The 125,696-nt window shown below is 47.0% G+C and overlaps 3 protein-coding genes across 5 annotated transcripts; 2 read left to right on the forward strand and 1 right to left on the reverse strand.

The window, feature by feature from the left end:
- Positions 1 to 21,114: 21,114 nt before the first annotated feature.
- On the reverse strand, positions 21,115 to 65,756 carry CAB39 (calcium binding protein 39). Its single transcript, XM_036388886.2, has 9 exons — positions 65,663 to 65,756; positions 42,808 to 42,964; positions 34,635 to 34,799; positions 30,746 to 30,864; positions 28,679 to 28,847; positions 27,617 to 27,676; positions 25,473 to 25,538; positions 24,499 to 24,642; positions 21,115 to 23,698 (listed from the first exon to the last, which is right to left on the reverse strand). The coding sequence occupies exons 2-9, from the start codon at positions 42,919 to 42,921 to the stop codon at positions 23,510 to 23,512; spliced, it is 1,026 nt and encodes a 341-aa protein (XP_036244779.1). The 5' UTR covers positions 42,922 to 42,964; positions 65,663 to 65,756; the 3' UTR covers positions 21,115 to 23,509.
- Positions 65,757 to 80,062: 14,306 nt separating this feature from the next.
- On the forward strand, positions 80,063 to 82,671 carry LOC118690159 (transcription cofactor HES-6-like). Of its 2 annotated transcripts, none has more exons than XM_036388887.2 (4): positions 80,063 to 80,371; positions 80,812 to 80,907; positions 81,057 to 81,135; positions 81,475 to 82,671. In XM_036388887.2, exons 1-4 carry the CDS (start codon positions 80,114 to 80,116, stop codon positions 81,921 to 81,923), a joined length of 882 nt encoding a protein of 293 aa, XP_036244780.1. In that variant the 5' UTR covers positions 80,063 to 80,113; the 3' UTR covers positions 81,924 to 82,671. The 2 variants fall into 2 exon arrangements, with proteins under 2 accessions (XP_036244780.1, XP_036244781.1); XM_036388888.2 differs by having other exon boundaries at positions 81,060 to 81,135.
- A 32,782-nt stretch (positions 82,672 to 115,453) lies between these two features.
- LOC118690391 (transcription cofactor HES-6-like) lies at positions 115,454 to 117,164 on the forward strand. Of its 2 annotated transcripts, XM_036389237.1 has the most exons (4): positions 115,512 to 115,588; positions 115,669 to 115,755; positions 115,832 to 115,913; positions 115,998 to 117,164. In XM_036389237.1, exons 1-4 carry the CDS (start codon positions 115,523 to 115,525, stop codon positions 116,423 to 116,425), a joined length of 663 nt encoding a protein of 220 aa, XP_036245130.1. In that variant the 5' UTR covers positions 115,512 to 115,522; the 3' UTR covers positions 116,426 to 117,164. The 2 variants fall into 2 exon arrangements, with proteins under 2 accessions (XP_054371943.1, XP_036245130.1); XM_054515968.1 differs by having other exon boundaries at positions 115,454 to 115,588; positions 115,832 to 117,164.
- The last annotated feature ends 8,532 nt before the right edge of the window (positions 117,165 to 125,696 follow it).

The raw sequence follows: 125,696 nt of genomic DNA on the forward strand, positions 1-125,696 counted from the left end.
CACCGTCCGGCCCCGCTGTGACCGGCCCGGCTGCGGGACACGGAGCGGCTGCAGCGGGATCTTGGGTACGGCACGATCAGTACTGCCCGTGGCGCTGCTGCCATCGGGTCAGCAAAGGGGAAAAAACAAAACAAACCAAAACAAAATCCAACTACCCCCGAGCCTGAAGCTGCATCAGCCTGCAGCAGATGGACACAGAGAGCAGGGGTTACTCCTCGCTTGGAGGCCACAGAACAGGACCCGAGGAGGAGCTCGGGTGGCCTTTCCCCAGGATCAGCTCGGGCAGCACCGCAGATGGTTTGCCTTCATCGTGGGTCATCCACAAAATTGAAAAATCCATAAAATCCACAGTGATCCACAGAATGCCCCGTCTGCCAGAAGCAGAGTGTGGCATGCAGAAGAGAACTGGGGGGAGGGTTGGGTTGCTTTTGTGCCACCAGATGATAGCTGGGGAGCAGCAGGGAGAAGAAGTAAACTTCCCCAGCAAGAAGTAAAAAACACATGTTGACAGTTTTGTTAAGTAAAAAAGGGAAAAAAAACATTATCAAAACCCTGTCTGCCAGTTACAAGTAATAAGGAAGGTAGGAAATTGTCAGTGGATAAACACAGCACTACCCTTACATTGATTTGGTCCACTTAAACATAGTATTTATTTATAACAAAGTTGTTATGAGCATTTTCTTTTGATCCAGATAGGTTCATTATGTACTGAGCGCTTTACATCATGTTTTGAACTAACCCATTGATAAATTAGTGCTAAATTTTATTTGTAAAAGGCATCTTTGGCAAGCATTCAACATTGACTCACAACAACAATTGCTCATAGTGCTGACTTACATTGTTCAATATTTGGAGCTGTTTAGTTCTCCCAGCATCCCACCCTGTGGGAAAAAGTTACACGGGGATTACAACTTTTATCTCACACAGAGATAAGGGGCTGAACGTTTCCACAACAACCTCCAATTTCAGGAGCTCAAACTGAGACAAGATGGTCCTGAGTTTATGGAAATTGGACTGTTTACAGCCAGATCCAAACATCTCACAGTCACCATGCAAACCGGGAGACAGCCCAGCAGGGCGTTCCCTGCCTAAAGCTGTTAGGCAAATGCTAACTCTGCTAATAACATTTATGCTGTATCACACAGAGCCTTAGAGCAAGGAAATGTCCAGAACAGGGCAGAAATCCCTCCTCTTTTAGGTTGTTTAGCCCACTCTTCTTCAGGGACAGCCCTCTGTGTGACAAAGCTGCCTAACCTCCTCTCCTCCAGCCCAGTGCTCTCTGGGCAGCTCTTGTCTGAGAGGAGAAACCTAAAGCCAGGATGCAGCTGAGGAAAAATGATTACAAAGTCATACATCTAGTAAAAGCAGAGAAAGCCTGACACTAAAACCTTCAGTTTAAAGGCAGAAGATAAAGTTAGGGTTTGTTCTTTCCATTTATGTCTAAGGTGACTCTGGCCCCCAACCCTCAGTCAGTCAGTCTGTGGGACTAGTGGGACAAGTGTGCAGGCAGGAGAGTAAAGCATCCTCTTCTAATATTTAGGTCATTTGTGACAGATACTGAGAGAAAGAGGCACAAGGCTCTTGATGTTCACCAGGGCTCCTGGCAGAACTAGTCTATTGATTTCCTCAGAGGCAAGCAAATGGGAAGGCAGCATCACACCCTGGCCAAGGCAGCAGTGCAGCACCAGGAGCAGTGACAGTGTGACTCTGCCCTTCCTTGACCAGGTGTGGAATCAGCCTGGGTCCTCTCCAGAGCACAAGTGATTTCCTGCTTCAACTGGGGAGCAGCATTGATCAGCTGTGTGAGACTGACATCAGAGTGTGGTGTGGGGGTGTCCCCAGACTGGCTGTTCCCCAGCAGGAAACCTCCCCTGGCAGCCACTGCCCTCCCTGCCCTGCACAGCATCAGCTGGCTCCAGAAGGACACCCACAGCAAGAACTGCTCCTGGCGAGTCACAGAACCTGCAGGATGCTGTTAATGTCCATGTGTTCTTTAAAATTATTTTTTCTTTTATACACAGTAATGTGCACAAGTGCCTCAAACAATCCTCAAGTGTCACAGACATATTTTATGAAAAATCCTTTTGCTAGGATTTTTTCTCCTGAGAAGCTGAGAGGCCTCAGGAACAAAATGTAACCAATGGTTATCTGCTGCTGTGGAATGCAACAGGTGCATCTGGGATTGGTATCATGTGCTTGTTTCTAATTAATGGCCAGTCACTGTCCAGCTGGCTCAGACTCTCTTGTCAGTCACAATATTTTATTATCATTCCATTCCTTTCTATTCCTTTCAAGCCTTCTGATGAAATCCTTTCTTCTATTCTTTTAGTATAGTTTTAATATATCATTTTCTTTTAATATAATATATATCATAAAATAATAAATCAGCCTTCTGAAACATGGAGTCAAGATCCTCATCTCTTCCCTTGTCCTGGGACCCCTACAAACATCGCCACACTCGAGTTTGCAGTATTTGTGAACATAGCTGGAATACTAGAATATTACTTCTGCTGTACCATAAAAAAACTGCAGAGCTGACAAGGAAGGCAAATTATTTTCAGCATAACGATGAACCCAAAACAAGCAAAGGAAAATGTCTAAATAATTACAAATTGGGTCAACATTAAGGGTGCAAACTGTTAAGCATCTTGACTTATTTAACATTTCATGCCTGGGTCTCAGTGCAGCCACAGTGTACTCCGGATTTCAATTACATCCCTGGATAAATGGCTTTGCAAGCATTAAGAAAAATCACCCAAGTTATCACAGGCCAAGTTTCAGACTAAAAGATTTCTCAGTAAGAAATCTGCAGCTAGAGGCTCTTCAGCTGGGGGCTTAGAGGATGAACACTGACAATGAACTCAACATTTCTAATGCTGCTAAAAACCATCTTTCTTGCCCTGCAGCAGAGAAGTGACATGCTGCTTACAGAACATCTCCCTCAGATCTACTGTCTTTTCTATTTTTAAGCAAGCAGGTTTCTATTTAAAACTGCCATGTTACCGACTTCCTTAAAGCCATCTGCTGGTTTATTAGTCTGTGACAATAAAGTTTCCATCTCTGAATGTAATTAAGTAGAATCCCACGAACAATTTAGTTGTCTGACCTTTCATTAAGAATAGCAGCATGGTAGCACTTCTCAAGAAATGAAGAACTGGGACCTTTATAAACCTTTATTAAACTGTCCTCTACCTTGCCACTTCTCACTTTTCAAAAAAGCACTCATATAGAAAAACCCCAAACAAACCAGTATTACAGAAAGAGCACAAGATAACTGCTTTAATATATCTGAGCCAACCAAAATGTTTGAGCTGCATCTGTTCCTGAGGTCTGCCTGGTGTCTTAGCTGTCGTCCCTCACTGTATCAGACTGGAAGGAAATGAGAATTTTAGAGTCCTTAAATCATTCTGCTTCTCCACTGCAGTTCCAATAAGGGCTTGTCCTAGAGAGCATGCCTAAAAATGAACAGAACTCTGTAATGTGCTGAAAATATTTTTATTTTCCCTTCTTATGCTTGATGAACTGAACAGAAATGTTTAGGTTGGGCTAAAAAAAAATAAACTGTTAAAAAAATCATAATCACTCTTAAAGGAACAGACCACAAATGCAGAGGATGTACTCATGTTTTTTTGTTATTCCTGACACAATTATCACACATAATTGCATGAGGTATAGCAATTACCTGTAGCCAAAGGTAGAGAATCAATCCAGTGGTTTCCATGGAAAGCTACAGCTTTCACCTGCAGCTGAACTGAGCTGAATTTCTTGTCACTCCTGGGTACCTGCCCCACCAGCCAGGGCAATGTGTCAATCCCTGGGACAGCTATCAGGGACCACATCCTTTATTCTTTCTTTTCTTTGAAAAAAACCCTGATGGTTCAGCAGCAGCAGGATGCCTTGGGCTACCTAGGAGGGTAAATGGAAAACTATTACCATTATGTACTTCAAAAATAACAAGAGAGTAATTTTCTCCTAATAGTAGAAATTATCCTGGATTAGTCTCCCTCCTGGAAACTAGCAAGCTCCAGGTATCTTGGCTTTCTCTCTTTTACAAACTCTGGTGTATAAAAGGCCAACACTTGGCATCCTTCAGCCAGTAGCTGAAAAAAAGTATTCACATTTCTAAAGGTGTGCACAGCCCAGGTGCACAATGGCTTTGACCTGAACAATGCTCAGTTAACCACGGCTGGCAGGACTGCTGAGAGCCAGAGCCAGGGGCTTGTTAACATTTGGTTGCCTGTTGTGGCACAAAAACCCCTTCACACGATGTGCCAAAAAGTGGGGAAGGATGGTAAGAATAGGAACAGAAAGTGTGGTTTGGAGACAGCACCCAAAAATAGCCAAGCTGGATTTTTATGACATGAGATAAGCAGGGAGCATACCCAGGACAGCAAAATTACCAGGAGTGTTGTAGTTTATACTTTTTATGATTTAGAGGGAGATTTTCCATTGAAGTATCCACAATTTACCTGGAAACTTGTTAGGTGTTCCACAAATCAAATTACTTCAATTTTATATAATTTCTGGGACCAGCAGGAGGGAACTCGAGTTGGTGGGGAAGCACGAGTGAAAAGAACAGGATACAAGCCCAAGAGCTAAGAAAGCCCCACAAGTGGGAAGGGCCCTCTTTCCTACCTTTACATATGAATGCAAGTGTTAAACCACAGCTTAGGCACCGGGGAGAAAGGGACTGGAGGGAGATGCTGGTTTAGGATCAAAGGCTGGGGCTAGATTTAAGGAGTTGCTGGAGAAAGTGGGTGTGAGGTCCCCACAGAGTTCAGCTGCATTCCTGCCCCATTCCTCAGAGCCCCAGAGGCCCAGGTACAGGAGAAGATAACCTGAGCTCTCCCTGCCCCTTCCCTTCTGTCACCTCAGTTCTAGTTCTGTACTCCAGACCTGGGCTTTTTCTGTACCTGCACCAACCCTGAAATATTCTGCTTGTCTGCCATTGAAAGAGGCCACAGGAAAATCACAGACTGACCCAAAGCCCCCATCCTGCCTGCCAGGGCCTCAGACCAGAAGTGGGGAGGCTGCCTTGTGCTCCCCCCACCACAAGGGCTGTTATCTCCAAGTCATTAGGCCTGGCAAAACCCATCCTCTGGCAGGTGCAGGCAAGTGTTCCCTCAGTGCCAGAGCAGTGTCTGAACCAACAGAACCATCATGGGGGCTGCTAGTGCAGATGCAGCACAGTACCTGCCTCACACGTGGGGGGTGAGGCATCACTGGCTCCGGTTTCTGTGGTGCTGGGTGCCCAGCCCCAAGAAAACGTGCCTGCAATTTCAGTTCTGAGCACAATGCATGTTTTAGTCAGCTGCAGAAAAGCCAGCGAGTATTAGCTTACACCAGCAGCCCCCAGTCTTCACCAGCTCAAGCCCATCCATCATGCAAGTAATCTACTGTGAGCAAAGGCCCCACCTTTTTATTTCTCAGTGTTCCTCTTCTTCAACAGGGACTATTTACAGGTGTATGGAGTGACAGAACATGGGGCAATGGCTTCAAATGGATGGAGGGCAGGTTTAGACTCAGTTTTAAGAAGAAATTCTTTACTGTGAGGGTGGTAAGGCTTTGGAACTGATTGCTCAGAGGAACTCTGGATGACCCATCCCTGGCAGTGTTTAAGGCCAGGTTGGATGAGGCTCTGATCCAGTGGGAGGTGTCCCTGCCATGGCAAGGGGGTTGGAATGAGATGATGTCTAAGGTCCTTCCACCCCACACCACCCTATGAGTCAGGATGTGCTAAGAGAGAGTGACCACACTCAGCCTGAATAAAATGCTTTATGGCAAGAGCAGAATACACTGAAGGGAAAGGAACATGACACTGAAAACCAGCAGCATTCTCCAGCAGAGTTTAGGCTGGAAAGGAGGAAAGTGGCATCTGCCAGCAGCTTGACTGTTGAAGAGCTGCTTTGAAATCTCAGCTATAGTGACTGTGGTGCTCCATGACAGCCACATCCTCTGAGGAGTCTGCTGCCTCTTTGAATTTGCACTCTCCATGAACACCTCAGGAGTTTATGTTACACTCCTAGAGAACTATCATTGCCTTGAACCCAAGAGGGATGAAGTATCACAGGACAGTGTAACATACTGATAATTCCTAGGAGATGGAGCCTTTCCCCTTAACCAGGTGCAGGACTGTGAAAGGAAGAGCCTAAATCTCCTCTGCTCTCTTTCACTTCTGGCTCTGTTGAAATTTCTGTCTGATGCCCCATCAGTGCCCAAAATATTTGCACAGCAGGTACCCTCCTGCTTGCCCTGGTTTCTTAGATTCAGTACTTCAGTGCCTTGCCTGAATACACTCCTGAAAATGCACACCAGAAGATGAAAAAAACCAAGAACAACAAACCCACAGCCAGCATGCTAAACAGAGGTGCAGATTGAAGTGTGCCACTGGGGACACAAGGCAAACACCTGCTTGGACATCCTCAGGTTTGACTTCTTTGGGAGGGTGACTCAGTGAACAACCCTTTTGTTGTTCAACAAACAAACAAACAAACAAACAAACAAACAAACAAACAAACCTGCTTTGTCACACCCCAAACTGCTGCAGATCAGGTGATGTGGAAGGAACCTGCCACCCCCTCAGCAGCATTTGACATCCCATCATACCCATAACTGAGTTAATACCAAACAAATTTCAGCATTGCACAGCTGACAAGGAGTTTGCAGTGAGAGACAGAACCACTCCTGTTCACAGCATCAGCACATGTTTTACAAATTCAAGCAAGCCTGAAGTCAGCAGAACTGATCTAACCTTGCTGTGTAAGAATCCTCTGCTTCACAGCCCAAATGAAATAAAAGCCAAAGCAAGCAAATTAAATTACATCCAGTAATTGCCATGCTCCTGTTCAGAAGGCCTCAGGGACAGGGAATGAAGATAACATCTATGATGATGTTCAGTGATGTTGTTTCTTTGAAAACTGGCATGTGCCATGGAGGAGAGCTGCCCATTGATTAGAAGAGGCTCATGGGGTCAACTTAGACTCCAGCACATTTAGAAGTCAATAGTGCCAATGGACAAGCAAGGGAAAATACACTTGGGTTAGTTCTAATGCAGCTGATTACATGGGCCCAGTGCTCACACAGCTGGAACAAGCTCCCCACACTCTCTTTGTGTCCCCTACACTGCTTGACAGCTTTCTGCCAAGCAATGAGGGCAGCCCAAATCAGAAGTAGATGCCCCAGTTCACCAGCAAATGCCCAAACTACAGCACAACCTTTCTGCAGCCACCCTCTCTTTGGACTGTAGGCATAGCAAATCCAGATGACTTCATGCACAGAGCACCCTTTAGTGGCAGCTTCCTTTCCCTGGGTTTTTGTCTTCAAGGCCTACCAAAGTGTATCCCTGCCCACCAGCCAGCCCTGTTCCTGGGAATGTGCATTCCACTTCCATCCCACACTCGAGAAGCCATCAGCTGGCAGATCATATGGACACAGCTCGTGCCTGTTCTGCCAGCAAAGACACTGGTCTGCAGAGCAGTCAGAGTCTTGTCGCTGCCCAGAGGCAATATTCAATATTTTCAGGTTGCTATTACAGCTGGAGTGCCATGAACAGATATTCCTCTTGTGCTTTTTCAAAACACCCAACACAGCTGCAGCAACAGCTGCACAGTTGGTTGTGCCAAGGGCAGGCAAAGCAGTTTCAGTCCTGCAGGGTGGGACACCAGAACACTCTCCTGAATGTTTCAGACAGGATTGGGGTAACTCTTTGGGGTATTGCCACAAATTTGCCTCTAAGAAATGGGCTGCTGTATGTTGTGGCTCCCCATTTATATTGAGATTTGTCTTGGTGTAGTCCTGGGGTGCACATGTCGGCCTTGCTCTGCCTTCACGGTAAATCTGCAGTGCCCTTTGTGAGACAGAAAGTTGGCAGCCTCATTTTTAATCACTTCTGGGTTTGATTTCATCAGTGTTTTTCCAGATTTTTGTTTATACCTTGTAAAATTTTCCAGAAAGCAGAAAATCTGTTCAGTCAGGTCACATTGCGAAGGATATGCCAATTTGTCCCTCCACAAGTCACAATGACATACTCTCCCTTGTCCCGTTCTTCTCTGCCAAGAGGAACTTAAAAATCTCTTGATTTAAGGAATTAAAGATATATAGGAAATAAATATATATAATAAATGCTTATTTTTTAATTCCTATACTTACAAATATATAAGAATTCTAAAATCTCCTACTACCAATATTGTCCAAGTGGAAAAGTTAACACAGTGTGGGACTCCTGAGAACACACACCCAAACTCCTTCACAGTGATCAAAAAGAAAAACTCACACTCTTGTTAGGAGCTGCTCTCCCACTCTGTGCCCTCCTGACTGCTGGCCCATCTTCCCCAGATCTCAGGCAGACACCCCATAATATGACCCCATGAACATCTCCCACCCAGCAGCATTTCAGGGGATCCCTGGATGAACACACTGCACCATCCATGAGCTGAAAGCACTGTATGGATTAAAATTCCTTCTTTTCTGGGCCAAGAGAGATGCTGCAGTGCCCACAGCACAGGCCATACACAGAATATCCACATCCCAGACATGACCCTGGCACATCTTTGCATGCTGGCAAAAGAATGTGAGAAGCCCTTGTGAATACCTAGCATATTAGCATATATTAATATTTTTTTTATTTTATTTTTTTAATTGGCTCTAGCTCCTCTGAAACATCATCTTCCATAGTGAAGGATGGGCCTAAGAGGCAAGACTTCAGAAGGTGAAGAGCAATAGCATGTCTTTATTTTTTCAAACATCTCTATCCTAAGTTCAATGTTTGAGCATAAACATCATGTGTTTTCCAGGACACAATTTCAAGGAAAAAACAGACAATAAAACCTGTACTCCAAAGTCTCATCTCACAACCCACGTAAAAATTTTAAAAGGGCAACAGACAGGGCAAGAGCACCTAAAACCAATCCTATTTGTAAAAATTTGTATTTGATGAGCAATGCAGGCTGCAGGTTACTATAGCAGCCAGATCCATCACCTAGGTGACCAAGCAGCAGTGATATCAGCATTAACCTATCCCTACACACAGCCTCACACTGTGCACACTGTTTGCAGCCTCCCCATTCCTTGGAAGGTTCTCCTCATACCAACAGATGGGCAGCAGCAGAGCATATGGACAGTCTGCAGGAGGGGTGACTCTCCTCACAGCACCAGCCTGCCTTGCTAAGGAGGATTATTTCTGACAGCAGCACCTGTGGAAGTGCTGGCCACTTGAGGCAACCCACATGTGTAACCTGATTTACTACCAGAATAACAAGTAGCAACTTGCCTGAAAGCTCTTTGGAAAAGCTTCTGATGGCCAGAGTCCACTGAACGTAGCAGAGGGCCTGAAGCAATGTCTGGAGGCATTGGCAAGGTCTCCCCCCAAGGAACCATGACTTTTGGGAAGCCAAACTTTCAACAAGGAACACCAAATCCAAAAAATTCCCAAATCAATACCTTACTTATTCAATGGGAATTATCTGTTCCAAGTAAGATGTTTCTCTAATGTTGCACTGATGCTGTTTAACTCTGGGTATCTGAGGAACACTCCTGAGTAGAGATGTGTTTGTTTACAACCAAGCAACACATCACTGATTACAGGGACAGATTCAACTCCAGACTCCTGGAAAATACTGACTTTTTTCCCTAACAGTACTACATAATTGGTAGCTTCTGTAGTCTAAAGGGATTTTGGTTGCTTGGGCTAAAGGAAATTAAATGGAATGAAGATTTTTTTCCCCCCTTTTGTTAAAAGCTGCCTTTATATCCCATCGAGAAATTACCCGAGACAGAAATCTCTTTTCCTGCCCTTTGATAAATAGGGATGACTCATTATTTCCCATTTTGCTTTAAATATCCTGCCATCCTTGTGGTTTGCTTTGTTCAGCTATTCTCTCAGCTTCACACAGCACCTGCTGTAATGGCACAGGAAGCCCTCTGTGGTTCTGGTGCCCTTTCAGTGCATCCCCTTATCAACAGAGCACTCTGACCTTTACACAGCCCTCACCTCACTTACCAGCAGACACCTGCAACCTCCCCCAGCCTTTCTTTGATCACCACTTCCTAGGCACCAGCAGATCACATTATCCTGGCAGAGCCAAAAAACATGTCCTACCTTTCCAAGCCTTTACCCTCATTGAAACACACTCAGATTTGGGGCTGCAGTTTAAATTGTCAAAGTAGACTGAGCTGTTGCAGCTTCACTGACAATTCAGGAGGTGGGGAAACTTCTTCAGTCGAATTGATTTGTTTGAAACCTAATTCCTTGTTTGCTTCCTTGTCTTTTGCTCATCTTTCACTGCCTATTGCCCCCTGTTCCTTGTGCTCAGCAGACAGTGGTGTCCTTTACCTGCTTATCCATGCACAGGTTGAGTAAAGACCATGAGAAGCCAAGCCCTTTGTAATCCTGGAGAAGAAAAGAATAACTGTCTTCCTGATAAAGCCAGTTTTCTTCTCTGTCTCTCACTGGCTGATGATGGGATAACACCAGCAAAAGAAAACAAGATCAAAGTCATAGTGCTGGATCTGAGAATATAAAAGAAAACATTTCAGAAAGAAAGGAACACTGGGCAGATGAGAGAAGTAAGAAATGCATTTCTGCAGCAAAGGGTATTTTACACTGAGGCTAGACAAGGGCAGAAGATTCTAGGGAAAAACAGGGCCTCTGTGTTCCAGGGAAGACATCTACTGGGGCCTGAAAGATTCAACCTCAACACAGAGAACACTTGAGCACTGGAAAACAAAAAAATAGGAGAATGGAAACGAATAAATGTTTTATTGTTAGCTGAGAACTGTACATTCTTTGTTCTTGACAGATGCAGCTTGAATTTTGCAGAGCTTTTTTATCTGCTTGCTTTCCTCATGAAAACTCCCTTCAGAGGTGATCCAGGAGTGCCCAGGGGCTCCCACCCTGTCCCTGCAGAGGCTGGAGCTGCCTGGGGCTGAGGCTCAGCCTCAGTACACGAGCCAAAGTCCAGCCTCTGTCAGAGGGGGACATACCTGCCTTGATTTGCTGATGTCAGATAGGCAACAGTGTGACCTGGAAATTGCAGAGGGACTAGCAAGGTGAACAGAACACATGGATGCAGTCAACTGCTCAAGAAGCTCTCCATGTTTCTTGTCTGTGAATAATATTAAAAAATGTTTATTTAGTTCATATCCTTAGCAGTCCTCTTCAGAGGATTGGGTATCCAAGGTCAGGATGCCTTTCACAACTTTAATGAATAACTGCACGTTAAGCAGTGAATTTAATTAAAATGCATCACTACACTGAAGAAAATATCCAGCCCTTGTGACATTGTGCAATAGTGCACTCAGTGTAGAGATACAAGATAAACAAGGAACACTCCGACCTTGTGTATCATCCTGCATGACTTAACTTCCCATTACTTTTCACATTTTTTCTTTCCCAAATCCTAGTTACATTTATACATTTAGAAAAGATAACAGGCTAGGTGAACTTTGCAGAACTGCCAACAGCTGCTCAGGTGGAACTCTTGCCATGATGAGGTTGCAAGCATGCTCAACTGTGCAGAAAGAAAACTTCCTCATGAAACATCTCACTGGTCTTTCCTGCAGGAGCACTGGAACACTCAGTTGTTTCCAACTCCATGCCCCTGAGAAACTAAATGGGTCCTAAATGCTGTAATCCCATCTTGACTTTCACTCTTATCACTCTCAAACCCAAGACTGCAGCAGGAGAAGGCAGCAGGATTTTGTCTGTTGCTGCAAAGTGCAAAGAGCAGCTCAAGATGGCAGCTGAGAGGCAGGAATGTAAAGCTTTCTCTTTTCCATAATGACAAACAAGAGAAATGTTATTCATCTGTGTCTGTGGGGGGAAGGCTCACACTAGAGAAAACCCAAAAAACCAGGAGAGAACTGCTTGAAGAGATCATGAAAGGAGACCTTCAAAGGCAGGGGGCAAAGAACCTTTGGATTATTTTTTCCCTTTTTATAATGCATAGAGGACATTAAAGAGGTTTTTCAGTAGTTCTCTCTTATTCTAAAAGGATTTTTTTTTGCTCCTGCTTCTTTTTTACATTAAAAATTCAAGTCTTGCCTTGACTAGAAGGCTCTGAGGCAAACAGCATCAAAGACATGCACAAGTCAGGATCAAGTACATTGGTAAGGACATTTGGTTTGTGCCCATCTTGCACTGAATTCTTAAGGTTGCAGATAAAAATCAAAAAGTTTGAAGATTCAAAAACCAAACCAAATTTAGTTCAGTTGCAACAAATACTTGTAGAATAGAAAAAAAAGTTAACATCCTTAAATTACTAATGGTTTAATTAAAAAAAAAACATGTGCCCCCAAAAAATCACAGCTGTGTTTGGGCAGAAGAAACCTGCCCTTCATACTCAAAGTGAAATTAGTGATAAATAAAAATAGCGATAAATAAACCACCTTTTCATTGCCTTTGTGTCATGGTGAATAGGGTCTAAGTTACCTTCTGAAACAGACTTGTATCCCACACCCCTTTCCTGCTGAAGGGAAAAATACTTCCTGAGCCAGCTGCTCTCTTTTCTGGGTAGGAAAGCAGCAGCAGAGCTGTTGGACAAGGACTGGAGATCACTTCTTGTGCAACAACAGAACCAACTCCAAGTCTGTTGTACCTACAATATGTGCCTACAAGATGATTTTCTTTACTGCTCTGTAGGAGCAGGAAACCTCTCAGACCCTTGGGTGGTGAAACTGTCTGCTAAAAACATAAAAATAAAAAAGAAAAGCATCTTCTTGTAACACAAACATGTTGGATTTGGAAGTCAGCAAGAGGAAGCAGAGATGGTGCATCTGATGACAGTTTCCCAGTTTCTTTCTCAGGGTAGATCTGAGCTTTCAATCCTGAAGTGTTATTGTAACACTTTTTCCCTGTTCTGCATATGTGGTTTTGGTGGATTGCCTACTGAATATTGAGTTAGGGATGCTGAGAGCCTGCCTGTGTTCTCCAATTCCTGTGGCTATGTTGCCCTAGTCAGAATTAAATGATACATTACACCCTGAGTCACCCTCTGCTAATGCCTGCTAGATGTTTTCTGGCATCAAGGTTTAGAATTGGAGCTCACTGGAAATTTTCCATAGGGGAGATTTTCTGTTTCTGAGAAAACAGGAATTTTCCATGAGGGGAAAAAGAAAGGTTGTTTCTGCAAAAAAAAAATTGAAAAGGTTTGTTTGCAAAGAGGATCAAAAGATAGTATTTCATTTTGAATTGACCTGGACTAACCAAAGTGCTCAATGCCCCAGGTGATCCACATGAATTTTGGATATTTTCTGGTGGAGACAGTCCAGCCTCAGACAAAGAGGGGGCTGTGAGTGCAATTTTCAGAGGGCCCCGTGTGACCGCTGATTTCTGACAGCCACGAGTGTCACAGTGCAGGGCAGGGCAGGGCAGGGCAGGGGTGACAATGGCCCGGTTACACAGCAGGGTTCCAGAGCCCCATGCAGCATCTCCAGCACTGAGACACAGACCCAGACAGGTTCTGCAGTGAGGGGGGAGGCACTTCCAGTAACCCCCAGCTGCTTTCTGAGCATTTCCACCTCCAGACCTTTTCTTCTCTGCTGGAAACACTGCCTCCACTCTTGCATCCCTGTTCCCTCCCAGCTCCCACCCTCTTTCCTCACCCCTCATACCCCAGGTGCCACCCTGTGACAGCGTTCGCAGGGGTCTGAGGATGAGGGAAGAGATGAGGATCTGACTCCATGTTTCAGAAGGCTTGATTTATTATTTTATGATATATATTATATTAAAATCATACTAAAAGAATAGAAGGAAGCATTTCATCAGAAGGCTGGCTAAGAATAGAAAAAGAAGGAATGAATAACAGAAGCTTGTGTCTGGGACAGAGAGTCCGAGCCAGCTGGGTGTGATTGGCCATTAATTAGAAACAACCCCATGAGCCCAATCCCAGCTGCACCTGTTGCATTCCACAGCAGCAGATAACCATTGGTTACATTTTGTTCCTGAGGCCTCTCAGCTTCTCAGGAGGAAAAATCCCAAGGAAAGGCTTTTCCATAAAAGGTGTCTGTAACACTCCTCAGTGCCAAGCTGCTGCTGCCCCTGAGCAGCTCCACACTGGAGCTGTCCCCTCCCTGCCTGGCTGCCCTCACCCCACAAAAGGGGCACAGACTGTGCCCACCACACCTGTGCAGCCAGTGCTGCTTCCCACCAAGAACCTGAATGGGAGACAAATCCATTGATGCTCTCCAGTCCTTTGCCCCTCCAACAGAAGTTTCTCCTACAGCTGAAAATGCTCCCAAAGCTTGGTTTTCATTTGTTTCTTTTTGTTTAAAAACAAAACCACACAACCTCTCATACTTGTCTAAAAGGAGGCCCCTCCTCTGCCCTCCCAGTCCCATCAGGAATGCCCTGAGATCTGGAGTGTCTGGACTGTCAAGCCAGCAGTAATCTTCTTTCCCTGTTTCAGTGGGCTCTGGCTCAGGCCACAATATGCAGATAAACACCAAGGAAACAGATCCCAAACCTGAATCTGCTCTCACCATGGACAACCAGTGCGTGACCCAGATCTGGTTCTGTGACTTTGCTGCTCTAGGGGCAAAAAGAGATGGAAAACTGCCCACTTTGGAGCCTTCTCTGAAGTGTGGAGAACCTCAGATCAGAGCTTCCTGTACTCTGTCTGGGTAGGGACCTTCTCACTTACCTTCTGCCTCCAGAAGTGAAAGGCCACACAGCAGGATAAGGACATTCAAAGTAACATCTTCTGGCTGTCACTGGACTTCTGTTCCCTGGTCTATGAACTTCTTTCTTCACTCCCCTTCAAATAAAGCAGCACCTCCCTGCACCATGAACGAGACACTGCAGACCACACATGTCCAGCAGTTCAGCAGCTGCAGGAAGGCTCTGAAGGAAGCAGAGCTTTTGGGCAGCACTGATTCATTCCCAGCAGCCTTCAGCCAGCTCTGAACTGTGCCAGGGGGAAAGGCTGAGAGGTGTCACATGCTGGCACAAAAGCAGCTCCTAGCAAGCAGCAGCTAACAGTGACACAGCTGCCACCCTCAGTGCCCTCCAGGGCAGGTGCAGGTCAGTCCTGGGCACAGCCCTTGTGGAGCCCTTGAGTTTGGGGAACTCTTGGAGCTCCTTTGTCCCTCTGCTGGAGCAACTCAAACACTGCTGGATTTGCCTTTGCTCTCCCTGAGAGTGCTGAGCAATCAGGCAGGCAGCACTGCAGGCTCTGGCTGATGCACTGGAGCTGCATGGGAGCTGCAAGGGTCACTCTGACCAGGGCCATGGGGACAGAGGTCACTCTGACACTGCCACTGCTGCTGGCAGCACGGGGCATCCAACAGCTGCAGCAGAAAGGGCTGGAACTAATGGGCTGAGAGAAGAGTATCAGTGATGTGATCTCTGTCACAGGGTGACACTGGCACTGTCTGACCTGCCAGCTGGCCTGACATCAGGGGACACTGTCCCAGCCACCCCCTACAGCCCAGAAGGCTGCAAATGTCCCTGACAGAGCCCATCCCTGCCCTCAGAAGCCAGAGCTGAGTGCTCATACAAACAGGGCAGCAAGCAGAGTTCCTAAAGCACTGGCTGCTTTATCAATCTGTTATCAGCTGCAGGCACTGAGTGCCCCACACAGCTCTGTGGGGGTGTGGAGAGCACCAGCACTGCCTGGCACCAGCCACACACCAAACCTGTCAAAGCAAAGGGGCCCTTGGTCAAACTGTGCCACTGCTGCTCCCAGCCCTCTCCTCATCCCCATGTGCCAGACAGGGCTGAGCCCCACACGTGCAGCACCTGGGATCTGCTCTCACTCTATGTTCTGATAACATACAAGTAGCATTTCCTACAGGAGATCTTGTTACCTGCAGCAATGATACTGGATGATAAACTCTTTACACCCAGAATAAAAATGATCAGACAAATGACTGCACTTCTTACAGGCAATTACAGAACAGTTCCTCAAAAATACAAAGAACCCCTTGAAAAATGAGCTGAAAAGACAACTGGCAGAAATCAGAAGAGAAGGGCAAGAGTGAAAGATGTGATTTGCCAAGAGGATTGGGATTTTCTAAGTGTAGAATCAGACTCAGTAAGAGAGAGATTAACTAACAGAAAACAGAAGTGCAGAAAATATCCTTGATGGACTTGGAAGTTGAGAAGCAAGGTGTAGGAGCATCAAAAGAAGAGCTAAAGGTTTAAACCATCTTACATCCCCAGAGCAGAAACAGCTGATGAGGCTGAGCACACAAAGGAGTCAAGGACAGGTAACACAAAGCTGCTGCTCTGCTGCAGAACTGCATCTTTGCTCAGCCTTCAGTGCTTCAGTGCCCTGTCCTGCTCCAGGCTCTGTGTCCTGCTCCAGGCTCTGTGTCCTGCTCCAGGCTCTGTGTCCTGCTCCAGGCTCTGTGTCCTGCAGGTTTGAGCTCATCTGTGGCATGAGGCAGGAGCCATCAGGTCAGCCTGCACAGCTTGGGGCAGCTGGAGCTCAACCTTCTCCTCCTGGGAGCTGCAGAGCCTCCAGAGCTGGGGGCAAAGAGCCAAGCCCACAGCCAAACCCACAGCCAAACCCACAGCCAAACCCACAGCCAAACCCAGCACTGGGCTCTCACCTGCCTGACAGGTGTTTGTCAAAACCAGACTTGAGTCTGCTGCTCATTGTGAAAAACCATCAGCATTGCACTGATCAATGCAAGCATTACCAACTCCTAGGTTCTGCACACCTTTATTAGTAAAATAAGACTTTCTTTTTGAAACTGGGATGTCTAAAATTGACAATGACTCACTGTAGCCACGAATTTTCCCATATGAACCTTAGAGCAGAGCACCCCACAAACATGACACTAAATGTTACTAATTACCAACCTGCCATGCACAGTCAAGTCACATAATTTACACCATCAAGGCTGACAGAAAAAGCATTGCTCAGAAGAAACATTCAGCTAAAAGAAATAACTCATAACTTAATGCTCTCTTAGAAGTTTCTGCACAAAAAATTCAATTATCCCAAAGTTAGCTTTCAGGTTACTCTTGTATCAAAGATATAAATGGAAAACCTTTTAAAATTGCAAAGCAGCAGTAAGGAATGACTTGTGTAGTATTTTAACATTTTCATTTTTCTCACCACGTCTCTCCCCTTCCACCTGCAGGTTTCACCCAAACTTGGTGAACACACAAGCCAAAGACTGGCATTAGAAATGTGCAAGCTGGGTTCCTGCTTCCCAAGTCACACCAAGAATCAAGAACACTTTCAGCATCTGCCCATCATAGCTTTTTCACACTTTGGTGCTTGTCAAGTACCTGTTTTTTAAATTAGATGAACTGAAGCCAAAATTCCAAGCCTGCCTGTATAGAGTGCAGCATATTCACATATTGCATTCTGATGGCCTTGAACCTAGGATTGCAACAAAAATCACTTTTTAAATTACATAATAGATATTTTCAAGCTACTGACAAGCTCCAGTGAACTCATCTTACACTGTTCCATAGGTCTGTAACTATCCCTGCTATGTTTGCTTTATCTGTGTTTTTTGTCCTTCTAGAACATCCCTCTGTATGATTTACAGCCAAGATCAGCCCTCACCTGCAGCTCTGTGTGTTGTAAGGGCTCCTCAAACCTGCAGCATGTGCAGCACCACCAACTTCAGCCCAAAGGATTTCCCCCCTGCAGAAACAGGAAAACCCTGCTCGGCCCATACTGGGTTTGTGGGACTGTTCTCCCAATTCAGGACACAATTGCTAGGGAAAAGAATGTTTTAGAAAAGGAGAATTATTGTAAATCCTTAAATGCTGTTTCCACATAATGTGGATGTTAGCTGGCACAACCCAGCACTCTGTAATTCCAGAGATGGAAGGTGAGAAATTCAGCAGCTGCAGGCTGAAGCTTCACAGCCAGGTGAACCTTTGCAGGTTTTTACTCTCTCCACACTGTATTTCTCAATCTGTCTGGATGCCCAGAAACCTGAATTACAGTCTGATTTCTCAAAATGTCACTTTTTCTTTTAATTCCATACAATCTGGAGATGCTGTTAAAGACCTGAGGCCAGGAGCTTGGCTAGCCTCAGTTTAAACAGTTTAACAGTTTAAACAGTTGTTTAAACTGTTCAACACTGCATGCCTTATTTAGATGCCCTGAATTATAGTTACAAAGGCTTATTTATTAATGTTGCACTAGACAACATTCTTAAAACAGATCTAAGAAACCTATATAGCTTTTATTCTTGTTTTATGCTCAAATAAATGCAAACCTAATCCTTCCTTCAAGTCTCTGAATAACACTAAGCATATTAAATTCAGTTCAACATTTTTGAATTGTAGAACCTTGTTAAGCAACACTCACATTTTTAGTACCCTGAGTTTCTCCTTGGTGGGATGTGAGGCACATTCCCAAAGGCTGCCATAAGAGGAAAAAAGAACTCTTAATGGGATCCTCCATGACAGCTCAGCACAAGGAATTTGCAAGGGAAGAAGTGGAAAAACACCTACTGATTATTTAATTTCAGCAAGGACAACAGACAACTGCAATCATTTATTTTCTTTTTTTTCTAAACATATCCCACTAAAACATATCTAAATTGTATCTTTCTATTACTGCACACTGTTGATATGTTCCCTCATTCCAAACATAGCCTCCAGGTGAATTCTGCAGTGCTGCCAGCATCAGGAACACCTTAGGCCAGTGGCACCCAGGTGCTGTCACCTCCAGCCATGGGACACCCTGGTTTGGTGCACATAATCCTGCATTCTGGATTACACAGCCCCAGCACAGCCCAGCTGCAAAACTCTCCTGCAATGGAAAACCTTCAGCCTTAAGGGTCCCTTTATGGAAAATGAGGGTATCAGCTCTGGCCAGGGCGTTTCTGAGCAAGGAAACAAAATATCCTGACTTGTGCAAATCAGAATCTCCAACAGGAGACCTCTAAAAAAGAGCTTGCCTTTCTTTTTTGTTGTGAATACAATACACTCACCAAAAATCTAAGCTGGCTGTATAACTTGGGCTTTTGTGGTGGCGTTTTTTAAAGAGAGGTGCATCAGCAGATATTTCAAAACAGGAAGCAGAACACAGAGGACCACAGAATGGTCTGGGTTGGAAGGGACTTCAAAGATCATCTCAGTCCAGCCCCCACATGGGCAGGGACTCCTTCCATTAGCCCAGTTACCACTTTTAGCCCAGTTACCAATTTTAGCCCAGTTACCACTTTTAGCCCAGTTACCACTTTTTGCCCAGTTACCACCCCCATCAAATCACCACTTTGGATTTGAAGCAGCTGCCTGATACTGACACTTTGTAGACGTTGTATGATTATTCCTCTACATTTCTATCCACTGCTGAGGATCTTACTCTTCTAGAATATTAATTACAATCGACTTCCAATCCTTAGAATCTGGTTTAAGCCTAGAGAAAAGTAATAAACATAGTCCTATTCATACTGGCCCTATCACTGACCCTAAGCATCCTCCATCCAGGGATGGGGCATCCACAACTTCTCTGGGCAACCTGTACCACTGCCTTACCACCCTTACAATAAAAAAATTCCTACTATCTAATCCAAACCTGCCCTCTTTCAGTTGAAAGCTATTCCCCTTTGTCCTGTCACTCCATGCTCTTGCAGGTAGTATCCCTCTGCATCATTCTTCTCTCATGAAACAGCCAATTTCCTTCAAAGAATGCAATAAATTGATGCATACCACTGCTCTCTCCTTTCAGCATTTTTCCAGGTTGTGATTTTTGGGATGTTTTGACCTGCCTCTAGTCACGTGGGATTTGAACTGGATCTGCCCTGGTACACTTGTAAATACAGATGATATATGCCAGAAGCAACTTTTCACAAGTTCAGTGTGCTCAGATGAAGCTAGACAATGATTTAAGGAGGTAACATGTGAAAGAACAGGGTAACATTTCCCTCATTATGATACTGACCATCACCTTGAATTGCAATGTGCTGGAAAGCTAAAATAAACAGCACTTAAAACTGTCTGACAAAGGCCAAACCCTTTGGGGAAAGGAATACACATGAATCAGAGAAATAACCACAAAGGTAACAGAAAATAAAAGCACTGCACCCAAAGAGATGGCACCAGTGAACAGCCATGGATGGGGGGAAAAGCAGCACAGGCAGGGAAATAATTCAACACAGCAGCCAGCAAGGGGGAGGGAGAAGGGGAAAAAGCAGAAGGAAAGCTGATGAAGTTGCCTGCAGGGAATAACTCAGAATAACAGAGGGAGACTCACAGAGAGCAGCTTTGTCCCAGGGTGATCCCACAGCTCCAAGGACAGCTCCTGCTCGGGCTCCCGGAGGTGCCAGCTCAGAGGGCAGGTCCTGCTCATCACCTCTGTGGGGAAAGCAAATTTCAACCAGTCAGGGCAACACCTCCTTGCATTTCATGTGCTTCCTCCCACCAGGGCCGTTTCAATCACCTCATCAAGTGCCCGACTTGTCCACTCAATTAACATTTGCCATTTGTCTGACTAGCTGTACTAATTACCCCTGCAATCTGGGATCTTCCTGTCTGTGAGGAGAGAAATGCCAACATTTTCTACAGAGGCTCAAACAGCTGTGGTCTCTGCTGGGTGCTACCAAAGACCAAATATTTCTGTCTGCAAAGTTAATTATGTTCTGAAGGGCAACTTCCTGTTCAGGAATGTTGCTGAACAAAACCACTTGCAGAACCTGCACCAAGAGCTCCTGAATGCTGTTTAAAACACAAAGTCTCCTGATGTTTGCCACAGTGCATGAGCTGGGGCAAACACATTACCTGTGACAGCAGCTCCAGAGGCAGCCAGGAGACCCCGATGACCAATTACAGACTCGGCTCCTGAAAATCAGAGAGAAGTGAAGGGCCAAAAATTTATCAACCAACCTTATCAGGGCCTGTCTCCAGCCAGGATACAGGAAACAGCATCTCCTCTTTGCCCTTGCCAAAAAGAAATAGAATCAGCAATAATAACACAACAAGGCAAGGGAGGCTACCAAAAATGAATTAAAATTGATTGCATCTTTAATACAGCACTTTGTCTTAATTCTTTAAAAATGTTTGTGCGAGCCAGAGTTTCTCATGACTTAAAATGATTTTGTATTTGAAAGGAAGAAAGCTGAGCCACTCTAAGGCAATAAGGGAGACCTGATACACATGCACAAGAAACTGATCCTCTTCAGTAATACAGTAAAGAACACACGTTTTTCTTCAAAATTTTATTTTAATTTAAATTATGGGGCCAGCCAGATTTTTTGGGTACGAAACATTTTCCTCAGGAGAAATGAAATGCTACCACGGAAATAGAATTACAATTGTATACATCTCTTATTATTATAAAAAAAAAAAAAAAGAAACCAAAACAAAAACCAAAAAAAAGCTTGCATTTAAATATGTTTTAGTAATACCCTTAAGCCTTCAAGCAGATAAGAAACCACTTCCAGAACAAGTTTTTTAATATGAACAGCACATCGAAGGAGCTTTAATTTAAATACAACTTCTTTTCGAAAGCCAACATTCAAATGTTTCCACATATTAAAAAAGTCACCATAGCCATTGATTCCAAGGCCTACTATAGAGAAACCTCTATCCCAGTCCAAATGTTTTCACTTCTTTACACATAGAAATCTTTAGCACATCTACATCTTTCTAAAGAGGAAGCCTTACATGTTATGGTGAGTAACTTGGCAAATAATGTTTCCTCCACTCAGCTATGATAAACCAAAATATAACAGACAGTTAGTACTGAGCTACAACACCACCTCATGCCAGCTCTGCCTGGCATCTCTGGGAAGAGTCAGCTATTTTCTTTCCTGTAAGCAAAGTGATTCTGTTTCCAAAGGACATATTAAGAACCTTTAAAAGACCAATTTTAATGTTAAGAGCAGTATTAACCAACTGAGTGAAAACACTCAATTTTCTGGAGCTCTGGGATTTTCCTTGTGAAGGCTTTCAAATCAGCTCAAACGTCACTGATTGTGAAATATTTCAAATGGGCAGAGGACAGGAAGCAAGAAACATTTTCTGTAGCATTCACAATCATTCAGTCATGCAGAATTGGAACTTCCAGACCCCAATCCACGAGTTTTTGCTTGGTTGTGATCTCAGCGTTACTATATGATGGATAGATACAATTTTAATAACATCATTTAGCTATATTTAGTAGATTCCTTTTGTATGGTCACAGTAACAAAAACATGGTGCAAAATCAGTTGGGTTTTCTGTTTTTATAAATACTGATAGTTTGCAGCAATAAAGAACAAAATCAACAAAAATGAGATCATTTTGTTATCCTAGGACACCTATGGAATTGCTTCTTGAGGTTGGAGGGAATGAAATCACTCACACAACTATTGTACTGAGTTATTTCCTGTCAGAAATGATGCACTGCAGGCTCCCCAGAAGTCAGAGGAATCAATATTAATTGAGCATAATCCTTGCCATTTGCAGAGCTGGTGAGCACAATGCTAGTGTAATTAAATAAGGCCAATATTATCTGGTCAGAACAGAGCAGAAAGGGTTCCAGTTCTCTGGTCCAGCCTACCCTAATTGATGGCACCCCATTAGATACGTGAATACAAAGGATTTGTTTGGGTTTGGGTGTTTGTTTCCTTTTAAATGCTGCAGTACTTAAGATTGTTAAATCAGCATTTCCATGTGATCTGAAGTATTCAATTACATGAGCATTCATTTTGCAAAACTCAATATTAGGTAATAGTTACAGACTAATACAATAACATTCCTCTGCTGTACAAATTAAATCATATTTTAAAGAAATGAGCAGCCTAGGAGTTATATACAAAAGAAACCAGCAAGCATTGTTGAAATGAAATGCAAAATGTCACTGCTAGGTCTACTGTCTGAAATACCTTTAAAGTAAAATTAACAAAACCCCTTAGAACATATTTCCAAGTTTACAACTCAAGTTTCAGAAAAATCAAATCATGTCCAAAAAAAAATTCTATAAAGCAGTGAAAGGCATATATACATTTTCCTTATGAACCTTGAGATTTCACTCTTTTAAAAGTTGCTAAGTTTCAATATCAGTTTATTTGCAAGACAACTGTTTATCCCAATAAGCTCACATCTTAGATACATTTCCCCTTTGATTACAAATAAAGCACTGCACATTTTTTTTTTTTTAAATCAAGGCATATAATCTTATACTATGGTGCCAGGTATGCACAGGTCACATTGTGCTCATTATCTCAAACAAGGTAAGTGCAAACATACAGATTTATTCAGATTTGCAAGCATGCAACCTGTTACTTAACTACATGAATACCTTCTCTCCTAGACCAAACTAGTATCTATATGTTTGCTTTCACGAACCTAGAATCTTTCTTTTCAGGACTCCTAAAACAAGCAGTGTCTTTGAACTCTGAAATGACACAAATATCAAGAAAGTCCACATTGTGCAAGAAAGCAGCAGCTATGTTTCTCACCTTGGACTAAAAATGAAAAGAGAAAAACAAAAACCGTTCACTGAACAGCAGATTAGCAGTAATGTTCCTCATGAATCGATAAGAGTGCCTGATGCTGAATATCTAACAGCAAATGCTGAATTTGGGTTTAATATTTTAAAGGTTTATTGGAGTTTTAAGCTTCTTGCTGTGCTGGTCTCTTCAAATCCCTGATCTGTTTAACTAAATAGGTCTTCTCATCATTAAATTGTTCGTCCTCGGTCCTGTCATTCTGAAACTTGCTGAGGAACTCAATAAGTTTGGTCTGGTTCTTTAGAAGGATGTCTAATATAGGCTGTGTCTTGTTAGGATTGGCTACAAACACCTGCAAGAAAATAAAAGGCATTGAGCACAACAGCGAGAAACAAAAGGTTAAGTTAAAAAAGAAATTATCTACCAAAATACTGATGATGATCAATTAAAACTATGTTTTAATTATTTCAGTATCCCACCAAAATACTTCACGTTTTTTAATAAAATTACTTTTTTTTTTAATCAAGGCATAAGCTGAAGATCAGTACCAAAGTAAATGCAGTCTGTGGGAGGTGACCAGCCTCAACAGCCTCTGCAGAAACCACTGAAGACACTTTATGGTTAAATTCTATGGCAGATGCACGGTTTCATATCATGTGCAGCATCTGATGGCAATCTCACACTTCACTGCAAAGTTTTAGACCTCCAGTTATAACTCTCAGCTGCCTGTCTCCTGCCAAAGTCAGAAGCCATCTGGCATAATGTTCAAATTACAATCCAGGTGACCTGACTGAAATACTGCTCTCTTTCAGACATCATGCAGTGTGACAAAACCACTTTTGAACTCCAGGATTTTGTATGGAATCATGCATCCCTCCTTATCTTAATGCATTCAATGCCAAAAGTTTCTGAGAGATGTTACTCTGACAACCACATGGAAGTCCCTAAGTGGTTTCTAAATGGTTTTCAAAAGATATCCAAGATATCTGTTTGTAAAGATGGATCATAAGCAAGCAAACATTAGTGCTCCCTTGATTTAATCACTCAGCAGACATTAAGGTCAGCTCCATTTAGGCTCAGCTAAGCAGTTTTCTCAATTAAACAACATCTGGTCAGATTCCTTCTGGTTCCTGGTGGGCTTTTGTCACATACCTTGAACACATGGAAGGCCTCAAACTGAATGTTACGACTCTTGTCTCGTAGAAGGTTCATCATTAGTTTGAGATTTTCAGGTTTACTGATGTACTTTGTCATAATTGTGAAGTTGTGTCTGTCCAGTAACAATTCACCGAGAAGCTGAAGGCAGAAAAGAATGAAAAATGAAAAAATTACTAACAGAAGAATCAACTGGTATATAAATGCTTTCAGAGCCCTGAAGTGGTGTGGGGCTCTGTGATGCAGCACCAGTGGACAGGAGATAAAGTAGCAACACAACTAAGTGCCCTAAATTTCCATGTGCAGGTGCACATTTTCCCCTCATTTCAACTACACAGTTTCTCCTTTTCCTCAGAAAGTGAAAAATCACACTGTTCCCCCTTGTTATGAATTGCAAAGAGAAGTCTTTCATTTTTTTCCCCCATGACTTCATTATTTTTTCCACTTATACAGAAGCTATACAGCATAGAAAGAATGCCTTTAAAAAACCTCAAAAACCCAATAAAACTGGTTACTATATCAAATGAAATACTGCCTGTTCTTTTGCTACCTAAAGGGTTTAAAAGGATTTTGCCCACAAGGATCCCCTTTGCTGCAAGCTCTGCATTACATTTATGTTCACTATTTCTTACCTACTTGAATGTAAGATCAGTATTGCTTTAAGCACATCATGTGAATCTTTGTTAAATTATTTAAATGTAACCAGACTTGTTGAAGGAAAAAAATCAACAAAAATAAAGAAATTTGAGGAGCCATTTTTTCATAGGGAGAGAAATTACTTTGGTCTGTGCTAGACATTAAGATATATAACAACTGGAATAAAAAAATTAGCTGATCCCAAGAATTAAAATGTCTGAAGAGTTAAAATAAATACTGTTCAAGGCTGTTACAGAAGCCATTTCAAATAAAGTTAACTCACCTTGAAAATAAAGGGAATCTCTGCATTTCAGAAGAAAATAAAAATGCCTTACCTTAAGTGACTGTCTCTTTGTCACGTAATTTTCTGAATGAAGTAACTTCTCATATTCACTGAAGAACTAAACACAGAATACAGAGAAGGGTTAGGACTTTTTCAATTGTCACAGGCATCTTCTTCCAAATTATTGCAACAAAGTGGAGAAGATGCAAATCCCTAACAAAACCAAACAGAATCTGAAATCTCAGTGGGTTCCTGTAAGTCACTACGCTGTCACTACTTAGGCTTTTAAAGCATATACAAGTTAAAAATTGAATATGCTTTAAAAAAGATGTATTTGCTTTTTCAAGAGACTTTAATGTTTAGATTCCCAGGGCAGGGGAAGGATTTTCCTCATTATTTCTTAGAGAAGCAGGCAGCCCAGAGCAGCCCCCATCCCTGAGTGCCCCAGGCCAGGCTGGATGAGCTGTGAGCAATCTGCACTTGGTGCCCCTGGCAGGGCTGCACCAGGGCAGGTTGGAGGGGACAGCTCCTGTAGCCCACATTCCTCCTCACAGAGAAAAGCAAGGCACAATTCTTCCCAAGAATATCCTTATCTCATCTGCTGTGCCTGTGTTTGTGCCACAGCAGACTGCACAGTTCTGGGCAGGGTTGAGTGCTTGGCTGTCCCTGACATCTTTTCTGAAAAATACCTTTGCCAGGATTTTTTCTCCTGAGAGGCTGAGAGGCCTCAGGAACAAAATGTAACCAATGGTTATCTGCTGCTGTGGAATGCAACAGGTGCAGCTGGGATTGGGCTCATGTGGATTGTTTTTACTTGATGACCAATCACAGCCAGCTGTGTCAAGGCTCTGAGCAGTTTTTATTATTCATTCTTTTCTAGCCTTCTGATGTCTCCTTTCTTCTCTTTCTTCAGTATAGTTTTAGTATATCATTTTCTTTTAATATAATATAATATCATAAAATAATAAATCAGCCTTTGAAACATGGAGGCAAGATTCTCATCTCTTCCCTTGTCCTGAGGACCCTCAAACACCCCCACACTTGGCAGATTCAGTTTAGATGCAATGGAACACAGTGTAATAGAATACAGAATAATATAGTATAACAAAGTCATTAATTAGCCTTCTGCTATCAGTGGAGTCAGATGCATCATCCTCTCCCCCTGGTCGGGGTTCCCTGTGAATTCCAAATGCTCCCAGTTCCCAGGGGCTCCCTGGAAAGCACAGCACGGGCTCCCTCTGGAGGAGAAGCCAGGCCGGCTCCCACAGGACCATGCTCAGTGGAAGACTCTGATGTCCTGCACTCACCAGAGCAAATTGATTTTTCAATCTGTGCAGGGCTTTTACAAATGCCCAAGGGACCAACTGCAGTTGCAATTCAGTGTGTCAAAACGTGAGGGCATCACTGAGTCAGGGAGGACTGAAATAAACATTTACCTTGCTCACTCTTTAGGTTTTTTAATATTGTCAAGTTTTACTATTCACGAGTAGTCTAAGTTTCAGGGCTGTTACATTGTTAAATACAGTTTCACTGTGACTTTTTTTAGAAATGCATTGATCAAAATCTCTTAAAATTTCAGAAATGATTACACAGCAAGAAGAACTTTGCTTCAAACCTGATGAAGAGGTGAGCTAAGTATCAACTCTGCACATCTAATTTCTCCAAGCCTCTTAATTGGTTCCCAAACAGTGCCTGAAGTATTCTTCAGTAGATATTTCAGGGCTAAAGCAAATAGTCAAAAAGGGAATAATAATTTTTGCCTCCTGTTTAAAGCTGAGTCACTCAGAGGAGATATTTGTGAATTAGTGAACATGCCTGGAGACAAACCTTTAAAAATCAATGTGATCCCAAGTTTGTTGGTCTTGGTTTTGTTTTTTGGGGTTTTTTTTTAATTGCTTGTGAAGTCTGGGAGTTTTAATCAGAGTAAAATTTAAACACTTTAATAACTTTGTGGAACTGGTTCCGAATAATCTGTTGAAAGGCAAAAGGATGGAAGTCATGTAGCTGAAAATGTCAGGATAAATAAAACTCTCTAACATTACTTGCTTTGGGGGAGGGAAACTGAACCCCAAGTACAGCTGATTTAGTATTGTGTGGAAATCCCCAAAACCAGAACTAAACAAGGGAAAAAACCAATTTCTTCAAATAAGATACACAGCACCAGAGAGCTGTAAATATGAAAAGGTGTCTGCTCACCCTATCGTAATGTTGTTCCAAAAATTCTGCACTTAACAACTTGTGTCTTGTAAGCAAATCCTGTAAGAAAGCACAAACCCAGCACTGTCACTAAAAACATTTAAACAGTACAAAGACATTCTCACACACGTAAGACATTCAATCCAAAATCCTGCTATTTCATTAAACACATTTTAGGACATGAATGCAATTACCTGGACACTGCTCAGGATCTTGGCATCCCTTAGCAAAGATCTGTGATGAGTTTAATTCACAGAGAAACAGCCTGTGAAATTATCACTGAAGAGTGCTATTTATGGACCAAGGCTACACTCTGGTACCACAACTGAGGTTAAGACCCACCATTTAATCTTGATTAATCATTATGCTTTGTTAAATTATTTAAATGTAACTTATTGTTTATAGTCCCCATAAACTGATTGCTTTAGGGACACAAAAATTGGGCCATAAACAATTTCCCCAGACAAAGCAACAGCATCAAATACCCTCAGGAAAAGCTGAAGACACAGATTTGAAGCCCCTGGCAAGGGAGCACACCTGCATTCAGGTAATGCATGATACAGCTTACTCTCCAGAACAAGATTTTGGGGAGCAAATGTACTGTATGTATTTACTCTGCACACAACTACACAGAACTGAGGTTAAGACCCACCATTTAATACTGATTAATATTATGTTTATTGTCCCCATAAACTGATTGCTTTAGGGACACAAAAATTGGGCCATAGACAATTTCCCCAGACAAAGTAACAGCATCAAATATCCTCAGGAGGAGCTGAAGACACAGATTTGAAGCCCCTGGCATGGCAGCACACCTGCATTCAGGTAATGCATGATACAGCTTGCACAGAACAGGATTTTGGGGAGCCAACATAGTGTATGTATTTAGAGGTGTAGCTTGCATTCTGAGAAATGAGGAAGAACAGAGTCCAGCTCACCCATGCACATCACACCTATTTTCCTCCCCTCTGCCAAGGCTTGTTTTCCCAGAACAGCACCCAGAGCAGGGGGTGCCCAGGGCAGAGAGCACAGGAGCAGCAGTTCCCAGGCTGGAGGAATTACCTTGAAGGTGGCGAAGGCGTCGGACGCGATGTCGAACGTGGACATCTCCACGTATCGGAAGAAGTCGTAGAACTGCTCTGACCACAAGATGATTTTAGCTAGTGGCTCATGCCTGATGCATTCTCTGAGCATTATCCCACAATTGAGAGCAATTTCTGGAGATTCGTACCTATTCACAAAACCCAACAGAGATTCTTTAGGAGTTTATAAATTTTCACAAGTTAGCACTGCAGCACCACATTGCTAATTCCAGCCTTCAGTACTACCCAGTAAACAAACCCATCAAAATCAGAGGTACTTATTTCTGCATTAAACTCCATTTTTAAATATTTCTACTAAATACTGAGGAAATAGCTACCAGTTACAATTACAGCCAATTAAAAAGGATTTTCACAAATGGGGAAACAAGACTAAATAAAAATACTTTCTTTGCTCTCTTGTTCCATACTGGTGGGATTGCAGACATCTGGAAAAGCAGTAAATTATTTGCCTTGAAAGCTGCTCACTTAAACATGACAGCAATTTACATAAAACCTTCCACATGAGCACGAGGGGTTAACAATACTGGACATAAATTCAGATCTCCTCTTCCATTAAACCATTTTTCAGCATCACTGGCTGCTCTGCACATCATGGGGTTCCAGCTTCTGGAGCAGCCACAGCCTCTCACATGCCTTTCTGCCTCACACCTCCAGAATGATCCCTCCTAAACCAGTGGGAGCTAATTGAAATTCTCCACAATTTCAGGAGAAAAGTATCATTGTGCATACTAACCATATTACCCTACCAAAAAATCCTGAAATAAATAATTTTCATTAAACCCTGCAATACTCTCCATTCAACCTGTCATGGAGATTTGAAATCTACTGACCTTTTTGCAATTCATGCCACAGTTTAAATTTACATAAATTTGTCTCAGCTGGATATCAGATGTAACATGTAAGCTGCGAAATGCCCATTTCAAACATCCTGACTCATCCATCTGAGTTTCAATAACCCCTGTGAGGATAAAGCTCTCTGAAGTGTTGCAGCCCCCATTCAACCATTTACCAATGAGAACATGCTGAAAAAGCAGTTTTCTCTCTCTGCACCTCAAGTATCTTTGCCTTCTTTTGTAAATTATTTTGAAGACACACTGAATCAATAATTTCTTTTGCATTATGCCACAACTAATATTTTCTTTTGTCCCTCTGACATTTAAATGACATTACAGGCAAGTAATGCTAACAGCAAGCATATCCCACTGAGATGAGTGGCCCTTTCATACACCCTTGAGTTATCCCAGAAAGTGGAATAAATACTCCACAACTACAGCAAGCTTACCCAGAAGCTGCAGCCAGATTTATAAATAGCTGTAATTTTTTAATTGTTTATTAATGTTTGATGAGCTCGTCTGTCCCAAAATAACACAGTGGAATTGCAATTTTCAGAACTTTCTTAATAAATGTTACTAGAAATGCAAGCAATTATTTTCTGCTTTCATGTTTGGGAGCTGTAGCTCTACATGTATTCAGTATGGCAGGACCCTCCAATATCCAGCACTGCAGATCTTACAAGAAGAGAGGAAGAAACAATTGTCTGACACAATATACCACAAATCATTCTTTTTTGGTCAGGTTTGTGGTGGTGTGTTTGTGTCAATACAGCAATATAAATCACTATGAATAAGAAGTCTAAGACAGGCCAGCAAACTGGAAATTATTGTGGTTAAAAGGAAAAAGAACAGCCTTCAACTGCTGATGAGAGTAAGTTCACAAGAGAATAGTTTAAAAAGGCTCAAATAGTATACTGAAAGGAAAATATCTTACTAGCCCAGTAAGAGTATTTCAGAGTACTAACAGTTCTCAATTTTCAGTTCTTTTTCATGCAAAAGTAGATGGTTGGGGTTTTACTTCTTAAATTTTCCTTTACTTAGGGGAATTACAGATCCCAAAACCAAGGAAAGAGAAAATAAAATGAAGCATATTGCAAAGAAAGAGCAAACTTGTCCCAACTCACTGCTTCTCTCTGCATTTACAAAGCCCTTACTTCATGTAAAAGCAGATTTATGCTTCACAGTGCACATACCCTTTTAATAGCATGAATAAGATATTCTGTTGAGTGCAGATGTATTCAACTGTGGGAGTTCTTGTACCAATCTGTCTTCTGAGAATGTTGTTGAAAATTTGCGCAACATCTTTCTTGCCCTGTCAAAAACATCAGCAGTTAAACACAAAATATGGAAGTCCACAGGCAAGCTAACAATGAAACATTATCATCACCTCGTGCAGCTGTACTGGGGGTTCTGCAGTTCAGGCAGCCTCCATACTCTGATCCATACCAGATTCTCTTTCTTTATGCCCGTTTCAAATATGCCACAGCACTCAAAACATGACACTACCTTGCAGGCAGATCACATTCAGAATTTACAGAATTCAGAATTTACATTCAGAAGTAAAGCCAGCTGATGTTTCAGCAGGTATTTCTATGGAGCATCAATGTCCTGGGCTCATTTGGTATTTGATTTTGCTAACAGCATAACAGTTTTTAACTGTGCTCTTGCCTGGGAAGTATATTTCTTCAACATTCCATTATCCTCTGCCCTTGTCTAGGGACACACAATGCCACCATTAAGAGTGTGCAGAGCATTTCCAACTGCAGTGTTAACTCCAACTTAGAACTGCAACTTATGAAAGTGGAATAAATAAATGAATGAATAATATACACAGAAATCTAAAATGCAAGTCTCACATTTTTCAGGGCACAACAGCAGTATAAATAAGGCCAGGATGCTGGAATTCAGCACAAATTATACACACAAAGATTCACAAGCATAGCACCGGACAGTGTAAAAGGAACCGGAAATGTTCTTTGTTGTATAAATACACATCTCCTGTTTATTTCTTCTGCAGGACCACAGCTGAAGATGACAAACTGGTAGACATCTAACAAAAAGGTGATCATAAACATAAACAGCTTCCACTGTCATTCAAATGCACCATTTAAACGCCAGGTTTCTGCAATTAAGTGTCCATTCTGGACTGCACAAAGACACCTCCAGGATTATGTTATCAGATCTAGTCCAGAAAAACACCAGGCCAGCTTGTAGTAAGCTTGGACCTGCAAATAAAGGCCTGTTAAACAACTCCACCTACAGGTTCCCTGAATGTTCTACACCAAACCTAGACGTATTTAATGTTTCTTGAGAAGCTCTAGCTGTGCTGTAAATCTCCTGAGTAACACCAGGAAGCTTTTGAGTAAAATGTAGGGCTTATTTAACTTGCAAGAATTTTAAAAACATCATCAATTATTTAAAATTCTTTCCATTTTCTAATCAGTGTAAAAAAGACTGCATGAGAAAAAATGAAATGTTTATGAAAACGTAGGAGGACTGGAGCTTTACAAATGGCATGTTTGCAAATTACCACAGACAGTTTTGCTGGAGTGTTGTTTTCAGGATATAAGAGATTGTTTGTAAACCCTTGTTTTCTCAATTACAATTCCATTGAAAGCCAGCCCAAAGCAACACCAGAACTCTTTGTTCTGACATGAGTAGAGCAGTGTTTGCAGGAATTGCTTTACTCAAACTCCACATAATATAATCATCAACTCCCATTCAGCAGCGCTGCGCTGCTCACAGCGTGTGCCTGCAGTCCCCAGCAAGAACAGCATTTCCTTCTCACCCACCCCTGAGCTGCCTGTGGCACACTGCAACCCCACAGCCAGGTTTTGTCACTTTCTTGTGCCTTGCCAAGTGATCTCATGGCCCAACAAGGCCAACAGTCACGACAGCCAGAGGTGAGAGGGACACTGTGCTTGTATTGTCTTCCCAGCAGAAGGATTCTGCTCCCCTGGGCAAAAGGCAGTTTTGTTTTGGGTGGGCTTTTTTATTCTTCATTTAAAAAATCCCAAAACAACAGGACAAGAAACCCAGTTTCACCAGGGATTCATACCATCTCTCTCAGTGCAAACCAGCAAGGAGGTAACTGGTGTTAGGATTGGTAAGGAGATGGTTGTGTTGACTGCTTTACTGGAAAGCAAGTTTCCAGGGAAGGGCAACACTTTAAACAGGCCTGGGCACAAGGCAAGAGCTGGACACTTACAGTTCTCTTCATTAAAACATCCCATTTGTTATTTTTCTAGTTTTTACTTTTTACTTTTCTATGGGTTGTTCTCACCATAGTACATTTGAGACAGTTAAAGAGTCACAATGAACAGTTCCTGTCTATTAATAAGCTGTCTATTCCTGTTCTACAAGGAAACCTTCTTCAGAAGTGAGACTGAAAGGGAAAAAGAGTTTAGTTTGTCACTGAATAACGTGCAGCTATGGTGTTAAAACCAGAAAGAAAAAAATCCAGACCCATTCTTCAAGTTTAAAAACCACCAGAAAATCGAATATGTATTTCCATCAGTAATGGAAAAAATGCTTCAAATGCAGTAAACCCCCACAGACATTTTGGATATCAAAGGCAACATCTGGCTGGCTTTGGAACAGCTGGGAAGCTGGAGCACATCTGGAGCACAGGTGTGTTGACATTAACTCTAGGTACCAACAATAGCTGGACAGTCTGCCAGCTGCCAGCCATAAAAAGCAGATGTGGTCCAGCCTAGAAAGCATGAATGACTCCTTCTCCCTCCAAGGGGAACCATCACATCCTCCTGAAACAGAGCAGCAGAACAGGCAGGAAACAACTCCCAATCCTTCCATGTCCCCTTAATGAAAAGCACAGCTCTCCTTAATGAGAGCAAGCCTGTGCAAATGGTTCTCATTCTTCATTACCAGGAGATAATGAAGGTTTCCTTTGCTAATAACTGGGCTGAGTAAACACCAGGCTGATACCAATCTAGAGGTCAGCAGAATCCAGATGACGTTTCATGATTTCCTTTCTTCAGCAATTAAAGGCCATCCAAGTTCAGCATTCCCTCTCAGCTTTCCCAGGTTTCCTTGCTTATTTAACAACCTGAATGTTTTATGTATGGTATAAACACTTGTGTGGGTAGGGAAAAAATACCACTGTATTACAATTAAACACAAATCAGAGGGAGTTATGGGTGGGGTGGAGGGGAGAGAAGAAAGAACAGGGAAGAAAGCCATTGTTTTTGGAATGTCAAATTACAATAGGACTTTAAACTGTTCTGTTTGTTTTGTGAGCAACTTGTTTATGAACAATCCCATTTTTAAGCAATCTGAAGTGGGATGATCTTTATGGTTGAGGCTGTGGAGTGAGATGCATGGATTTGGCTCCTTTCCTAGACAACCACACGGCTCTTGTGAGACCTCAGGGGAAAGAGAAAAATCCAATTGTACTGCAACATCTCATACCTAAATAGGATTTTTCTCCATGGTGCTAAATTATTCCATGTGATGTGGTGACAAAAGCCACAGAGGCATGTGGAGAGATACCTTTAAATATAAGTAAGTATTGCTATTTTCAATTGATCAATAAAAACTTGGGTTTGCCTTTTTAATAAACAGAAAAAAAGACAAGGAAATCAAAAAGGTTGCATCACTTGTTTCTAAAGAGATAGAAATACTGGACTATTAATAAAACTAACAGCTTTAAATTATGTATTTAAGCTTCTATAAATGTTACAATAATTCTATTATTTTTCCTACTAATTTGATGTAGCAAGATGAACATACAGATACATCTTGCAGTACTATGGTTTGTGTTCACCACAGGGTTACTACTAAGAGATTAACTCTTCTGTGTACACAACAATTCAGAATTATTCCATAATTTTAACAGAACTGTACCACCACATTAGAGGTTTATCTGCTTCAGATCCGTGTTGTTTGTATGTCTAAATTCACAGATTTTATATTCCATAGTTGCTCAGTCTCCTTCTAATGGATGTGTCATAACCACAAACTAAAAGCTGAAGACTGAAACATCTTAACCATTAAAGTGGTAGGAATTCAGATGTGTTTATTTTAACATATAGAATGTAAGAAATGTCAAACCTCCTCTCTTACCTCAAAATCAATGAGCTGCAAGTCAGCTACTAGGGTACTAAGAAGACCACTGTTGTACAGCTCCTGAGCAAGCTGTGCCACAGCTTCTGTTTGGGGCTCCTTTTCATTTGTGCCATACAAGATTTCTTTCATGGCAACAAGGTTTTTTGAGACCTCCTCTGTCGCCTAAAGAAAATGGGAAAACAATACAGTTAGAGAACAATGCCATTTGTCCTTCTGACTGCACACTCCTTTATTCTTAACATCTGCAAACTTCCACTGGGGGGGAGGAATAATCAGGAAATGACAATCTGGTAAAAAAACAATAGATATTCTTTCTGCAAATAAGACTGTTATGAGACTGGTATTAAAAAAAAAAAACCAAACCAAACAATACAAAGCAGAGGAAAGACATACACAATTTAGTTACCAAAGGTAAAAATCTCTTCCTTTTTACTGCCTTTTAACTTCCCATTCAAAAATCCCCTCAAGAACAGCAACAGGATGAAGAGAACCTGACAAAATTTCCATTCTATAAAACAGTTGTGTAGGATCAGACTGGAAAACATGACATGGAGCCTCATGCCTGTGCCTAGGGAACTGCTCAGAGACACCAAACATATTCCTCCTGTAGATTTTGCACACATCAGGTTTTGCCAAATACTAGGCTTCCATTCCAGTTACTGTGGGTGAAGTCTTTCCAACAAACAAAACCTCAAGGAAAACCAGCTTTAACTTTCAGGTTATCTCAGCACACAAGAACAACCTGGCCAAGAGACCCAGAAAGAGATACACTAAAAATGACACAATTAAAGGTCTAAAACCCTTCCCTGCCTGAAGCCAGACAGGTCTGACTTGTCACTTGTGAGGAATTCCTAAGTTGCCAGGATGAGCTGGAGCAGCATTTAGCAGTGGAAACACAGTTATTTCACAAGTAAAACTAAAAAAAAAATATAAATCAACAAGAATACTTCTAAACACCCACTTCTGAATCTTAAAACACAGTTGTATTGGACCAAAAAAGGAACTACTCCTTTCAATATATATGTTTACTGAGCTTGGGGGCAAAATGCTGAAAATGATCATCATCAATAGCTGGTTTAATTATAATGGTTCTTCACATGCCTAAAAAGTCTGAATGGTTTGTAAGTGCACTGATTTTTGGTAATTAGAGGACCCTGCCAACCAAGTATGCATACACTTTAATGTAAAGTATTCATGATTGATAGCTTACAGCAAATGAATAAAGTGAAAAAATGACCACTTCCTGGACATTGCCAGTCTTATAAAGAGTGTGTAAAAAGATTTCTCATTTGTGCTTTTTATCCAGAGAGGCTTTAGATCAGCATGACCCATGCACTATTCGAGCTAAAGCCATTCCAGCTTTGCTAGGTATGCAAGCAAGGATTCCATGACCTTTAAGGAGGCTCTGTATCATTTTTAGCTCCTCCACAACTTTCCATTCCCTGCTGCCTCCCTCTTCCTGTTACTTCAGAGTTCCTAGTCCCAGTTGTCTCCTCCTCAATCGAAATCCCAAGGGATTTTCTGTGCACTGCTGGTAAGACAGCAAGAAGCAGGTGCTCAGTAAGACCACTTTGATTCACAGCAGCTCCTGAAGAGGTGAAATGGGAACACCAGCTCCCCATGCTGGAGCAGAATTACACCACACAATTGTTCTCTGAAATTCAGAGGAAACAGCTCTTTTGTAGAAGAACAGGAACATCTGTCAGACATAGAGATATGAAGAGATATCTTTGATGGATGGCTACCAAGGGAAGAGGAAGCAAAGGCTGTCCCTGCACACTAATGTAGAAAGCAAATGAAAGAGGAAGAAAGGCAGCTCGAGGAACTCCTATTTCAGCTGAAACCATGGCAGTATTGAGGGCATGCCTGGCATTAAGAAGGCCAGTGGAGAATTTGTCCTACCAAAAGCCCAGGGAAGAGGACAAGCCTCCCAACCCCAAACTTCAATAACTGCACTTGAGGGCTCTCCCTCACTACCAAGACAGACACCAGCAGTGGAAATGCTAGCAAAGCAGGCAGAAAATAATTCAGTGTCTCCAAACACTGATGGTTTATGAAACCAAAAAGCCTTCTAGCCCAACATGAACATTCAGTTTGGGAACTTCAGTAGGAAACAGGAGGACTTCAGTGCTCCTCACAGCTGCCAAGAGCACCTGCACGTGCTTCACTGGAGCTGGGCATGGCACAGAGCTTTAGTGGGAAGCACCAGTTAGGGACACAAACCACTGAGGCACTGAGGCTGGGAAAGACCCTTAAAATCAAGGCTGCCACCAAACCACATCCCTCAGAAGCAGCACAGCTCAGGCTGGAAGGTACTGCCTTAGACTACTGAAATTATTCACCCAGTACAGGTTCAGAGCTATATATGATTTATCTTTTTGATGGATGTTTCCATTAATAGTGCAGTGTCTGGAACTGCATTGTCCATGGGGAGAGAACCCCCAGGCCCTGGGGTTCCATGGGCCTGGAGACTGCCAGGCTCTCTGGAAATATTTCAGGACTGGCCATGTGTTCTTTATCTTTTTCTACTGCTCACAAACCCCAGATAATCCAGCTGTACAACTCTAGACAGAGTATCTGGGGTTTGCACTGCTTACCATTGAAGGAAATGCTAAATTTTAGGGTATTTCACTGATCTTTCCAGAGACTGCAATAAACCATAGCTATAAAGATGTGCAGCTATTCTGGTGTAACAGTCATATGTGTGACTCCATGGTGTCTGCTTTTATTTTTGAATAGTATCTTCCTGTCCTTCACAAACACAGAGAAGTAAATACTTTGTTTATTTTCCTTGCTTTGCATTTCACTTTTATAGTGTGCCTTGTCCTCAGGTGGTACCTCAGGAGGCCATCAGGATGCTCCAGGCAGGGCCACCTCAGCCCTGCCAAGGTGCCCAGGCTGTGGGCAGCCATGCTCCCAACTGCTCCATGGATGGACACCCCACCACCTCTGCAGGCAACCTGTGCCAGTGTCTGACCAGCACCCATCAAAGCACCTGCCTTGCAGCACTCCAGCTCCATTTCTGGGAATCTTCTGGAAACTGAGGTTTTCTGGAAGTATTCTATCAGTAACCAATGTCCATCAATGCACTACACTTCCATAAAATGTAACATCCTTATAGTTCCTCTACTCCAAAATTCAACATCAAAAGGACGAGAAATAAACTCTGACAAACTTCTGGAACCTCCTTACTCTTGTATATTCCATGAACTCTCAGACATATTCCAAATACAAGATGTGCAGACCTATTTTTGCCATTTCAGATGCAAAATGGAATTTACATAGTTACACTGAAAAATATAATGCTACGTTAAATATTGGTGTGAAGAGCCAAGTAAAAAACCACTAAAAACAAACAAAATCAAGAAAGATAAGAGAAGCTTGGCTAGCATTACTTGCAAGATTTTCTAAGATACTGAGATCTAAATTGCCTAATGCACTGCTCTCTTTCAAGAGGGGACAAAAACTCCAGACAGAAAGATCAAAATACACAATGAGGTTCATCCAAAAACCCATGATCAAACGTGGAACTAACAATCAGACAACATATGTACAAATATATAAAATATACCCAGTACAATATATGCCCAGGGTGCATTTTATATATACAGAATACCTATACTCTCTATGTATTTTATAGGGAGTATAAGTATATATTTTATATAAGTATATATAAAACAGTATATATTTTATATGTTAAAATTTTAATTTTTAAAGTATTAATATGTATTCATATTTATATGTATATAATAAAATTTATAATATATGTATTTATATGTTCCCAACACTGATTAGGAGCAACCTAAATTTTAGAGAAAAATTTCATGGCAAGTCATATTTGAAATTTAATGGTGCCAGAAAATCAATACCATCTGAGGACAAGCCACACTATAAAAGTGAAATGCAAAGCAAGAAAAATAAAGAAAGTATTTACTTCTCTGTGTTTATGAAGGACAGGAAGATACTATTCAAAAATAAAAGCAGACACCATGGAGTCACACATATGACTGTTACACCAGAATAGCTGCACATCTTTATAGCTATGGTTTATTGCAGTCTCTGGCAAGATCAGTGAAATACCCTAAAATTTAGTATTTCCTTCAATGGTAAGCAGTGCAAACCCCAGATCCTCTATCTCGAGTTGTACAGCTGGATTATCTGGGGTTTGTGAGCAGTAGAAAAAGATAAAGAACTCATGGCCAGTCCTGAAATATTTCCAGAGAGCCTGGCAGTCTCCAGGCCCATGGAACCCCAGGGCCTGGGGGTTCTCTCCCCATGGACAATGCAGTTCCAGAAACTGCACTATTAATGGAAACATCCATCAAAAAGATAAACCAGATATAGCTCTGAACCTGTACTGGGTGAATAATTTCAGTAGTCTAAGGCAGTATCTATCACAACTAAAAAGCATTATTTCAATAACCACTTAAATTGGCTGAATTTCAAAATGCTTACAAAAACATACAATTCCATAAATGTATCAGTAACTACATCAGTGCAGCAGCACATCTAAAGGCCAAAAATTATTGTATGATTTTCCAGTGAACATATAGCATGGAGACAGCACAGAAGAGTTCAATTAGAAGAGAAGCACGTTGTCTCACCTGCCACTTCCTAAAGAAGGCTCAGCTTTACCCCTTGAGTACCAGCCCCACACTGGAGGCCAGGCACATGGCTTAACCTTTAGCCTTCCTTCAAGCACAGATGAATTGTACACACATGCGTAACAAATCCAGGATTTTACTGCTTTGTGAATGACAGCATTAACTCCCTGAATGAAATCTGACCTCTGGCAGCCTGGCACAGCTGAGCCAAGCAGCTCTTGGTGCTGCCACCACACAGCTGTGACATCCAGGAGAGAGAAGGCCCATGCCTGCAAGGGCCAGCCTGCCTGGGACCACAGCAGGGCTCCAAAGGGAGCTGTGGGACAGGGCAAGCCAAGGTCACAGGGTGGTGAAGAACAACTTGATTGCATGAGTAAATATTTACCTGCAGCACAGTAAATGTGTGCCACACACCAGGGGAAGTGGGGTATGAGAAAAATGCTGGCATCAGCCAAAGAGGAGGAAGAGATGTGAACAAAGACTAACAACAAAGACTAACTAATGGAGTAGATCAAGGGGAGATCCTGCTTATGGGAAAGGAGGTTTCCTTTCCCTTCCCTTTAGGCCCCTTTCTGAGAGAGCACAGGCAATGGAGAACAAGCAGCATAAATGATGAACACTTTTCACTTATAAAGCACTTGACATCTCATTTCTCTTTCCAAATACTGACAGACAGCAAGGCACAACCCCTGTGCTAAGCACAGCAGTGCAGCAGCAAGCACCAGATCTGTGGCACAGAGAGAGGTGGGACAAGTGAGCCACAGCCCAGCTCCTAAACGAGCACCACATGATTCAAAGACATTTCAAACCACCTGGAGAACTACCTGGTTAATTTTTCTCCAGTCTTCACTAAGCTCAAAAGCCAGATTAACATGTAACTAGGATACACTTGAATTTCAGATTTTTGATTATAAAACAAATTTTCCAGTGTTAGAGGGCAAAATGTTTCATAATTGAACAAGACATTACTATTGTTTTACCTCTTTTACTTTGAAGAATATCTTCTATTTTGATTATAAAGAATGGACAGGAACTCACACTGTCCAAGACTTAAACACCTTTATTACCTCCTTTGATTTTTTTGTTTCTGCTCAAAAAACATTAATGGTTGTAAATTTCAGCCTAAGCACTGAAAAAATGTGAGGAATTCTGCTCAAGCATAATTACACTTACAACTTCTGGGGAAAATTATTTATCTAATTTTCTTATAAATCTGTAATTCCAATTGTGCAACAAAACTGTCAAAGAGCATTCTCCATGTAGTAGCAAACTCAGTATAAGAAATGAAAGCATGTAAGAAAAGTAGGCAGTCCCTTAACCCAAATGGGTATTTTATAACCAATACTGGGTATTTAGCATGCTGACCCAGCACTGAAATTGCACCATTGACATGTGACAGGATGCAAAAGCATATCCCTGGATCAAACAGCAACAATGACAAGATTACTGAGACACACTGTATTTTATACACATCCCATCACTAAAAATGTGAATTCATAAAAACAAGAACAACTTTTGCATCCTTCTCCCCTTTTAGCAATTTTTGTGCTTCATGGAGAGTGAGTTTTTCTATTTCTGTCCCACTACTAGCCCCAGAACTCACCCTGCCACCAGCACAGATTTCTTCTCCAAAGGAGGCTAAAAAGTTACACAGCAGAAAGGATCATCATAATATTAGGGATAATGAAAAAGATGCCTAAATATTGACATATGGGCATAAAGAAATGTTTGTTCTTTTCTAATAAAGGCCACTGTCCTTGAACTCCAAATTCACTCCAGTCATTTCCACAGACTGGACAGGAAGAGGGCACAAATTCAGGGTGTCTGCTCACAGAGCTGTGCCCTCAAAGATCTGATGACTGGTCCATAGGACATTGCAGAACTTTCTCCATCAAACCAGCAAACTTCCTGAGCTAAGGAGTCACAACCAGAGCCACCTTCCTGAAGTCTTGGCTTGCCAAGGAAACAAACACTTCCTGATGAATCTCTGCATGGAGATGTGGGCCCTGGTGGTGTGGGTGCTGGGACTCATCAGCTCCTTTGTGAACAGCAAGGATGATGGGGAACAGCAGCACCATGCCCAGGCTCACTGCCCTGGATGTCAGGATTTAACCCTCCTCACACTTCACCTAGACAATGTGGGCTGCCTTTGTTCTCCTGCAGGCACAACGTGTCACCTTCTGTCTGACACAGGAAAAACCACTCCACAGGCTTAGCTTAGCATATTGCTTCTTGTCAGAGCAGCAGCCTCACAGAAATGAGGGCTTTCAAAAAGATGGAGGTGTGGGACCAAAGGCCAGCAAGAAGAAAAGGTAACACCCACCTCCAGCTGCAGCATCAGGAACACAGGCACACACCATGGGGTGAGCTGGTCTGCTCCCCATTAGGGGTCCCAGCAAAAAGAGGACACAAGAGAACACAGATTTTAAGACCACATCTCCAGGAATTAATAATGAGGCCAAGATAAAGGAGGCAGTGCCAAGTCTCATCAGAATGCACCTATCCCTCCTCTCCTTGCAGAAGGCTCTTTTAGAGATAGAATAGCAGCAGCAAATGAAAACCTTCCAGCCTTCACACAAGCCTGCAGAACAGAATGTAACATTTTTTTTTTCTACAATAGGAGAGAAAAAGCATCAGAGCAAACTATTGTGGTACACTGCAAGACACCTGGAACATACCACATGGTGGCAAAGGGGTAGAAGATGCTAATTATTAAAGAATAGCAGAACTAAGATGGCAATTTAATTAAGACTCTTAGAAGTAATAGTGCCAAATCTAGGTGAAACTGAATGTAGAAGAGCTGGCCACACTCTGCTTAAAAGTATAGGTGAACATGAAAAGATTGTGACTAACTCCAATATGGGACTCAGTGGATGCCAAGAGTGGCACACAATAGTTAAATAATTCTGGGAGAGGCTCCAAGGAGGGTGCTCATCTCAACCTCAGCCACACAGTTCACCAGGTGATGAATTTCAGGTGGGATGGAGCTGCACACAGGATGAACTCTGAGGTCAGTTCCTGTAAAGCTGTAAAAAAGCCAGAGTGCCAGTTGAGAAGGAAATGACTGGGGCCAGATACACAGCCTGAAGTACAAGACACCCATGAAAAGGAAATTGCACTAGCACAGGAACTTCTCACATCTTACTGTGGGCTGAAGAAGAGGCAGCAAAGCCTCTTCTATCCATGAAGACACAAAGTTCTTCAGCTTCAGGAAGAGACACTTTGCTCTGTAAAGATTTGCATGGACAAGCAGAGACAGAACTACTTGTGCAGTAGTGAAGGCACTGTGGTGGTCACAAGACCAGAACACTGTACAGCTGTGAGCTGTTTATTAAAGGAATGCAATGTCCTCCAGTGCCAAATCATTTTAAATGTCATTATCAGCTGCCAGTGGCGTAAGCCAACCAGCCAACAGGACACACACCTGTTCAAAGGTACATAAATTACCCTTTATCAGAGTATAAACCACCAAAATAATTCCTAATTGTTTCAGTTTCGACAGCTGTAAATTCCCCCTTTCCCCCACTTTCAAATATAGTTTAGCAACTGGAACATCCCAACTGTACCTTTTCTGCCTTTTTGTCAGAGATGTCTTGTTTTTCTAGAACTGCCATGCTCTCCTTCAGGTTTTTCACTATGTCTGCAGGAGACTTGTGGGACTTGCCAAAGGGGAATGGCATGATTGCAAACCACAAGGTCTTCCTTCTGTGGCTCCTGCTTCACCTGGAAAAGGAGGAGAAAGAAAGTCCATCAAAAATAGAAACCCGAGTTCTGCATAACACACACAAAGAGAGAGCAGCAAAGGTATTCATACATGGAACAAATGATCCTTGACAGGTGAACTAGAGCTTGCCATGACAAACTTAAATACTTGTATTTCTATTTCTTTGGAAGTACAAGATACACATTGAAGAACTCACATTAAGATAATCATCTTATGCTTCAGGAGCAAATTGAAGAGTACATGAATTATATCCAAAGCCACATACTGCACACAGGCCCCATATGGGCAAGACTTACAAGGATCAATTATTCCAATTAGTGCTGTCAAGCCAAATGCCTTCTCCCACGAGGTGTTTGACACACAGCTCCTGGTGCCCCAGGCCCAGGTACATGCTTTTCCCCAGGTTCACTCCCTAATGACTTTGCAAATGCAAAGCAGACCCCAAGGTGTGCACCTTAGTGCAGGACCCACAGACACGAGCAGCAGCCTGTTCCTGTCACACACCTGGCATGCTCACATCTGTAACCATACTCAAATACAGTCTCAGCCTCACACATGGGAAATAAAATGTGACACCTAGCAGGGATACATGCAGCACTTGAACACATTAAAACCAACACCTCATGTGTGTCTTTCTCAAAAAGATAAAACATGTCTTACAGGAGAAAGTTTCCTTCCCTAAAAATATCTGGCTCTTGAATCCAAATACATTTATTCTTCTGTATATTTACACAGATTTACTTTCACACATACACATACTCTCTTCTGTGTACAAAATAGAAAAAGTACTACTGGAATAAAGGAGTGTACTGAAGCTTTTGTCACTAAACACATACACCCACATTTAAACATGAAGTATACTTCTACAACTCTAATCTAGCCAGAAGAGAACAGGAAATCCTCCATTAAAAATGCTGACAGAGCTACTTCTGCTAGACACAAAAGACAGCTGAAGCTGGCAGAGCTGAGCAGAGCCTGCACTGTCATTCCAGAGAAGGGAGATTACCCTGAAAGGCGAATTTCTATCTCCCTGCAGTGTCTGTGTGGTGAGGAACAAGCCAACTCTAACCAGTCCATGGTAAAGGATCTTATCTGACACAATGCACTTTGCTCCTTGATTATAATACCAGCTCACCCACCAGGAACTCCACAACCTTACTCCTGATCTTACTCAACAGTTTTGATCAGGGATGAAAAATCCAAATGCAATGCTATTTTTGAGTTATTTTTATTTTTCAAACACATACGTTTGGTTGGCCCATGGGCAAAACTTTAAAGGGTAAGAACAGAAGAACGTGGATCTTCAGCCAAGTAAATTTCCATAAATAGAAATTTCAGGTAAGCGGTTACAGAGATCATACATTCACAGTTCCATGCCTACAAATGACTTAAAGCATAAGGTAGGTAGTTTTTAATTAGATTGCTTCCAGATAGAAGTATCAGCAGGAAGGCTGAAACAAGACCTTCCACCAGCCATTTCCATTCTCTAACAGATCACAAGGACTTTCTGTTGCATTTATTTTCTAGTATATGTCATTACAGTAACCTCTCATTCACAATCTGCATAAAGAAGGGTCTGTAACACTGAAATTACAAAAGCAAGAGATAAAAAGAGATCAAAAAGTGCCCACAGGTCTTTCTTTTGACAAGAGAATTCTATGCCTCAAACTTGATCACAGCTGGCAGAACAGAAACCTACAGCTAAGCAAAGCACCACTACTGACTGTTATTTAATGTAATGAAAATACAATGGCATTTAAAACAATATTTAAGGAAAATTGTGGTATTTTCACACAGGATTTTTTTTCCTAGAAAGAGGAAGTGTGAAAATAAACACAATTTCCCCACAACATAGATGACACACCTCAAGCATCACAGCAACATTTTAAATGTTCTCTTTATCTCTCCCTTTGACTACTACTCTGCCAAATGGAGATGAGCCCTAAAAACAAATATGGATTCTTCCATGTTTGTATATCAGCACTGACAGTAACAGTATTTAACAACTACTCTGCCTATTCATTCTGGGTGATGGCTATACCCATGTAACAGAGAAGGAGTGGCTCATCCAAAAACCCATGATCAACAGTGGAACTAACAATCAGACAACATATGTACAAATATATCAAATATATCCCAGTACAAAGAGAAATTGCCAGTCTTGATTCCTTGGATTAGGCATTAAAACAGAAGCAAATCCACTAGGAGTCAAAACAGCTGAGAGAGCAAAAACATCTGGAACCACAAAATCTGGTATGACAGCAATATACAAATAAAATAAACCAAACCAAAGAAAACAGCCCCGCACACTCAATTTCTGGATCAGAACTATGCTACTCCCAGAGTCTAAAAGACTATATGGATAACACAAAACCTATGGAAATACAGGATATTGATAAACAACTGTCCTCATGTGTGCCAAAGGTCTAGGTTTGCAAAACTTGATTTGCCTCTAGACAGTGCCCATTTTTTTTCTTTAAATTAACAATAGTCTGTAGCTTTGATTTATTCCTAAAACCTTCCAGGTTCTGTGTAAATCAGATACACATACATGCATACCCAAGTCATAACAAGCTTCACTCTATATACCAGCATATCTAGTAGAAAATAATCAATTAATAACAGCCCACCAGCATACATTCATATTAAACATTTTCTCCCAGTCCAGGTAAGTTCCTGTATGAACCTCTCATAAGCAATTTAGAAAAATCAGGAATGACTGTCAGCACCACTAAGAAGGAAAATCTACATCCTTGATTACTGAAGATGACATTTTGCCTCAAGGTATTTCTTTTATTATTTAAAATGGAGTAAATACACTGTTTATGCCATTTCAGTTTTATTACTGGAAGGAATGCAATGGCACTGCTGGGAACATCACCTGGGGCCTCAAGACTGAAGATCCCACAAACCCTGAAGCAAAATTCTGTTACTGAAAAACCTGGGCCACATCCTGCCAAAAAAAGAAAAAAAAAGAAAAAAAAGGAGAAAAAAATAAAAGAAAAAAAAAAGAAAAAAAAAAAAAGAAAGCAAGCAGGAGCAGTGCTTTGTCTCAAAGCTGTACTTCATGCAGGAGAACACAGCCAGGCTGTTCCTTTTTCAGCCCAGCAAAACTACCCCAGCAGCACTCTGGACACAATAGACAATGCCAACATCTGTGAGGGATCGGAAAGAGCTGCCACCACCACATCTGCAACACAACACAAAAAGGGAACAACATCAAATGACATTTTCTGTAAATAAGAATAGGCCTTACATCATGTCAAATGATAACTGATTCACAATACTAGCACCTGGTTGCCTTGCAGATTTAGGATAAAACATTGATTGTGGCTAAACAAAGGATCATAGGATTCCCGAAGGGTTAAACTGCCACAAGTCCATGGACAGCTCTGTGCTCTGCTGGGCTGCTTTGCTTCATCTTCCCTTCCCAGAAACCTCACCTCCATCATTTGTTACAAGAGACCATGGACAATATTATACCAACCTCAGGTTTCCCAGGCATGCCTTTTATTTCACCAGTATTCAAGCAGGTTAAAGGTACAAAATTTAAGGTCCTCAAAGCATTGGGGTCCCAGCCACAAACAGAAATGTGATGTTACCAATGCACCATGTAACAACAACATGGCACAAGGCCAACCATGCAGAGCTGGAGGTTCCACTGACACACTCAGGCACTCTGGGACATTGGGGCTTTTGTGATAAGCAGAGATAGAGCCCCACTGTTGCAGTAGTATATAACTTCCAGCTCTGTCAATGCACCAGGCAGCCATGCAGTTTGCTTTATCTGTAAGGCTTTGTAATTTTTGATTCACTGGATTGCCACACAATCAATAATGTCTGATTTAAATCTAATGCATTCTATATATAAGATTTCAAAGTGTCTGCTGAAGAAAAAAGAAACAAAAACCAGCATTTTTCTGTGAGGACAACCCTCCAGCAGAAAAAGAAATGCCACAGGAAAAAATACAGAAGCGTGATAAACGAATTCCTTTTCTTTAATTAATTTAAATTCTCTAAAGAATAAATACATGTAGCTGAGCTTTTTTTGTTTGAAGGGTCAGAAAATATGTTACCTCTAGAAGAGAAGTGTGTGCCACCATTTAAACCCTGATTGCTTACTAGAAGAAATGGGTTTTTTTCTGTTGTAGGAAGTAAGTTTTTGTTACCATGAGATGCCTGCATTACTATTTTCAGAACAATAAGAAATGGTACAATTACACTCCTGACTGCACTAACATGTGTAGTTTCTCCACAGACAAATGAATTTGTGGCACCCAAGTCTCACCAGCACAGACTTTGAAAGGGAAGAAGGGAAAGGGATTAAATTGAATGGAAAGCCATACAGTACCATAAGCAAGGACACAAAGACAAACTCAAGCCTTTTTACTTTATACATACCATGAATTTACCACAACATAAAGCTTAAGCTTTTTTTCTCTCTGCACAGAATTATAATCCATAAAGAAAGCATTATTTAAATATCCACATAGATTCCAGCTCCAGAAAGCAAACCACCTATCCCCATGCAAAATGCTCCTTAACTAATGTACAAAAGCCCCACATTTCCAATTCTGTGAAACAAACAGGTGCAATAAACTCAATCCTTATTCTATTGTGGCCCTCATCATTTAATTGCACTATATTAACTCCTGAGCTGCATCTTTCTGCCTTGTTTATACACACCAAGAGTTTAAGGTGACTGCTTTTACAAGCTCCTAATGAGGAAAAGAGGAGGAAAAAACCCTTCAGCTATTTCCTGGCTGCAATTGCACATGTTAAAAAACTCCAAGCCTAGTGAGAGAGCCCATGGAACATCCATTTCATGTGCACATAAGAAGAAAACTGCTGCAGATCAAACAAAACCAACATAATTTTAGTAAGGCCAAATAATTCCCAGTAAGGTTGCCCAGGGCAGATGAGCCAAGCCCGGAGCTGAAGGAGAGGTCCCACCTCCCACAGCTCCCAGCACCCCTTCCCCTGTTCATGGGCCATCCAGGAGCTGAGCCACTCACCAGGCTACCAGAAAACTAACATGCAAAAGGAAAAGAAACAATGAGTAGTGTAGGGAAGGTAGAAAAACCATCCCTTTGAGCAGCAAGTAGCTGTCAATCAGCTCCCTCAGCTCCTGATCTCTCCAGAGGAGCACTTCATGGTGAGGCTGGAGCCAAATCAACAGCAGGGCTGGAGGGGCAAGGTCACTTTCCATCAGTTATTTTGAGAAGCCTGATATTTGTCCCAGTGCCCAGAGTGCTGACTGATCCGACCAAAATGGCAGAAGACAAAGCCAACAAAAATGAGAGACAAGAAATAAAGATTCTGAAAGGTTTTTAAGACAAAGCACACAAAGCACCTGAGCTGTGAGCCTCAGCCAGCCCGAGGAGGGGATGAGGAGAGGCTGAGGCAGTCATGAGGGAAGGGCACAGCAGCTTCTCCTCCTCCAACAGATAGAGGGAAGCTGCCAACTCCTATCCTGAAATCATATCATGTGTCAATTACCTTCCACAGGGCTAGTAACACATGGGAGAATGGCTTAAGCAAACACACTTAAATAAACTAATCAGTCTACAAAGGCAAAACACCAAGTTTCACAATAAACAGCTGGGGGTTGCACTGTAAGTGGATTTTTAATTGACAATTTATCAGCCTATTACTGACACAGCATGTTGTATCTTGCTAAAAAGGGGCACACTGTTATTAAAAAAATATAATGCAGCAAGCTCATGTTTGTATTGATAGACCTGACATCCCTCACAACTCACTCTTTTGCTGAATGCTTCTTGATTAACAGGGATCATTAAGCCAGTATTGAAAACAATAACATAAATCAGTTTTCTTGAGGTGTAATTGCTACAAGGGGCTGTTAGCTCAGCTAGAATTCACCACTGTGAAGTCTGGTTGGAATGATAAAACCAGGAACAGATCGAGAAATTATGCATTTTTAAAAGCACTGTCTCACTCAGACATGCCCAGCATCCCAAAGGAAGACTGACAGCCATGCCTTTGATCCAAGAACCATTTTTTATGCAAGCTACCCTGCTCCTTGGGAAAAAAAAACTTGAGTACTTCAAAGCCAGAAGCGACACCTTATTAGCTATTCAGCCTCTCGTACAAGATTATGAAATGTCACAGCTCTCAGGGTATTCAGGAGCTGAAGTTCCTGCCTGTGCTTTATCCAGACACGTGCAGGACAGTAGCCAGGTGCCACTGGGAAGCAGCTGGAATATTGCTGCCAGCTCATCACTGCAAATCCCTGCCCAGAGCACAATTCCTGAAAGGCCTTACCACTTGTGAGGGCACAAGTGCAGTCACCAAGGGCAGCAGCCATCACTTCCTTCAGTGGGTTATTTCAGTTGAGTACTCACATTCCTCACTGAACATTCTTGTACATTTTTCATGTGCTGGGTTCTACTCCATCTTTCAGTATCCTCATTCTGGATGCATGGTTTCCCACTAGATTAAAAGATTTAAAGTAGTTCTTTTCTTTTGGATCCGTTAAATGAATTGAAACCCAACAGCCTCTCATCCAAAACGTGTGTCTAGCAGAGTTTATTAATACAAGCTCACCTGCAAAACTTTCCTATCCCAAAGGAAATGAGACTGATAAAGAGCAGGAGCCACACCACAATGAACTGCTCTGTGCAGCCATGGGAGAGCATGGCTCTGCTTGTAAATGATAATTACTGGCAAAATTTAACAGTATAGTTCAGGTCTAAGGCATTTTTGCTATACTCTAAATACTTCCACACACTTTTTCAGTATTTCTTCCAACATAACTTTAAAATGTGGATCAAAGAATTACACCAATGATCTGTTTGGATCTGTTGTGATATTGATAATTTTGTGAGGAATATCATTCATACATACAAGTTTTCCTGAAGGACAGGCATGGTCATCTCATACTTGCCATGTCCCACCCAGCACAGAACATTAACATCTTTCTTAAAATCCGCTATTAACTTATTCTATCAAGTCTGCAGCACACAAAAGCTTTAATGTGATTCAAAAACAGTTTCACAACTCTGCATCACAGAATTATTTGTGGTGTGACCCACTTAAAGATTAAAATGGAAAAAAAAATGCCCTCTTTAAAAATGGCAACTTAATTCAAGGAAAAATTAAAATCATGAAGAAAAAATTTCCTCCTGTAACACAGAAGAACGGTGAAGTGAACAAAAAAAAAATTAATTCAATGGATTAAAAAAAAAGGTAACATTGGAAAATAAATTTCTACATAAACATGAAATTAATAATGCAACATAGCTTCTTACTTTCTGAATATTTCCAAATAATTAAAACCCTGGCAGTTCATAGCCCTGCTTGTTTCTTTAGCACCAAATGCCATCTGATTCCTTTCATTAAGCAGGCTTCTCTCTTGCCATTCAATTAATTTACTGATCCTTCTGCCTCTCCAAGAGCCTCCTTCTCCAGCAGACACCTGCACCATGCAGGAAAAAGAAGAGGGCAGCCACTGCCACTGGGCTCCACCAGCTCACTGCAGCCCCTAACACCACATTACACTCTGTGACTTGGAGATTGCTCAAGAAATTGCAGTTTAACACACAGATACAGAAACGTGAAGTAGAAACTGATTTTAAATAGCACTGCTGCTTGTAAGGGGCTTCTGCATAAGCAGAAAAGCCTGTTAATACCAAAGCTCAGAATGTGAGATCCCAGCCTGTCTCCATGCAGAAGGAAATCTTATGACTCAGCTTCTTTCCCTGGTGTGCTGTTTAGAGTTACCCCACCCATCCATTCCCCCACAAACCTTTCTGCTATATTGCAATATGGTATACAGACAGGCATGTGAATGCCTCACCCATTCCTTGGGAAGTATATTTAAAAATTAATGAAAACAATAATAATCCTACATCTCATCACAAAAAACAACTACTCTCTCTAGCACACTGGGCACAAAAAGCCAAAGAACTTACCTGGAGCTTCAAGGAAAGCTGTCAGACAATACGCCCACTTCTGGCCTGGCAGAAGCTGAAACAATTTTCTCCTAACCCGGTATCCAGTCAATCCCCTGTTGGCTCAGTTGCCCATACTGCATCATCACAAACCCCAGAATATTTGTTACATGACAAAAAATGCTGCAACTCTGTACGTGCCATTCTACCCACCCTTGGAAGCAAAAATGCAAAGCAAGAATCTCCTTTGGAACTATTTCTAGTGCTTTGCAGTTATTATTCCCATTCCTTTCCAGAGGTTCTCTTTGTACCAGATTTTCTGATCTACATCTATGGGTCAATTTTGAGACTGAAGCAGTGGCAAAAGTGGAGGCAGAAGGACACTGCAGTTTCATTTCTGATTTATTTCACATCGTGAAATACAGCCCGGAGTTCACACGTTCCAAGAACTCAACTGAGCCGAGTGTGAGAAACCCCCGAGGTGAAGGACAGGAAAACCAGCACCACACACAGCGTCAGCACCACACACAACACCGGCACCACACACGCACAACACCGGCACCACACACGCACAACACCAGCACCACACACAACACCGGCACCACACACAGCGTCAGCACCACACACACAACACCGGCACCACACACGCACAACACCAGCACCACACACAACACCGGCACCACACACACAACCCCGGCACCACACACAGCATCAGCACCACACACGCACAACCCCGGCACCACACACAGCGTCAGCACCACACACAACACCGGCACCACACACACACAACACCAGCACCACACACAGCATCAGCACCACGCACAACACCGGCACCACACACACACAACACCGGCACCACACACGCACAATACCGGCACCACACACACAACACCGGCACCACACACACAACACCGGCACCACACACACAACACCGGCACCACACACACAACACCGGCACCACACACAACACCGGCACCACACACAGCGTCAGCACCACACACACAACACCGGCACCACACACGCACAACACCGGCACCACACACAACACCGGCACCACACACAACACCGGCACCACACACAACACCGGCACCACACACAACACCGGCACCACACACGCACAACACCGGCACCACACACAGCGTCAGCACCACACACAACACCGGCACCACACACGCACAACCCCGGCACCACACACAGCGTCAGCACCACGCACAACACGGGCACCACACACACAACACGGGCACCACACACACACACAACACCAGCACCACACACACACACAACACCGGCACCACACACACACAGAACACCGGCACCACACACACACAGAACACCGGCACCACACACACACAGAACACCGGCACCACACACACACGCACAACACCGGCACCACACACACACGCACAACACCGGCACCACACACAACAGGCTGGGGGAAAACATCACTTTAAGCACAAGCAGATCACATAAGGAAGGAGGGTGAGAATCCCAAGTAGCAGCACAAGGGAGGTGCACGTGCACTTTCAGCGCCTTCTGAACAGAAATTGAGAACAATGAAACGGCAAGAACAGGTCTGGGGATGCTCCAGCCACAATCCTCTAAGGCACAGTTTTCTTTAGAGGATATTCTCTCAAACAAACACCTACACTCAGTAAAGCCATTCTCTACTAGCACAAATTCACTGGGTTGGAAAAGACCTTCAAGATCATCAACTCCAACCCAGCCCCAACACCTCCACTAAACCCTGGCACCCAGTGCCACATCCAGTCTGGTTTTGAACACATCCAGGGATGGTGACTCCACCACCTCCCAGGCAGGCCATTCCAGTGCTTTATCACTCTTTCCATGCAAACCTTTTTCCTAATATCCAACCTGTGCTTCCCCTGACACAGCTTCAGACTGCATCCACTGGTTCTGTCTGTTGCTGCCTGAAGGAAGAGACCAACCCCACCTGAGAACAGCCACATTTCAGGGAATTGTAGCAATAACAAAGCTAGGGGAAAAAAAACATAATTAATGAAGTATTTACCCAAATACAATTTCAATAAGAAGTGTATCACTTTTAAAACTAACTTCAAAGAAATTCAACAGTATTTTTCCCATGGTTTCTTTACTTTCTTTGGAGACCATATTCTGTGGCCTGCTAGTAACTTCTAACGTTCAATCCAAGTTTTTTAAAATGTAACACAACATAGCTTTTCATCTAATGTACCTTAAGATGAACACATTTTTAACAAACATAACCTACAAAGTAAGATCACTTAAAGAACAATATTAAAGCACTAACATTATGAGCAGTAAAGCAGTGACTGTGACATAGGTCAGGAACATCCTAAAAACACTGACTTAGGAACTGGGAAGAACACCAAGGAGTATCCCTCTTCCCACAGTGATTACTACTGGTCCCTGCCACAGGCAGCATGGCATGAACTCCATCCATCTCTGCTTCACCACACTCTGTGAGAGAAGGCTTCCCTTCCAAAATAATCCCTTTGGGAGCTCACAATGAAAGACTCTGTAGGTTACACTACTGTGGAGCTCACCTCAGCTCCACAAGGAACAAACCAGCTGGGATGACAGGCAATCAAACAGAGCTTATCTGTGCTTCAGCTGGGCAGAGGTGGGGCTGAAACTGAAACCCAAGCCCAGCAAGCTGCACTGCAAAGAGCTGGTCACAGTCCACAGGGGGGGCTGAGACCACAGCTGACTCCTCAGCTCTGCCACTCTCACCTCAGCTGAGGTCTCAGTAGAGTGGCACAAAGATTAAAATGGAAATCACTGGGACATCAATGCTCATGAATCCCAGCTGATTCTCACTACACAAAACCAAGACAATTTGGTGCATGATCCAACGATCCATATCTCCTCTACAAAAGGGAGTTCCTGACAAATAACCTATGGGAGTTATGTACTGACACAGAGAAAGCAGGAGAGGGCAATCAATAAACAACTGAGAATCATGACACCACCATTAAGGCAATCTTTTCCCTCTAGTTCATTACATCCTCATTCAGTAAAGGAAAAGAGTTGTCCAGGGCTTTTTCCCTTCAATTATCTCTTACCTAGTACTGGGAGCTGAAGCACAGGCAGTATCTGTGCTGATCCACACTCATTATCCATCTGACAAATCTGCTTTCTGCCACACTATTTTTTTTTTTTTTGCCATGGTCCCTGGCACTTAAAAGACAGTTTTGATGACAGTACAAAGGGTTTACTGACACAGCTCTGCTAGCAAATCCTACCAGTGCAGATACAGCTTAGATTAGTAAAAACCACAACCTCTGACCATGATAACTGCAACTGTGCCAGGGCTTGACTGGTTAAGTACTTTTATAAAGAGTGCTCCTTCCTTCCCACTGCCAGCCAGAATCAGTACACCATCCATCAAGTGTCCAATTTTCCCAAGTTAGCTGTGTGGAGGTGCCTTTCAGTACAGAGCTCTCACACAGCTCATCCTCAGACAGAACTCCCTGCTTCCTCTCAGGTATGCTGTATCAAGGACAATGTGGCAAAGGAGAACACATCACAAAGAGCAGCAAAATTAGAGGATAACCAGGAGATATTTTCCCCTAATTACTCAAGAATTAATTTCATGAGCATCACTTGAAAGACAAAAGAGAAAAAAAAATCAATGCATTACAGGCCACAACACATCTGTGATATCCAGGCACACATCTGTTTCATTGCTACCAAGACATCAGAGTGAGAAATGAACTCATGAGAAGCAGCTGGCTAAAATGCAGCCTGATATCCAGGGTTCAGCAGAGAGACAACACTTTGATAATGTATCATGCCCCACAAGGAGTGGTGTGCCCCAGGAGTCACAGCTGGACTGTCACTGTTCAGATGTGTGGGGGTGAGCACACCCTCAGCAAGGGCTGCAGGGAAGGGGCACCATCCACAGGGTGTGCCCAGGGTGGGTGACACGTGGGCTCATGCAGTCCTTGTGAAGCTCAGTGAGCACAGCAACTGCAGGGCGTGCCTGTGGGACAGGGAATCCTGAGCACAGTCTGGGCACAGAACGGACTGAGAGCACCCCTGCCCAGAAGGACTTGGGGGTGCTGACTGCTGGGAAGCTCAAGGTGACATGGCAGTGACATGGCAATGTGCACTGCAGCCCAGAGAGCCACCCATGTCCTGGGCTGCATCAGCAGCAGCATGGCCAGCAGGGCAAGGGAGGGGATTCTGCCCTCTGCTCCACCCTGCTGAGACCCAGCTGCAATGGTGCACCCAGCCCTGCAATGGTGCACCGAGCCCTGGGCCCCAGCTGCAATGCTGCACCCAGCCCTGCAATGGTGCACCCAGCCCTGGGATCCCAGCTGCAATGCTGCACCCAGCCCTGTAATGATGCACCCAGCCCTGGGATCCCAGCTGCAATGCTGCACCCAGCCCTGGGATCCCAGCTGCAATGCTGCACCCAGCCTTGCAATGGTGCACCCAGCCCTGGGATCCCAGCTGCAATGGGGCACCCAGCCCTGCAATGGTGCACCCAGCCCTGGGATCCCAGCTGCAATGCTGCACCCAGCCTTGCAATGGTGCACCCAGCCCTGGGATCCCAGCTGCAATGGGGCACCCAGCCCTGCAATGATGCACCCAACCCTGGGATCCCAGCTGCAATGCTGCACCCAGCCCTGGGCCCCAGCTGCAATGGTGCACCCAGCCCTGGGATCCCAGCTGCAATGGTGCACCCAGCCCTGGCCCCCAGCACACGAGGAACATGGTGAGTGTGATGATCAGAGGGCCGGAGCACCTCTGCCATGGACACAGGAGGAGAGAGCTGGGGTTGTTCAGCCTGGAGAAGAGAAGGCTCTGGGGAGGCCTCCAAGGGGCTACAAGAGAGCTGCAGAAGGGCTTCAGACAAGGGGCATGGCTTCAAACTGAGAGCAGCCAGGGTTGGATTAGATATTAGGAATTAATTCTTCCCTGTGAGGGTGGTGGGGCCCTGGCAGAGGCTGCCCAGAGAAGCTGTGGATGCCCCATCCCTGCAAGTGTCCAAGGCTGGGGTGGATGGGGCTCTGAGCAACCTGGTCTGGTGGAAGCTGCCCCTGATCATGCAAGGGGGCTGGAGCTGGACAATCTAAGGTCCTTTCCCAATCCAAACAATTCAATGAGTCTATCATAAAATTATCTCCATTTAAAACTGAACAACAAAATATTACTGAATAAGTGACCAGATTTTGTGCCAAGATAATAAACAAGCAAGCAAAAACCCTAGACCTTAAAGTAGAATTCATTTTGTTCTCCCAAGAAAAGAACCAGCCATTACAATACAGAAATTTCACATAAATAATTTCAACATCACAATATACCTTAAGAGGCTGCAGGAAAGTGTACTTTGCACAGTTCCCCTAAATGACCTCTCTTTCTTCTGCCAGTTTAAGTGTTTGGTCTAAATCTCCAAAGTCACTAATGGAATTCAATTCCTGATACATGAACCACACCACATCTCAAGTGCCAAGATGGGTGAGCTCCTTTGGGGCAACACAGAGCATAGAAAGGTATGTTTAATGGCAGAGGTGATGCACCCCAGGATTAAGAGAGTCACAAACCTTCAGGAGAGATGAGGTGAGAGTCACAACATTTAACACCATGCCATTGTATTTTACTTTTATAGATTTTGAGGCAGAGGGAGAGGAGTTTCAGCTAGCCCATGAACTCCACTTCATGTTATGAAATGCTCTGCAGCACAGGAATCAAAAAGGGGGAATGATCTAGATTGCTCCCAAAATGTGCTCAAGCTCTTGCCATGGCAACCTAATTAAGAGTCCTTCTGATGACTCACAAGACAGCAGTCCAAAGATGTGTGTTACAGCAGGATACTTCAGCAGACACACTCTGGAGAGGCAGCCATTCCTGAAAAACCCAGGGCAAAATTCTTTTCTCTCCTGACATCACCTGAGAGTGTCAGCTACTCAGAGTTATTATATATCAATGAAAACAGAAGATGAACAATGTGTCAGAGGTCTGTGCTGATACAACTACTTTTCATCTGTCTTTCTCTTTTTTGGGGACACTTGAGTTCTCTTTCCAGGTCGACCACATCATGCTAAGCAAACCTCTGCTTCCATGAGAGTAACAAATACAAGAAAAAGCCAACCTTGAAACACACAGGTCAAAAGTCTTCATAAAAAGTTTAACATGAAAATTTATTGCAGCCAAAACTCACAAGGTAGTACCTTGCAGCTCCTGTTTGCTGTTGACCAAAAGTTTCTAAAAGCTTGTTTGCATTTAAAGAAAAAGGAGCCTGGAGGGAATCACACAAGAAAAGAAAAAGAAAGAAAAGACCCCCTTCCAAAAGAAAGACTTCCCAGCTGGTTGGACTTCAACACAACTCCCAAGAGCTGCTGCAGACAGGACTCGGCAAGGCAGAGGAGCCCTGAGGGCTCACAGATGTGACAGACAGACACTGTTGGTCTGTCCATACAGGAGACAGCACCCCCTGACACACACGGACAGGGCCACCGGTGAAAAACTGCCTGAGAGCTACCTGGCTGCAGACAGCACTGAAAACCAAGGTTTGCTACAAGATGTGACTAAAATTAGATCAGCTAACACGGTGGGAAGCACCTCTGAGGGACAGTTCCCTTAATTTATCTGCTTAGAAGAGCTAGACTGGAAAAGGGAACTACCAAATTGTTTCACAATACTAAAACAAGAACTCCCAATTTTCCTCTAATGCAATTACTGTGCAATGCTACCAAGAGAAACTTCAGCACTACATCTCTATGAGTATACCCAAGGAATGATCACACATTGTACCTGAAATGACTGAAAAAAACATTCTGCAGGACAGTAATTCTCCTACAGGGCTGACACCAAGCTTGGGTGGAACTACTTGCATTTTAGCTGATACCTATACTCCTAACACTGCATTCTTACTCATTTCAGCTATGTCAGTATCCTTAGACTATGTGGGAAAACAAAACAAAAACCCCCAACCCTTGAAATTATTAATTGATGCACCAGCTTAACAGAATTTTATTTAATTAGGGATTACAATAATTACTTAAATAGGAGTACAACAGTACAATATCATCACTGTCTGTTATCACTAAGAGGCTTCAAACAAACAAAAGCTCTTAAATCAAATGATGAAATGGTCACGAAATCAAAATTCCCTCCCTCGCCCTGCTGCCCTCACTGCTGGTGATGCAGCCCATAAAGTGTAATGCAACCTTTACATTCCCCAGAAATTACAAAAATAAAAGGCATGCAGTGACAACTTTGGAATCTGACCAACCATCCATTAGAAACAGAAGAAAATAAGGAGATTTCACAGAATTCAGATGTACTGAAATCTATTAAAATAACTCTTTGCTACTAAGTCAAAGAAGATTTAAATAAACAATGTGAGAGACAGTGTAACTTATGGATTTTCAAACTATCCCTTTCAGCTCCTAAAATACAGATTTTCATTTTCCCTTCACAGTCACTTTGACATTAGTTTAGCTTGGTTATCTAATTTAAGGACTTGCTCAAAGTCTGGATTTTCTGAGTTTTGGTCTAAATCTCAGAGGCATCAATCCACAGCACTGAAAGTCAGAGTACCATAATGAATACAAGACAAGTTATAGAAACTCCTGTTGTGCTTACTAACATTTTTCAATGCTTGCTAGTAAATTCTGAAAGTTAAAAACATCCTATTTCAAGAGAACAGCCTATTTCTGCCCAACAATCATTCTCCTTGTTCACTAAAGAGCTCAAGAACAGCTACTTCTGAAACACAGATTTGACATTTCTTCCTAGATTTGACAGTGTTAAATCCTCAACCTGCATCAGCACAAGGAGTCACTGCCAGTGCTAAAGGGAGAGCAGAACTATTGAGCCTCCAACAACTCTGAGACCCTACCCAGTACAATTCCTAAGGGAGGCAAAGAGCCCTGCATGGTCAGCCTCAAAGCAAAAATCTAATAAATCTTTGCTGGATGTAAACTATAAATCCAGCTCCAAATGGCTATTGGCATTTTTTTTTTTATTTTTACATATCTACACACACACATAAGTTCCCAAGCAAGAAGGAAAACTCACTAAAAACAGAGTTTATTTCTCTTTGTGACAGAAAAAAAAATTATCTATAAACAGGCAGGAAGTAATAACTACAATCATAAATTAAGAAGCTGGGAACTTGAAGTTTGTTTGGTTTTTCCAGGTTCAAAGAATGAAGAAAACTGGCAGCAATTCTCTCAGAGAATTTAAAACTGAAATACATTCATAATGTATTTAAACACAAATGCCCTGAAGTTTTTGTGACTTTTTGGGAAAATATTCTATAACCCTGTAATAGGTTTTTTCTAAGAGAATTAGATCCAAAAAGCTCTTTTGGATCTAATGATGTTAACTCCTGTTATGGTGATGGGTTTAAGGGTAACACCAGTCAGACAGCACAGCTATGCCAGGACTCTGCCCAAAATGCTCCATGAATGGAGGCAGCTCCTCAGAGAAAAACTGTTTCCTCCAGCTCCACCCTATTACAGAGCCAGTAGAGTTTGGGTATTGCTCAATGGCAATTCCAGACATAAAACGGAACTCTGTTAGTCAATTCTGATGAGTCAATCTGCTGCTTTTCTTAGAGCTTACAAATCGAAATGATCACCTCCAGAACAGCACTTGTTTAGCCAACACAGTCTGCTCTCAAGAAGCTGTCTTTGCTGTCAATCATTACCTCTGTGATGCATGGAAAAGACTATTTACCCTGGTGACTGGAGCTTGTGTTTGTTTTCAGTCATATTTTAAGACAAGCTGAACTTCTCAGGTTCATATCTGAACTCTGAAATCCAACGGCCAACACTGGATTTAAGGTTTTTTTCAAGTCTCTTGATTATTTTAGTTTTCCTCAGCTGTACTTTCTTAAGAGAAACCTTCACTCATTCCACTGATAAACTAGACTAGACTATAAAATGAAAATTTCCATAGGAACTTCTCCTTTTTAAAGCTGGAAAGCAGGCAACAAGGCAGAGGGCAGCAAAACCAGGTCTCTTGGACAAGACTCAGGCAGCAGAATTTGATCCCATATCTTCCTTTCTCCTGAGGCAACACATAACCCAGGTGCCTATAACATGGTCACTGCCTGAGTGTTCATCCTCCTCTGGATGAGATTCCAAGGCTAACAACCAATATCATGGACAGTTCAAGTGCCTGATGGACCAACACCACTGTGAATGCTCCCAAAACAGCACAGCTGGTCTCCAACTGCCCTTTCAGAAAATCACAAACCTCTAGGGGAAGGTGCTTTGGAGTGCCTAAAATACAACCAGATTTCTACGTTTAGGCAACTGTATTTCACATCACAAAGGGGTGTCACTGGAAAAAAAGTTTAGGAAGTGTGTGTTTCTCAAGTGCTCCAGCAGACAACAGGCATAACAAATGTCATATACCCAAAGAGAGGAGGAAATTCTCTGTGCTTAAGCATCATTCCCTGGAAGAAGGGGGGAAAAGCATCATGCTGCTGAGGAACACTGTGGAACATAGTGTCATGAGTATCTGTGGCCCAAAGGAAAACCCCCAAGGATCTGCAATCTCCTGTCTTCAGTTGCAGTGTGTTTGGTGTAGTCACCAAATACACTGCAACTAAACAAGTACATTCAAAGGATGTTATGTGCAGTGAGCTGAAAAAACCTGGAACAATCACACAAGGATTTTGTACCAAATCAGTACAAGCAAAGCAAGGCTTGGGCTATTTGCTGATTTTTGAGAGATTGACTTTGCTTTCTTAACATTTGTCTAATATAGTACCAAGCACACACAAAGTCTTGATCAAGAACCATGCCTCAAGTGACCTCATCCAAGGTTATCTCTTTAAATTCTCCTGAGAAGTTTCTCCATCACTACCAAACTCCAGTCAGAAGAAACTTAGGACTTGAAGAGCAGGTGTGACAGGTTAGAAGAGCCAGGCATTCATAAACCACGTGGGAGAGACTTCTCAGGCATCCCTGTGTTACACTCAGTGCATGTCTGCATCCCTAAGGCCTCTTTTACAATAAAACCCCCCACATTTTCTTTGCTAAAATTTTGTGCCTCTGTGAATGGAGTTTACTTGTGCTTATTCTTTGTCTGTACATGATATTCAATAAAGCCACAATGTTACGTGGTTGTTAATATAGTGGGTAATTTTATACATTATTGCAATACATTAAAAAAAAATTAAATCTTCTGACATTTATTAAAAAGAGATCATCTGCCAGAGCAGTAACTTCACATGTAACAGTCAAAAATAAAATATAATGACCAATAACTTTTGCCTCATTTCTACAAGTGCAGCAAAACCTCCTGAAACTGCTTAGGCAGGGGAAGAGCTGAGAGCTCCACTGCAGCAGGATGCTCTGCATGGCTGTGATCAGCACACACATCTACCACCCCATACAGGGTGTCACTCAGAACTCGGTGTCTACAGACTTCATCTCAAAGCAAGCTCCTCAGCAGATGAGCTGAGAAGCTGCTGTGGCTCTGAATGAATATTTGGAAAAAGAAATCCATCCATGAGGAGCTCCCCAGGCGCACCTGGCCAGGAAAGTAAAGAAAAGGACAGAGAAAGTTGCACAGCTGGAGGAAGGCTGGCTGCAAGAGCCAGCTGAGGTGTCAGAGGGACCTTCCCCAACTCTGTGCAGCTGCCTTTCCTCCCAAATCTATGCACTGCCATGCTTCACTCCAGAGTCAGTAAATAAAACAATGAAAACGTCTCAGAAAGGTGTTGCTTCAGATGTCAAGCTGTTTGCCTGGGCAGCTTTAGCAGCCAGAAAAAGATCACACGTTCACATTCCACATTTCTGGAAATGCTTCTCCATTTTTTCATTCTGTGTTTTAACACAGATAAACTTCAAAGGAGATAAGGCATTTCACACATGAGTGACTGAACATAAGTACTGTTCTCACAGTCACATACATTCAACTCCCTGAAAAGCTGACAAATTAATTCTCTTTAATTTATAGCCAAGTTCTATCTTAGCTATTTTTATGTCTCATGTTTCAAATCCTGCAGGGTTTGCAGTTAAAACAATTTGTTACATTCTCTTAGTAAGAAAAAACAATTTGTTATCAATAAAGACTGACTAAAAAAATACACAACAGGGCAAGGATCAAAAGCAGCACAGAGTAATTTTTCACTGATGCAGCCATTTCCCACACTTGGCAGTATACCTGAATGTTTTAAAATATCCAATGTTTTAAACATCTACGTAGTAACTCATAAATATCTTCATCCAAAGATGTTTGTGAATTTAGAAAAACATCTTACACTAATACTACAGTCCTCTACTAATTCTAACACGCCAGTTTTTGAACTGTCTTGCTATATTTAACTTTTTGGTGAAGAATTCCCTGAGTGTTTGAAGGGGAGGGAAGGATTATAGAGGAAATGGATCTTTAGAAAGAAACTTGGACTTTAACTACAAGTAGCAGAATTTCAATAAACAGAAAGATTAGCTACAACATTCAGTAATATCCCCCAGAATTTTATGTCCTTGTGGATAGGCTTAATATTTGCTTCCTTTTAGCAAATTTGAAGTGAACAGTCAGGAACTTTTTGTAGTGTCTTTTGATTATATCAAGCATAGCTAGAATGCTCAGACCAAGGGAGTTAGAAAGCAAATTCCAGTTGTTTATTTAAACCTAAGCCATTTACTTCCTAAATTAACACTGTCTGAAAAAAGGAGGCCACGAAGGCTGTTGAGGAACAACCACAGTTATTCCTGTAAACACACAGAATTTTGGCTGCTTCAAGTTTGGATCAATCCTGAATTCAAGCCTTTATAAGGAGTATTTAAACAGGGGCAAATGAATGTGTTATTTTATCACAAGGTGCAATAAGGAAAGCACATAACTCTGCTCAGGCTAAAGAAAGCCCAAACTCACATGACACCAGTGGAAGCCTTGGGTACTCCTGATCATGCATTTAACAGCCCAGCTCAAGTCCTTTAAAATAATTCAAGACAGCCTCATCTTCTAATTTAACCTTTGTGTTTGCACTTGGGGGTGGGGAGGGATTTCAGCATAAAGTTTCACCTTCTCACTGCAGACATTCAGCTTCCCTTTGGCTCACACCTCTGCACCTCGTGGTGCCAGAAGCATGGTATGGAGAGAAAACATGGCCAGAGAGAGAATTAAACGTACAAAATTCCAACTGTACAATGCAGAAATGGTAATATTTGAAAAATATTCAACTGGCATTTTTTGCTTCGCACATTATTTACATAAATAGCTGCAGGCTGTTATGGAACTATTAATTTTGAAGGAGCAGATGAGTCAAATCTTATTTTTGATAGGTAACTGCAAGATGCCTCCAATTAGACTAAGATAATCATACTTTAATAGCTGCTCTTGTAATTAAACCATATTACACAGTGTCACAAGTACAGAAAAGCAGGGCCAGAAGGGAATTCAAAAGGCCACCAGGCTTCTTCCTGCCCCCTGCTTCAAAGCAGCACCAGCTATTACAGCTTTCTGAAACTCCACCAAAAAAATCATTATTTTAGCAAGTTTCTAAAGCCTCTAAAGCACATACAGAGATTATCAGCTTTCAGAAATATTTTACACAAAAAAAAAAAAAAAAACCCAAAACAGACTGCAAATAATTCATGTAAAAAAATCTGCAAAAACTGAACAAAGAAATTATTCAGAAGGGAAGGCATTGGCCAGTAATTCTCATATTCACCAAAATGCCATAAAAAACCTTCGAAGTGCAGCACATACAGGGCAACAGTCAAGTCTCATTTAACTACCAGCCATTAATTAACAAGAGCTACATGACAGAATGCAAAATAGATACCATTCCCTCCTGAATAAGCCAATCAAGGAATTCCAAGAGGTGCAGTTTTAATATTATCACACCCCACTGGGAATATACATTTGTCTGGGCTTGATAATACCCAAAGAGTATAATTATCTCTCAAAGACATACTGTCACAAAGTATTACTCAACTGCTGCTTTTATTTGTAAACACATATATTTTTACAAATATAAATTCTGTTTTACACAACTGTGCATTCAATGCACACAGAACACATCAAAATTTCACAACTTTGTGTCAACATAAAGAAGAGAATGTCATTAAACTTAAGAGGAAAAAAAATCAATGCTGTCAGCATTCAGAAAAGCTCAGCAGCATAGTCCATATGTACAAACACACATTCTAACACTGTCCTGCTTGCTCCCAACACCACCAGGCACGACCTCTCCTGTCCCAAGGTGCCTCTGTCTGACCAAGGAAAGCCCCAACAACAGGAATGTTACACTACCACTGAGATCCACATCAAATACAAATAAATTTAAGCCAAAAGCATCCTAGCTGGCTGACCCAATAGTTTCTCACACCACATGAAAACCATGAAACTAAAACTATGAAATACAATATTCTTACAGCAGGCAGAAACCTATCAGGACACCATCATGCCACTTACAGGTCACCTTAGCTGCCAATTCTACAGGACAACTGAAAACAACAAAAAATCAACTTACTCCTGAGCCCAGAATGGGCACCATGCTTATCCTACTTCTCAAAATATTTTGTGGCCTTTTATTTCTTCTGCAGTTAAAGGCATGTGCCACATCAACAGGTATTAGGTAATAGCTATTAATTAAAGGTACACAGTGCTTTAAATAGTAAAAATCTATTATTTAAAAGCTTCGATACCAAGGTGGAAGCTCAGGATGTTAAATTTCCTCTGACCGCATGAGCTCTAGGTGTTAAAAAGGAAGGCACACTTCCTGATAAACCACACTGCTAAGGATCTTAAATTAAGAGTTTCTGACAGGTAAGTTTTAAAAATAACCCACGCGCAGACAAAACTTTACAACATTTTGATGTTAATCAAATTTCATTTCTGATCTACACTGAAACTGTTCTTCCACGCATTATTTGCCTCACTGAAACTGAAGAGCCTAGGTCATGTAATTTAATCTTTGACTCATCATGCAAATTAAATCACACCATTCCCACAAGACAGCATATAGGTTTTAAATAAATCCTGGGCACCTACATGATCCCTTACCAGAAATTAAAATTTAAAGAAATTTTTAAAATACCAAAACCAGATACATCCTAGTTTCAGTACCGGTAGCATACCAGGGATTTGCAGGGAAAAAAAACAATGGCAAAACTTTTCTTATGCCAGGGAGCAGAGCTCAGGCCGCGCTGGGTGTCTGTGGGCAGCCCGCAGAGCGAACAGGCTGTGGGCAGCCCTCCCGCACAGCCACGGCTGCGGAGGCCTAGCGGGGCCGCCACAGCAACAACAATTGTAGGAAGAGGCCTCGGAGCCGGACCCCGAGAGGCCGCGCAAGGCAGTGCCGGCCCCGCACCTCCGGCCGCTCCGTGCGTGTTCCCGGGGCCGAACAAAGAGCGGTGGTCGCGGGCAGCGCCCCCGGCCCGGCGGCGCTGGGACGGGACAGCCGCTGCCCCTCCGCCCTCCTCGGGAGCGGCGCGGGCGCTGCGGTTCGCTCCGGGCCGAGCCGTGCGCGGCTTTACGTTGATCGTTCCCCGGCTCGACGTTGGAGCGGCTCGGGGACCGGGGCGCTGCCGCACGGGAAGCGCAGCCCCGGCCGTGCCCTTTCCCTCGGGCTGCCCGGCCGTGCCGCGCGGCACCCCCGGAGCAGCGGCTGCTATCCCCGGAGCTGCCCTCCGCCCAGGCCGGCGGGACTCGGCCGGTCCCTCCCAGCGCCCAGCGGACAAACGGGCCCGGAGCGCGGCGGGCACCGGCCGGGCCGCGCTACCCGCGGCCCGCAGGGCACGGCCCGGCCCCGCGCCGGACAATGCCCACGGCCCTCGCCCCCTGCAGCCCCGGCCGCCCCAGTACCTGTGCGTCCGGCGGGCCCCGCCCGCCCGCTGGCGGCTCTCGGCTCCGGCGCTGCGGCTGCGGCAGAGGCGGCGCGGCCCCGGCTCGCCCGGCCCGTCCCCCCCGCCCCGCGCTCACGGCGTCGCACCGGCCCGGCCCTCCCGCCCGCGCTTCCGCCCGCGCCGCTGCGCCACAGCGCCCCCTGCCGCCGCGGAGGACCCAGGGCGCTGCCGAGTCCGCCGCGCGTCTCGTTATTTCCTCGTTGTATTGTTCCCGGTGCTTTTCGTCATTATTCGAGTCACAGAGCCACCAGGGCTGGACGAGACCTTTCAGATCACCCGATCCAACCATGGTGCATTGCCACTGTACCCCTAAGCCACTAAACCACATCACCCAGCACCAGGCGTAGGTGCCTGTTGAGCACCTTCAGGATGGGGATTCCACCACCTCCCTGGCAACCTGTTCTGATGCCTGACCCTCTGAACAGGGAAAAATATCTTTTAATATTTAATTTGATTCTCCCGCTTCAGCTTAAAGCCTTTTCCTCTGGTCCTCTCTCTGCAGACATGGCAGAGGAGGCTGGCCCCATCTCACTACAGCCTCCTGCCAGGGAGTTGTACGGAGCAAGGAGGTCCCTGCTGAGCTCCTGGAGACTGAACAGCCCCGGCTCCCTCAGCCACTCCTCATCACACAAGTGTTCTAAACCTCTCTAAACCTTGGTGCCCTTCTCTGGACATGCTCCAGCGCCTCAATGTCCTTTTTAAAGAGAGGGGCCCAAAACAACACGCAGAACTCAAGGTGCAACCTATTCCTTTATTCTTTATTAGTAGTTAACTGCCTTTGTAATTACTATTTACATTTTATTTATTGGTATTTATTTATTTGTTATTTGTATTTACTATTCTTTTCACCATTTTTACCGCCCTCTGCCCTGCCCTTTTGCAGACCCTTTACACCCTCTGTAGTGTCACAAAACTTCTTTTCCATGCCATGACCCTCAGGGCCTCGGGGTGGGGTTGGAACTCGGCATCGTGCCTTGGACGTGCTCTGATTGTCCTGATGCATCAGGTGCTGCTGATTTACAGCTGGCAGGTTTTCTGCACTCCCCAACATGGCATGGAAGGACTCCAGATGGTTTCCTGTCCCTGTATGTAGTACTCATCTATTACTGGCACTGTGACAAATGCAAATTAGCCTGGATGGAGGAAAGCCCACACCTCTCCCAGCAGAGATCAAGTTGATATTGTCCATTAGTGTGATATAATACATTTAAAGCAGAAAATACATTTTTAATGGAGCAAGTCATGAATTTCTTACAAACCTTGCCCCAGGAGGTCTGATGCAGCCCCAGCATGCAGCCACGTGGGACCTGCTTCCCAAAATGTCCATAAGCTTCTCGTGAGCCAACAGCTTCTATCTTCAGCTTCTTCTTGATTACCTGTCTGCACATCCCCCTGCTGCACTTCCCTGTCCCACTGCTGGGGAGCTTTGGGTTTGGCTCCTCGGTGTTGCTGCTCTGAGCTCCACACGTCACAGTTCCCTGGCTGCTGAACCTCAGATGTTGGTGGGCACAGCTGCCTCTGGCCTCTTGGGGAGGGGGTGTCTCCATCAGCTCTGTGCTACAGCTCAGACATGGAAAAATGCATCTGAGCACATTTGCAGCCACCCCAGCATCCGACAGCAGGGGAGCAGAGGGGCTGGCACTGGGCAGTGGGACAGGGTGGTTCACAGGACACTTCCCTGGACAGGTACCACAGGCTCCAGGTCCACCCTGGCACCATGCTGGAGCCATGGGGAGCTGCCCCAGCCAATCCTGCCACGCTCAGCACCCCAGGAGACAGGACATGGGGGTAAAAACAAGTGTGCATGCATAGCATTTATTTATATCTAGCATTTATTTATATCTACCTCCTAATGTTTATGATATTTATTTATTAATATTTATTATATTTATTCCTAATTTTATTACATTTATCCCTACTATTTATTATATTTACCTCCTAATATTATTTATATCTACCTCACATATTTACCTGCTGTTGCAGGAAGATGTAAGAGATGCAGCAGCAATGGACCTGAAGCAGGAGGGGTTGTGGTACCTGTGTCAGATGATGGGACCTGACTCACAGCATGTGGTCAGCAAAATTTTGGCAGTTCATATAACCCACTTGTGAGCTGGGAATAGTTGATCTCAAAGCCAACGTGGAAAGGGTGTGTATATCTGAGTTCAAATTGTTAACCCATACTTAGGCTAAAACCATTGGAGTTTAAACATAATAATCAGGGTACTGAAGAGAGAGGAGGAGGAGTTAAAGGCAAGCACTGTTAAATTCAATATCACCTCCTGGAGGACAGACACTACTGCTCTACAAATGACCATTGGAAAAGAGATCAGACCAGAAATGGATTCAGTGTAATCACCATCCTTGCAGACTGCAGAGAGATCCCTGAGCAGAGAGAGCATGATTTTCCTAAGCTCTTAGAAGCAGGGATTAAATACAGCATGTGAGAGGGCTCTTGGCACACTAATGATTCACTAATTCACAGCCATGACTAAGAGAGCCATTGTGAATTAATTAATCCTTGCAAATTAGGAAGTGAGTAAACATTAAAAAAATCCAAGTTATTTCACTGGGGAAAAGAAAAGGTATTTAGAAAGGCAAGCATGCAGGTGCTTTGCTTAGGAAGGACAGAGCTGAATGGGATCCTGGGCCTTTCTGCCGCAGGTGGGAGGTTCAGGGAACCCTACAGCTCAGCTTTAACTCCTCCCATCACCATTCTGCACTGAAAAATAGCAAAACTGGGGAAAAACAATATGTCAGCCTGTGAAATTACCCCTCCTTCAAGCAGCTCCATTTTGCTGCCCTCTTTTCTCCCCTCAGCCCTTAGCTCATGCAGGGCAGCCATTCCCTCCTGGGGTGCCATGGCAGCTCTGCGAGGCTGGCCGCCCTCAGCTCTCCACGAGGCACTGTAGCCATTTCCTGCTCTATCTTCTCTGTTCCATGGCACACACATGCCCTTTCCCCTCATGGGTTCTCCTCCTGTCCCCACTGTCCTGCTGGCAGCAGGCCTCAAGTGCCCCTCACATCCCCTGCAGACGGCAAGTGCCCCTCATGTCCCACACAGGCCCCAAGTGCCCCTCACGTCCCCTGCAGGCCCCAAGAGCCTCTCATGTCCCACACAGGCCCCGGGTGCCCCTCACGTCCCACACAGGCTCCAAGTGCCCCTCATGTCCCACACAGGCCCCGGGTGCCCCTCACGTCCCCTGCAGGTCCCAAGTGCCCCTCACATCCCACACAGGCCTCAAGTGCCCCTCATGTCCCCTGCAGGCCCCAAGTGCCCCTCACATCCCCTGCAGACCGCAAGTGCCCCGCACGTCCCACACAGGCCCCGAGTGCCCCTCATGTCCCCTGCAGGCCCCAAGTGCCCCTCACGTCCCCTGCAGGCCCCGGGTACCCCTCATGTCCCACACAGGCCCTGGGTGCCCCTCACGTCCCCTGCAGGCCCCGAGTGCCTCTCATGTCCCACACAGGCCCCCGGTGCCCCTCACATCCCACACAGGCCCCAAGTGCCCCTCACGTCCCACACAGGCCCCAAGTGCTCCCCTCACGTCCCACACAGGCCCCAAGTGCCCTTCACATCCCATACAGGCCCTGGGTTCCCCTCATGTCCCCTGCATGCCCCAAGTGCCCCTCATGTCCCTCACAGCATGCCCCCAGCCCTTGCAGCCAGCCATGCAGTTTGGGGTGTCACTGCCCAAAGTTTTATTGGTGGGGTCACAGCTGGAGCTGTGTCACACAGGTGTCACAGGTGTCCAGCTTTGCTGGGAGCAGGGCAGGGAGCCCTGAGGTAACTCCTGTACTATGGGTGTGTCACCCACACCATGGGATGGAGGGGCTGTGTACCTCCATGTCCTTCTGACACAGATCATCTCAAAATATCCTCTGGGACCTCTTGCCAGCTGTCTGAAGGGGCACACGAGGAGGGGAGAACAGAACCAACCCCCAGGTGATGTTTAACTGGGCATGGAGTGGTGTGATTCCCAGAGCACAGCCTGTGTTCCTGGCTCCTGACAAGGCGCTTTAGGGAGGAAATATTAGAAGTAGGGACAATTGCAGTTATGCTGAATTTCTTCTGTTTAAAGTTCATCAGAAGAAGAATCCTGAGTCTTTCCATGGACTTTGAACCAAGCTGCAGTGGCTGAATTTAATCACCAGGTTTCACAAGTGCCTGTGACAGTTCCTGAAACTGTGTTTTACCCATTACTGCCTGGAGACATTCACTGCAGACTCCTAAAGCTTTTCTCAAAGAAACATCTGGGGGTATTTTTTTACCTTTCAGTTAATTCAATTAATACATAACGAGCAAACTCACACCCCCCAAAATCCTATTTATGGTAGAAAACACAATTAAATGTAATTGTCTTTCATAGGAGTTTTTTTCCTCATGGACATTCCATGATTTATCTTTAATTCAAGGTTCCATTTCAGAATTAGAATACATTTTAAAAACATTATAGCAAACCACAAGAACTAAGGGTTAGCATGTAAATATTGGCAGGAAAAAAAAACCCAACAAAACCAATTACCTGAACAATCATAGAAAAAAAATCTGTTGCAAATCCCTTTCCTGGAGAGCAAGTCATTTTAATAAACTTTTTATTACTGTGGAACAATTGAAAATCTGTAAAGCACAGCATCAATTCCAGGGAGGATCTACTACTAAAGCCAAAACCAGCTTTCCATCGGCATTGTAAACATGAAAGGAAGTAAAAGAAGTCACCCCAAGAAACAGCACGTGTGAAAAATGTATTTCCTGAGCTAGAAACAGCACTAGTGTAAAATTATTTCCTGAGCTAAAACCAAAACACCATACACAAAAAACCAGTCAAGTACAGCCATTAATTCAATAGAACTGGAAGCAAATACAGTAAGAATCCCAACTCAAGCAGAAAGACAAAAGGCTGTGAACACTGCTGAAAATTACTGTTGGGTTATTCTTTTTAGATGCTTTCCCTCTTCTTTTACATTTTAAAGAAATTACAAGGTGATTAACCTGGTTCATATTTAAGCAGTGCCTGTTAAACTCTGAAGCTCACAGCCTCTGGACAGCACTGCTGTGCACTTGCTTACCCCTTTACCCCTTCAAAGGGCTTTGCAGAAATGAATTAATTAGCTCTTATAGCAGAAACCTGTGAGGGGCACAGGCTTAGTGCTGCCCTTCAGCTGGATTCAGGCTCAGCTAGCACAGGAGCCCTGGCCACATCACTTGACAACACCAGCAAGTACACACACAACCTTTCCTGAGACTCTCTAAAGCTTTTCTGCAGCTCTCCTCCTGCTCCTGATGGGACCCCTGGCTCCCAGTGAGAGAGAGAGAACTCCAGAGCTCTGCTGTCCCAACCTTCCAAGGCAGGCACTGTTTTGGAAAAGGGCTACAAAATTGTATCATCTGAAAATTGTCTGTGTGCAGGTGTGAGAGGGCATCACTGTCTGCACCTGTGTGTACAGACACACCTGGAATGGGGAGAGGGGGTGAAACATCATCTTTGAAACACAACAAGAGGGGGTGAAAAATCATCTTTGGAACACAACAAGACAACCAGGTGATCACAGGTATTCTTCTGGAAAACCCCTTAGGGAACTCATGTGTCTCATGGCCTCTTTTACTTTTTGACAGAGCAAACCCAGGGCACAGCTCCTAATGTTAAAAATCAACAAGCAAGAAAAAAAAGGGCTGTGGCAGTGGGGGTTTTATTATTATTTTATATGGCCTCGTTATGGAGATGACAAAAACAAGTGCAAACTCTGCTTTCCTTCTTCCCAGACCAGCCCATGCAGCAGCACCCACCTTCTCACAGCTCCTGGTTGCTCTTCATCTTGTCAGGGCCATGGTTTTCCTACCCCAAGGTGACTGTGCCCCAAGAACTAGCAGGACTTCCTACACCTTTTGGTTCCTCCACAGCTATGAGAAATGCTCATCCCTGTAATAAAGGATTGTCTCCTAGATACACCTGAAAGGGGGGAAAAAAAGTAAAGAAATTGAAGAGGAGAGTTGGTTTAAAGCAAACAGTATTCATAAACAAAACCAAAATAGTATAAAACCTTTTGCTTTAATTGGTAAAAAATTAATTACAAACATAGAGATTATAAAAGAAATCTTAGAGAACATCACGAGGCTTTATACACCATGCAGGATGGACTTGGCTTACACAGAACAGAGACCCTGCAGTTCATGCCTTCCCCTCCTCAACCCTCCCATTTTCCACTGTCCCAGCAGCAGCCAGGCTGTGCCAAGACAGGACCACAAAGTGCCAAACACCCAGGTGAGCATTTCCCACTTCCTGGGGTGCTGCAGCCCCAGCCCTGCAGCAACAGAAGTGGGCAGTGGGTTGGGAATGCTGCTGTAAGGGCAGTGCCCCCCTGGCAGCCCCAGAGCCAGGGCCCAGGACAGCACACAGGTCACTCCTGCTCCAGAGCTGCCCCATTCCTGCTGACAAGGTGTCCTGTGCCAGGCCTCAGGATGTGGTGACAGCACACGTAGACACACGGACTATAAAAAGCAGGCGTTGGCGTGTGGCCAGGCTGGCACAAAAGCCACATTTATTCACAGAAGAGATATTTTTCTCACAAAGATGAATCTTAACCCAGATCACTCTGCAGCCTCAAGAACTGAGAAGCTAAGAAGAAACAGGCAGTGTGGGAAGTGCAGAGGCTGCGGTGTGGGGTGTGCAGGGTGCTGAGCCCAGGGGTCCAACGTGGGGGGAGTCAGGCATCCATGCTGCTGTCAAAGTCAAGCTTACTGAATAAACCAAGCACTTGGTTTATTCCATTACAGATCAGGCTTGTTATCAGGTGACATCTGGTAACATCTCACACCCAGAGTGTGAGAACACCCAGCACTGCTCTCCTGAATGAACGCAAACCCAGAGTGTGAGAACACCCAGCACTGCTCTCCTGAATGAAATAAATCAAGGCATGCTGCTTAAAGAAAGTTCAAGTGTTCTCCTTGAATGGTCCCTCAAGGTGCTCTCCTCATGAAGCTTGGCTCTTCTTCCTTGTACCACCTCTGCAGCCTGGTCTCTGGTTATGAGAGCCAAGTCCATTCTGCATGGTGTATAAAGCCTCGTGATGTTTTTCTAAATTTTTTTTTTAATCTCTATGTTTGTAACTAATTTTTTACCAATTAAAGTAAAAGGGTTTATACTGTTTTGTTTTTGTTTATGAATATTGTCTGCTTTAAACCAACTCTCCTCTTCAATTTCTTCACTTCCCCCCTCCCCCCTTTTCAGGTGTATCTAGGAGACACTCCTTTATTACAGGGATGAGCATTTCTCATAGCTGTGGAGGAACCAAAAGATGTAGGAAGTCCTGCTAGTTCTTGGGGCACAGTCACCTTGGGATAGGAAAACCATGGCCCTGACAAGATGAAGAGCAACCAGGAGCTGTGAGAAGGTGGGTGCTGCTGCATGGGCTGGTCTGGGAAGAAGGAAAGCAGAGTTTGCACTTGTTTTTGTCATCTCCATAATGAGGCCATATAAAATTCAACACAGGCAAGGGGCTAACCCTTACAGCCTGCCACCGCCCACACAGCTTATCAGATTTTCTGCTTCCTATAAGGTGCTTTTGGCCCAGGAGCTGTGTTTCAAGCACTCTGGCTGAGAAGCAGCAGATAAGATTTCCTGTGGGGCCTGGAGCACTGCTAACCCGCCAGGCAGGAGACAGCTTGAGCAATGGCAAGAGCATCAGCTGATCCTTAACACCAAGGCTGGATGGGGGTGTGTGAAAGAAAAGCTGAGAATTACTCAGCTGGTACCAGCCTTGTAATTATTTCCTGTCCCAGGAGTTCACTCCCAAAGATGGTAGAGCCAGCTGGTACCCAGGGGGCTGAGCTGGGGCCAGAGGGGTTTGGTGCACTTGGTAAAGGAGATGGATTTAGAGATGTCAACAGAATTTCCAGATGTTCAGTGCTCCTTTGGAGCTGGGCTTTCTCTGTGATGAAAATACTTCATGTGGCACTGTCCAATGCCATGTATGACCTCTCTCTTTAGCTATAGCAGGAGGAGCAGGTGAGCTCCCTGCCCACACCATGGTGAACTCACAGGCTTTGATAGGCCACCACAGACACCAACCTCATCTGCCAGATGCCCTGTGCTTCTTCCCCAGTCACCACACAAGGCTCACCTAGCCACCAACCCCATCACCTCCCACCCTCTGCCAGAAACCGTGACCTGGCACACACAGTGTCACTCCATCCCCAAGGATCCCAACACAGAGATGTCAGGAGCAGCCTTCCCAGCACAGCCATGGCTTCCTTCTGCCAGCTCTGATGGTGATCTTGGGCCCACATCCCATCGTGGGTGGTGTCTGCTCATTGGGACTGTGCTCTCAACACAGCAAATGCCCTTCCCCACATCCCAAAAACAGGTAAATCATCCTTTGCTTTTCTGACCAACCAATGCTCTTCCCCACATCTGCTCATTGGGACTGTGCTCTCCCAATGCCCTTCCCCACATCTCAAGAACAGATAAATCATCCTTTGCTTTTCTGACCAACCCATTTCCAGCACCATCCTGTCCTGGACGGCCTGCAGGACACGTGTTCCTCCTGCAAATGCTGCTGCTGCACGGGGCTGAATGGGCCATGGCAGGTCCAACATGCTGAACCGAGGCCAGTCAGGAGAGGTGGCCCTGGTGTCCCCGGGCCATCCAGCAGTGAGTAATCCCCGGGAGAGGTGCCTGAGTGCCGGGAGCCTGCCCGCCTGCCCCGGCTCCGCCTGCTCCCCAGTCACTGCACTGGCACGTCCTGCTGCTCCTCACATTCCTCCCGACCAAACAGCTCAGCAGCAGAACAGCCCTGGTGAGGCAGGGCTTCAGCACAGCCTGCCTGGGAATTGTGGCTACTGAGAAACATCCAGATTTAAACGTTTTGAAGGAGAGCTTTACTCCTTTTAAAACCTCAGCCTTGAGGCAGAAGCAGCCGTCTGAAAAAGCTGGACAAAACCCTCTTTATTCAGAGTGAGTAAAGCCCCTGTAAAGCAGCCTCTCCTTGGGGAGTGTTGTTCATGGCAGGGCAGGCCTGGAGCCCGAGCCCAGGGAGGGGGCACAGGGTGCAGAGGGTGCCCCGTGGCTGCACATCAGGGCCAACCCACAGCCTGTGCTGGCAGCAGCCACTGTCCCCTGTCGCAGACATCTTTTCATGAAAAATCCTTTCCTTAGGATTTTTTCCTCCTGAGAAGCTGGGAGGCCTCAGGAACAAAATGTACCCAATGGTTATCTGCTGCTGTGGAATGCAACAGGTGCATCTGGGATTGGTCTCATGTTGGTTTGTTTGTAATTAATGGCCAATCACAGTCAGCTGGCTCGGACTCTCTGTCCAAGACTGAAACTTTGTTATCATTTTTTCGGATTCTATTCTTAGCTTAGCCAGCCTTCTGATGAAACCTTTTCTTCTATTCTTACAGTAAGAAAAGGCTGAGCTGCCTTAACGAGGCCATTCATTAACCAGCCAGGACCAAGGTTGGGCTTGGCTTGCCTCAGTTCTGCACAAGCCTCCTTGTTAGCCCTGTCAGGGTCTGAGTTGGTGCCCACAGTATCACCCCAAGCTGCAGGAGGCAGGGGGCACCAGCCTGGGCTGTGCAGCATGGAGTTCCTGCAGCATGGAGCTCCTCACCCAGCTGAGATGCCTCTTGCTTCCCAGCTGCTGTGCAGAAAGGGCTCTGCTGGCAGGAGGAACACAGCTGACACTCCCAGCAGGGTTTGGGCTCCTTGCCCCCATCCTTGGCCTCCAAAGAAGCAACTCAGCTCAACTCACCTGGCTGTCCCCTCCAGCCCTGAGCAGGGAAAAGGAAGAGCTGTCCTGGCACATGGCAGCCTCGCTGGCAGGAGCAGCTCTGCCCTGCCCAGAACCCAGAGAAAATGGACTGGGGCAGAGATGAAGCAGGCTGAAAATTGCAGGAATTAGAGGAACAATCACAGAGCTCCTCAGCCTTAACACCAAACTGGAATTAATTACTCTCTTATGTGAATTCTCTTGGCTCGGCTTCTTTTTCTCTGGGCTTCTCACTTGTTTCCTCCAAAGTGCTTAAACAGAAATATTACCAGCTTTCATGGAAAAATCTTATTTGAAATTATTTTATCAGCCAGAAAGAAGGCGAATGAAAAGTTCTCTCCAAATTTTTGCTTTCATTAAAATAAACTTTTTTTTCCCCAATCAAAGTCAGTTTTACAAGGCTATTTCAACTGGATGTAATCAATAGGATTGGAGGCTTATTGTTATGATTATTAACGACAATATTATTATTATTATTATTATTATTATTATTATTATTATTATTATTATTATTATTATTATTATTATTATTATTTTATTGGTAGAAGCTGTTTCTTAAAAGCCCAATCGAAGATGTCCCTGTTGTATTATTGTTATTGTTATTATATTGGTAGAAGCTGTTTCTTAAAAGCCCAATCGAAGATGTCCCACAGTCCCTCCTCTGGTGCTGCCTTGTCCTGAGTGTGGGATAGCCCTGGCCAGCCCAGAGGTGTCTGCCCTCCATCCCGAGGGTTCCATCCCACCCAGAGGTGCCTGCCTGCCCTCCATCCCGAGGGCTCCATCCAGCCCAGAGGTGCCTGCCCTCCATCCCGAGGGCTCCATCCAGCCCAGAGGTGCCTGCCCTCCATCCCGAGGGTTCCATCCCACCCAGAGGTGCCTGCCCTCCATCCCGAGGGTTCCATCCTGCCCAGAGGTGCCTGCTCTCCATCCCGAGGGTTCCATCCCGCCCAGAGGTGCCTGCTCTCCATCCCGAGGGTTCCATGCCACCCAGAGGTGCCTGCCCTCCATCCCGAGGGTTCCATCCCGCCCAGAGGTGCCTGCCCTCCATTCTGAGGGTTCCATCCCGCCCAGAGGTGCCTGCCCTCCATCCCGAGGGTTCCATGCCTGCCCAGAGGTGCCTGCCCTCCATCCCGAGGGTCCCATCCTGCCCTCCATCCCGAGGCTTCTATCCCACCCAGAGGTGCCTGCCCTCCATCCCAAGGGTTCCATGCCCCCCAGAGGTGCCTGCCCTCCATCCCGAGGGTTCCATCCCACCCAGAGGTGCCTGCCCTCCATCCCCAGGGTTCCATGCCTGCCCAGAGGTGCCTGCCCTCCATCCCGAGGGTCCCATCCTGCCCTCCATCCCCTGTGCTGCTGCGTGGCACAGCCGGCCTGCAGAGCACCTCAGCAAGGATGGATCCCTGGCCACAGCTCCGTGCTGGATGCTCAGAGGGAGCACAGGGGGCAAGGAAGGGACACTCCGCTTGCAGCCCGGTCAAATTCCCTCGTCCCGTGGCCACCGGCTGCCCCCGAGCCCTCGCTGGCGGGGCCGGGGGCTGCTGCCCATTTCTCTGCTGGTGATTAGATTGTTCACGGCTCTGGGGTTTGTTTGAATAAGCGCCTTTGTTCGGCGGCGCTTTCCCACGTCCCCCGCCCGCTCGGCAGTCGCGTGTCCCGAGCTCAGAGGAGCCCCGGCCGCCGCTCCCCGAGGAAAGCCCTGCTCGGAGCAGGACATCTGCGCCCGAGGGAACCTGCCAACATCTGCCACACTTTCCCCCTTTTCAACAGCCTTTCTTTCCCTCTTAAATACTGCAGGAACAGATGTTAAAAGTTGTTTTCTTTCTCCGGAGTGTGAAGTGTAGACAAATAGCAAAAAAAAAAAAAAAGGGAAAACTCTAAGCAGCGCTCACCCCTCTCTCTTCTTTTTTTTTTTTTTTTTTTTTTGGAAAGCCCAGGAAAAAAGGGAGGCTTTGTTTACAAAGGAGAATCCCCTTTTCAGTGAAACCTGGCAGTGGCAACGCAAAAGGAAAGCGGGAATTCGCAGAAAGCTCCTGTAATGCTCATTAGCATGGGGCTGTTGGGTCCCTGCAATCCCCGGCACAGATGTCAGCCTTGCCCAAAGCCAGGGCAGCTCTCCCGCCCGCACCCCCGCCTCCGAAATAAAGGCTTTTGCCGTGACTGAGAGGTGTAAAATAACTGTTTACAGCCAAAGCTGCTCTTCTTTTGCACTGCGGCGCTGTCTTACAAATGAACCTTGAAATGAGCTCGCCCGCAGCAGATGCCCGTGGGCAAGCCAAGGGGCTGCGGTGCCCGGCTGGGCTGGGCACGGGCTGGCACCCGGGGCCTGTCCTGCCAGTCCGGTGTCCCCTGGCCACCAACTCCCCTGGTGCTCCCGGGAACAGCCCCGGGGCTGGGGCAGCTCGCAGCACAAAGGCGCAGGAGGCAGGGCGAGGCAGCAGCCACGAGCAGGGCCAAGGGAGGGAGAGAGGCTGAGAAGGAGGTGCTGCCATCACAGACACTGAGAGAGCTGTCCTGGTGGCACTGTCCTGGCCAGCCTCCGGGCCACCAACACGGGGCACACGCTGCGCCCTGCAGCAGTGCCAGTAGGTTTGGGATGTGCTTTTCAGAGCTTTGGGTAATTCTGGATTTGCTGACACCCCTGCTGTGCTCAGCTGGACCAGGAGCTGAGGTGATCTCAGGTTCTCCCTGCTGCCCTGGGTGCTTGGGGAAGGTGCTGCTCTCTGCACAAGGTGGAGGGAGATGGGCAGGCACTGCCAGCCTGGGCACAAAACACAGAGTGTGCTCTGTGCCCCCTGCCCCAGCCCAGCCCTGCCTCCTCCTGGCCGAGCTGCTGGAATCATGTGGCCTCAGCTACACCTTTTATAAATAGCAGCAACAATCCATTTCCTTGGAATGGAAAAAGCTTGGAAAACCAAAGGAGTCTTCACAAGTGAGGAGCCTGGGCTGGCTGATGGGGATCTCCTTTTGCTGTCTCTGAAGACAACACCCCAGAGATAAGAATCCCACCCCTTTACCTGGCACAACGGATAAGTTGTGAACCTTCCCCTCCCAACCCTCCTCTCCCAGCACAGCCACCACCCCAGCTCGTCCCAGGCCATTGCCAAAGTAGGGCACTTATAAAACCAAGGAACTGCACCCCAGCTCTGCATGTGACTGCCAAACAGCCTCTGCCTGCCAGGTCCCATGGCTGGGGACATGTTTTGGTGATGAGCCCAGGCAGCGGGGCGTGCAGAGGTGCTGCAGGTATGTTTGCATTGACACACAGGCAAACACACTCACACCCACATGGTGCTTGAGCAAGGAGCAGCGCGATGTCCTCGCTGCTGTCACTGGGGAATGTCCCCACCCAGGGCTGGAGGGGCACAGGGCTCTGCAGCCACGCACCATCTGCCTTACAGACATGTTTCTGTAAAACACTTGTGGAGTGTTCTGTTCCTGTGGCTGTACTAAAGACCTGGGGTACTTCCAGCCAAAGTAAACCTATGTGTAGCCTGCCTTGTAGAATGCTGCTCTTATTTTTTATTTATTTGAATAAACTATTTCTTTTTCCCAGGAGCTGGGAAATCCCCCCAGTGCCTTGGGAGGGCCTGCAGTGCTTCTGAACCGCTGCAGCTGCTTCCTCTCCACTTCAATAAGGTGACACATTCAACACCAATCCAAAGGGCTTCACCTGAGGGACTCAGCAGGACGCTGCCAAATCGTGCTCATCAGCAAAGCAGCTTCAGAAAGCAAATGCAAGGTCATGAAAACGCCTTCATACTCTCCCCCAAGCCAGGCAGAAGTGAGGAAGTATAAAAGTGCATTCTCACCCCACACCAAGCCTCCTGAAAAGAGCCCTCATCCCCTGCCCCAGCATTCCAGAGCAGCAAACAGAAAAACCCCCTTCCTCACAAAGCCACCCAAGCCTCACAGCATGGGGGGAAAGCCCAGAGAAGTAAAGCTTCCACAGGACTAACTCAGCTCTAGGTTTGATAGTATCTTCAATACCCTGTAAATTTAATATTAAATTCTGCAGAGCAGCCAAAAGAGTTACAGATTACCTACATCCACCCAGCTCCAACAGATAATTCAGGTTCCCAGGAGGTAAATAAAGTTCCCATGTTTTCCCTAGAGGATTTCTGTGATGGAAACAACCTTCCTTGGGGTATCTGCTGTCAACAGTTTTTAATCGATCACCATTTCCTTGTAACAATAATCCCTGAGAGCAGGAACTCCTAGCTGAAGTACTCTATTCTTAAATTAAGAGGCTGTTACAATGCTGTGAAACGACTGGGGTCAGGCTAGCAGGTAAAAACAGACACGGCTTCAAGGAGATAGAAGAGAAAAAGATGAGTGGAAGGCATTTTCCCAGGTGTAATTCAACCGCTTCCCGGCTATTGTGTCCCTCCCTGGGAATCTGTGCGAATTGAACGAGGAGCCGTGCAAGCTGCTCCGAGCGCGCCCATTTTCCTCCCCTTCTTCCCGAACAAAGGATCCCTCCAAAGCCCAGCGTCGGAGGCTGGACATCTGTCGCCGTTTGGGGGGGCCGGCGTGGTCATTGAAAAGAAGCAGTGACCTGTCAGCCTTGATTGATGGCCACAAACCTCCGGGCTCGACCCCTCGTGTGGGAAAAGAAGTCCCGCCAAGGAAAGTTGCCTTTCAGATGCTAATTTGGGGTTATAAATACAGCCGAGGAGCAGCGGAGCAGCAAAGAGCCCATCTGGAAGGGGAGCGAGCCACTGCCCGAGCGCCTCCTTCCCATCCCATCCCATCCCATCCCATCCCATCCCATCCCATCCCGTCCCGTCCCGTCCCGTCCCATCCCATCCCATCCCATCCCGCCGAGCCTGCCTGCCCCAGGATGACGGCCACGGCCACCACGGGCACGCACAAGGTGGCCAGCACCAAGGAGGAGAGGAAGGTAAGTGTCTCCTGAGCTGGGCATGTGAATGAGGGTGCCAGCCACTGCTCCCAGGGCACAGGAAGCGCTCTAGATTTGGATCCATGCTTTAGCTTTTACTGATAACTGCTTTTACTGTCACAAATGCTTTTTCTCCTCTTAGAAAGATGTTTTCTCTGATTTTAACTCATGTGGGTGTTTTTCTGCTTCCTTTCTATGCCTCCTCTCTGTTTTGATCGGGTGAAGAGAGTTTCTGTGTTTGAAACGATTGGAAGTGGGAGAAGGGAGAGGTGATGCCACCTCAGGGATGAGCACATGCTCCATCCACACCTTGTCCCTGCTGAGCAGTGTCACCCTGCTCTGGCTTCACACAGGGAAGGATCTCTGGCCTTGCTGGACTGCAGCAGGGAGAGGAAATGAAAATATCAACTGCAATTTTTCCTGCTCCTTTTCTTTGCCAGTTAAGGAAACCCCTCATTGAGCGGAAGCGAAGGGAAAGGATTAATAACTGCTTAGACCAGCTGAAGGAGACTGTTGTGGGTGCATTTCACCTGGATGTAAGTCCTCATTTTATGCTGCTTTTTGTCCTTCTGCTGGTGGGAAATTGGGTTGGGGGTGGGAGGAAGGGAAATGCCTCATCTTTAGAGAAACTGGGCACGGTGCAAACCCTTCTTTGCCTCTAACTGCTGCATTCTTTCCCTATCAGCAGTCTAAACTGGAAAAAGCAGACATCCTGGAAATGACAGTGAAGCACCTCCAGAACATCCAGAGCAGCAAGATGCTGGGTGAGTGCCCGGTCCCTTGCCCTGTGCCAGCGGGTCTGGTGCCCTGGCAGCCTGGCAAAGCCCCTTTCAGACCGCCCAGGCCCAGCCTGCCGGGGTTTGGCTTTCTCCACTAGATGGGGAGATGGAGCCGGGCACTGCTGAATCCACGGAAGGCGTTTTTCCCTTCCTGAGCCGATTTCTGCTTTTTGGCGCAGTTTTGCCTCGGCGCGGGGCAGCGGGGCACAGGGCTCACCCCCTGCTCACCTTACCCCCGCAAACAAAGCATCTCTAAACCCAGAGGCGCTGTAGACGCCACCCGGTGACCGTGCCCCGCTCACCCTTTGTGTCTGTCCCGCACAGCCGACTCCAAGGTGGGGCTGGAGGCGCAGCAGAGGTACAGCACCGGCTACATCCAGTGCATGCACGAGGTGCACAACCTGCTGCTCACCTGCGAGTGGATGGACAAGAGCCTGGGGGCGCGGCTCCTGAACCACCTGCTCAAATCCCTGCCCCGCTCGGGCGAGGATCCCTGCAAGGCAGCGCTCCGCTCCGGCAGCCCGGCTCTGCAGCCGCTCCCGACGCACAAAAGCGCCCCGAGCCCCAAGGGCAGCGCCCGCGGCACAAACCCGGCCCAGGAGCGCCTCTACCCTGCGGAGAACAAGCAAGCTGCCAAAAATCCCCTCCAGCCGCCCTCGCTGCCGCTTTGCAACCAGGCGGATGCTGCTGCACCTCCCAGACAGGTTCTGCAGCCAAATTTTTCCCATAACAACCCCAGAATGGGGTCATTAGATATGTGGAGACCGTGGTAAAGTGTGCTTTCCATTTTTGTCCTAACCTTAGACACTCTTACGTATGTATCTTATAGATATGTTTCTTTAAAACACTTGTGGAGCAAATCTGTTCCTGTAGGTGTACTAAAGACCTGGGTACTTCAAACCGAAGTAAACCTATGTGTAGCCTGCATTGTAGAAGGCTGCTATTATTTCTTATTTATTTAATACATCTAAATTATTGTCTAGAATCCTCTCGTGCTCTTTAGTGTATAATAATGATATAGTTTTCTTGTCTTGCATTCTAAAATAATTAACTTTCTATTAATAAAAAATACAAGGCAATAAGCAACAAACCTCTCTGGAATCAAATTTACCTTCAGATCTCACATAAGCCATTGAGATTCCTTTGTTGGATAAAAGGGTAAGCAATAACTGGTCTCTTCTGCTTTGTATTTTTAATATCAACCCTGTGCAGTGTAGGAGATTCCAGTGTTGAGTCCTGTAAAAATGCTGCAATTATTAGGAGGAAAAAAAAAAGAAAAAGGGAGAGACTTGGTCTGGACCTTTTAGGCTGTTTAGAAATGCTCTGTGGGTTGCTCACTCAGGCTTTGCTGTTCCCAGCCTGACACTGCTCTAGAGCTTGTGAGTACATGTGTATATATATATATGTTATATATATATATATGTTCCATAGAGGTATATTTAGGGATTTCTTTTTGTTTCCATAACTAAAAGTTCTAAATAAACCTTTTGAAGATAACGACTGACATTTCTCCCAGCCTTGCCCCGTGTGCTCTGAATAAAGAGTGTTTGAGTATCTGCTTTGATTTGCTTCTTTCACAAAGAGTTTTTCCTGGATGCAGTTGGAAGGGCTGGTTTGGGGGCTGCCCCTGACCCTTTGTAGGAAAGCAGCGTTCACCACACACACAGACAGCCCTGCCTGCATCACAGGGACACTTTAGAAGTTATGAAGGAAATAGGGAGTTGGGTTTATCAGGCTGGATCGATGCTTTAGCTTTTACTGATAACAGCCTTTACTGTCACAAAGATCATCTAGAAAGCAGAAGGTGAAATTCCCTGCAAACTGGACAGAGGAGATTGGGACAAATCTACTCACTTGGTGGCAAAATTTGGTGCCCATTTTTCATCTCAAAGGCAGTTAGAAGCTGCTCACAGCAGGAATAAAAGAGCAGGGAGCTCTTAAACAAACACGGAGCATACTAATGAACGGCCCGCAGTCCGAGGGGCTCATTATGCAGAGAGATCTATTGGATGAGGTGCTGAAGGAGTGAAAACCGGCGCCTCCGGGTTTAGCATCTTTTCCTGGGAAGCTTTCCCTTTTATCCAGCCCTCCCGAAGAGCCATTAGGAGCAGTGGCATGAGGGTGGCAGGAGAAACAATTGGCCTACACCTGGCTGGAAGAAGGCAAGGCAGGTCAGACGTCAGGCAAAGACACAGAATTGCACAGATCCAGAACTGCACAAACATCAACCTCACTCTCCACCCTCTGCCTGAAAATGAAGATTCCCCGTTTCCTGATGAGGCCCTTTGGAGTGATCACTAATGTGAAAAGTACACAACATCATCATCATCATCCTCATGCTGATCCCATTGCAAAGGTCCAGAGGAGAGTGGGAGGTGGGGCCAGCCCAAGCAAACCACGGCAGCAAAGCACACAGAATACCCATGGGTAGAGAAACCAACCAGGCAAAGAAAACTGCAGAATCCTGGCACAGAAAAGACATTCAAGATCTTCCCAGCTTACTGTCACAAATAGAGCTGAGGTCAGATAAAAGCCCATGCCATGAGAGCCTGTCGCAGACATCTTTTCATGAAAAATCCTTTCCTTAGGATTTTTCCTCCTGAGAAGCTGAGAGGCCTCAGGAACAAAATGTAACCAATGGTTATCTGCTGCTGTGGAATGGAACAGGTAGATCTTTGATTAGCCCATCTTGGATATTTCTAATTAATGGCCAATCACAGTCAGCTGGCTCAGACAGAGTCTGAGACTGCTGCCTTTATTATCATTCTTTCATTTCTATTCTTATCTTAGCTAGCCTTCTGATGAAACCTTTTATTCTATTCTTTTAGTATAGTTTTAATGTAATATATACCATAAAATAATAAATCAAGCCTTCTGAAACATGGAGTCAACATTCTCATCTCTTCCCTCATCCAAGAACCCCTGTGAACAGGGTCACACGAGCCCCCACAGCTGCACCCACCAGGGGAACCTCCAGTGCACCCCACTGTGACCAGCAAGGAGAGCAGCTCCCTGCCCCAGATCAGCCTGAAGTGCTCTTGTACTTCTAGAAGGTGTCTCCAATGCATCTCATGGCACTCCTGGCCACCTTATTGCTATGCTGGGAGAGACTCTGATGAAAATATTTTACTGCAGTTTGACAGCATCATCCTAAAAACATTCCCTCCAAAAGCTGTAAATCCCCAGGGACTATAATTATTAGCTATGGTTACTGTGCTGAAAGGAGATCAGCAGGAAATATCTATTTCCCACTATCTCTGCTTGTTTATTTTGTGTCTTTGAAAATACTTTGTGGTTAGTGAGTTTTATTATTTCCTGTTTCTAATCAGTAAGGGCTTTTTTTCTGTTGTGGGTGTGGAGGGAAGGGTCACATCACAGCTGGTGAGAGAGTTTTAAAAATAGGAAAGTGAGACTGCAATCCTTGGCCAACAATCTCCAGCAACACTTTTAGTACAAGGCACTCATTTTTCATTGCCTTCATTTCAAACCAAGGGTGACTTTTTATATGACCTCCTTGTCCTCTATCCAACCAGTACTGCAGGAATCCATTGCAAGTCACCAGTGTTCAGTAACAAAAAAAAAAAAAAAGGATGTTTCTTCAGAAAGAAAGCAGAGGATTACTCACAGCACTCCAAACACACGAATTTCAGCTTCTAATTACATTGGACAAAGGAACTCCATATTTACTTCAAACCCATCTGGTTTCAGCAAAGCCAGGACTGTACAAGAGCAATAATACTTTGCTCTTCATTTTAAGCACCTCTCCAGTGACAACCCAAAGGTGCATTGCCAGCTGCTCCCACCTTGTCCCCAGGAGAAGGAAGGGAGCAGCTCCTGCTGCCAGCTGGGCGGTGCAGAATGGAGAGCACCAAAGGGCTGGGGGCACAAACCCTGAGAGGAAGCCCTGAGGGAGCTGGGGGTGCTCAGCCTGCAGAAAAGGAGACTCAGGGCTGCCCCCATCACTCTCACAGCTCCTGAAAGGTGCCTGTGCTCAGCTGGGGCTGGGCTCTTTCTCCAGCAGCACTGACACAACCAGAGCACACAGCCTCGAGCTGTGCCAAGGGAAATACAGGCTGGAGAGCAGGGAAAAGTTTTTCACTGAAAGAGTGATAAAGCTCTGGAATGGCTGCCCAGGGAGGTGGTGGAGTCCCCATGCCTGGGGGTGTTTAACAAAGCCTGGATGTGGCACTGGGTGCCAGGGTTTGGTTGAGCTGTTGGGGCTGGGTTGGACTCTGTGATCTTGAAGGTCTCTTCCAACCCGGTGATTCTGTGAATTGTGTGAATTCTGTCCTTGGCAGCTGCTGGTGGAAGCTGCCCCTCACTCACACAGGCTCTGCACACAGCAGCAGAGCCCAGGCAGATGCTGCTGTCACAGCTGCAGCAGGCAGCAGGGGTGGTGACCCTGCACTGCCAGGGCACAGCCCAGGGATGAATCCCCAGCACCCTGCACCCCATGTGCAGCTGGGACTGCATTCCCAAGGCACAGGCAGGGTTTAGAGGCACAGACACCCCATGTGCAGGCTGGAAACAGCCAGCAGCAGCTCCCAGACCAGATTCCTGGGCTCAGGCATGGCCAGCCAGACCTGTTTGGATGCAGCACATCTCCCCAGCACAGGCAGGGCTGGGACAGCAGCAGAGCTGGGCTTTGTCCCCTGCCTAAGTGCTGTTCCAGGCATGTGCTTGTGAATGGAGAATGAAAAAGCAGAGATCAGTTGCTGTGTACACAGGGATGTGGGGAAGGCTGGACACAACCCTCAGGACCCTCACATGCCTTCAGTACAAAGCATTTACTGATTTTTATAGCAACATACGCCCAGGTGGACAGAAAACCCACATGCAAAACAATCCCCTTTATGGAAACTTCACTCCCAGACCTGCTCTCATGCAAACCAAGAGGAAAACTCTCACTTATTTCTCAGCAACAGGACCAAACCCTTTCCCACTAGGAAAGTGCAGAGCTTCATCAGTATGTAAGAGAAACTGGGGCCCTGCCATGCTGTCTTCTCTGGGACACACACAACCCCTGGGGCCTCTGAGCATCCCTGCCTTCTCCCTCACTCCTCCTCCAGCCTGAGGTCCCACAACCACCCTCACTGACAAGGCCAAACTGCTTTAGAGATGTAGGAGTGGTGCTGAGCCCCTGCACATCACTGCCTGAGCAGGCTGAGCACAGGGCAGGAAAAGGGAATGTGAGCTGTATCCTCACTTATCTCTTTGCTGAGTGCTCACTTGGGCAAAAAGGAGACTGTGCTGCCAGTGTGGCCTCTCCAGAGGGCCTGGAGGGGCTCCTGATCCTCTGCACCCCCAACAAAACTTGGCCTCACAACACCCTGTGCAAAATAAATTCAAATGTTTTCAAAGTGCTCTGAAGCATGCTGCCATGGCTGGGAGTGCTTGCAGGTCACTGGCAGAAGTGATTCCTTGGGAGGAAAGTGAAAACAAACAGCAAAGACTTCACCTTCCCCTTATTTATGCCATTATCCCACAGCTTCCAGCCTGTGCACTCCTGTCTCACAGGGACATGCTCACATTTCATCTCATGAGGAGCAATGCTGTGTGGAGGACCTAACCCAAAGTCTGTCACATTTTTCAGAGCTTTCCCATACTCATGAATAATGCAGCAGAAGCTGAAGCCAGCCCTGGATCTGTTCTGCACTGCTGAGATATTTAACCTCTAAGTCAAAGTCCTGATGAGAACGTGGCTGGAGGCATCACCACAGCCCTACCAAAGCCTGGGAACACTTTGCTCTGAGGTTCTCCTATGGCTCCTGCATTAGGCAGCATAAATTGCATCAATCCTACCACATATTTGGAATTGAAGAGTGCATTAGAACATTTCCATCAAGTTTTCCACAGCTAACGCCACCCAGCAAATGGACTTCAGTCAATCCCATATCTGCTGCCACAAAGAGATTGGGTCCTCAGGAAGCAGCTCAAAGGGCTCTTCTTCAGGGCTGAAGGGCTGTCCATTCTGCTCTGCAGGATGCCATTGAGGAGAAACAGGAATGATGCCTCCCCTCCAGGGTCCCTTCCCAAGGAGGCAAGGGAAAATGGCAGCACAGAAGCTTTGGTGGCTCTTGGGAAGCTGCTCAGCAGGGAATGATTGTTGGGGTAAGAGAAACCACTGCCAGGTTGGCCCTTCCTTTACCAGGAGTTCTTCCAAACCCCCTCCTCTCTGCCTCTCCCCCTGCCCAGCCTCCTCCTCCTCCGTCACAGCAGCAGGAGTCTGCTGAAGGACAATTTCTCACTCCAGCTGGGATAACCTGAAAGTGGCTGGCTGGCAGCCCCAGAAGCACCTGCCCATGTCTGCACCATCTTCACTGCTCAGGCTGTTTCTCTTCCATGCATTGAGAAGAGCAAATGTGAGGCGGGATGGGGAAGTGAGGCAGGGGAGGCATGGCTGAGCTCCTTGGGACAGAGCAGCCCCAAGACAGGAGCAGAGTATCCCTGTGTAGGAGCTGGGACTTTCCTGGGCCCCTCTGCACTGTGGGAAGAAACCACTCAGGAGCAGCCACACAACCTCAAACCTCTCTGTGCCCTGCCCTGCCCTCCTTAGCCTACGTGGGTGTGAAAGTACAAAGCAAAGCACTTTAAAATGTGGACTCTGCCCACTGGAGAGGCTGTGAGAACAAGCAATCCACCTGGGACAGCAATCACACCACCTCATGTACTCCTCAGAAGGGCTGAGATGTTCTTTTGATAGGTGTGATGGAAGAACAGCCTGGTCACTGAACACAAGGAAAGCAGCACCTGCACAGACAGGTTCTCCAAACCACACACACTGCTGTCACAACACTCTGGGCAAAAGGAGACCAGTGGCTCCTGGCATCTGCCATGGCTTGGCACTGCCCTCACAAACACACCTGTTAGAAACCCCTGCAGGAGCCAGGGCTTTGTCCTGCCTTGACCATCAGGACCCACAGAAGGAGCAGAGAGCCCTTTCCACCACAGAGCCTCAGGGGAGAGCCCTGAGCTCAGCTGCCCCCACCACAGCCTTGGGCTTGGGCAGCAGCCCCCTGGTTCTCCAGGGCAGGCACAGTTTCAGCAGCAGAGTGGGGCAGCTGCTCTTGTTTTAGTCCTGCCTCTCACCTCCACCTGCTCTGCACCTGAATTTTTCCAGCCTCCTGCTTGGGGTGATGACTGTATTCATCTCAGAGATCTTGAGGTGAAAAGCACCAGCAAGATGCCAGGGATTGCTCAGATTAAAGAGATAAGGCAGGACTTGAAAAGCACCTCTCCAACCAGCTGCCACATGAATCACTTCTCCACTGTCTCCCCAGCTCCAGCACTGGCCTCTTTTCCCTGCCCCTCAGTGCAAACATTCCCTTGCTCCCACTGGAGCCTTTCCCCCGGGCAGGCAGTGCCTGGCCCAGCCTTCCACTGCTCCCAGCCTTCTCCAAGGCCCATTCCCCAGCAGGCATGGCACACCCAGCTGCTCTCCTGCCATCCTGCCCCAGTGTAGGCAGTGGTGCTGTGAGCCCAGCCCTCCCAGCTGCCCCAAAGTGCCCAGCTCACTGTGCACAGCCCCAGGCCTGAGCTCACCCCCCTCGAGGCCTGTGCCCCCAGAGCAGGCACTGCTCATCCTCCAACAGCAAGCACAAAGGAATCGTGGTCTCCTGGTTTGATACTGGTGCAATGCCAGTGCCCCCATATATAAAATATATCCTCCCCAGTGGCTGCTGTGAGATGTGACCAGAAACAGAGCAAAGCAGGCTCCAGCCTAGGAATAAAGGAAAGAACTTTATTCACTTACAGTATGAAAAATGGGACACACAGAACTCATGGAAGCAGCAAACTGTGCTTGGGAAGGTCGGTGTGTGGCTGGGAGATGCTTTGATTTGAGCAGTGACCCTCTGCTGCCTTCATGAGAGGCTTTTTCCCATCCTGGCCCTTATCAAGCAGCTGGGAGGGGATGTCCCTATCAGAGCAGCAGGCTCTGCCCCTTCCTGCTGGAGGTGATTCCTGCAGGAAGAGTGTGCTTGGGATGATGCCCAGCTTGATAAAGAGGAGCAGGAGACTTTGGCACTGAGCCTGGAAAGAGCAGCTTTGTGTTCCAGCTGTTCCCTGACAGCTGCAGCAAACTGGCCCCGCTCTGAGCCTCACCTGGAGCTTCTGCTGCCCTGCCCAGTGGCAACTGGGGGACAGAACCTGGAGATGGTGAGACTGGGAGTGCCCTGGGGCTGTTCCCTGCCCCAGTGCTCAGCCCAGTGCAGTCTTGGGATTCACTGTTTATTGCAGCCCCGAGACACGGGAAAAGTCTCTGTTTCGGCCTGCACGTTCAAAGAATGAGTCGGAGTTCTTCAGTTCTCCGTCTCAGAGTTGTTTATTGTATCTTACCTATGAAAATTTTTCTCCTGTCCAGCTGAAGTCCTCTCAGCAGGACAGACAGAGGCACTATGACCCCAGGGCGGTGTTATCTCTTTATACTACAAACTACAGATAACATGTTTGCAATTACTTTCCTATACCTATCACCTGTGTTAAACAGTGAGCTTCTGTTGTCTTATATATACTAAGAGTTCTATTATCATTATAGTTTGTTGTCCTATATAGCAAGAGTTCTTTTATCATTGTAGTGCAAGGATTCCATAGCACAGAGTTTCATACCTCCTCAAAGTTCCTCATAGGCAGCTCCTCTAAGCACTGCCTGTTCCTGGTCCTTGCAGCAGCCACCTGACTTCTCTAACTCCAGTTCCACTCAGTCCACTCTTTTATAACACTTGTTCTTATTGGTTACAGGTGTTGCTTGTTATCATCCAGCCTGCTCATAATCTTTAGTAACAGGGTCCAGCTGCAACTCATTGGGGGATAAGATTACATTCTACATTACCCATCCTGTGTCCTCCTACAAGCTTCTACTCTAGACCAATCCAAAAGTGCCAACATCACAGCAGAAGATGGAGATAGAGAAGAAGAAAGGCTGGACATGCCCAAGTCCCTCCATCTTGTCCCCAAAACCCCCATTCTAAAAACCCCAAAATCTACCCCTTCACCCAGTGATAATTTTATTATTACACTACTTAAACTTCTGTGGCTTTCAGGTCTTCATACAAAGCTGGTAATTTGCTCCACGGGTCATAATCAAACCCCCAGGTGTTCTGGGCTGTGTGCCAGGGTCTCTGAGCCCCCTGGCAGGGGTTCCAGCAGCTCTGGACACCCAGAGGGATGCACTGAGTTCTGACAGTGCAGCACAGCCAGGGCACAGCAGCGGGCAAGGCAGCTGCTGCTCTGCCCCTACAGCAAAACACCTCCAGCTGCCAGCCCAGGGCCTCCACACCCTGATCCTCTCCAGCAGAGGGGCTTTTACAGCTGCAGAAGGCAGCAGGGGCCTTCCCAAGGTGTCCCAGGATGGCTGCAATCACTTTCCAGATCACCCCAGGGAATATCCAGCATCTGTTCTGATGGAGGTCTCAGCAAGAAGAAGGGGAGGAAGAAAACCATTATGGCCATTCTGTCAAACACCTGCTGTGTAAAACAGCAGCCAGTGCTCTCCTGATGGCCCATGCTGACCCCAGCACAAAGGGGGGACACTTGACCCTCACCCTGGCAGGGCAAAGCCTGCAAACACTTCAGCACAGGCCAGGCTGCAGGTGTGGGACACGAGCAAGATGACCTGTGCAGCTAAACTTCAACACCCACTTGAGGCCACAGCTCACCAAGGGCTCAAGGTCACAGAAGCTCAAGGGCAGTGCCTACAAGAGCAGAGAATTGTGTGGGATAGAGGAGATCACTTGGCTGAAGCTGTTGGTTCTGAGGCTCCTACACCCCCCACGTGTGCTGCTGGAGGATGGCACTTCCAGCTGGGCTGAATCTCCTGGAGCAAGCCCCTAAACATGCTTGTCCTTCCCAGCTGCCCAGAGGACCAGCTGCTGCTTTCATCCACCACACCCTCTTCCACAGCTGGAGAACATCTGCTGCAGGCTCAGGCAGAACTTCTGATCTGGTTTCCACCAGAATGAGCCCAGTTTGTCTGCAAAAAACTGCACTGCCAGCCCATGGAGTGTGCAGAGAGTGAGGACAATTAGGAAATTTGCTTCCAAACCACATGGCTGCTCCAAAATGAAACACCAGTAGAGTTAGAGGCTATGATCTCTCAGCTCCCACTGCTTCTGGAGGGAAATATGACTACCCCACATGAAGCCTTAAGTGTTTCCATAAGCTTTGGGTTTCACAGCTTCAATCCCAGCCCCCGGGGGGGATTTTACACACCTTTCACCTTTCATCCAGCTGTCTGTGTCTGTGTGCAGCTGCTGGCATGCACATCAGAGGGGCCTCTCCCAGCCTCAGACAGCTCTCCTGCCCTGAGCCCGGGCAGGCAGCACTCCCTGCACGGGGGGCAGGTCTGGGCAGGAGGGATCTGCCTGCCCTGGGCACACCCTCCATGCAGGGCCACTGGAAAACAGCCCTGAGATGGTTTTGGGTAGTGCCCACCTGCCAGCAGCTGCATGGGTGCCATGGCCACCTCCAGAGCTGTGCCCGTGGCCAGGGAGCACCCCCAGAGAGCAGGGACAGCCCCAGGTGCCATCAGCACAACACCAGGAGCCAGCCTGGGCCAGGGGCTGCCTGTCACAGACATCTTTTATGGAAAATCCTTTCCTTAGGGTTTTTCCTCCTGAGAGAGCTGAGAGGCCTCAGGAACAAAATGTACCCAATGGTTATCTGCTGCTGTGGAATGCAACAGGTGCATCTGGGATTGGGCTCACGGGGTTGTTTCTAATTAATGGCCAATCACAGTCAGCTGGCTTGGACACAGAGCCCAAGCCACAAGCCTTGTTATCATTCTTTCTTTGCTATTTCTGAGCTAGCCTTCTGATGAAACCTTTTCTTCTGTTCTTTTAGTATAGTTTTAATGTAATATATATCATGAAATAATAAATCAAGCCTTCTGAAACATGGAGTGAGATCCTCATCTCTTCCCTCATCCTTGGACCCCTGTGAACAGGGTCACAGCTGCCCCTCAGACAGAGCCACTGCTGCCAGCTGCAGGGGACAGCACTCCCCATTCACAGGGGAAATGCTGGTTTGAGTGGCTGCCATCAGTGGAAATGACCAGCCAGGACAGCAGCTGAGTGTTTTACAGCAGAGCAGCTCCACTCCAGCACCAGCATCTCTGCCATTCCCAGCCAAAGCTCCTTCCACAGCTGGGACAGACACCACAGCAAAATGGGCAATAACCCCCTCCTCAAAGGCAACGTGTCCTTGTCCCAGAGGTCTTTCATAGCTTCAAAAATGCTCTTTTCAGCCTTGTCACCTCTTCACAGGGAGGTAAGAGGCTGGGGAGTGGAGTCTGGCTGCCTGAGAGCCATGAAATATCCATGGCTGAACTGAGTCCCAGACACCTTCAGTGCTGTGCGGTGCCTGCTGGCTGTGCTTACCACTGCCACATGCTGCCACCTGGTAAAATTCCTTCAGATCTGGGTGAAAACCCCTCTCAGGGAATACATGAAGGGAATGCACACTCATTTTCAGGGACACTGCAGGAATTCAACAACAGTTTCTTTGACCCACCATATATATATATCCACCTGTGTGCGTGTGTATTATTTTATCATATTAATTACACATATCATCTTAATTACACATTAATTATTTTATCATTATTAATTATTAATTATTATATCATTTTAATTATTTTATAATATTAATTATTTTATCATTTACTAGGAACTAGTATTTAAATTCTATTTTATGCATCCCTTTTTTTATCTTGACTTTTTTTTTGTCAAATAATTAAACCATATATCCCTACATTATCCAAATCATTTGTCATCAATGCACTTTCAATTAACCTTCCTCTATATTTCCTAGTATAAAAAACAATAACCAACTGTCATCATCACTCCACAACCACCCCCAAACATAGAATTAACCCCAGAACTAACCCCCCCCCAAAAAAAAACCCAAACAAAAATACAAACCATGATGATAAATCATCAACCAATCACCCACCAAATTTTACGTTCTTGTAGCTAATAAAAAGCATGACACTGAAGGTGTCAAGATGGCTGCCACACACACCCAAGGACAAAAGACTTATTCCTCACCTTACTGTTATTTTTTGCTAGGTATATACATGCAAGTATCCATGCTCCAGTGGAGATGCCCTGGACACCTTAATTAGGTAGATAGGAGCAGGTATCAGGCTCCTATATACATAATATATATACATAAATATACATAAATATATATACATGTATATGGGTGTGCATGCATTTAAACTTACACAGAAAGAAATATCTGTAAGACTTCTTGGGAAACAGAAAGATAAGGAGGCAGCAAAACATGAGGAGCCTAAAACCAGTACACAAAATAATTGCTTCTCCAAGCACCTCCCCACATTTTTCCACAATAAAGTCAACACCACTGAGGGCAGAAGAACCGGCCCAAAGCAGCAGTGAAACTGCACCAGCAGAGCAGAGACAAACAACCACAGACAGGGAAGTAAAGTGTAGAAGGCAAGCAGCAAATTGGCTTGCACACACTGCCAACAGAGTCCTATTGTGGTGTCCTTTGGGAGTTGTGATTCCCAGGTGTTGTGAGGGAATCACAGCTCAGCTCCTGGTGTGCCCCTTGGACACAGAGCAGAGACAGGAAACTCCATCTCAGGCTTCCAAAGAGTCCCTGCACTCAGAAACAGCATGAAATGGTTTCCAAGATCATACAGCTTGTTTGCTGTGAGAAGGGGCCTCCTTTTTTCAAGGGATATTTCAGAGATGTGAGAGCAAGAGAACCACCATTTTCAGGAAAAAGAAGGATAGAAATGCTAATTATTTCCATGCTCCCCTCTTTCTCCAGCTCCGTCAAAACCATCAGCTCCTCTTTAGCATCCCCCTCTCCCAAGCTCCAAAAAGTTAATTTCAGAAGGTTATTCCTAGAGACAGCATGGTGTGTGTGCACTGAATGAAGGCTGCTCTGCATTCCTCCTGGAGAGATAAGGAGGTGAGGGGAGGAATTCTTTCCCCTGCGTGTCTGTGCATGACCCAGACCCAAAGAGCAGCACTGGGCCACTGGCAGCTCCCCAGCAGATGACTCTGAAGTGTTTGAATGCAAGTCAGGGTGGCAGAAATGGTCAGGCAAAAGGATTTCCTGCAAGCAGCCCGTTCAGACCTGCAGGGCACAGCCCCAGCTGAGGCTCCTGCCTGCCTGGGGACCTGGGCTTTTACACAGAGCTCAGGCTGTGAGTGCTGAAATACCTCACTTTGGGGTGCCCTGAGGAAAAACCCCCAGCCTCAAGGTGTGATGGGCTGTGGGAATGTGGGCACACACTTCCCTGGCACGCTCTGCTGCCAGTGCTGGGAAGCCCCTCCACATTCCTGGTACGAGCAGGGATCAGCCTGCATTGCTCACAGCACACTGGATCCTGGCTGAGGCAGCAACAGCCTCCCCCTTCATGTTCCTGAGCACTGACTGAGCAGGAGGTGCAGAGCATTGCTGCCAATCTATTGATGCACATCCAGCTCCTGCCACCTGCCCTTGCCCAGTCCTGCTGCTGCAGCTATCCTGGCAAAACTCCCCAGCACAGCAAAATCCACCAGTGCCATCAACACATCAGACAAGCAAAATCAGCTTTGTTTACCCAGTGCTTTTATACTGGGATAACTGGAAGGGATTTTGCAGTGAAGCAGAATAATTAAAATCAAACAAAGAAACAAATCTTTGTCATCCATGTCCTGTGCTGTGCAGCTGTTGGCAGTGTGAGGTGTCTCATTTGGGGTGCTCTGCAAAGTTGGCACAAATTACTGGTGAAAAACTCCCAGCTCTGGGGGGAAGTCTGTGTGGATTTCACTGTTCCTTGGCTGGGGTAAGCAATCAGAAATACTGTAGGCAGCTGGAAATGGAGGAGGAAGAGCAGAAGAGAGCTCTTAGCATGAGGCTTCACCCACCAGTACTCTGAGACTGATGTAAGCAGCCTCTGGCCTGGAGACCCTCTGAGCTGTGGGACACACCTGGGCAGGAGTGTTTGGTGTCAGCCAGGTCAGAGACTGGAATTTCCCCTGTTTGCTCCATTGCTCGAAATACCTGTTACAAAACCAGGGCATAAGGATCCCTGTAGATGAGAGTAGGAGCCCACCCAACACAGCATGCCATCTCTGATGGCCCAGGGAAAGAGTTAACAGGGTGAGAACAGGGCTGTCACTCCATAGCACAGCCTTATTTTGCTTTCTTTTTACGGTTTCCATTTGCAAATTGCCTAATTATAATGCCTGTACGTCGAAACCAGAATTAAGCAGGGCCAAAAAAATGGAGCTTGAGGAGAGCTGAATTTCAGAGAGCTGATGTTGAGGTTCTATTTTAAGTCCAGTCAGATTTAGGGCTGCCAATCAAAGGGTCACACTTGCCTTCAAAGGCTGCACAGGGCTGTGAGGGATTTCCTGATGCTAAGCACCGGGCTTAGCTGTGGCGGGCAAGCAGAGAGCGATCCCGCCGGGGTATCAAATACCCAGTGCTCAGTGCTCTTGTCTGGAGCATACAACAAAATATTTGCCTTAATCCCCTTTTCCAGGGGGTGGTGCAGCCTCCCAGTGTGGGAGATGCCCTCCAGAAGGTCCTGTCCCCGGTGTCCTTTGCTGGTCCCTGCACTCAGCAGCCCAGGGTGAGGACACCACAGGTGCTGGTTCCATCTGGGGAGTTTAGTTGTTAATTGCAGCCCCAAGGCAGGTGAAAAGTCTCTGTTTCTGCCCACACGTCCGAAGAATGAGCTGGAGTTCTTCAGTTTTCATTCTTAAAGTTGTTTATTAAATCTTATAAAATTTTTCTCCTGTCCAGCCAAGGTGCGCTCAGCAGGACAGACAGCGGCGCTCTGCCTGCCCCCGGGGCGGTGTTATCTCTTTATACTACAAACTACAGATAACATGTTTACAATTGCTTTCCTATACCTATCACCTGTGTTAGACAGTGAGCTTCTACTCTAGACCAATCCAAAAGTGCCAACACCACTGCAGAAGATGGAGATAAAGAAGAAGAAGAAGAAAGGCTGGACATGCCCAAGTCCCTCCATCTTGTCCCCAAAACCCCCATTCTAAAAACCCCAAAATCCACCCCTTCACCCAGTGATAATTTTATTATTACACTACTTAAAGTTCTGTGGCTTTCAGGTCTTCATCCAAAGCTGGTAATTTGCTCCACGGGTCATAATCAAACCCCCAGGTGTTCTGGGCTGTGTGCCAGGGTCTCTGAGCCCCTGGCAGGGGTCCCAGCAGCTCCGGACACCCAGAGGGATGCACTGAGTTCTGACAGTTCCATGCTCTCCAGGGAGGTTTTTGATCAGCCCAAAGGGGAAGGGGATGGGTGAGGCCCTGCATGGGTGCCTGTCCTGGTTTAGGACAAATCTGGGAAAAAACCTCCAAAGGGGGCCCCTCCAGAAAGCAAATCCACGCGGCCCCTGCCCTTAGCAGGGTCGGGAAGGATTCCTCGGAGAGAAGTGGAAAGAACCTGTTTATTCACCAGGCACAGCACCCCCAGCACACAGAATGAACAATACCAGGTGACACCACTCTGTCACCGCTCTGAAATGATGACAAATTCAGAAAGTCTCTCTGGGGGTGGTCGCTCTGTTCTCAGTCCCTCCTGTGCTGGGGCAGCTGCTGCAGCCACAAGGGGCAAACTCTTGGTGTTCCCAGGTCCCAGCCTGGAGCAGGTTCGAGTGGGTCCAAAAAAGGGAAAGGAGAAACAGTCCAGGGAAAATTGGGACTGCTTAGCTAAACTAACTAATGAGCAGAAGCAAAAAGCAGGAGCAAGAGCAAAGCAAAAAGCAAAAGCAGCACCATGTACTGCCCTGTCTGTGTGTCCTGCCAGCCATGGGGAAGTGGCTGATACAAAACCAAAACAAAACTTTCACTCTTCAGAGCCAATCCTGAAGGCACAGAACATGATATCCAGCATAAACAGAACACACAAATGGGGATACAGCCTCACAACATCACCCTAGGACAGTGCCCCTGGGAAGGGCCAGCTCACCCTGAGGTGGCTGCAGCACCCACAGAGCAGCTGGGGCAGGGAGCTCCCCGCGCCTCCCTCTCCTCCCAGCGCCTTGCCAGAGATTTTACAATTACTTTTATGAGTTTCCCCAAGGGAACAAAAAGATTAAGGCATGAGTAACAAAACCAGAGGCATGTGGAGTCTGGCCATGGCACAGGGACCAGCCCAGGCTCCCACCTGCACAAGAGGGACTGCTTTGATGCCTGAAGCATGCGGGAACTCCCATTTGGATTACTGGAGACCATTTTCTCCAGGAATTTCACCACACCTTGTGCTCCCACCATGCCTTCCTCCATTGCAAACCTGACCCCAGACATGAGCACATCTCACCTTGTCTGCTCAGGGATTGCCAGCTTTTCTCAGTGCAGTGAGCAGCAGTGGCTATTCATTGGGAGAAAAGATGTTTTCAGAGCTGAGTATTGGCACCCCAGCCCTTCCCCAGTCTAGGGGAATTTCGGATTCTGATCTGGTTCCAAAGCCTGCACAACCAACGCCTTTATCAGAGCCACGATTGCACCACTGCCTACAACAACACAGCCAGTGGGTGAAACCCACCTTTCTGGGTGGTACCATATCCATGTCAGGAACAGAGAGCTGCACAGAGGGAGGTGAAGTGTCTGCAGGAGACACAGCACAGGCAGGCCAGGGGAGGAGAAACTCCATGTTGGTCTCTTGGAAAGACCTCATTTCACACGTAACTTTGGCATGGGTGACCACCAAACCTGCTTTGAAGGGCCAAAAATAACACATGCACATCACACCTATGAGAAAATCAGGTACAGGAGTGAGCTGCCATCGACAAAGACTGCCCTGTACAGGATGTGCTCCACTTGGGAGCAACCTGCTCTGAGTGACTCCACATCCCAGCCTCAGAAATCAGAGAGGTCCTGAGCCCAGGCAGCCCTTTCCAGACTGGGGTTGGAGAGGGGAGCCAGTCTGCAATCCCTCTGCTCCAGCTGCCCATGCCCGCACGGATCCGCTGGAGCTGCAGCGTGGGCAGGGTGAGCAGCTCCTCTCTGCTGGGGTCTGAGAGCACAGGGCAGCCAGGGGCTGCTGGGGACAGCATTGCAGGCTGCTGGGACAATCTCTGCTTATGGGAACACAACACCCACAGAACACAGGGACTGTCCCAGCTGGTGCAAATGGGGCAGCTCCTGCAATAACACTCAACACAGGAGCGAGAGGACGCCAGCAGCACCTGCCCTGTGTTTGTGCAGCACCACAATTCCACAGCTGCTGGGTGCCCCCAGAGCTCCTGGGGGTAAATATACTGATGGAGGGTGATCCCAAACTCTTGGCAGCCAGGGCACACACTCAGTGTCATTGCTGGGCTCTGGAAAGGACAGGCACAGGGGCTTGGAACAGGTTCCTAGCATGGAGCCACCACTGATGCCCACAGGTACTTTCTTCTCTGAAAGCTGCACCTCTTCCTTTTTTCCTTCAAGTGAGTGTGTTATTGCAAAAGCCTAGTGAAACTCTGAAATCACACTTGAATGAGCTCTAGGAAACAAATACTGATTGCAAGAGCAGTTGAGGCCTCCAACAGGCTGAGTAAAGCCAAATTCCAGCCCAGGTGAGCTGCTCTGGGGCAGTGTGGGCACACACAGCCCTGGCTGGTGCCTGCACAGAGCAGGAGCTGCTGTGGGTGCTGGAGGGCTTGCATGCAGATGTTATTCCAGGGTCTGATCTGGAGAAAGGAGACACACAGTAATTCCAGAACAGAACAATGCTCATCCTCCTTTGCACCCTGCATCAGGTGTGAGAGGCAATCCTGCCAAGCACCAGAGCCTTTCCTGGTTTCAGATGGTCAAGGGACCAGCAGCACAGGTACATTTAAAGAAAATGAGCAATAGACAGAAATGACCCAGGTTTGCTCTGAGCAGATGGATCCTGCCAAGTTATAGCATGCAGCACTTCATCCACACAAAGCCCTGCTAAATTCAGTGAATAACACTCAGGCCAGGTAAAACTGATAAAATACATCCCCTAGGAGGCATGACCAACACTGCCTGGGTTTCCATGGGACAACAGCTGATTTAAAGCCAGAACTCCTGCACAAAAATACCAAGATGATCTGCTGATTTCAGTGTGCACCTTCAGTGCAGTTTCAGCAGACATATTTCACCAAGAAAAACTGGGATGAACTGAAAGAAAAAAATTCAACAAAGGGGTTCCATGAAGGGTGAGACCATCAGGCATCCATAATGGTGTGGGGTTCCCTGCTGTTGGAACCCCAATGATGGTAGCAGAGCCCTGACCTGAGCACAGCAAAGCACCAAATGTTATGACTGAGCTCATCTGTTGGCTTTTATTGTGCTGCTGTGACTTGTGTGGTGAATTCCAGGTGGGGAATGTAAGAGCAGGCAGGCCAGGAGTGCCTCAGTGGTGGTAGAGTTCAGGTGCAATGTGCAGCCCCCAATGAGGAACCCTGTGGAGCTCCATCCTGGGGTCACTGCTGAGTCACAGGGTTTGGCAGACACAAGATGGGACAACCGGCAGCATTTGCCCCCTTTGGGGAGAAGATGGATTTTTAGCCCAGATCTGGAGATGGTAAAAATTTACTCAAAACCAGCCAAGTTTATTGCTGTTACCAGCTGGCTTGGCTGTTGAGCTCCTTGAATGTTGGTTGCAAGGAGGGGGAGTTGAGCAGCTTTGCCTTCCAGATGGAGCTCAGCAATGCAGACTCTCCATGCCCATCCCTGCCCCACCTTGCCCCAGAGGCTGGAAGGAGGAAAGGACAAGGGAGGGGAGGTACATGAAGGGAGATGATGGAAGGAACAGTACAGGAGCAGTGTACTTTAGTGGGTAGGGCAGCAGCAGGCCTGGGCTGTTCCTACATCTGCCAGCTGTTGGCCCTGGGACTTTAGGGGAATTTCTGCACCTCACCCTCCCAGTCTGCACAAGCATTCAGATTACAGTGTTTGCAAACTAAAGAAAAAAAAGCCCTGTACTTAACAGGCCTACCCAGGCCCAAGTAACCTGTGTATGCTGTATTCAGAAAATAGAGTTGTCTTTGGCCACAGCTGTCACACACATGTGAAACCCAAAGGTGAGCATGGGTCTGTCAGTCCTGGCACCACTGATGTGTACAGTGCAGCAGAGAACAGCACCCAAAGAGGAGGGAGAGCCAAAAATTCCCCTACACAAAAACTCCTCAACAAGCAGGTGATCAGTAAAGTGATCACCTTACTTACTATCCCTACTACCACTTACTTACAACTACTTACTACTTAACCCTAACCCTAAAACCTAACCCTAACCCTAACCCACTGAACCCTAACCCTAAGGTGAAGTGTGAGGTGTAGCAGAGAACAGCACCCAAATAGGATGGAGAGCCTAAAACTCCCTGACATGAAAAGTCTCCAACAAGCAGGTGATCAGTGAAGTGATCAACTTACTTACTACTACCACTTACTTGCTACTACTCACTACTTCACCCTAACCCTAACCTAAGCCACAGAACCCTAACCCTAAGGTGAAGTGTGAGGTGTAGCAGAGAACAGCACCCAAATAGGATGGAGAGCCTAAATCTCCCCCACAGTACCCCAGCAAAGAGGTGATCAGGGAGCAGTGACACAGCCTGGCTGCACGACTGGGGCCTGCTGCTATGTCTCTGTCAGGCAGTGACCGTAGGGACAGGCATCCCTGGAGGTTTTTCAGCAGCAGAGGCAGGCCCTGGCACAAGTCAGTCACCAGCTCAGATCTGGCACTGTGGTGAGATGGCAGCTCAGATACTGCCAGGCAGGTGCTCACATCTGAGGCAAGGAGCACAGGGAGGACACTCAGAACCTGCCCTTCCTGAGCCAGACTGCATGGCCTGGGTCTCTCAGGGCACTGATCCACCCAGGCCAACACCACCTGCAGTGCCATACTCCCAGAGGAGCTGCAGGCGTGCCCCTGCTCTGCTGGAGCAAGGCTGGGTGAAGCAGCAGGGAGTGCAGGGCACTGGAGGCAGCCAGGAGTGAGTGCACATGGAGCAGCTCAGCCAAAACTGATCAATGGGTGGGACAGTGTTCACAGGGGCCTGAGCATGAGGGGAGAGATGAGGATCTGAGTCCCTGTTTCAGAAGGCTTGATTTATTATTTTAGATATTATATTAAAACTATACTAAAAGAATAGAAGAAAGGATTTCATCAGAAGGCTGGCTAAGAATAGAAAAAGAGAGAATGATAACAAAGACTTGTGTCTCACTCTGTCCGAGCCAGCTGGGCTGTGATTGGCCATTAATTAGAAACAAGCACCTGTTGCATTCCACAGCAGCAGATAACCATTGGTTACATTTTGTTCCTGAGGCCTCTCAGCTTCTCAGGAGGAAAAATCCTAAGGAAAGGATTTTTCATGAAAAGATGTCTGCGACAAATGGGCACTAAAATAGGAGGATCCCCATGGAGCCCTGGCACACAGAAAGCTGCTGAAAGGAATGCAATGTGTGAGTGAGCAGCTTTCCCCAAGATATGATCTGAATGCACCTGGAGCAGCCCCAGCCAGATGCAGCATCTGCTCAGAGCACTCCACAAGGACACAGCAGTGGCAGAACCAGCAGGCAGATGCAGGGCTGCTAATGCAGAACATATCCCTGAGGCAGCTGCCAGGGAGGGATCTGGAACACCTTCCAAAGGGCTGGCTGAGGACCATGGCTCCTGCTCGAGCCAGGCTGGAATTTATCAGTGGCATCATGTAAACAGAGGTGTGACTGCCATGAGAATGCAGTGGCTCTCCAGAGGGGAAGGAGTGACAGGATGGACAGACAGCAGCTGACAGGTCACCCAGTGAAAGAGAAGGCTGCTGTGAGACAGGAGAGGGGCCATCCCTTCTCTCTGCTCTAACAAAGCAATCCAGCTGTGCAGGAGCCCTGGCAGAGGATGTGGTTTCACAGGTACCACTGGCACACTGGCAAGCAGAAGGCCACTCAGTCAGATGATCAGGGTAGCAATGAATTCACATCACATTTCTGAAAGTTCACCTGCTTGGTGTGACCTCCAGGAGTTCCCACACGATGCAGGACATGGCCAGTACAAACACATGGCTCATGAGCAGTTCTGGGGTGTTGTCCTGTCTGGAAGGTGCAGGTTACCTCTGCTTTCCTTTTCCTCTTGTCATCTCCTGCAACAACAGATGCTGTTTCTGAGAGCTTGTGGGCAGCTCCTCCTGGGCCTGTCACACAAAGAGGCCACTGTGCTGCAGTGCAGGGACAGCACACAGCACCAGCCAGCAGCTGGCACTGCCACTCCTCTGAGCCTCACCTCCCTGCCCTGTGCTGCTGCCAGCACAGCTGTGGAGCATCACTCCCTCAGGAAACACCACACCCGGGTCACTCTGCCCACCACTGCCCCTCAGGTGCCTGAGGTCCAGCAGGCAGGAGAGCAGCACATCCCTGCTGCTCACAGTGCCAGCACATGGCACCCAGGGATGGATACACACAATACACACCCATCCCTGCTGCTCACAGCACCCAGGGATGGATACACACAATACACACCCATCCCTGCTGCTCACAGCACCCAGGGATGGATACACACAATACACACCCATCCCTGCTGCTCACAGCACCCAGGGATGGATACACACAATACACACCCATCCCTGCAGCTCACAGCACCCAGGGATGGATACACACAATACACACCCATCCCTGCTGCTCACAGCACCCAGCACCCAGGGATGGAACACACACAATACACACCCATCCCTGCTGCTCACAGCACCCAGGGATGGAACACACACAATACACACCCATCCCTCCTGCTCAGCACCCAGGGATGGAATACACATCCATCCCTGCTGCTCACAGCACCCAGGGATGGATACACACAATACACACCCATCCCTGCTGCTCACAGCACCCAGCAGCCAGGGATGGAACACACACCAGGGGGTTTCTTTGGCACCTCAGCTCCTCTGCAAGCTCCACACACCAGGCTGGTTGTCTGAGGTAAAGGGGGAATCAGAGGGAGCTGGATTACAAACCCAGCTCCTGGAGGTTTTGGAAAGCAGACAGGCATCAGTGGGGAAGGTGAGAATTGTATCTCTTTTCTTTATGGGATGTTATATCAGCAACAACATGGATGATGCCTGAAACAGGCAGCTCATGACACGTTCGCTGTATCTTAGGAGTAAGATGAGCCAGTGCAAGAAAAACAAACAAGCAAACAAACAAGCAAGGGCTGGAGGCCAAGCAGGGCTAATTAGCACTGAAGAGCATTTGCCAGCAGAGCCCCTGCTGAGCCACAGCCTGCCCAGACAAATCCATCCCACAGCAGCTCTGAGCAGAGAGGGCTGGGGCTCTCCTGGTGTGCCCCCCTTGCTGCCCCCAGACACCCCCACAGCACCCTGCAGGGCAGCTGTCCTTGTTCTTCACCCCCTAAGACAAGGCCATGCTCTGAAAACACTCAGGCTGGAGAAGTGCAGCTCACTGGAGGACAAACCTCTCATGCCAACCTGGATTTTAGGAAAGAAATGTGGACATTTTACAGGTCTTCCTGTAAAAAAAGTTGGAGTGTCATGAGCTGTCTGGAGCAGAGGCAGGGACAGCCAGGTGGCTCAGTGCAGAAAGGCTCAGCTGCACAACATCTTCATGCTTGGCTTGTTCAGCTGATCTCACTCATGTACAGAAACAAGGCAGGCCCTGGGAACACAGTGTATTTACTCTGCTTGAGGTGTGCTTTAAAAACCTGATTCCACCAGCATTAAAATTAAATAACTTGGCAGAGAGCCCATAGAAGAGACTGTATTTCAAGACTTAACCAAGACACAAAGATGGTTCATACAATTAAGCTGACAGTAAAATGCTGAACTTAATGATGACTTCAGAAATGATGACATATTTGTGATGATTAAGTTCAAGATATGCAGATAACAGGACATGGATCAGCTGCTGGGTTCCCTGGACTCCCTTTTTCACTCTCTTCCCCTCCTCTCCCCTGAGGGAAAAATCCTGCCATGAGCCTCAGTCAATCCTCCTCCAGTAATGTTCAACTTCTCCAGATAAATTTAACAAAGGAACAAGGAAGGAAAGAAACTATGAGGAAATGAAGCTCATGTGGGTTCTGTCAACATGGGCATCTGGGCTGAAGTGAGAGGTCCTGCAAGGGGGGTTTTCCTGTTGCTGCCATGCAGAGCCACAAAGGATGGGCACAAAGGAGAGAGGATCCAAGCAGACAGCACAAAGCACAGGGAATCAGGCTTCATCACTCCCAGAGGAGTTCCCTAGGTGGCAAGTGAAGGAGGAGCTTTTGTCCTGGAGGCTCACAGTGCATCACAAAATATGCTAAAGGTAGTTTAATGTCACCTCTCCTCTCTTTCACTGGCCACTTGTGTCACACAATGCTAAGGACAGTGTTGTTGCTGCCCCACACACTGCACCAGGCCTGCTGCTGCAAGAAAACCTTGCCTTGCTTCTATTCCAAAATCCTGAGTGGATTCAAACAGAATTCCAGCCAGCCTAGCCTGCTAGAACAGCTCTCTCTCCTCACACCCACCTCCTGGTCAGGGGGCAAAAGTGACTCCTCTCCACATCTATTCCCCTTCCTGGACCAATAATCTCCATGTGGAGATCATCCTGCCCTGGGAAACTGGAGCAGACAGCTGGGTCTGAGTTACTGTGTCAGACCAAAATCACCAGGTACTGTGATCCAGAAATCCTTGAAGACTCTGACAGTGTGCAGGCAGTCTCACCAGAGGGAGCAGAGTGCCTGAAAAGCCTTTTGGAAGGGACCCGGGGAGGTCTCCAGTCCAAACCTCCTTGAAGCACAGCCAACAGTAGGGCAGGGTGTCTGTGGCTTTGTCTGACTGAGCCTCAGGAGCCACACTGGAGGGATGTGACCCTGTTCACAGGGGTCTTATGTTGAGGGAAGAGATGGAGATCTGACTCCATGTTACAGAAGGCTTGATCTATTATTTTATGATATATATTACATTAAAACTATACTAAAAGAATAGAAGAAAAGGTTCTCCTGAGAAGGCTAGCTCAGCTAAGAATAGAAAGGGCAGAATGAAAACAAAGGCAGCTGTCCCAGACTCTCTGTCCGAGCCAGCTGGGCTGGGATTGGCCATTAATTAGAAACAACCCCATGAGCCCAATCCCAGCTGCACCTGTTGCATTCCACAGCAGCAGATAACCATTGGGTACATTTTGTTCCTGAGGCCTCTCAGCTTCTCAGGAGGAACAATCCTAAGGAAAGGATTTTTCATTAAAAGATGTCTGTGACAGAGGAAGATTCCCTGACCTCTGTGGGCAGCCTGCCCCAGTGCAGAGGGGGTTCCCAATGCCTGCCCTGAGCCTTGCAAGCTGCACTGTGGGGCCCCTGGAGCTGTCACTGGTGGGGAGGAAGGGCCAGACCCCAGCAGCTCTGTAACTGCACTCCCAGCAGCAGATTCCCCTCTGCTGCTCCTGACCAGACTGGACAAGCCCCTCTCCCCAGCCCTGACCATGCTGGAGCCCCCCTCCTCCCCTCAGCCTGGGCTCCCAGCACTGGATGTTCCTGCAGGTGTCATTGCCCAGATCCAGAGTCCTGCCCAGCCCTCAGCAGCTGTGGGGCTGTGAGCAGCCTGGTGCCAGGCAGCCTGACATGGATGAATTCCATCCAGCAGGAGCAAGGCAGAGGTGTTGCAGTGACCTGCTGAGCAGTTCAGGGTGAGATCAGACCTTTCAATAGCTTACAGCAGTGAGCTGCTAGTGTAAAACTCCTGGCTCCAGGCTGCCAGCCCTGCTCAGCCTGCTGCTGCAAATATTGAATGGAATATTGAATTTGCCCTGCCCTCCCCAGAGACTCACCCCACACCACCATGGGGCTCACCTTGCCTCAGGGGGCCTCAGGTGGTGCCCCTGTCTGGAGAAGGAGCAGGAAACTCTGATTTGGAAACTTTCAAGATCATTTCCTCCTTCAGATGAATTCAGTGCAAATACCATTATTGACACAGCACAGGAGTAAATCATTCAGGTGCCCTCCCCACACAGGCCCAAACACAAACATCATAAAGCCTCTTCCTGGGACCCAACACAAACAGAATAAAAGCAGCCTTGTAGCCAGGACACGAAACCAGAGCTCCCCTCTCTTAACCCCTAACCCACAGCTCCCCTTCCCTTCTTGCTTTCACAATCCCAAGAGCTGACTTTGTCTGGCCTAAAAGGAAAAATTGAAAGCAAATCTCCTGCTTGATGCCAGGCAGGGCTTGCCAAGAGACCCCAGGAGCCAGGGGAGCCCCTGTGCTGGTGCAAGCAGAGCTGCCCCCGAGCCCTGGGTGTGCCCACCCTGACATGCTGGGCCAGATCCAGGATGGATGAGCCCTGTCTGAGGCCCCAGATCAGCTCCAGGGGTTAGGAACGCTTCATACACACCCACACAAGGTCTTTGACAATTTCCAGATGGCTTCTTGCTAAGAATATGGATTTCCTAGGTCTCCCTTTCAAGAGACTTAGCTGTCTCACACTGTGGATGGTTGGTTTAGGTTCCTTCTCAGAGCTCAACTCTCTCTCTTTGTAACTCTTCTATAAAAAGCAATAAGAAATAAATGAATGCATAAAAACCAGAGAGTCATCATAATATAGGAACTTTACCTAGAAGAGAAAATCCTAGAAAACAGGAAGGATTCTAGGAAAGATGACTGGCTCAGCATAGCTGTGGGGAGATGCTGAAGGAAACCACATGCTCCAGCACTTGCAGGACCTGCTAAACACAACTCACATCAGAGCCAAGAGAAACCCATGACAGCTTCTTCTTCCTGCACTTTGGACTACATTTATCAGAGAATTTAGCCCAGAGAGTTTCTTTGGGAAGGAGGTTGAGATGCTTGAGAGTGTCCAGAGGAGGCAACAAGGCTGGTGAGGGGCTGGGAACACAAACCCTGTGAGGCTCCTGTTTGAAGCAGCTGAGGGTGCTCAGCCTGGAGAAAAGGAGGCTCAGAGGTGCCCTTATTGCTCTCTACAATTTCCTGGAGGGAGGTTGTAGCCAGGTGGGGTCAGTCTCTGACAGAACCAGAGCACACAGTCTACAGCTACAGCAGGGAAGGATAGGTTGGATATTAGGAAGAATTTTTTCACTAAAAGAATAATAAATCACTGGAATGCTCTTCCCAGGGAGGGGGTAGAATCACCATCTCTGGGTGTGTTTAAAAACAGACTGGACATGGCACTGGGTGCTATAGTCTGGCTGAGGCGTTAGGGCACAGGTTGGACTGGATGATCTTGGAGGTCTCTTGCAGCCTCATTATTCTGTGATTCTGTGCTGCCAGAGAGCTGCAGGAGGCAGCTCAGCCCTGCCTGCCCAGTCTGGCTGAATCTCAGGCCCTGGCAGGTGGGGACTTGCAGTGCTGCCCTTGCTTTCCATAGCAAGAGTGCCCAGAGGAGCTGTTTACACTGACATCTGGGGCCAGGCCTCAGGGCTGCCTCCACCCAGCCTAAGCCTCAGAGCTTGTCCTGAAACCATCTGCTGGGTCCTTCCTGATCCTCCAGATGAGCTCTTCAAGGATCAGCCCTGTTTCTCCCAGACTTGTCTGTAATTCCAGGTTAGAGAAGGAAGTGAGCTGTGCTCCCAGCAGGCTGCTGTGGGTTTGGTGCTGGCCAGCTGCTGGGGCTGGGCTCATGGAGGGGATGGCTTGGTCCCAGACACACAGCTTGGAGCTGTGGCACTAACAGGGGCATTTCTGCCCTGCTCCTGAAGTCTGCCCAGAAAGCCTTGAAGAGCAAAGCCCAGGGAGGTGCCAGAGATGGCCAGCAGGGCAGGAGGAGCTGGAGGTGCCAGAGGGGATAGTCAGCAGGACAGGAGATGGAGGTGCCAGAGGGGATGGTCAGCAGGACAGGAGATGGAGGTGCCAGAGGGGATAGTCAGCAGGACAGGAGATGGAGGTGCCAGAGGGGATGGCCAGCAGGGCAGGAGATGGAGGTGCCAGAGGGGATGGTCAGCAGGGCAGGAGGTGCCAGAGGGGATGGTCAGCAGGGCAGGAGGAGCTGGAGGTGCCAGAGGAGATGGTCAGCAGGGCAGGAGCTGCCAGAGGTGTCTTTAAGCTTCAGTGATTTTCCTTTAGGGCCTGACACAATATTCCTAACAAAGTCTGCACTGTGTACCCCCATAGGCCAGGGGCATTTTATAGCCCACTTGGGGGGCTCTGAAGGGCCTATAAAGCAAGGGCCACGTTCTGCCTCTCCTACAGGACATGGCTCTTGTGCCACTTAGGGAGCTGCTGGTCACAGCCCCAGAGCTCTTGCTGCCCAGCTGAGCTTGCTGGGGGATGCAGGCAGCTCAGCAGCCCTGGGGATGAGAAACCCCAGCTCTCACACAGCCCTGCAGACCACACAGTCCTGCTCTGAGAGGGCTGCAGGGAAGGAAGCAAAGAATAGCCCAGCAGAGCTGCCCACATTTTCAGTTTGTACCTTGTTTTCCAGACCTGCCCTCCAATCACAGTTTTAGGCTGTGGATCATTGGGATTTTGATTTGCACCAGGCTTAAGTGGATCTAGTCCTACCACTCTGCTCAGAACCCCCTGTTTGTGCAAACTTGGTGTTTGCTTTTCTATTAATTACGAGGACACAGAAGCTATGGCTGTGCTAAGAAATTTTTACTGGAGTTTATAGAACATTGAGTAATCCCTAGAAGCCAATAAAATGGCTTCACCCCCTAAACTAGCCATTTCAGAGTCCAGTTAAACTGGATCCTGAATTCATGGAGTAAATGAACCCCTTCCCAACATGTCCCATTAAACCAGGTGTGCTGCAGGGATACTGCTGTCCTTTCTCCAGACTTTAAAAAAAAACCAAACCAAAATAAAGCACTTTTAATTCTCTCTAAAAATAACATGGTTTAATATGAACTAGCATTTTTGCTCTTTTAAGTCACCCTGCAAAGCATTAATAGGAGCCTACATGATGTTCACGACTTTCCATGGTTCCACTGTTCTTTGCTTTTTCCTTTTTTTCCTTTCCTCCAGAGAGCTTTTTTGTACCTGTGATTTGTGACTAGCCAGGTGAGCTGGCTGCAATGGCCTGTGCCTGCTGACACTGGCAGAACCATGGGAGCAGCCCTCATCTCTCACAGATTTTGGAGGCACAGCACCTCAGAAGGTCCCTTCCATCACCCCTCCACGACAGCAGAAAGGTGAGGGGAAGCACTGAGCAGCCCCAAGTGACCAAAAGCCAGCACATGGAAAACAGCAGGAGGACGTTTGGCATTTTTCTGCAAACTCCTGAGCTCCACTAAGAAAAGACATGAAGAAAAATGAGGATCCAGACAGAAAAGTGGCGGTCCAGGGGAATTGTGTTCCCCTCTGGCAATCCTGCATCATGTTCCTGACACCTTCTGGAGTTCATGTTTCCCTGTGCTTAAGCTCCAGAGCAGTTTCTTAGTGCAAGTATCCAAAACCATAACGCTCCTCTTAAACTGTGCTCAGCTCCTCCAGAAGGGACAAGCACATCTGGAGAGGAGGGGATGGCAGCACTCACCTGCTGGCCCAAAGCTGCCTGCCCAGCTTTCCTCACACAACCACCCCTCAGTGCCTGCCAGCACCCCTTGAACCGTGCTCCTCACCAAAATGCTGCAAGGAGCTCCTGCAGAGGCTTAGGGGACTCAACCACGAGCACACATTCAGTGAGCACAGTGCCAAAGAGATGAGCTGTGCCAGGCAGCAAGGCTAAAACCCACTCTAAACTCAGAGTGGTTAAAAACCACCCTCTTCCATAGCACACAGCAGACCAAGCCCTCAGGTTCCTTTTCCCACACCATTTTAAGGACCCTGGGTTACAGTGTCACCTCCTTGAAGAAACACCAGCTTAGAGCTGGAGTGTGGCACGGCTAGGACAAGACCCACAAATATCTGTTGCTGGGGCCATGCCCAGGTTGTTGGTGGATACCTCCAGAAAACACATCTGTTCAATCTGAGGGATCCCCTGCAGCTGGATCAAACACAGCATTTGTGCAAAACACAAGACTCTCAGTTGGTCTCTGCTTCTAAAATATTTTGACTTAGAAAAGACCAGTGTTTCTCAACATTGACCATAAAATATATTCTGTCATGGCTAAAAAGGATCTCACAGAGTTCCCCTAGGGAGCAGGACTTTTCCCCACCTACAGATATGCAATTTGTGAAGTGAATGCAAACCTCTGAGGGACAGTGAAAGGGGGCATCTTCCAGAGCACTTCACAAAACACACAGGAGCGAAGTTCAGAGCCTGATTATGTACATGTTAATCTGATCAAAATAAAACCTGTGTCCTGTCAACAAACGTGGAGTGTCCCAGCCAGAGGTACAGCTGGGGTTACCCTGGGCACACACTGCATGTCAGAGGAGACTCTCTCTGAAGGCTACATGCTTTAAAAGCTTTCAGCCCTCCTCAGGATTGTGTTTAAGGGCTTCAGTGCCTTCTCTGAAGCAAATGTACTTTAATGAGGATGCCTGTAAGGCATTTAGGAACTAATATAAATATCTTGCAGAGGAGGACTGTGATACATGCAGCCCTGATATAAACATAGCATAAAGGCTGTGATGAAGACAGCCCCATGATAAAGATAACTTTCAATTACCAAAAATATTAGAGAAATCAAACACAAGAGGCTTCCTTGGAAACACAATGTTAGTGCTCCCTGAAGCACCACAGGAAGACTCTGGGGTTTTTTTTATCCAACTGAAAAAACCCCTCTGTACTTGCTTCAGACAATTATTCTCACCTCCCTGAAATACCTTCCACAAACTTAATGTGCCTTCTGTAACCTCAAGGGCACAGGATCCTGCCAGACGCACCACAGCTAAATGGCAGCAGCTGAAGCTTTCTGAGCTCAGGCTTCTCTTTGTAGGAGCCCAGCAGGGGGACAAGGTAAGAAAGGTGGCACAGAGGGTTTTGCTGGGGCAGTGCCCCCTGCACAGCACCCATCCATCCCTCACCACTGGGGAGAGGCTCTGCTCTCCTCTCTGCTTGCTCAGCACAGCCCCTCACCATTTTTCCATTTGCAAATCACCGCCTCTGAAATGGCAGAAAGTCAAAGTATCTTTGACAGAAGGCTGGGCCCATCTTCTCAGGCAAAGGGGACCCCCAGCTCCCACAGGAACAAACAGTCTTGGGGCTCTGCTGTGAATGGACATAAGACCCTTTTGAATGCTACTCATTAGTGTTTTGGCTGGCATGAACTGTTCCTCTGTGCCCCAGCTGATGAACACTAGCACTGCTGCCAAGTCTGCTGATAAATAAATAAGGATAGGAAAAGCCTTATGGTTTTTGAAAAGGGCAGAAGGAACTCAGTGCTCAAGGCAGCAAACACAATTTGCAGTAACAAACAGACTGGAGTCCAAGAGCAGCTCAGTGCTGATATTCTACCCTATTTTCCTCTTAAACATCAGCTATTAAGAGCAGAGAAATCGATGGCACTGAGGGCAGCTAGGGTCCAGTGATGGGGAATGCTGCAGCCTTCCTCCTTCCCTCCATTTATCACCTACAGCCTCAGCTCTTGCAGCTCCAGCCTCACTCCTCTGCTCCTCGGCTCTGCGAGCAGGACTAATCTTCATCAGTGACAAGGCAAGAGACTAATTACAGTACACATTTCATTTGTGACTGGACCCCAGGGAGAGGAGGAGGGGGAAGAAAGCTTTTTGCTTGCTCTGCCAGCTAAACAGTTTGTATTTGTTAGTGCAGAAATAAGTCTGATGGCAGCCAACTGATGCCTGAGGAGCAGCTCGCCCATTAACCTCACATCCACAGTTCACACCCACCACCATTTACATGCACCATTAATATTTATAAGGATGACGTGTCTTTTTGACAGGAACTTGTGCCTCCAGTGACAACAGATGCTATACCATTTATGAAAGAAACTACTCAAGCATTTCCAATGGACCTTGTGCATGCTCATCATGTCTTTATCCCGTGCCCTGATTGTATTATCCACGCAGAGCCTGGGTCACCTCCTGACTCCAGTCCAAGGGCATGCATGGCAGCACACTTGCCTGTAGAGTACTCAAAAATGTTTTGAGCTTCATTATGTCTCTGTGAATGCTCTTCTGGGAGCCAGAGACCTTCCAAACGCACCTGCCAACTCAAACAGAAACGTGTGAGGACAGAAATGAGGATTTGCTGCTTACCTGGGCCTCCAAAACACACGGCACGTCCTGAGGCTGCAGGATGGCCTCCCACAGCTGCCTTTGCCACTGGCACCACAGCTGCATTAGTGCTTCTGCATCATCTAGAAAGAATGAAAGCCTGTTTTATAGGCTGTGTTATGCTGCTCTACACACAGGAGAACACCTGCAGCAAGGCCCAGGTGCCATTATCTCTGCTGAAACGATGCTGCTCCATGGCTAAACTGCCTTTTACAGCTTGTGTAGGAGCCTGTCTCTGGCAGGACAGAGCTCCCTAGCCTGGCAAAGCTTAAACTCCCACCCTTCATGCAGGAGCAAGCAGTGCCTGTACACATCCCCTCAGCAGGGAGCAGGATAGGCCTCACCTGGATAAAATAGAGATGAGTTGGTGGGTTTAGTGAAATCTTCAGGAACCACCACGCATGGACAAGCACTGAGGTATTGGACAAGGTACCTAAGGAATGTTTTCTTTTACTAGATTGCAGTTGACATTTCCATTAAAATGCATGAGGTTACCATGATTCGCTTCCCCTGATGTGATGGAACTTGTTTAAAGTAGCACAAAAATGTCACATTGTCCCTGTGGGCTAGAGGAGATAGCCTGCAGTGACTTCCTCCTCCAGAATGGCAGCTCTAGTGATGCCCTGATATTTATGGCACATACATTTTTAATGTCCTGCACAAACAGCTCCAGCATTTGTCAACTCATTTGACCTGCAGCTTTTCAAAAAACAATACAAAAAGACATGCTGCAGAACAAGAGCAATGTGTGCAATGCCTTGCCATCAGCACCCACCCAGTCAGGACAGAAGCAGGATGTTGTAGCCATCGCCAGCTCTCTCAGGCTGTTCTTAGCCAAGATTTGCTGCTCAAGTCTCCTCGTGCATCCTGAAGTGCTCACCTTGTGCCTCCAGCTCCTCACTGCTCAAAAACTCACACTGAGGCTTGTGAGAGATCACTGCTGCTCAGCAGCCAGCAGAGCTTCACCACCCAGCTCCTGACACACCTGAACCTTGGCTGGGCTGAATTCAGGAGCTCCTTCACTTCTCATTTCCCTGCACGAACAAAGCAGCACCTGGAACCCAAGCTGGCTCTGAAACACAGCTGGGACAAACACCTGCAGTGAAGAGGCCTGGCAGGTCTGGGGACTTCACACAATTTACAGCAGTGTTAACCCCACTGTCTGAGCAGTGAACACATGAATATTTGTGTGGTTTGGTTTCACCCCCACCAGCAACCAGGCTTGCCCACTTCACCCCACCCTCATTCTAGGAAAAGCTGAGCTCTCTCTGAAGAGAAAACAAGCTCACCAAGGCCTGGAGTTCATATTTTACCAACGATTACATGCCTTGTGTGTTACCGCACATTTTCCAAATGCGTGTGTGCATTTGTGTGTTTTATACTCCTCTGATGACCTTAGGTGCCTAGTTTTGGTTCAGAACAAATATGGTTCTTCAAAATTGTGACACCCATTATTTTGCTGCAGCTTGCACGCACACAATCATGGTTTTCCCCTGCCACTTAGGTAGGCTAAGTATGCATCAACCAGGCACAGAATGGTCACAGGTGTCTCTACTTAAATACAGAAATGTTCTGTACTAGGCCTGGTCCACAGCATTTCTGCTTAGCCAGCATTAATTGTATCATCGAAAAGAATGAGCTGCTTTCCACATTGTGTCACACAGAGAATTCAGAGGCACAAGGACAGATTTAGACACCCAGCCCCCAGCACATCCCACTCTGCTCCTGCCTGGTGCAGGGAAACTTGTCACCACCTGAACAGCCTCTCTGACAGAACCCAAGCACCGATGCTTTAACATAAAAGGAAAAAACACACCAGAAACACCTTTCTGAAAATAACACCTCCTGTCCAGTGCGATACAAAGCGAAGAGTGGCCTGAGCTTAGGTGTCCGTCCAGGGCTGCCTTTACCCGTGTGCACTCCGGGATGGCCTGGGGCAGGCGGTGCCGAGCCTCTCCATCCCAGCTGCTCTCCCGTGGCACAAGGATTAGCACAGCGCAGGCACGGAGCTTTACACGGCACTTTGAAGGAGAAAAGCAGAACTGCCAACAGTGAGAGCCAGCCCGGCCTTTCCCGAGCTCGTTCCGGTACCCGCGGGGCCACTCGGGACCCGCCCGCACCGATCCCGGTGTGGCTGCAGCTCCCGCCAGACCTTCCGCAAGCACCACCGAGGCCAAAGGGCTCTCCGTGGCGAGGCGAGCCGGGAGGAAGCCTCAGCCAAAGGGCTCTTCGTGGCGAGGCGAACCGGGACGAAGCCTCAGCCAAAGGGCTCTCCGTGGCGAGGCGAACCGGGACGAAGCCTCAGCAGGAGGGGAGCTCTGCCGGGCACGGAGCGGGGCGAGCGAGCGGCTCCGCGCCGGTTCGAGCGGGGAACGCGTCTCCTGTTTCCTCGGGCGGCAAAAATATGACATGCATTAGCGAGGAGAATAAAAGCAGCGAAACAAAGGAGCGGGAGCGAACACCTGTCGCTCTCCTCGGGGACGAGCCCTAACGCTTTTATTTGCCTCGCTCTGCCGGGGGAACTGCAGCTGCCAACTGTCATCAGCATCAAGTTACCCGCACAAAGCTGCCCGGCTCCTTCAGCCAGGGAGGCACCGAGCTCTCGGGCCCGGCTGCCCGGGCCCGGGGATGCGCTGCCCCGCCGAGCAGCCGCGGTGCCCGCACAGCCACGGCCACAGCGGGCGCGTCCTGCCGGGCTGGACCCGCACCCGGCCCGAGAGCCGCCCCGTCCGCTGGCACGGGGCACGACAACACCGGCTCCGTGCCAGCTGTGCATGCTGAGCCCCACGGCCTCCGGTCACGGCTCAGACTGACTCTGGCACGCCCAGGTCGGTGCTGGCACCCCGCCGGCAGCTGGCCGGCCCCGCCGTGCCCTCTGTTCCACCGACACTGCAGCCGCACACGCGGGTGTTCCGAGGCGCTGAGCCCGCAACGGGCGCTGGGGTTCGGGGTCATTGGCGCTGAGGGACGGGCCAGCCGCCCCGCGGAGCCGCACGCCGGTGGGATCACGGCACGGCACGGCACGGCACGGTACGGTACGGTACGATATGGCCCGGCCCGGCCCGCTCCAGCCCAGCCCAGCCCAGCCCGACCCGCTCCTGCTCCCTCTCCCGCTCCGGGGCCGGGCCCAGCGCCGGGGCCGCTCCGCCCGCCCCGCCCCGGCGCAGACAAAGCGCGCGGCCGCCATTGGCCCGTTCGGCCAACGCTCGGCGCTGCCCGTGCGGCGCGGCCAATGGGCTCTTTGACATGCAAATCGCGGGGTATAAAACGGGCGGCGCGGAGCGGGAGCGGAGGGAGCGGGGCAGCGGCGCGGCCATGGCGCCGGGCACGGCCCGCCCGCCGCACGGCGAGGGCTGCGCGGGGCCCCGCGGCGACCGGAGGGTGAGCGGCGGGGACAGCACGGGCGGGGCTGGGCCGGGGCAGGGGCGGCTAACGAGCTGACGGTGCTGTTGTCCCCGCAGACGAGGAAGCCGCTGGTGGAGAAGAAGCGCCGGGCGCGCATCAACGAGAGCCTGCGGGAGCTGCGGCTGCTGCTGGCCGACAGCGAGGTGAGGCGGCGGCGGGGTGGGGGCCGGGGCCCGGTGGGGCCCGGGGCCGCGCTGACGGCCGCGTCCCCCGGGTCAGTTTCAGGCGAAGCTGGAGAACGCGGAGGTGCTGGAGCGGACGGTGCGGCGGGTGCGGGCCGTGCTGGAGCGCCGCGGCCGCGGTGAGTGCGGGCCCGGGGGGCGGCGGGGGGCGCCCGGCCCGGCCCGCGCCTCACCCGCGCCCCTCTCTGTCCCCCACGGCGCAGGGGGCGGGCGGCGGCTCCTGGAGGCCAGCGAGCGCTTCGCCGCCGGCTACATCCAGTGCATGCACGAGGTGCACACCTTCGTCTCCAGCTGCCCCGGCATCGACGCCACCACGGCCGCCGAGCTGCTCAACCACCTGCTGGAGTCCATGCCCCTCAGCGAGGGCGGCTGCCCGGACTCGATCACGGACGTTGTGGCGGAGCCGGCCCTCGGGCCCTGGCCCGCCGCCGAGGCGCTGTCCCTGCCGGCCGCAGCCCGCCCGGGCCCGGCCCTGCCCGCCCCCAGCGAGGAGCCCGGCTCCGGCTCCTGCTCCGACTCGGACGAGGCGGAGGCCGGGCCGGGCCAGACCCCCTCGGACGGACTGGACGCGTCCCAAACGCAGGGCCTGCCCTCGCCCGGCTCGCCCAAAGCCATGTGGAGACCCTGGTAACAGCGGAGAGGAGCCAGCGCAGGGCTGCCTGTGGGGAGGGCAGCGTGCCCCGCACACGCGTGTGCTGAGCGAGAGTGTCCGTGTGTCTGTCTGTGAGTGTCCGTGTGTCTGTCTGTGTGCGCGGCTGGCAGCGCTGTGGCTGCGGACTCGGGCTCTCTGACGCTGTCAGCCCCTGACAGCCTAATAGCGAACGCGTGAACATTTCATCCCTGTGCGTGTGTGGCGTTTTTAACTTCGGGGGTTGTTTTTGCGAGAGGATGGGGGGAGGAGGGAAGTGGTTTGTAGTAGCGAAGCTCTCTGGTGGAGACACAGCAGTTATTTTATAACCCTTTCTCTTTCTTCTTGGCCCTTAGAAGCGGCCCAAACGCCGCTACCTTTTAAGAAAAAGTCCTTGTGCGTTTTAAATCACGATAGTTAATGGCAGGAGAAGCTGGAGCTAAATCTGCATGCGTGGTTTCAAGCGTTCTAGTGATAGCACAGACCCCTGAAAGGTGTCTATACCAGATAGCAGTCTAAAGTCTCACCTTTAGGGAAGGGAGAGAAAGCTAGAAACCTGGTGGAATTAGACAAACATTTTAAAAGATGTTGGTGGCAGGGTGCCTTTTAGAAATGAGTGTCTTTATGCACATTTTGCTTTTAGCACGTTTGAGTTTATTGTGACTTTATGTATATTAGGGTGTCAAATGTTTTTTTATTTTTAATCTTTAATAAAAAAACCCCTTGAATTCACAACGTGGCATATATTGTGTAATGTGGTGTGTTTCTAACCCGTTTTAAAACATTAAAAATCCAGCTCTCTTGTTGGCTCTCAACACCAGCATGTCTATATCATGGAAACAATGCTGGTAATTAAGCACTTAATTCTTGTACTAAGCATTGTTAACTTAACTATTGGAATTCAAATATTTCTTTTGTTTAATTCTCGTTGACACTTAAGTGTAGTGAATGAGTAAGGTCAGACTGGCTGAGGTTGGTCCCAGGCCACAGAGTTTGGGGCTGGTTGTTCTGGATGCCAGTCCCAAGCCTGCTCTACTTGATCTGCCATCTGAAGGCGTCGCTCACACATGCACAGCCCTAACTTCAGAAGTGCTAGGCAAATCCTGTCCTGGGGCATAACTTCACAGGAGGGTGGTTTGCATTTTGGGCTTTTTTTTTTTTGGTTGGTGGAGAGCAAAGAAAGACTCCATTGAATGGAGTGTCCAGTGGATTTGGAAAGTGTTCTTCAATGTTTCTGGGGGTGTGGAGGGGGACCCTCAGCATTCTTAGGCTGGTTCCTCCTTTGGGGAGATGCCAGGTTATTTTTGCTGTGGTACAATACCTTTCAGAGAGCTGTCATTGTAAAGAGGAAAAAAAGGATTGTAAAGTGTCTTAATACGTGGAAGTTCCCAAACACAGAACAAGCAAGAAAGGAAGTGACCAAGGGACTAGACATGTGCCTTTGTTAATAACCATGTGGAATAATAAAAATAGAAACTGAAGCACTGGCAAGGCCTTTCCTTTGTAATTTTCTTTACCTAGGCTGCGTGTTCTTGTTCAAAGGTGTCCATCAGAATGTTTGGTCCTTCTGTTGTGTTCAATTCCCTTTGAGCTGGAGGAGAGGGGCCAAGCCCAGCTGAGCCAGGGGAGGTGAGAGCCTCTGTAGTGACCTTTCTGCTTCAGGGAGGGAGGTTGGGGTTTGAGGTGTAAATGGAGCCTGGGGCACTTGCACTAAAATGAACACCCCACACACCCAGTGAGCTCTGGCACCAAGGCTGCTCCTCTGTAGCCCCAGTCCAGGTTTGTTTACATCAGTTTCCCTCAGGTCTCACGTGTTGTTTGGTACACCCCTCTCCCCTCTTAGCTCAGAGCTGCCTGTCCCTCCAAGGGCAGCTCACACACAGCTCCTCACCCTGCCCTGTTGTGACCCTGCTCAGCCTGAGCCCCTCGTGTTTCTCAAGGGAAAAGGCCCTTGAGGAGCTGAGGCCAGAGCTCCTGAACGTGACAGCAGCACTCAGACCCCAGAGCCTGAGCTCAGTGGCTTCAGCAGGGACACAGTGACATGCAGGGCTGCTCCTGGCCCCAGGCAGCCTCTCCACTGCTGCAGGAGCACCAGAGGCAGCTCCATGGGCTGAAGACTCCGTTAGGGCTCTCTGTACTGCCCCTGTGAGAGCAAGTGCAAATCCTGACACTTGGGTGGCAGAAACACAGCCCAGAGTCAATGTACAGGTGCCAGCTTTGCTTCAGCAGGGGCTGGGGCAGGGGCAAGCAGTGATCCCTGCCCAGCAGCCCTGCAGAAATGCTCAGCCCCTGTACTGCCCTTGCAGAGGGGGAGCCAAAGCAGGGAGCTGCTGCCTCCCCCATTGCTGCTCAGGCTGCTGTCCTGCCCACAGCCAGGGAGCCTTCCCGAGGCCTGTGCTGCTGCAGGAAGGACAGGCAGCAGGGCTGGGAGGCACCTGGACAGCTGCTCTCCAAAGCTGCAGGGGCTGGGAGGAGCTCAGGGATTCCAGCCCTTTCCCCTGAGCACTCACCGGTGCTGGACTGGCTGAAAAGAAAAGTCAGGTCAGAGCAGTACTATGAGGAGCTTTTCAATAGTGTCAAAAACATTTTAGAAATGTGGTACCAATATGGCCTTTTTTTTTTTTTAATCCACAAATTAGGTTCACAGAAAGTTTACATGCTCTGATTAGGTGTTGCTGGATTTGTCCATTTGCATTTCTGTACCTTACTGCAAAGGTGTCAAATCTGACACTTGCCTGACAAAGGCAGGAAGAGGTGAGGATTTTGGGGGTGGGACTGGGGAAGGGGCAGTGTGGGGAAGGAAGGTTTCCAACAGCTCTGATGAAAAACCAGGGAAGCCTTTTCAAGTGTTTCTTTATAGAAACTGCCTTTACTCTTTTCCATTCCAAAGTAATACAAACAGACCATCTGATCTGACAGTGCCCTGCCTTGTAACAGGAGAGAGAGGCAGCACACTTACAGGACTCCTCTGGTTTGATATTCAGGTGGAGAATAATGGCAAGAAGGGCTCGTTTTCCCCTCTCTTTGTAGTCAGTCACTCACACCTGTTACAGGGCAAAAATGCTCCTTGTTAGACCAGGTCAGCTGGGAGGACTTGGGGTTCAAACCTCTTCCCAACCTCTTGGCAACACGTCCCAGGTCTTTTATCAGAGCCTCTGGCCAGGAGGCAAGATCAAGCTTTTAAATCACACCAATCAATGTGCACCTTCTTTCATCTCCCACGAGTGAGCATCCTGCAGCTCTCTGCAGTCTCCTTCTCCAAATAAATGTTTCAGTCTCTATTCCAGTTAAAGGGACAGAAGAGTAAAACCAGCCCAGGCCTCAGCAGCCAGGGCACAGACATCACCCAGAGGGCACAGACATCACCCAGGAGATCTCTGCTAAGCAGGCACTTGGTTCTGTCTGTAACACAGTTTACATTTTTTACCATCCGGGGTGCTGCTGTTAGCAGAACGGTATTGAAATGCCACAAAAAAGGAGGATTTATTCCTATGAGAAGTGCTGGAGAGGGTGCTGGTGAATCCTGGCCCCCAGGGCCTTGCCACATTCTGGTAAACTCTGCACAGGTAACAGCCCCAAGGGCCATCCACTCTTGGCAGCTCCAGCTGCTGGAGCCCAGTTTCAGGATTCCCCAGTGTTTGTTCCTGTGTCCAAGCACAGCTCTGCAAACACTCTCACAGCAGGAGCTGCCCACCCTGCACACACACAGGTTGTACAGATCTGTGTCCAGCTGCTGGAGCTCACCCAAACTTTTGTCCAAGCCCCTTGCTCTTTTCTCTGGAGATGAAAACAGCTGGGCCAAGCAGCACATCTGTCAGTGTGCCCAGGCATGGTCTGGGCCATCCCTGCTTAGCCTGAAACACACGAGACAGGATGGCTGGGACTGGGAGGGGTCTGGGTTTGAACAGACACATGTCTGCTAAGGAAGGCAGGAGCCGCCCCTGAAATGGAAAGTGTAAACCCCCTCCCTATGAATTGTTATAATTTTGAAATTAAGGGGCTCTCAGGCAAAGATACGGGAGCAGGAACAGTTTTCTATTAGGGAAAAAATAAAAAGAAAACAAAAATGCACTAATACAAAACAACCCTGCCAGAGTCAGACCATGCCCTGTCCCCCTGTGTGTCAGGGGGTGGCACAGCCCCATCCCATGGGGGCTCAGCCCTCCTGCAGTGCCAGCTGTGGCTCTGCTGGAGCAGGGATCCTGCACAAGGGGGGAGTTTTCCTCTGCAGCTCCAGGGCTGCTGGAGATGGGCCTGGGCTCCCTCTGGCCATGCAGGGCAGCAGAAGCTGCTCCTCTGGCAATGCACTGGGCAAAGGCTGCTGGGCTGTGCCAGGGTCACATTGGATCCAGGTAGGAATGCTTGGCTCCTGCCCTGGGCGCAGCATCTCCCCATGGGATGATGGAATTGGATCAGCCCTGCAGGGACACTCAGTGGCCATGGACAGCAGAGATCTCCTGCAGGGAGGATTGGCTGGGGGAGAGATGAAGAAAAAACTGCCCCATGGACAGCAGAGAACTGCCCCAGCTCTGACAGATGGGGATGGAACAGACACTTATCCTTCCATCCAGGACAGGAGGGAGGGATCATCTTGCTCCATAGAGAAGCACAATGGTTCCAAGGTGGTGCAGGCAGCATAAGGAAAAGCAGGGATTCACACACTAATCCAGCTGCCTTAACCAGAAGAAGCCTACCCTTCCTCTGCCTCCTAAGATTTTTTTTTTTTTTTTGCATGAGATGCCTGGCTCCAAGTTGCATCCTCTAGCAAATTCCTGAGTCCACAATTGTCTAAATGGATAGTGTCTCTAAATTGTCCACTTTGGGCCCCTCAGGCTTCTGCATGAGCTAAGCTAAAGGAAAAGCAAAGGGGGAAACAGTCTCTCTCCTTCCAGATTTTAGCTCCCTACAAAACATCAGCATTTCATTATAGTTTTCAGCAAGTGAAATTCGTTGCACTGCATTTTAAGGAGGTTAAAAAAAACCCCAAGCTGGTTCATAAAATGTTCAGACATGAAAATACACCTCAGAGCATGAGGCCTTGAGTTAATTTAGTTAAACAAGATGATGAGTGAGGGTGATTTGATTAGTTATACTGCCTATGTTGCCTTACACAGATGTTCTGTAGGTTACTCACCAGCTGAGGAAGTCATGGCTTCAAGAAGTCTTTTAATCCAATAAAGTAGAGCCTTAAGTGCCAAGACCTAGATAGTAGGTCCAGGGTGTCTGAAATGAGAAGGAAAAGAATTGAAATTAGACACCAGAAGAAGGAATGAATTTCCTTTCTTTTAATGTCACATGGGACAGAATATATTTCCAGAAGCAAATACAAGTTGCTTTGGTTACAAACAAAAACTACTTAGTAAAACAACAACATACAAGTAATTATATTAACTGATCCCTTCTGGCCTTGGATTTCATAAGTGTAAAATTAACTCAATTTGTGGTTTTAGAGTTTTTGCATTGGTCTCTGGCTAAAATATTGGTAGAAAGCAAGGAGAGCAGTTTTCTTTGTATCTGAGAAAGCCAAGACATCTTTAAATATGCATTCACAGGAATTGCACAGACTCAGTCACCCTCAGCTGAGCCCTGCAAAGCTCCTGCACCATTGAAGCACGAAGCAGAGCAGCCTGATTTGAACCATCACCAGAGAGGAACAGCTTAAAGCACCCTAAAACCATGTGCCTGTGTCTGGTGAGAGGGAAGGGACATTTGTGCCTGCCCACGAGCTCCTGAGGGGGTTTCAGCTTCTTGTGGCCCCTGTGGAAGCCTGGCTGTGTTTTGGGCTCTGTACCATCCATAACTGACACACACATCAATAAAACTTCAGACTTCCAATTTTCCTACCCCAAAATAAGTTCACCAGCACCAGCCTGTGCTGAGCAAAGTCACTGTGAAACCTCCTCCACTGTCAGCATGCAGCAGGTTTTGTAACCAAGTTTTGTTCTCAATGGAAGAAGTTTTGTAATCAATGGAAGAAGTTTTGTAATCAATGGAAGAAGTTTTGTAATCAATGCTCCACAGAGAGAGGAAGGGGGGAAGCCCAGCAGAGGCACCTCAGCCCCACCACCACACATCAGCCCCACTGTGCAACCCCAGGGCAGCACAGGGAATATTCATTCCTGTGTCTGCTCTGGGCTGCCCTGGCCCCCAGGGCAGCACTGACTCTGACCCTCATCCATGGAGAAAGTTTCCCAGACTTCAAGACAGACTGGAACCCACAAAAGTGTGCAATAGATTATAGAGAGCAGTGCAGGTGCATCACTGGGTGAGAAATTGAGGGTTTGGGGTTTTTAGTGTGTTGTGGATGGCAGCAGGATGGAGGCACAGGGTGTTGTCCTGGGTTTCTTCTTCATGCTGCTTCTTCCTTCTTCTCCATGGGTTTGGGTGGCATTTTGGAATTGGGCAGAAAAGTCTGCATTGCAGCTCTGTGGGATCAGTTCTTGGGTTCAAAGGGAAAATAATCCAGGTGTCAGTTCTTAACTGGACAGTTTAGTCTTAGGAGACCTTGTACCAAGAGATTGTTGGCCATTTTGTGCCTTCTAATGAAAAGCTGCTGAACTCACAGCAGTGAGACTGTTTGACTGATAAGGAATAATAAACACCTGAGTCCCAACATGAAATACTGTCTGGAGTGCCTTCAGTGCAGACCCAGAGGAACCCACACCCCTCATAGCCTAAATAAGAGCTCTTTAGTCCCTTTCCCTTCTTCCTTTGGCCCTTGCCTTTCTGTGCTATGAAATTATTGATTGTAACAGCTGTAAATTGGTGTGTGACTGTATAAACCTACAAAAGACATGTGGAGGTTATTGGTAAATTCTGCTTTTATCACCTTTCCCCCCAAGAAACCCTGAGAATACTTCTCCCTTCTTTGTATAGCTGCCTTAGGTTAGAAACAGGGACATTCCGTCCCCATCTGTCAGAGCTGGGCAGTTCTCTGCTGTCCATGGGGCAGTTTTTTCTTTCTCTCTCCCCCAGCCACTCCTCCCTGCAGGAGATCTCTGCTGTCCATGGCCACTGAGTGTCCCTGCAGGGCTGATCCAATTCCAGCATCCCATGGGGAGATGCTGCGCCCAGGGCAGGAGCCAAGCATTCCTACCTGGATCCAATGTGAGCCTGGCACAGCACAGCAGCCTTTGCCCAGTGCATTGCCAGAGGAGCAGCTTCTGCTGCCCTGCATGGCCAGAGGGAGCCCAGGCCCATCTCCAGCAGCCCTGGAGCTGCAGAGGAAAACTCCCCCCTTGTGCAGGATCCCTGCTCCAGCAGAACCACAGCTGGCACTGCAGGAGGGCTGAGCCCCCATGGGATGGGGCTGTGCCACCCCCAGCTCCTGGCCCCGGGAGCCCAGCAGTGGCTGCCCAGGCAGGAGGGGCTGAGCTGTGGGTCCCAGTTTGTCCCAGCACTGCTGGGAGCACCAGGCTGTGAGGAAATCCCCACTGACTGTGCTGCCTTCACCTTCCTTCATTTCCTGTAGGTGAGAAACCAAAGCAAAGCAAAGCAAACCAAATACAAACCAAATCCAAACCAAAGCTGCTGCTCACACTGCATCCCCCAGAAATGCAGCAGAATCCTGCAGGGCAATGGGGAGATTTGGCTTTCTGGTCCAAATGAAAAGATTTTGACCTCTGGTTCCTTTTTAATGCTGAAACACATGAGCCTTCAGCCTTGCTGCATCTCCTGCCAGAACCTCAGCAATGGGCAGGGAGGTGGGGACTGAGGAGAGGGAGAGCCCAGCTGGTGCTGGGGTTTGTTTCTGCAGTGCTGCAGCCATGGCATCCCAGCAGCTCCACATCAAACACAAACCTTCCAGAGGAAGGGCTCCACTTCCCCTGTGCTTCCCCTGGAACAAAAGAGTATCATGTGTACATGGTGTGTGCTTACTGCTTTTGTTCTCAGAGAACATTGGATATTAAGCATTGTTTGGACAATGATATTTTAGACATTTTTCTGAATAAATCTGCAAAGAGATTCAGGCAGCCCAGTTGCTTATCTGGGGTTTGGTTTTCAAAGAACCCAAAATCTCCAGTGCCTGGACACACAGTTTTGATTTGACTCAAGCTGCCTCAGAGTTCAGCTCTGTATTGACCTGACAGTGCAGCTCAGCACACAGCCCCTCTGCAGCTCCAGCTGCTTTTGCCAAAAGCTCCAAACATCACTTTTCTCTGTCCTCCTCAAATGCTTTTTTCTATTTTTTTGTCTAGACACAGGGCAATTCCAACCTTCCCTGTTTTGCAGCTTTCTCATTTGTTATGGTCACAGATTACAGACCCACACAGATTCAGCCCCGTGTCTTTCTTTTCTGCTTGCATTTTAACAACTCCCCACTTCCTTTCAATTAAACTGTTCCTAAAGGTCCAAACCTCCTCAAGCCTCAAGAGTGATTTCATCTTTGTCTCTTTCTCAAATTCTCTCCAACAAGGAACCCCTGTATCTCATCCAAAGAAAGAAAAATTGTGTTTTGCTGTTGATAAAACTGGTTTTTCAAAAGGCAGTGTTAAGCAGTGCCAAAGAGGCAGAGCCCTTTGGAGCTGTGTTATTATCCTCTTCCTCCAATTCTTTCATGTAGTCACAAACCAGAGTGCAACAGCCCAAATGTTTCCAAGGGCAGGGAGCTGTCACCTCCTATCTATAGCCCAGGTGTCACAGCCCAGCTCAGCCTTATCAACAGCCTGAGCAGTGCAGAGACAGTGCTTGGAGGGCTGGGGATACATTGAATTACATTTAATTACAGCCATTTACTCACGGGGAGTTTTGGCAACCAGCTTCAAGCCAGCCCTGTGTGTTGAGAGGATCGGCAGGATCTGGGGAAGGCTCTTGCATCCCCACTCCTGGGAGCTCCCTGCAGAACAGAGCACACATTGCTCTTCTCAGCTGAAAGACAAACTTTACATCTGACAGTTGTACAAGTGCTCTTTGGAAGTGTTTGAATGAGTGAGTTGGACTGTATGAATGCCCAAGGTGACAATTCCACCTCCTCTCAGCCCAGGTCAGTGCTGCTCTTCCCCCCTGAGCTCCTGGCAGCTCCTTCAGCCATGCAGGATTCCCGGACCAGGGAACCCCAGCCTGCCCTGCAAGGCTGCACTTTGTCCCCTCAGAAGGCACCGTGGGCACTGAGCCACAACTTCTGAGCCTTTGGCCTTTGGTGCTGCCCAATCCTCCCAAAAAGGCTCGGCCTGCAGAGCCACCCTGCCAGGGCAATGAGTGAAGGACAACTCCATGAACTTCACAGGCTCTGAGCACTGCATGAGCTGGTAAAGGCAGCCATAAATCACCTCAT

The sequence above is a fragment of the Molothrus ater genome, chromosome 10, assembly GCF_012460135.2.
Source record: "Molothrus ater isolate BHLD 08-10-18 breed brown headed cowbird chromosome 10, BPBGC_Mater_1.1, whole genome shotgun sequence".
Lineage (NCBI taxonomy): Eukaryota > Metazoa > Chordata > Aves > Passeriformes > Icteridae > Molothrus > Molothrus ater.

What these genes read in the sequence shown, in the direction of transcription:
- CAB39 (XM_036388886.2), bottom strand. Translation starts at nt 42,921, where the DNA reads ATGCCATTCCCCTTTGGCAAGTCCCACAAGTCTCCTGCAGACATAGTG. An exon ending in ACGCCTTCGCCACCTTCAAG is followed by an intron (nt 27,677 to 28,678) that starts GTAATTCCTCCA and finishes GCTTTCTTACAG; the next exon opens with GATTTGCTTACAAGACACAA. An exon ending in TGGAACAACATTACGATAGG is followed by an intron (nt 25,539 to 27,616) that starts GTGAGCAGACAC and finishes TTCTGTGTTTAG; the next exon opens with TTCTTCAGTGAATATGAGAA.
- LOC118690159 (XM_036388887.2), top strand. Translation starts at nt 80,114, where the DNA reads ATGCTAATTTGGGGTTATAAATACAGCCGAGGAGCAGCGGAGCAGCAA. An exon ending in TGGGTGCATTTCACCTGGAT is followed by an intron (nt 80,908 to 81,056) that starts GTAAGTCCTCAT and finishes TTTCCCTATCAG; the next exon opens with CAGTCTAAACTGGAAAAAGC. An exon ending in CCAGAGCAGCAAGATGCTGG is followed by an intron (nt 81,136 to 81,474) that starts GTGAGTGCCCGG and finishes TGTCCCGCACAG; the next exon opens with CCGACTCCAAGGTGGGGCTG.
- LOC118690391 (XM_054515968.1), top strand. Translation starts at nt 115,454, where the DNA reads ATGCAAATCGCGGGGTATAAAACGGGCGGCGCGGAGCGGGAGCGGAGG. An exon ending in GGCCCCGCGGCGACCGGAGG is followed by an intron (nt 115,589 to 115,668) that starts GTGAGCGGCGGG and finishes TTGTCCCCGCAG; the next exon opens with ACGAGGAAGCCGCTGGTGGA. An exon ending in TGCTGCTGGCCGACAGCGAG is followed by an intron (nt 115,756 to 115,831) that starts GTGAGGCGGCGG and finishes CCCCCGGGTCAG; the next exon opens with TTTCAGGCGAAGCTGGAGAA.